At 38.1% G+C, this 142,708-nt stretch overlaps 12 protein-coding genes across 15 annotated transcripts in view; 7 read left to right on the top strand and 5 right to left on the bottom strand.

Moving 5' to 3' along the window:
- The window catches only part of LOC110850953 (cGMP-specific 3',5'-cyclic phosphodiesterase), a 46,625-nt gene extending 26,627 nt beyond the window's left edge, over positions 1–19,998 (top strand). Inside the window, exons 5-23 of the mRNA XM_035852966.1 lie at positions 9–98; positions 4,368–4,511; positions 4,687–4,755; positions 13,007–13,045; positions 13,152–13,283; positions 13,358–13,531; positions 15,045–15,147; positions 15,450–15,576; positions 15,707–15,812; positions 15,909–15,989; positions 16,297–16,359; positions 16,424–16,470; positions 16,534–16,666; positions 16,737–16,890; positions 17,909–17,932; positions 18,064–18,185; positions 18,277–18,360; positions 18,450–18,600; positions 18,698–19,998. Of these exons, the coding sequence (XP_035708859.1) occupies positions 9–98; positions 4,368–4,511; positions 4,687–4,755; positions 13,007–13,045; positions 13,152–13,283; positions 13,358–13,531; positions 15,045–15,147; positions 15,450–15,576; positions 15,707–15,812; positions 15,909–15,989; positions 16,297–16,359; positions 16,424–16,470; positions 16,534–16,666; positions 16,737–16,890; positions 17,909–17,932; positions 18,064–18,185; positions 18,277–18,360; positions 18,450–18,600; positions 18,698–19,137 (2,283 nt within the window). The 3' untranslated portion in view covers positions 19,138–19,998. The remainder of the gene's footprint in view (positions 1–8; positions 99–4,367; positions 4,512–4,686; positions 4,756–13,006; positions 13,046–13,151; positions 13,284–13,357; positions 13,532–15,044; positions 15,148–15,449; positions 15,577–15,706; positions 15,813–15,908; positions 15,990–16,296; positions 16,360–16,423; positions 16,471–16,533; positions 16,667–16,736; positions 16,891–17,908; positions 17,933–18,063; positions 18,186–18,276; positions 18,361–18,449; positions 18,601–18,697) is intronic.
- Positions 19,999–20,581: 583 nt separating this feature from the next.
- LOC118436046 lies at positions 20,582–45,380 on the bottom strand. 2 transcript variants are annotated; one of them, XM_035853005.1, is made up of 6 exons: positions 45,236–45,380; positions 44,636–45,044; positions 44,281–44,527; positions 36,698–38,633; positions 30,913–31,042; positions 20,582–23,496 (listed from the first exon to the last, which is right to left on the bottom strand). In XM_035853005.1, exons 4-6 carry the CDS (start codon positions 37,955–37,957, stop codon positions 23,240–23,242), a joined length of 1,647 nt encoding a protein of 548 aa, XP_035708898.1. In that variant the 5' UTR covers positions 37,958–38,633; positions 44,281–44,527; positions 44,636–45,044; positions 45,236–45,380; the 3' UTR covers positions 20,582–23,239. The 2 variants fall into 2 exon arrangements, with proteins under 2 accessions (XP_035708898.1, XP_035708899.1); XM_035853006.1 differs by lacking the exon at positions 44,636–45,044.
- Positions 45,381–65,675: 20,295 nt separating this feature from the next.
- Positions 65,676–67,338, bottom strand: LOC110851181 (SAP30-binding protein). The gene is made up of 5 exons (XM_022098847.2): positions 67,181–67,338; positions 66,952–67,105; positions 66,352–66,884; positions 66,113–66,266; positions 65,676–66,012 (listed from the first exon to the last, which is right to left on the bottom strand). The coding sequence occupies exons 2-5, from the start codon at positions 67,058–67,060 to the stop codon at positions 65,834–65,836; spliced, it is 975 nt and encodes a 324-aa protein (XP_021954539.1). The 5' UTR covers positions 67,061–67,105; positions 67,181–67,338; the 3' UTR covers positions 65,676–65,833.
- Positions 67,339–67,443: 105 nt separating this feature from the next.
- On the bottom strand, positions 67,444–69,087 carry LOC110851182. The gene is made up of 4 exons (XM_022098848.2): positions 68,682–69,087; positions 68,069–68,571; positions 67,884–67,998; positions 67,444–67,799 (listed from the first exon to the last, which is right to left on the bottom strand). The coding sequence occupies exons 1-4, from the start codon at positions 68,763–68,765 to the stop codon at positions 67,647–67,649; spliced, it is 855 nt and encodes a 284-aa protein (XP_021954540.1). The 5' UTR covers positions 68,766–69,087; the 3' UTR covers positions 67,444–67,646.
- Positions 69,088–70,083: 996 nt separating this feature from the next.
- LOC110851402 lies at positions 70,084–74,103 on the top strand. Of its 2 annotated transcripts, none has more exons than XM_022099170.2 (17): positions 70,084–70,345; positions 70,644–71,062; positions 71,130–71,157; positions 71,249–71,347; positions 71,434–71,624; positions 71,712–71,736; positions 71,813–71,827; positions 71,912–72,009; positions 72,080–72,107; positions 72,167–72,276; positions 72,360–72,387; positions 72,464–72,562; positions 72,652–72,767; positions 72,842–72,869; positions 72,940–73,085; positions 73,156–73,183; positions 73,729–74,103. In XM_022099170.2, the coding sequence occupies exons 1-17, from the start codon at positions 70,217–70,219 to the stop codon at positions 73,966–73,968; spliced, it is 1,827 nt and encodes a 608-aa protein (XP_021954862.1). In that variant the 5' UTR covers positions 70,084–70,216; the 3' UTR covers positions 73,969–74,103. The 2 variants fall into 2 exon arrangements, with proteins under 2 accessions (XP_021954862.1, XP_021954861.1); XM_022099169.2 differs by having other exon boundaries at positions 71,434–71,630.
- LOC110850950 (vascular endothelial growth factor receptor 1) lies at positions 74,031–79,629 on the bottom strand. Of its 2 annotated transcripts, XM_035852856.1 has the most exons (22): positions 79,519–79,629; positions 78,753–79,439; positions 78,480–78,648; positions 78,241–78,398; positions 77,994–78,156; positions 77,644–77,919; positions 77,402–77,565; positions 77,124–77,274; positions 76,852–77,028; positions 76,575–76,760; positions 76,363–76,496; positions 76,155–76,296; positions 75,987–76,093; positions 75,771–75,921; positions 75,470–75,700; positions 75,252–75,375; positions 75,035–75,152; positions 74,844–74,966; positions 74,762–74,775; positions 74,472–74,669; positions 74,294–74,405; positions 74,031–74,226 (listed from the first exon to the last, which is right to left on the bottom strand). In XM_035852856.1, exons 2-22 carry the CDS (start codon positions 79,035–79,037, stop codon positions 74,119–74,121), a joined length of 3,291 nt encoding a protein of 1,096 aa, XP_035708749.1. In that variant the 5' UTR covers positions 79,038–79,439; positions 79,519–79,629; the 3' UTR covers positions 74,031–74,118. The 2 variants fall into 2 exon arrangements, 1 of the variants encoding a protein (XP_035708749.1); XR_004835136.1 differs by lacking the exons at positions 74,031–74,226; positions 74,294–74,405; positions 74,472–74,669; positions 74,762–74,775; positions 79,519–79,629 and having other exon boundaries at positions 75,035–75,166; positions 78,753–79,507.
- Positions 79,624–90,385, bottom strand: LOC110850959. Its single transcript, XM_022098574.2, has 10 exons — positions 90,003–90,385; positions 89,274–89,541; positions 87,881–88,055; positions 87,064–87,215; positions 86,138–86,300; positions 84,236–84,520; positions 83,712–83,875; positions 83,211–83,358; positions 80,830–81,006; positions 79,624–80,111 (listed from the first exon to the last, which is right to left on the bottom strand). The coding sequence occupies exons 2-10, from the start codon at positions 89,529–89,531 to the stop codon at positions 79,939–79,941; spliced, it is 1,695 nt and encodes a 564-aa protein (XP_021954266.1). The 5' UTR covers positions 89,532–89,541; positions 90,003–90,385; the 3' UTR covers positions 79,624–79,938.
- Positions 90,386–94,497: 4,112 nt separating this feature from the next.
- Positions 94,498–109,982, top strand: LOC110850949 (neuropeptide SIFamide receptor). The gene is made up of 4 exons (XM_022098563.2): positions 94,498–95,709; positions 95,791–95,854; positions 104,795–104,894; positions 107,353–109,982. Exons 1-4 carry the CDS (start codon positions 95,434–95,436, stop codon positions 108,038–108,040), a joined length of 1,128 nt encoding a protein of 375 aa, XP_021954255.1. The 5' UTR covers positions 94,498–95,433; the 3' UTR covers positions 108,041–109,982.
- Positions 109,983–118,209: 8,227 nt separating this feature from the next.
- On the top strand, positions 118,210–119,751 carry LOC110851131 (2-aminoethanethiol dioxygenase). Its single transcript, XM_022098775.2, has 2 exons — positions 118,210–118,558; positions 118,639–119,751. Exon 2 carries the CDS (start codon positions 118,642–118,644, stop codon positions 119,353–119,355), a length of 714 nt encoding a protein of 237 aa, XP_021954467.1. The 5' UTR covers positions 118,210–118,558; positions 118,639–118,641; the 3' UTR covers positions 119,356–119,751.
- Positions 119,752–120,144: 393 nt separating this feature from the next.
- LOC110851234 (merlin) lies at positions 120,145–124,322 on the top strand. The gene is made up of 11 exons (XM_022098927.2): positions 120,145–120,646; positions 120,718–120,860; positions 120,930–121,059; positions 121,148–121,353; positions 121,425–121,652; positions 121,784–122,100; positions 122,246–122,375; positions 122,542–122,673; positions 122,741–122,947; positions 123,022–123,354; positions 123,437–124,322. The coding sequence occupies exons 2-11, from the start codon at positions 120,780–120,782 to the stop codon at positions 123,485–123,487; spliced, it is 1,815 nt and encodes a 604-aa protein (XP_021954619.1). The 5' UTR covers positions 120,145–120,646; positions 120,718–120,779; the 3' UTR covers positions 123,488–124,322.
- Positions 124,323–124,680: 358 nt separating this feature from the next.
- On the top strand, positions 124,681–127,379 carry LOC110851350. The gene is made up of 6 exons (XM_022099089.2): positions 124,681–124,858; positions 124,941–125,375; positions 125,475–125,821; positions 125,914–126,274; positions 126,366–126,742; positions 126,854–127,379. Exons 2-6 carry the CDS (start codon positions 125,007–125,009, stop codon positions 126,858–126,860), a joined length of 1,461 nt encoding a protein of 486 aa, XP_021954781.1. The 5' UTR covers positions 124,681–124,858; positions 124,941–125,006; the 3' UTR covers positions 126,861–127,379.
- Positions 127,380–127,589: 210 nt separating this feature from the next.
- LOC110851137 (DNA-directed RNA polymerase I subunit RPA1) lies at positions 127,590–135,593 on the top strand. The gene is made up of 20 exons (XM_022098784.2): positions 127,590–127,808; positions 127,881–128,079; positions 128,170–128,343; positions 128,413–128,616; positions 128,690–128,993; positions 129,098–129,239; positions 129,305–129,442; positions 129,536–129,906; positions 129,996–130,214; positions 130,318–130,457; positions 130,555–130,862; positions 130,946–131,113; positions 131,191–131,519; positions 131,585–131,870; positions 131,958–132,086; positions 132,168–132,332; positions 132,423–132,604; positions 132,688–132,898; positions 132,973–134,308; positions 135,403–135,593. Exons 2-20 carry the CDS (start codon positions 127,902–127,904, stop codon positions 135,513–135,515), a joined length of 5,097 nt encoding a protein of 1,698 aa, XP_021954476.1. The 5' UTR covers positions 127,590–127,808; positions 127,881–127,901; the 3' UTR covers positions 135,516–135,593.
- Positions 135,594–142,708: the final 7,115 nt, after the last annotated feature.

The raw sequence follows: 142,708 nt of genomic DNA, 5'->3' as shown, positions 1-142,708 counted from the left end.
TGATTTAGGTGCTACAACGCTATCTGACCTTTTGCGGAATTGGGATTCAAAATGCTCAACTGTTTGACACCTCTGTAGCGGAATACAGGAGAAATCAGGTATGCGAAAAATCAATTCCCATTACTTTCGCCACGCTATGCGGTAGAAATAGTCTGCGTGGTTGTAAAGGTCAATTTTCTCATTCTTATACTAAAATCCAAATCATGTCTTTGAATTTTTCAAGAATTTGTGCTGGCAACTGATGAGAAATGAAATGGCTTATCCATCTTTGCGTTTCTACACTTGACTTTCTTGACGAATTGAATTTATTCCTGGAAACTTTTCATATATTTTTAGCATTTTCATATGCATTCGGGAAATTTTGATTTGTTTCAATGAATATTTTTCAAAACTATTATTGATACTTGGAAAAATGTACAACTCGACTGGGCTTAACAACGTTGGTTATTTATTTGTGTTGATATAATTAGTTAGGATAGATTGGTCCCGTTTTTTCACGTCTGTGGCTGGTTGGGTGTCGTGCCGAGTAACCTTCATGACTGAGCGAGATCGAATTGGAGGCTGAGAAAAAATATAATATAACTTCATGCGACATACGACACCTTTCTCCTCGGCTTATTTTTTCTTCCTGGAAAAATAATGACGTCATGCTATCATCCTTCCATTGTCAGTGCTACGCTTATCCGTAATTGAGCATCAAGCGCAGTCCTGGGAAACTTTTGAGCCTCATAATCTTATTCGCACGAAGTTCCTGGAACCCAATAATTCACAGAGACACAGATTTTTGAGAGTTTGATGTTGCAATAATGAGATGAGACGTTCTCAATTTAGCACTAAAATATGAGGATCTTCAAAAATCTTCCCAGAACTGACACGTTGAAAAAGTCTAATATTAAAAAATCACTTTGATCATAAGGTTTAGAGGCCAGCTCAGCAACTTTTGCGCTTGTTGATACAAGAAGCATCATTAGTATATGTCCAAAGTCATGGTTTTGCTTTTCTTCAAATTGGGCGATTTTTGATAGCATTTTCTTTAGTCGGAAAAGTCATATGAAATTCTTTTGTTACTGGAAACATGTGCGTAAAATGCAAATGTATGTACATAGTATGGAATTTTGTCCTTGGCGTACGATTACAGATCCGATTTTATCACAGAGTTTCTAGTGTTTATTGTCCCAATCTAAAGAAAGCACGATCAAGACAAGACGATATATCAGGCTGGCTAGACATTATAGTTTCATAAATAGTCCATGGCTGACCTGGTAAAAAAAACGAAACAAGATACATCTACTTCCTGTGGTGGCAGAGTCGCCCGTTTGTTCCCTTGGTCCAAGTTAGTAAGACAGCAAACATGGCATCCTTAAAATAATATATTATTTGGCCCTCTCTACAACAAGCGAGTCTATTTACGTCTGTTTGCCTTCGCTAAAGATTTCGTGAACTGCACGAATTTCAGACTGCAGACTGAAATTAAAATGATTCCGAGCAAGAATCATACCTTCTCAGCCGAGTAGTGGTAGAACTCTGGCCTGGGAATATTTTCATGGTAAGCCGTAAAAATAACACATGGAGAAATGGAAGAAAAATGAGTGTAATATGAAAAAGGAGTGCACTAGCAGAACTAGAAGAAGAGCTTCTGCGGAAGAATCAGGATAAAGACGACGAAAAGAAAGGGAAAAAATCCAGGCTTACGGAATCGCAGCTGCGGACACGCGAACGAACAAATACACGTTGTCCTCTTGTTTGCTCATATATTAATTTATTGGACTAGGATTTTTGGAGGTATTGTTGTCTGTATTTCGGGTTTATTGGGTGGTCTAGTGTTTCGCATGGGAAATGAAGAAATGCGCCACAGCCGCCGAGTGCTTGAGGAAATGTGCAGCTGAAAAGATGCAATATTATAAGAGCACTTTTCCATAAACTTGTGGGTAATCGTAATACTTGGTTCGTTGGGGTGCATCATACCACTGGTCTTTTTGTCCATTAACTCTAATTGTGCCAGCAATTCGTGCAGATAACAAGCGAAGAATTAGACAGAAAAATTGTTAATGTGATAACGAATTAACATAAAATTAAATACATATTTTATTCTGTTTAAACATTCCCAATTGCTTTCTGGAAAGTGAAAGCATTCTCAAAAATTCCTGTCATTTCAACCCTTTAGGAAATTATTCTTCGAAAATGTATTTTTTATGACAAAGCCATTGATGACGGGAACGACAAACGTTGTGAGGGTCCCTTGGCCTGTTCCAACTGCAGGGTGAGGAGAAAGTGGAGAAAGTGGTGGTGGTGGAGGACGGAGACGCAGCAGCCAAGTAGTGAGAGGTTCATTTAAGATTCTCATCATGACTTTTATCCTCTTGCTCGTTTGCGGCTCCAGTTCAAGGAAAAGGCGTGAGAGAACCATGCAACTCCGTTCGTTGAAACATTGTCTTTTCGACTTTCTCTTTTGTTGAATCCCACTCGTCTCCCCACCCAAGTACAGATATACACACACAATATCCCATATTTCCGACTGCCACATTCACCCTACAACCTTGCCTAGCTTACATATTCCACTCCCTGCCTCCTCTGGGTCGCAGGATAGAGCAAAAATGCACCCAGTCACTCCACTTTGTGCGCATTTCGTCCACTGACCACCACAAGAGACTCATTCCATAGTTTCATTTGTCACTTATTTAAACAACCATTGGATATCTGAGGAATATGGTTGCGTAACACACACTCACACGGCGGTTGTGGGTGACGCCAGCAAACTGGGAATCCGAGGAAGAACGAGATTGGAAAAAAATCAGGATATCACGAATGCCAAATACCAAATGAGATTCCTTTCGCTAGAGTATTTTCTTATTGTTGGTTCTTTTCACCGAGCGGAATGACAATGGCTTAAAAATTGTAATTTTAATGTCACTCAGCCTCCTAGGAATTCATATTTCTGTTGACTGATGAATCTTTCCAATGCATGTAGGAGATCATCGTTGAATGGAGGACGTGACATTTGTCGCTGAATATTTGCTATTTGTATTTGGAAATTGTGAACCACATAGTAAACAGGGCATACCTGGTTTTTCATATTTGCGTACAAAACATATGTGTGTAAATACATACGTAGGTTCGTGCAGTTTTCTGCTTTATGTACTTTGTAAAACCAATACCAGCCTCATGATTTTCGTAGTTATTACACAAGTGGATCTTACATCCTTGGGGCATAAGGCGGTCGTGGGGATTATAAATTTATTGAGCATTACGTAAGTGTTAGATAACATTTGCAATTACACTAAACTCTGGTAGAGAAGTAGGGGATGTCACACTTTTCTTCATTATTGGCAGACAATGCTTTACGACTTATCCTTGGATTACTTCATCAATTAAACGCTAAAATCCAAAGAAACTAAATCTTCTTACTGCTAGTGTTCATGAGACTAAATTCGATTCCTATTTTTTACCGTACCTTTCGTATAATTTAATTCTTCATCGTGTCATCTATGTCGCCCAGAAATTTTTACCATTCGCTTTTGCGGTCATCATTCACATTCAGCTTTCTCGTGCGAATTAACCTCGTTCTGGGAAAATAACTCAAATTGACTTAAGTTACCCTGCCACAGAAAGTCACCACTTACACTTTTGGTCTCCACAATTTACCACGCACTTTACTCCAGCACGGATATCCTTCTCGCCAGCACTTGTCTCATTCATTCTGTGTTGTACATGATAAATAATTAGTTGTATGTAATTAAATTTCCTCACATCTTTCACACCAGATGTTGCCGTCTTTTTGCGGTTACTGTCTGTAACTGATGGGAAACCACGGAGAAAGAAATAGGATTTTCATTGTGCTAAGAGCCACTAAAAATGCTTGGATCTTTAAGCAGTCGCCATGTACAAACTTTCATCCACAAAGTTCTATGTCTGTTTAACACCTATACCATTAAAATCTCAAAATGACATTATACTGGTGTAACGCAGATGGATTTAAAGGTTAATGGAACGTATGCAAGACGGTATGTATGTATGTATTTTGGGAGGAGGGCTCCTCTTGTTGGAGGAGCCCAATGCTCAGATCATCCATCAGATCTATTGCATATCCTCTTACTTACACCGTATGACAGTGGCTATCTAGTTGCTCAGGTATAATCCCTATATCTATTGATGAGATATGGGGATCGAGAAACCATTTAAGGATTTCCTAAGTACATACTTATTAACACTCTGATTGAGTGGACTCCAAACCGGCAAATCTTGAATTATCGCTTGATTTTATAGTCTAATCGTACAAATTGACCCACAGATTATTTGAACTAAAGCAGTTATTTAACATAACTTGACCAAGAAATGAATTTTTAATGTGTATTTGTTTACCTTTTCAGCTCCTACTGAACCTGGCTAGAAGCATATTTGAAGAACAAACAAACTTGGAACGTCTTGTTACCAAGATTATGAAAGAAGCTCAAGGACTGCTGAAATGCGAGCGATGCTTGGTCTATCTGCGAGACGTTCCTTTGATGGAAGCCGTACGTTCCTTTCTTCCACCAACTTCAAACTCAATTACAATTACCCTTTAGACTAGTTTTGGAATGAATTGACATTGCTCTCTCTCTCCTTCCTCATTTCCTTGTTCTTGCCTATTAGCCTTCCAACGTAACGAGTATCACCTGGTTGAGCATCGCTCCAAATTGTGTATTGCAGAGTCATATTGAGAGAATTCTAATGATGCCGTCTGCCCCGGGGGAAAGGAAACCTTTGTCCAGGAGAGAGGTGAGTGTGCTACAGAGAGTGAATCAAGATACAAAACTCACTTTTATTTATTTTTCTACAGCTTTATTCCTCGTTTGTGAATTTTGTAAATTGCTTCAATGTGTAGCCCATTAGTTTGTCTAACGAGGTGCAATCGCTTTTTGTACGCTAGTATCATGTTTAACACTTTTTTGGAGTGATTTTGTTCCACTCGTTTTGAAAAGTTTTCCAAAACCCACTTAGCGCCCAAGCCGTCCGCTTTAAAATCTCTGCTTCAAGTAATAAAAACCAAAATAATCTATCTGAATAATGTCATTCGACTCGTCAAGAGTAATTGCAGTTAAAAATTTATTTCGGGAAAATAAGTTTTCAAACAGTTATCGCGAAGTTGCTTCGAAAAACTTGATGTAAGACGGCTTGGGGGCGTACACAAGGTCCTCCTCCGCGCTAATATATTTAGGTCAAATTGAATGATCCTAAAAACTATTGCCTGACTCAGCCCCAACATTTTGCGTACTTTTCTGGGCTCACGGATTTTCCTTATTGCTAGAATTTGCAATATAGTACAACTCATCCTCGATTCTGGCTGATCTTGGACGCCACTTTGGTGGAGGTGGAACCCTAGCCAATGATCCCTGCCTCTTCATGGCAGTGCCATTTAATACACTGGAAACATGGCTTTGACTGGCACTTGAATTCAGTTGTCGCCAGTTTCTTAACAATTTTTTATGGTACAATTTATCTTTGGAAAACTCTAATACGGCTACCTCGCACTCCGTGGGGGGGAGTGGGGGCATGTTGATGCACAGAACTAAAAGTTGTTTTGCGAACTGTTCCTTGACTATCTGGGTACAACACATGCTAATTCCAATAATCCCAGGTCTTTCTAACAAATGTTATATCAAAAATAAAAGTGAGTTTTGTATCTTGATTCACGCTCTGTATTTTCTCAGTTGTAATGGAATATCACGTGGTGACGAGATTGTCACAATTTTGCCGAGAAGGAAGGTGAATTGAGTATAATTACATACAAAGTAGCTGTCAATGCATAGATAAGCAAAGTGTATTAGTGAGTGGACTATACCGTCTTAAACTTATAATTTTGCTTCGTGCAATACTTACTTTTGGCAATTGTAGGCAAATTCTTAATTTAGTTTGAAATGATGATGACTACGAATGGTTCCTTATGACTTTGAGGTGCATTGGCCCGTTTGATATTATCACTTCATCTCTTTGTCCGTCCAGGTGGTCGTGAATTAAATTTGAAAATCACCCACGGGGAATGAGATGAATGTGTATGCAACCTGATAAGACTTTCTTGGGATTTCAATTAACTTTCGTGACATTGGAATTTATAACCCACAAACAGGGTTTAAATGATTCTTAGGTGTGTCGTGCTCAAGAGGGGAAAGCAAGTTTAATTTATTGAGCACAAATTAAGCTTTTTGGTCCTATCCGTATTTGGAATCTGGAAACTGTGCAGATTAAATATAGAGTTGGTCCATTTAGATGCAAAATTTGATACAGATTTACTATTTAAGTTTCCTCTTTACACTGTTTTGATCCAATATTCGTTGGTATAGTGAGTTTTCCTCCCCTAAGAAAAATACAGTTGAGAATAGTAACGATCGCATGCGTTTTATCAAGAATGGTTATTACGAGAATTTGGAATAAAACAGTCACTGCAATAACATGGCTGTCGTGCTGGTCCCATTAAATGCGGCCGACATTATTATTTATCTCCTAAACATGGGCCATTTCTGTATTATTGAAGTTATCATCGTAACGCAGGGAAATAATAATGAACAGTTGTAAAATGGGGTAATAAATACGGCTGAACTGTTGCTATATTTTAATAAACCTCAATAAAATGTCGAATAAATGAAACTGCGACACGGTCTAAATTACGACTATGTAAAAGATCAAATTACCCTTATAGTCCCTCTTCCTGATTGCCTATTAAAAACCTTGCATTATTCTATTTTTTGTGGTCTGTAGCTGTCGGTAAGTTTGTTCTTAAAACTTTGGCAACTTTCTCCTTGTAAATTGTACCTCAGAAAAAAGTACCTCTATCTCAGAAAAGATAATAATTTTATATTTTTTCCACCAGGATTGTAAATAAATTGGTTTCTTTTTCAAATCTCGGCGGAATGAACCCTTTCTTCGAGTTACCATTATAATTCAACTTTATCTTATCGAGACATATTCTTGAGCAGCATAATAATGATATCCAACTAACTCGAAACTTTTTTTCTTCTTGTCTTTGGAAAACAATGGAAGGAGAGAAAGCAAATTCGGAAAGGCCAAATAGTTACATCTACATGTTCTTGAATAGTGAACATGAAACCTTAGTTGGTTTTCTTAGCTGATGTCAACCGGCTTCAAAGTTTGAAGAAATTGGTTTTCTTTCTGATCAGGTTGTTGATGCCTGGCAGACTATTATTTTGCTTTCTCTCTCGACTGGTGACTGAATTCGCTCTATTTGTCATCCATCCGTCTCTTGATTCCATTCTTGTTTCATATTTCTCAGGGGTACTAAATTACATATGAATTTTTAATGATGTGCCTTCGTCTCTCTTCTTCTTCTTCTTCTTCTCTAGTGCTTCCTCCTCCTTCGCCTCCTCCTTACTTTCAGGCAGCCCGTTGTTTTGTGTGCGGTGGGAACTTGTCATATGTTTTCTTGGTCATTTATTATTCATGCTCTGCTTCACCGAATTGAATCCATTTTTGTCTAAAATTTGTATCCTCCGTCATCATTAAATTTAAATATAATACGGGACAGGTAATTGCGCTGGTACTGGAGAGCATAACTAGGCCACATTATCATTTATGGTTTATAAGTGAATATTGCGGGTTAGATAAGAATAACAAATACAAAAATTGATAACATCAAGTGTCACATTACCCAGATAGCATCATTAGCATAAGTAGCATCCCACTGCCCGACTAGTGAAAAACACAGAACTCTCGCTAAAAAAAAGTTGACAATGACGTTTCCGCAATTAGGAACAAACTATGATTTCCTTAATTTGGCAGGTAATTTATGATCTATTTTTATTCCCCGTTGTTTTCTACTCGGCAGAAGCAAATTACGCAAATGTTATCAAGACTCATGTTTCAGAGGGGGTTTAAGTAGATGGGATTTCTGCGTTATATTTGGCAAAGTAACTTATATGGCTCATAATAATATGATATGTGCGTATCAAGAACATCTTACAAGTTAGCGGTATAAGTAGAATGTAAGAAGAATATATTACATGACAAGAATAGCTTTGGAAATGAAAAGTGAGGTTCGAGTTTAAGGGAATCCTATACAGCCTGACGATGACATGATGATGGTGCGGTGTTCTATGTACGAGTGAAAGCAGCACAAAGTCTGAAGTACGTACGTACGTATGTGTACATACATAAACGTAAATAGCAAGAGTGGTGGAGTGCTTACTTGCTTAAGGTGGTTTACTTGTCCCACTTATTTGTGCATTGTTAAACTATCTCCTTTTGAATCCTTTTTGGAAATATCCTTTCGTGACAAGAACGGATAAGGTTTCCATCATTTCACTCGGTGTTGTTTGTCCTCCGCTGCCTACTACTCGGGCTTTTGGATACATTTTCCAACCCCACCACATTCTTAATGCGATTCGTTCCCCACAACCTGGACTGATGGAATTCTTTCACACACTTTTATGATCAGGGCTATTGTAAAAGTGAAAGGGTACACATTTCAGATCAACATCATCGAGAGGTGGGTGGATCCGTATTTCGATTCGATTATTGGGTGGCTTAGCCGCCTGATTTTTTTTACAAAGTCGAAAGAAATGAATCATTTAACTTTACAACTTCCTAAATGTGACGTTCGCCCATTTGATTCATGGACAGTTCTGGTCTTTCGAATGTCTATTTCTACGATATTGAGGATGTTGATGTGAAGAAAGTCTTTTAGGCCGGCAAGCAGCAGCCGTGTTTCATTTAAGCTGCAGCATCAAGCCAAATTATTCGATCGACATTGCATATATCGTTGTCTGCTTTCCATCTTGCTCACCAACCACATGGCCTCCTCCTTTCGTAAGGCAGGCGGATTGCATCCAAGCCATTCAAGTGTTAGAATAAAATAAAATTGGGAGATTGAATGCACGATTCAGGGAGAAAGTATGCCGTATGGGGAAGACATTCATTATCTAAAGGGTCTGATTGTGATATACGCTTATTGAAACTTGTACTCATGCATATTCACGTATGAAGTCAGAAATAAATATGAATATCTCTAGTTTAGCTTATAAAATTAAATCCACGAGAAATCCTTAAATTTCAAGAATATTCGTTCCATCGCGATATTATATAAGTTAATGCGTCTTTTGGCCATTTTTTCTTCTTCGCACAGAACCATGTACTCAAACCTGTACACATATACGGATACTTACATATATGGATAAAGAAGGACATTTTCATATTATTTACCGCGATCGCATCGTCGTCAAGTCTTTTCTCTGATGATTACAGTAAATATGAGGCTTCCTTCAACAATGGGACCGTTACCGGTCTAAAAAATTATGAGATAAAAATTCCACCAACGTAAGAAGCTCCTTAGTTTTGTACCATTGTAGACCACGAATTGTGAGCACTTTATTCCAAGTGGAAGCATGAATACTAGTGGTAGGCTTGAGTTGTACGTAGGTACACATGTGTTGAGGAGGAAAAGGGCTGGCTGCCGAGACTGGCTGGACTGCTTGTTCTTCGTCTTCTTCTTCTTCGTGCCAATGTTCATGCAATATGTCCGATCAGAGAGGAAAGAAAGGAAATCTATAAAACTGTGAGTTGTTCGAGACTTGGAGAACTGGCAGAACGAACATGAACGCGCGTATCAGTGCCCGACTCCCAAAAGATTCATTTTCTCCATTTCTTTCTCCCTGACTTTCTCCCGCAGCCACCGTGTACACTTCTCACTGAGGGAAAAAACTTGTTCCGTTCATGGTGTCGATTCCGGTTGTGGCTTCTTTTAACAAATCAATGGACCAAGTAGCCACTGGAATACTTACGCTAAAAGCACTCGTTGGCAGATGCTCGGTGGTGAGTTCTGTTTCAGTCGTCGTACACAAAATTCTTTTACAGGGTTGGGATTGCCTACTTGCTTTAAATTTTGGCGCCATGAAGAAATTGAAATTTCAAATAATTATTAGTGCATATTTAGTGTGTAGGGTTGTCATTATCGATTACTTTCAATATGATCTAATATCATTTAACGGTTAGAACCTAATGTTTCCCACCGATGAAGGCGTTTATTAGGTTACTTTTGTCCTTTACAGACTGGTTTAGTTCCCTAGTCTTTTTATCTATTGGATCCAAATGGTCTCCACCATATCAATGTAGGATCTTGGGTAGTAACAACCGCATTATTTCAGAACCAGCTACTGATATGCGGCTACCGAGGGTTTCACACCTAAAAAATAGTACAACTGTGTGACTACTTTTTCTTGTAATTTTGCGTTTCCTCCGAAAGTAATTGACGATGAAATGGCAAAATATAGAATTATTTTGATGTAATTAACAGAATTTTACATTCCAAAAATTGCTATTATCTTAGGAAATTAGCCTTTAATATATGTACAACCTTAGTTGCTGGTGTGGCTCGCTATATGCATTAGTAGTCTGATCACCCCACAAAGACCACACTTCACCGTTGTTGTAAAGGGTACAAACGGATTTAACTCACTCATTCATAGTTTCATCCGCCTTGTGTGCATTGTTGCAATTTCGAGTGATTTAGTTTATGTACCAGGAGCAGAGTGAGCTTTATTTGGTTGGAATGCAGGCCTCGTACATTAATAGGCAAGAAGGCAGAGGCGAGGTCGGATTTTCAAGTTAAATTTAAGCCCATTTTTCTTCCTTGGAGTGACGAAGACTTTTCAGAGTTGTTGGTTGTTCCGACGAAAATGGGAGAAAGCTGGAAACCTCTGTTCTGTTCTTGCTGGAACATTACAACATTTATCGATTTCCTGCACTAGCTCTTCTTCCTTTACTTCCCTTGCCCTTTGTGTTTCATTTTATGGCGTACAATCACTGGAAACAAACTTGCACGGCCAAAGTACCCACCCAGCCAAACAACGTGGAAGGATAACTAACTACCAGATACATATTCCCAGCAAGGGATGCTCAGGCACTGATGCTTTCCACACAATTATTTCGGGCGCTACTACTCGCATATCAAAATATTTAGTGAAAAGGCTTCGTAAAGATTAGGAAATGACCATAATTACTGTTTGATTAATACATATTTATGTGTACTGAATGTTTGGGAGAACTGCATAGGAAGGAACTTATGTAAATTGATGATTATTACAATAATAATGGTTTCAGACAATTTTGAGTGACTTTTCTGAATGCAGAGAAGCATTCAGAGTTGCACTCAAACAAGCAGATTCTCCTGCACACGGAGATATTTATTCCCGACAGGATATGGAATATCATTTAAGCCATTTCTTTGTGAATGCCAGCGTCTCGAGAGACTTGTTCTTCTCCTTCGCAGCAGACTGTTGAAGTACTTGAGTCACTTCACGTTCGCCTTTTGGAAGCAATTTAGACATTAAATGAATAACTATTTCTTCATTTTCTACAACAAGTCGGGCTTTACGAGTAAAGCAGTTGGCACTGGTCGTGTGATAAATATCAGTTAGTACAGAAATGGGCCTGCTCGCCAGTATTTTTTCTTGAAGCGTGTTTTACTTATTTTACTCGACTTTATTGCTGACACAACAATTCGTTGGCTTCACCCATGACAAAATACGTTTCTGACTGTTGGCTTTCACTGAAGTGTCACTTTGAGTGAGGTTTTCATAGTTTTTAGGCCTGTTTGAGGGCAATTGGGACATAATAAAAATTTAATGTAAAAAAACGTGATGTTCTTTATTGAAATTTATTTAAAAAATTAATTCGTCATCTCAATTAAATTGAATTACTGAATTTAAAATATTGAAAAAAAACTTTTTAAAATGACAATTTTGGTGCAAAAAAAAAAAAAAAAATTTTACTACTCACAACCGAAAAAAATGCGAGTTCGCTGACAAACCAATGACGACTCTTCTCACTGTGAAGCGCATAAGGATAACTTAGAATAGACATGAATTCATTCTATCTGCCATTAAATGCAAACCAGATCGGAATAAATGTAGCATATAAATATATATTTTCAGCAAAATTGCTCAGGTGAATAATAAAATATTCCCACCACTGCCTGCAGCTATGCAGCTGGCCATCATTTCTTGCGGGACGTGTTAGGTAGTACGGTCAATAGATTAAATGTTGGAATTTTGGCTTTAAATTCAATAACGACGAGCTTTACGGTCCATCTCGCAGTCCAAATTAGAACGCGATGCGATTTGATTTGCATTTTATAGATTTTATGGATGGAAGTTCTACTTGGCCATGACGATGATGGCCTGTACCCAGTCTCACTCCCAACTTCTGCACGCTGTCATGTCACTACTACTTTGCTGCCCAAGTTATTCAAGTCTAAACCCAAGTGCGGAAAGAGATTCCTGCCAATAAACTCGACAACTCGAAGCTAAACATGCCTTCCAAGGTTTCAATTATTCAAATATTCAAATAAAGTCGTACCCAGACTCAAACTTTTGACAAAAAATTCAAGCAAATCAAATGATGTTTCGTCGCTGTTAGACCATCCCCATTTTCTGAGAGAGAAAACTGATATCCATCCAGGCAGCTTTTTAAATCATGCATTGAGGGGAAACAGCTCCAGAATGCAGTATCGAGGAAGGAGGATGAGCATTTTTAAGTCTTCAGGAATGTTTGGAATCGCGTTTAATCTTTGATAAACTCGGTCTTTCCTAGTTCCTTCCTTCCTCGGTTATCAACAAGACAGAGGATTTATCATAAATAGAGGCTCAAGGCAGGCTTCGCGCACAACGCACTTTCTTTTTTTCACGAGTGGAACGGCACAATTGAGTTGATGCGAGATGGTGGTTTCCAGTTACTTGAGTATTCAATTCTACAAAACGCTTCCACCTGAAATTCTTAAATGTCGGCTATATCGAAAACATACAGTATTATGTTCAATAAGTAATGAATACGTGGTGCGTCAGCATGCTTGATCCTTGTTCCAAAATAAAATCATGCAGAATAAAAACCCATTGTTTTGGAGGCCCAACACACATCTTAATCAATCACATACGAACTAACAGCGATTTGTATTCTTCTACTCAAACTGATCACAAATCTTCATTGCGATTACATTCATGTTAAAAATGATCCATTTTTCCAGAGCAAGACTGTAACAATGAGGGACGTTTTGAAGGAAAAGGTGAGAAATGATGATGTAAAAGTTTCAGTAACTTGTACAAATGTATTATTCGCATGGAAATAAATATTTTAAAACCTTAAAACAAAACGAGATTGTTTCACTTCAGGGGCTTCACTTTGAGCTGGTATTCGAGTTGACTGGAGATAATCATGCGGACGAAATACGACGACCGACCGCTGCGGAAATGCAGACCTCTCCTCTTACACAAATAGCTAAATACGTCGCAACAAACAGTGAGGTAATTACATATGCAAATTTCCGATATCAATGTGCAATGCAGTGGTGATGTAATGAAATGCTAATTTAAATCAGATCCTCAACATTGGAGACGCCATAACCTGGTACTCGGATTCTCTGGACCATTCCAAAGAGCTTCTCCCCATGGCTGAGAGCTCGTTCTACAACTCTTTGCCCAAAAGTATATTGTGTATGCCAATTTACAATGGACAACGCCAAGTTATCGGTGTGGCACAGCTTATAAATAAAGTAAGTAAATCCTGCTTTAGTAAACTTGCGTCATAATTTCCATGTAGTTCTAATTTATTAAAACCCATTAGTGAAAGTATTCTAATTTTACTTGTAAATTAAGTTAGTTGAAGAGTTGGCCATTTATTTTCATTTGTGACCACCTGGAATCTAATGCAGTATTAATTTCCAATCCATTTTTGCACGAGATCTACGAAAAAATCAAAGCTAGTCAATAATGTATGAAGAGATCTCAAAACTGACAAGACAAGAAGATCCTATTGAGCAACACATAATGTAAAATGTATCTCTCTACAAGATCTCTTCCGTAATAACATTATCTTCCTACTCATATCTTGAAGCATTCAGCAGACCCTGCTGAACTCTGGTCGTATGTATACATAAAACTGACCATGTGGGCATATGCATATTTGAGTGGTCTTCTTGCTTCCTCCAAATATAGTGCTGGCCTAGATCCAATCCACATAATAGTAAAAAAACGGTATCAAAATGTGGTTAGACAAGCCCCGAGAGATGTGAATCTTTTTCATATCATGCCAAGAAGGATGCAATTTCGTCATATCTCTCAATCATTTTTAGTAACATAGCAAGTTGGACAATCGGAAATGGTTGTAGTAGTTTGTTTACTTTGCCAATTTAGGAAAAACTCTATTTTCTGTTTCTTCTTCCGATCATGAATATCCCGACATTTATTTTGTAGTATTGGTTAGCGATGTTCCACTATTTGTTAGCTACAAAATAAATTTTGATGTTCTTCTGAATATCTTACTTGCGCCACAAGCCATACCAAACTTTATTTATTCAAATGAAAATGTAATCATATCGCAAACTACAGTAGCACATTATGCTCCCCGAAGTGAAAGGAGTGTAATTTACTTTGGTGTTAAATATTTTTGCATAAGAAGAGAATGAGACTTGCACAGAATATTACTTATCTTTATATTATTTCCCTGCAATAAGTTTACATTCCAAATGACAGCACGAACGGGCCTCCGTCAAGGTTGAAATTATTTATCTAGTTGAAGATTCATAGAAAAATGTTGGTTTCGACTGTCGTCTCGGAAAAATTGTGAAATTTAGTTGGATACAATTCTCTTTCGCTCCGGTTCCTGTCTGTCTGTCCTGGTTTTCATAATAATTCTTTTTTAGTACGACTTGACATTTGATGGACAGCTCACCTTTACGACGCGGGGTGGGTGGTGTACGTGGTAGCGTCGTTTTTCCCCTCAATCTAATGTATCTCGATATCTGACATACATTTCTGAATTGTCTTGAATAATTTCTTTTGTTGTCAAGAATATTCCAAATAAGTTGGAAGTATTCATTGTTAATTGAGAGTCTGAATTAGATGGCAAGAAAACCTGGCAACTTCTCATGAGAGCCTGGATTACCCGACGGGGCTGAACTGCAAATCCTAGAATACTATGCATGCCATACCAATAAATACAAACTTTAGCCATACATATGAAACTACACATGTACGTGTAATAATTTCTGTCTTGTTCTTTCATAGGCAAACAACCAGCCTTTCACGGACACTGACGCCAACACTTTCGAGGCCTTTGCTATATTCTGTGGTCTCGGAATTCATAATACACAGTTGTACGAGAGCGCATGTGAGTAGTTTTTTCTCACTTTGCAAGTTCCATCGCGTGTCCAAATTTGCACAATAGTCTCAAATCACAAAACTTGTATAAGCATGTTTTTAATTGTTTGCTTAAAAGAAATACTTTTTACAGTTTATTTTTTATCCAGTAAATTTAAAATCTTACAAGTTTTCTCATTGTTCAGTTCGGAAACCGAATAATAAAGTATAAGTTATTGCCAGCTATTCAACAACTAAAATATAAATGCATGCATACTTGCCAGGGGTGAAGTGATGCATGGAAATATAGCAAATTTTTCCTCCTCTTTACAGGCAAGCTAATGGCTAAGCAAAGCGTTGCTCTGGAGTGCTTATCATATCACGCGACCGCATCTCATGATGACACGGAAAGACTTCGCCGTGACGACATTCCCTCCTCCGAGTACTACAACTTGTACAGGTACAAAGTTAATTTATGTAATTACGTACGGGTCACGGTTGTGAAGATTTCTCTCACACAAAGAGAAAGTTGGTGACCAAACTGTGTTCTGAGGTTAGTATGTGACGACATTGTTGTTCAACTCGTGCAGTTACACCTTTAATGACTTCCCCATGACGGACAGTGATACCTGCAAGGCCACGATTCGGATGTTCCTCGAGTTGAAATTAGTTTCACAGTTCCACATTCCTTACCCGGTAAGGCGAAAGTGTTGTTGTTGGAAGAGCAATTTCTCCGACTTTTATGAACTCGCTGAGTCTTGTTCACGCACTATTTGTTTCCTCCAATTCCAGGTTTTGTGTCGTTGGGTTCTCAGTGTAAAGAAAAATTATCGTCCAGTCAAGTACCACAACTGGCGACATGCTTTCAACGTCGTAAGACTTTCTTCTGTATTTATTCTCTTCGGTTGCTTTATGGGTATTTTCAGACATGCAATGCGTCCAAGTTACAATAATTCTAGCAGATTTTATCTAGTCCAACGGACAAAAAAGTGTATACATTGCGTAAATAAATTAACATGCTTAGATGACAAGGATTACCAAAATATATTTATTTTTATATGCGTAGCAATTTGTTAACTTATGTAACACTTTGAAGCAAAAAAAGTTTCTGTAAAGCAATTCCGCAGTGCATAATGTCAGTATTTTTCAGAGTTGTAATTCAGCGTTCTTCTTTCTGCAGGCGCAGACAATGTTTACTGTACTAACAACCGGAAGGATGGGGCAATTCCTAGATGATCTGGATGTGAGACTTTATATACTTTCCTTAAAACCATTTCACTGCAGGATACTTATTACTTTGTATACAGATTTTGGGACTCGTTGTCGCTTGTTTGTGTCACGATTTGGACCATAGGTAAAGTATAAATATATCTCCTATTTGTACTATTTTATACATTAAAATATTCAAATTTATCAGAGGGACAAACAACGCATTCCAACAGTTGACTGCATCTCCACTCGCAGTGCTTTACTCCACGTCCACGATGGAGCACCATCATTTCGACCAATGTGTTATGATTTTATCCTCCGAAGGCAACAACATATTTCAAGTAATTATTCACATGAAATTTGCATGACAAAAACGATCCACTTTTTTAAAAATGTCTCTCGTAATTTTAGGACTTGTCCGCAGACCATTATAGGAAAGTTATGAAAATCGTGGAAAAGTCCATCCTTTCAACAGATTTAGCAATGTACTTTCGCAAGAAGGACAGATTCATCGAGTTGGTTGAAGATGGAGAAATTTCGTGGCAAGGAGATGACAAGAAAGATTGTAAGTTGTACTCCTATATAAAACTAAAAATAGCCCAAAGCCTGTAACTATATTCGTATATGCATTGTTTGAAATACATACACACGTCAAATTCATGGACGCGTGCATTACACAATGGAATAAATAATAAACACAGTCTGCAGATTATATAACAGTCAGTATCAAATATAAATATGATGACATAACCCATGTCACCCTTAGAATGCATAAACTGCTTTTAAACTTTTTGACCGTCGACAACTTGAAGATCAAAAGTTTCCTTTATGATAGCGAGCAAAATGTCGTCCACTACTCTTTCCCTTGAATAAATCCAAACAGAAACAATCAATGTTCAAAGAGAACGTCGTTTTGCGATTATTATCCAACCTGTCACTCTTTTCCGCTCCAGGGGAATCCCAAAGGTTTTGAATACTGTAAAGTTTGTTCATCGAGTACGAGAAAGGTGTAGCCGTGAGGTACGAATTTTGAGAAATGCCTCACCCACTTTTCCAACAACAAGGAAGAGTTTCCTCATGTGAGATGATAACTTCGTGTCCTCTTATCGTCACACTTGGTTTATTCAGTCAGACGTGTGTGAGTCTAATTGGGATCTTTGTTCTTGAGTCATTTCCACAAAATACATCAAAGCGCAAACATTCTGCTTTGAGGACGCATCGTGGGACAAAAATGTTTTGTGTAAACGTGGCAAAACACTGTATCCTGTTTCTTCATAATTGATACTTTATGCTGCAAGGCCAAAGAAAGAGGAAAAGTCTCTTCTGGGGTTGATAGCGAGAAGGAAAGAAGTTTTTTTTCTGTGTGTACCGTATAATTTTTAACTGACAATTTTCTCTGCTGATCTGCAAGTATAAGCACGATTTCCTTGCATAGAACAATATTTGTCGAGGGTATTATTCCTGTGTTCATGCCGTATTTCGGGTGCATATGCCTTGTAATTATTTTGTACTTAAATTTACAAAGTTTATTTGCTAATTACCATTACTTGAGTTGCTAATTACTTGAACGTTGCCTTTTTCAGTGCTGGGAGGAATGATGATGACAGGTATGTTGTATATACATGTTAATACGTACAAATTAAAAAATAAATAATAATTTATTGTGCTATGTATAAATTGAATATTATAAATAATATAATCAATGCATTGATAATAATAAATGATCTGTAATTGACAGCTTGTGACGTGGCTGCTATATCAAAGCCATGGGAAATCCAGCACAAAATTGCCAAGCTGGTTGCGGACGAGTTTTTCGATCAAGGTGATTTGGAGAAAGAACAACTCAATACTCAACCACAGGTAGCGTTGGACATCAAAATCTACTAGTCCTACAACAAGAAAGTTATTTTTCTAAACAGTTCTGACTTTCTATTTCCCTTTTCAACTCTAGGCCATGATGGATCGAGAGAAAAAAGACGAACTGCCAAAAATGCAGTTGAGTTTTATTGATGTGATATGCACTCCGTTGTATGGTGTAAGTTTCTTTATGCTAAAAATGTAATTCATTTGGTGAATGATACGAAAACTTTTTGGTCATTGGCCTGTTATTTATTTGTCTCTCAGGTGTTATCTGAAACGTTCCCCTGGTTAAGACCACTTTTAGATGGCGTTCAAAGAAATCGGAGAAATTGGCAAGATTTGGCTGAAAAAGTGGACATGGGACTCACTTGGATTGATTATGATGTGATTGAAAATCCAGTTGAAGAGTTTACAAGTACGTAAATACATAGACAAAACTTATCGTATTATTAGTATGTCTATTTGATTTGGTACATAATTCACAATTTTTCCTGAAATATTTTTTTTTGTAGAAGACACCGAACCAGAAGATATTGATTTTGTAGTCCAGAACTTGAATTGTTCAACAGCAGAGACAGAACAAGAGAGTGTAAATCGAAGAAACAAGTCCAAATGGAAACTCACTCGGCTGTTCCGAGAGAGCAGTCAGTTGCGGAAGTCTACATCCCTCCAGTCCAAAGCATCTTCGTCTGAAGTGTCGTCCCCCCAAAATAGGCAAAATGAGATGGGTCCTGGACCTCCTACAGCCGCCCACGCCTCTACTGCCCCCAATCTGCCCCCCGTCCTGGCCTCCACCTCCAACTATAAATCCGCTCAAGTGGCAGGATCAACTAATTCTGTCCCGACCAATCCATCCACCAGCAAAACCACCTTGCCAGCTAGTTCTTCGCCTCAGACAACGATGAACAATTCTCAAACTCCAACCAAAAAAAATAATTGCATGATCTCCTGAATCCGTTAGAGAGATTCTGTGCATGTTACCCTACTCGCGACACATAATTCGATATATGGATGCAAATTTATCGACGAATTAAATAAAGTATCACATGTGCAAGTTAATTTTGTACCTAAAACTGTCTACAATTTACCTAAAATATGAAACAATGCCACCCAATTAGACGATAGTATATAAATTTACATATTGTTATAATATAGTTATGCATGTAGCAATTAAAAATGATACAATGAAGCATACGTGCACATGTATGTACGGTTTGGTCGTCTAGAATGCAGTTATGTACGCACTTATTGACCTTTAATTGCCACCCTGCTTAATAATTTTTGAAAAATGTCAAATTTTATTACCTAATTATTTATGTAACCTTATATAATATTATAAACGTGTATAATGTCCTCTATACACGTGGACGACATTTTACTTGTATGACAACGATCCACACCACCTTTGGCATTCTATTCTTATAAATACATACGCTTGCTTTGATTTTTCGTTGAGGATAAGTAGTGAAATGATTATTTTACAATTTTGCACTAAATGACAAACGTTTTTGGTTAACTATATAAAATACATGACATCCGTCGATCGGATCATCACCTTTATAGGATTACGTGTTATCGGTTGAAGAATAAATATGCCAGCAAGACGAAATTCAAGTGATATGACATGCTGTATAACGTAATTTGTTACGATAATATATGTATTGGAGAGAATAATGCAAATTGAAGGGAAAACCAATGAAAGCGGAGGAAATACAAATAAAACATCAATTATATATTCTTGAAGGTTTGGTCTTTGTCCATAATTAAAATGTTTATTTAGTGTTAAATTATATAATAAAAAGAAAAAATTATATGAAAATTTGTGCTGGATTTCAAAATTTTTTAGCATACGCTTCAAATTTTGGTTAAGTAAAAAGTTGGTCTTGTTTGACTTGCATTACATTTTTGTCCGTCCTTGATGACATGATAGCTCTCGAACACGTAAAATTTTGGAAATTCGAATTCTTGATATCGATATCTAATTTTTAAAGTAAAAAAAATTCTGAAATTTTGTCATGTCATGTTTTGTGGTGCCTTGGACCAGGCACTTTTCTTGGTTCAGAACTCTGATGAGAAAAATACATGTAAATTTCTACACGAAAGACGGGAAACAAGTATTCAACTATCTGTATCTAAAAAGGAAAAATTTTCCCATCAAGTCATGTGGGCCTTTTATGCATACTTGTCCAGTCCAATGCAAAAATTAACTCGAAATGCAACACTGCTACGTACGTGGACATTGTCTTGTTAAAGTTTACAGAGGTCCAAACCCTGAAGGTAATTCAAGATTTTCACCACATCCGTGGAAACTTTGGTACTTATTGTTTATGGCATGTTCTTTTGCAGACATGTGTGCATATTTAGATGAAATATGAAAATGAAACAGCACTCCCAAATAGTGGATCTCTTAACTTTATTAAGGAGCTTTATACTTTGTAATTACGATGTACAAGATATGTGAATTCATTCATGCTTTAGTTACATAATACTTTACCCATGAGTAATTGTGATTCATTCAGACCGGAAACTTATGTGGTGAAACTACGTACAATCAAGATAACTAACAAACACATAAATAACAGTAATTGATAAACCCCAATGCAGGACAATTTTAAAACCAATGGTAATTCCTTTGTACAATTCATGTACATGAATATCACTACGTAAGACTCCATTAAACTTGAATCAATGCTCCCACTTGACGGAGCACCAACAACTTAATTAATTAATTAATTAATTAATTATGTAACAACATTAAAATTCTAATCGGATAGTTCATCACATTTATTCTCGAATATACACAATACTAAAAGCACCATTACTTGTTTTTATTAGGTACGCAAAGGAAATATTATAATTAACCATTAATGTACAACAATATTTTTTTTTGATTTTACATAATATGTAAAGCTTTCAATCAATTTCACACTTGATAAAGGTTCTAATACTGTGAAAATTTAAAATGCAATTCAGAAATTCATCCAGTCCTTGGTAACATTGCAAAATCCGTGAGGTTTACAAAATAAAAAGACGCCCTTCATCTGGCTAAGCTTGCAAAGGTTTGCAATGCAAGCTGATTTTCTCTGGAAATTTTCGTAAATTTTTGTTAGCAATTGTAAGTTTACGGATTTTACCGTGTTTCCCAAGGACTACGTGAATTGCCTCAATAATGTAACGAACTACTTATCATAGTTACTAAATCTCAGTCAAAAGTTATGCTATATAAGAATGTAAATATTAGTCGGAGTTTCCATTCCATGCAACTGGACAACTGGTTGGGAAATTTTCCAGAGGTGGCGATAAATTTTAAAATTTTATGATATTACATAGTTTTGGATCTGCAATACATCTATCATTTACTTAATTATTATTCTTTACACCTCACAGTGAAATAGATATATAGATATTTTTAGTCACCACACATATTTTTACTTGTCTATACCGGACTTCCGGATTATATACTTAGGATTATATAGCTATATGTTTAACCATCTAGATAGTTTATGTACATTATCAAATCACAATCTGGAGTCAACTTTAACAGTCCCAATTGAAGTAATATCACTCCTGCTCAAAAATTTCAAAAATTTTCATCATCACCTTCGTCAACCTCGTCAACTAAGTAAATACACATATGTATTTACACATGTATTAATAACAGTATAACATTTCTACTTTATGACTGCTACATAAAATTCAAAATTACAATAATGCTGTTTACCTTTCCAACTACAACTTATCTTGCATGCATATTGGCTCATGAACAATGGTCAGAAGTATCCGGGAGTTTTCTTCAAACGTCGGAATTTTTTCCAAAGTATTGTCTACAGAAGCAGATACAGCTCGTCGCTTATGGAACGGGCATTTACATAAGTAGATAAAGTATTTAGTATTATAATATGTACACTTTTTATGCATATAATACAACATATTTTACATATAGCACTAGTTAAGTAGTAGTTATATTACGATTGAAAATAGTAATGTGAGGAGTACATTATTTTTCAACTTGTTACAAACACAAGCACAAGACTATCATCATCACATGTTATGTGTTGAATAGTTTTGAGTAAGTTGTGACCAGAACGAACCACGTGACCACGTCCTTTCTCTCCTCTATAGCATGTACATTACTCGAAAATTCTCATTTCCAGAGAAAGTTTTATTGTCTTAGAAAGGCAGACACATACTGTAGTTTAGTAGTAAATACTTTGTTTTGCTTATCAATCGGAATTAGTTTACTATGTTACAAGATAGCACTAAATCTTGCCCGTAATAAGAACCATCAAGTAATTTAGATTATAATAATTTAACGTTTTTTCTTTTCTGTGTACACTCTGATCATTTAACTAATTGTTACCCTATTTCTGCCGATGGCGTTCATCTAAATGTTCCAGATTTTTTTTGCGCAAACAATGGCGTAAAATTTGATTAGGAAATGGAGTATTGTCGAATGTTACTTTCCAGTTCTGTATATTTTTAATAAAAAGATGGAAAAAATTTTGAATCTTAGTCCTAATTTGCAACTAAATATTTGTTCTGGGTTAGCGTCCATTATATCGGTAATGACGTTTAAATAAGGAAGCCATCTTAAAAAGAAAATGAACTGGAGAGTCGTTATTTTTTGCAAATTTCCATGTTATGTATGTACTTCTACAAAGAAACAGTACTAGAATGTAATGTACGTGAACAGTGATGATGATGATAATGATGATGATAAGTTTCGATATCTCAGTTTTTCATACTCAATTAATTAACAAGAGATTAACAACTATTTTTTTTGTTACTTTTAAAATTTTGTGAATGAGATGTACATAAGTCGGGTGACAAATTATTTATTTGCTGATATGGTTTGAGGGCGCCGAGATAACTACTTACAGTGTGACCTGCAGGATCTTCCAATTCCCTATAAAACGGATAGTTTTAACATAATAAGTGGACAAACTCGCCTATTTACAACAATTTGCAACTTGAGCCTGCATTTTTTTATTGTGATGATGATGACAACGTTGACAATCTCATTGTGTAAAAACACCCAATGCGAAGAATGCGGATCAATTTTTCTTGGCTTCATTTTTGTCATCCGAGTTGTTGGCAGAGGGGACAATGCTGCTGCTGCTCCCCGCGACGATGTTATTATTATTCTCGGATGCCTTCTTCATTACCAGATTATCAAATCCTGAATTCATGTCAACATTTGCTTCCGCTTTCTGAGAAGTTCCATCCCATAACCCCAATTTGCTGCTGTGCACGGGACCCGTGTGCCACATTGAGGACGCGTCATCTTCAATCTCTTCCACAGGGTTTTCGGCTAAAATATATATAAAAAAGAGAAACTTGCGTAAGTTAATTTTTATCAAAAACCTTGCTACAATATTTGTTCAGGTAATCCTAATTCAACAGGAATGTGATACTTTTGGAGATTTTTGGCAGAGATTTTTCCCAACGTGGGACATTGACAAAGTGAAAGTCAAAAAGCATACGTGACTACGCACTGATTTCGATTGTTAACTTAGTGGGACGGGTTGTGAGAATAAGCAGTTTTCACGACGATTAGATTTACCTCGTTTTCATTTCATAATTTATATTACGTGTTCATAAATTTCTTTAAAGACGTTCAAAATCCGGGATAAATCCGGGATATTAATGCAGTTTGGGGTCCAAATTACACATTTATTGGCCATTGCTGCGAAGTTGGTTGTGTGTGGCGACGTAGGTAAAATGTTTAATGGATGGTGGGATTAGTGGGTGGTGGGCATGAATGTGTTCCGAAATGCTGTCAATGAAAATCTGTTTGCCTGAATTAAACAAGATTCGATTCGAACAATACGTACCGTTCTATAGATTCAGCTCAACCATTGTGCCCGTGAGGCATTAATAAGATCGAATTTCTCCAATATGTTCGTGCTGTCGCAATTTCAGTCGCTCTGCTTATTGTGCAATAAGAAGAAGAATAAGGAGATCTCTCTAGAAGAATGTGACTGGATTGATAAAGTCTTAGGAAGCAATATAAATCTGGCCTGCAGGATAAACCTGTGTCTACAACTACCGCAGAGCCTGATTGTGAATCTTTCTCCTTGGAGGACAAACCAAGGCCGAGAACGGAATAATTTTGTAATTTGAACTAGATAGCTACACGAACTGAATCAGTAATATACGGCGGACTGGAGATAATAATCATGGAGAATAAAACTCATCTTGATCCGTGGCACAATGGTATAATAATTAAAATGTGATGTTATTAATCCAAATAAGGTCAACCCACGCGCAATAAAATTATTCATCTCAAGTCGAATAAAAATCCGTTATTAACGAGTCATTGGTTCGGTCATGACATTCTCGATTTTTTTTTCACACTTGCATCATCCAACCAAGTACATACAACTGATATCAAGATGACGTAAATAGGTTCGTCAACTGACACATTTAGGTTTTGATTAAGGATGACGCTGGTTGTTCCTCGTGGTGAAAAATTAAATAAGCCAACCACGAGTGAAGTGAACTCAATTCAAGTTAAGCACAGTTTCTGTTTGAGTTTCGATTCTCGCAGCGGCGTTCAATATCATTATCCACAAATCGAGCGAAAGCCGTGCAGGCGAAAAGGGGGAAATCTACCGCAAAGATTACAACTTTCTGTGAAGATTTTTCCAAGCGTTCACCCCTATTGCACACTGTCACCACACACATTGCCCATTACTCCACCCACCCCTACGAGAGGAATCTCTCAAAAACTCATCATCATTCACCCGACTGTCAATTCATGAGTTGAGAAAGCGCTGAAAGTTGAGCCAAAGTAAGCAATGTTGTGGTTCAGTTCAGCAGTTGGAGAAAGTGATATGCCCCAAAAGGTTGAATATTCGTTTAAAATCTCATCTTTCTTAATCTCCCTAACTAATCATTGTGTTCTGGAAATCCAATCCAACTCTACTGATTGTGTAGGAAAAATGAAGTAAAGGTTAGTCGTGGGTGACGTTGGGCACATGATGTCACATGCTAATCGAAGCCAGGACTACATCGGGTGAGCCTATACGCATTTGAGAACTTTGTCGCACCCGCTATGGTGTCAAGATACGTGTCCTCTCTCTAAGGGACTCACTCATTGATTCATTCCTTCATTCAGAACTTGGATTCTGGTTGTGTGAAGAAAGTTTGGGCTACATCAGCATGACGTCATCGGAAACACATTCTAGCTCCAACAACCCCACCACCACCACCAACGATTGGACATAATGCAATGTAATAAGACAACTTTCCCGAGTCTAAATTTAACCCGGTGGTGGAGAGATATCATTTCATATAAAGTCAACATTGGTTCTAAGGAGACTCGTAAAGCCTGAACCACCACAACGCGCCTTCTTCTTCTTCTTCTTTCTATCCACAAACTACGGTAGTGTTGGATGGTTAACGGTTGATCTGCTCCATAAGCTAAAACCTCCCATCATACTCGGATGGCGGCTTATCTGGAGGAGCGGTTTAAGGGCAGAGCCATCCAGGCCAGAGAGCGGAGAAAGGAGAATGTTGGCTCACTAGACCACGTTTACTTTCCCTTGGTTTCATCAGCAGAGGTGTTCTCATTCTGCATCTGGGCACCCAGTTTTTCACTTCATCTTCTTGGAGTAAGTTTGAATCCAACATTATTCTCCTTCCTGGATTCCTTCACTTCCGTCACGTACTTATTTCTACCTCTCGTGTGCTGAAACCCCTTCCCTCCTCCACCCAACCCTTCAATTCCTCTCATGATCACGATGCCTTGCGGACGACAGGGATTTTTGTCAATAATCTCAACCACTTGCAAACATTTTCACACATTCCTTTCCCACACAGCCAGCAAGCAACACGGGTCGTGTATATATGTTCATCTGACAATAGGGAACATGAAAATAGCACAGAATCAAATTGGGTTGCGAGCCTGACAAAGAGTGTCAAGTGCAACTTAGCTTTATCTCGTGGTATAATAACAATGCAATGCCTTGCTCCTGCCATCATGGGAGTGGTGGTGGCAGGAAATCTAATAATAATGCTTCGTCATGTGAGGAATTTCAAGTCAAGTTTCCTACATCACCACCAACACCATCACCTCCCACCAAACATATCTTCTCCCTTTCAAAATCCACCATTGGATATTCTGCACGCATCCAGAGGACTCCTTTCTTTGATGGTGAAAGAGCCTTTATACCGACAACTCTCACTCACTGATGTATGGTTTTGAGGGCGAAGAGACGGAATTTTTAACCGTATTCATGTGCCCACTCATAGTTTTAATGATTTCACATTGTACTCCAATTTCGCAAAGTTCAAAGCAAGGAAACGAACGACATATGTACGTGAATATTTTAAATCAAATGATGATAATGATCACCATCCCCGTTCAAAGTTGGTCTTCTTTTATTCTTGTGTCGTTTTAATGGTGTTAAAAATGCCAAGATTTTGCATATCGAAATCTTTCCTATTTTTAGGCTTTGCCCAATTACATATTGTATTTATCACTTGGCGTAAAAAATTCGCGTGTTATGCTCACTTTCCGCATCGCTGCATTTATCGGAGAGGCGTTGAGTTTAGATAATAGTAATTTGACACAAGGAAGACGTTGGTAGCACAGATTTAATGATGTGCTTAGAAATAGAAGTTTCTAGATTTAGTACGTAATTTTTGCAATGCATAAAAGTCATTCAAATTCAAATGTTAGTATTGCGAAAAAATACAAAGTTTCAACTCTGAATCTTTGTATAAAAAATTGTATCGCAATAATACTGTCAAGTTTCGTAATAAATTTTGCAAATTAAAAAAGATTTCTTTATTCCGGATTGCAACTTTCACTAACGAAATGGGACTAATGAAAGCTCAGCCAGTCGAGATATTCTAACTTGATTTGATTATTTGGAAATTGTATTCTAGGTATCACCCTCGTCGTTATACTTTTTCTGAGGGGGAGTCGAAATCCTAAGCTTTGTTTAATCATTCGTGACACGTTGGAGTTTCTCGTTAGCTGCATAATTAAGGACGACTTGAAAAAAAATCCCGAAAATCGCAAAATAAACAAGGCCCCGCATCCCCTCCTAGTTACACAGTTCCACTGTTTGCATATATCTTATCTTAAGCAATCCGCGATCCAATATTATATGAAGAACTGCACAAACATAACTTTTTAGGATGGAGCATTCAATATGAATATAAAGTCTGGAGAATGGGAAGGAAGAGTATAAAAAAATTGAACTGCCGAATTATGCAATTTATGTATTTCTTCATACGCCTTCTTGCCTTGTATTGTTAGTCTTTAATGAGGAGGATGTGTATAGTTTTTTACTTTATTTTTATTTTTTCATTTCAATAAATCCTAGAAAGCACATCTTCAAACTTGCGCAATTAAAATCTGATAAAATGGCTGAGCTCATGCAGAAAGTAAAAAAATCTTAGCTTGATTATTTATTTTTAAATATTTCGACGCAATAACACATATTTGTCACATGAATTGAACAACAAACGAAATTATTTTGTTGATAAGTTAGACTTTTTTCTTTGAAGTTGGGCAACAAAATCAACTAAAGTAAAGTTCCATTTGAAAAAAATTCCTACATGTGCGCATTGAAACCTGAACTGATACCGAGTAAAATTAGCAAGTAGCAATTCCAGTTGACATGCAAACAAGTGAGCAGATCTCATTGTCATGTCTGGATTTTGTTATTTGCTAAGTGCACATTTTTTCCCCGTTTGGCGGATGAGATTCTGGGGAAGAGCCAGCCAGCGCTTAACTTTTATTCATCATCCACTTCCTGCGTGACTTTTTTGTTTGAGGGTGAAAGGAATGTGCACAGGAAGAGCAAGTGCTTGAAAAATAAATTAGCTTTCACCGAACAAATTATCCCGAGGAGCACCCAGCCCACCACTTTAGTTTACCTTCAACTCGGGCCGAGATGATATTGGGTGGATGTTTGGATGGATCTTTTTTGAGGAAATGCCCACATAAGCAGGAACGCTTCAAGAAAGAGGTCTTTTTGGTATGTCTGTGTGTGTGAGCGGGGGAGTGAAATTTAATTTCAAGCTCTGTTGTTAGCCAGCCCGTACGAAGGAACGTACGATTGTGCTTCTACATACATACGTAACCCTCCATCGTTCTAAATCTAGTCAGAGTTTCAATTAAAGTACAATTTACAATGCGGCGAGGCAACTCATTTCCAAGTGGCCAAGTTTGAAGAAGAGTGCACTCGTACGGCTTGGCTTTAGTTTGTAGAACAGTCTTGGAGGAGGCCTACATAGCAGGAGCAGCAGTCAGGGTCAGGTGAAAGTGGTGATATGGATGAGACTGGCTGCCTGCCTGCCCTTATCCCTTCCTCCTCCTTACATTCAGACCATGTAGATCCTTATGAAGAAATGCAATTAAGAACACCCACGCAAAAACATGCCGAGTCGAAAAATCCCCTCGTTTTCCAACCGAGTTTGTAAAAGTATCCAAAATGCGCCTGCTTATTCATGAACAGTTGCTCTAATCATATTAAAATAATCAGTGTGCTCCATAAATTCTCCAACTTTTACGATAAACCTGAGCCATTCATATCAACGGATGGAGGGAAAGAATTAATCTTTAAACAATGAGGGATTTCTGAGCAAAAATAAATAGGCGGCATCAAGCAAATGCGTGATTCGCTAGGTTTGCCGAGTTTTATTGATGATGATGATGATGACGACGGGGAAGTGGAATTAAAAACGAAATTGGAAGGAAATGTCGTTAGTTTCTATACGAGAATAGTGCTGATGTTGTCAGGCTTAGGAGGGGAGCTTGCGAGGTTGATAATAACAGATCTCGATGCCCTTTGGATATGTGGTAGGGTCCCATGAGTGTACTAAAACCCTGAAGTGGTTTGACTCCATGGCCACATTTGCGCCCGCCACACCCACTCAAAAATGCTCAAAAAACGCTTTCACTCCAGTTTTCACTCACTCAAATCCACGCCAAAAATCCAATTTTACTCGGATTTTGAAATTTCTTTCGCCATTATACTCCCAGATAGTTGCTTTCTTCCATCCAGTATCAAACTCAATTTTTTCGAAATTTTTAGTATTTTTAAAATTTAAAATTCTGAATGAGCATTGTTGTAGTAATCAACAACGCAAATTATGTCTGCGAAATAATCATCAGCAAAATTGAGTTTGACATTGGATTGAAGAAAGCAACTATCTGGGAGTATAATGGTGAAAGAAATTTCAAAATCCGAGTAAAATTGGATTTTTGGCGTGGATTTGAGTGAGTGAAAACTGGAGTGAAAGCGTTTTTTGAGCATTTTTGAGTGGGTGTGGCGGGCGCAAATGTGGCCATGGAGTCAAACCACTTCAGGGTTTTAGTACACTCATGGGACCCTACCACATATCCAAAGGGCATCAAGATCTGTTATTATCAACCTCGCAAGCTCCCCTCCTTAGTTGCCTCTAGTGGAATTATCCTCGTAGCTTTTTATACTTATGGTTAGTTGACAAAAGTTGTATTTACAGTTGTATAGATCTCACTTGAGCGTAAATAAATATAAACAAGGCAAAGATGAAAGCTTCATACTCGGAAATATACTATATATTTATTTCATGCACAACAAACAAGGGCACAAAGTCACCCAAAAAATATTAGAACTCGTATTTGCTTAGAAGAAGAGAGAGCTTGATCTGATTGAAGCCAAATTTGTTCAAATACTTTGTGCGGACTACCACATCTCATTTGGTGCTTGGAATCACTGTGGTGTGTTTGCAAAGGATGAAAGGATTTTAAGACGTCCATATCATCATTTCAGTCTGATCACCAGTCTGCCAACCACCCAAACAACCATCCATCCATCTAACTAGCTCGGAGGGAATAATTATAATGCAGCGTTCCTATGGATGTATGTTTGTATTGTGCAAGTACATAATGAGGTAATTCTCCAAAGTAGCTGCCTACTAATAACAAATATGTACTATTGAATGAATGGGTGGGTGGGTGTTGGCACAATAAAACTTGAGCAGAAAGCGCGCTTTCACTTGGCGCACTCCTTTTTGTTTTTGTCAAAATCCAACAATGGTATCTTTCAATTAATCTTTTGTATTCGAATTTCCAAACGCCTTTTGTTTTCTTGATATCTTGAATGTAGTTTGGAGAAATTAAACGAAACAAGGAAAGAGCAAAGTTTAATTGTGTGTAAACATAACTAAATATACGTCGTATACCAATGTATTTATATTCCTTTTGTACAGCCTAATAAGTCAGGTGTAGACCATCCATCTCGACTGTCTGTAAGTGACAGTTGTCTACCTCGAAACTGTGTCTTTTCCTTGATTTTCAACTATTTAGAGATAATATGTATACAAATAGGAAAGTCCCATTTCGATCAAGAAATATTGCACGGATGCTGTGTCAAGCTGAAATCGGAGCACATACGTACATACATACGCAGTCCAACGGATTTCTTTGATGCCTTTTCCAGATGCAGGATGCGATACGTATTCCGAAACTAAACCACAATCTTGAGACTCGCAAAACTCCTTGAATAAATAAGTAGGTGGATCAAAGGATTTTACGTTTCTTATATTTTGATATCTATTCGGGTAAATATTCCCCGTCTGTGAAACCATGAATGAAAATTTACTTGTTTGTATTGGGCGAGGAGATTCGATATTCTTGAATGTAAGCAAGCAAATGGAGGAGAGAGGATCAAGAGCGATGTTGTGGAAGCATTTAGTCTCTCTTCTTGTTAGAATTTAAATTTACCTGCAGGAGCAAACGATAGCGTTTGACACACGTTGACGTAACATCGATAAAGTCCAAAGCCAACGCAGGAACAGTCCGAGTTTACTTGACACGCTTGACCCTCCACTTCTGGGCAGGTGGGACTTTCCATCTATAAAAAATAGTGTGAGGAATTACAAGTCGCAAAAGTAAATTTCATACATACATATGTCCAGAATTGTGATATGATTTTGTGCATTTTAGAGCAGCATCCACCCACCCGGAGACAGAGTGGGATCGAGTAGATGGATAGATATGGATATAGATTATCACCGAATGGAACATATGCTACATTCAATAACACAAAGGCTTCCCCCACAATCAGAGCTCTTGATAAACAACAGAGTCATAATGACAAATATCCATTGTGCGGTGAAAGCACCAAATTCCATCCTTTCCAGCTAGCAACCGCCGCCGGTTTGACAAAGATTGAACAGAGTTATTGGACATGTCGGTCGTCGCCAAACCAAGTCGCATTTTGTGAATGAATGGTGAAAGCAGGCTCGTTCTATAGGAAATATTTACCAACTGCCAGAGCGAAACCCATTCTGTTTTACGATGTCATCATCCCCGTCTCTTGTCTCATGATGTGAAATTATAGGAGCCGATCTCAAACCCACGCAACCATCAAGTTCAACCATCACACCTGCCATCATGCAACGCAATGAACGTAACAATTGTCAAAAACAGTGTGTATTATCATTATTATTATTATTAGTTGTTGTAGAAATTATTGTGGTAATCTCAGGCTCGCCGGCTTGTGATCTATTTTTACTTGTGGCTTGATGAATCCTGCATGGATGTACAATCCAAATAACGCTCTGGCAATAATGTCAACAGGAGAATTCAAGAATAGACTAAAATCAACCAAAAAAGGCAAAATCAGTCAAGTGTGTGCCATTTACAACTGACGTCTGAAGAATGGGAAAGAGTGGATCTTTTCCAAGTACTGTTGGATTGTGGGATCGACTAGCCAGTGACTTTCACCACATCCGAGCTTTTCCAAAAGTCAACAATCCTTTCACTTCCCGAAATATATAACAAATTGGGAGCGCAACAAATGCCACACACACAAACACACGAGACATGAGATGCTTATAGACCCAGCATCCCTCGAAAACTTTACTTGACCATGACGATGACTAGGCGATGGAGTAAAAATATATAAATGACGACTATACTGTGGTCTGTTCCTTGATTGAGTCGAAATCTATGACCAAGATCACCACGTATGTATACACAGCTATAGTTCGCATTACGTACATTTCACATGGAGAAATACACACTGAATTGAATGGCACTGGTTTAGGCACTTGTTCTTTATAAGCACCCACCGCTTGACAAATCGCTTTCTCTTCCAAGCCATGCGGGGATATTATTCCACAGCATTTTACAAATGTCTCGGGATGGCTTAGAGTTTCGTAATTCATCTCGCTACCTGAATTCTGCTGGTGAAAGTGAAGCTACCCACATATCATTTTTACTATGGATTACACATCTTCGTTTTTGAACGCGATATAAGTAATGTCTAAAACGCCAAGATAAATTCATAGGGCGAATAACATGGCTCCACCTTCATCCACGTGGAGCAGGAATAAAATTAGAATAGATTTATGTAGGAGCGGAAATGATTTGCTACTGACGTCCTGCTTTGCCTAATGCGTGGATGCATAGACCAACGTAATTCGCCAGGCTGGCTGCAATCAGTCGAAACATTCCACTTTTATTTTTTAGGTGATGCAGACAAAAAGCAACCAACTTTTTAGACATCTTTACTACGGTTTCAATAACAACATTAGTCCACTTTCTTCTTGGGAGAAAGTTGACAATGGGTGATTCAGATTTCTTTCAGGTTTTGGCCTACATACGTAACGGCGGCAAGACAGTTAAAAGAGCTGTTTGACTTACTTTATGCACAATATTTCGTAGACATTCATAAAACATGAAGCTATGAAAGTTCGGATATTAACATATCGGGACACGCTGATTTGTGAGACGGGAAACGTGGGTGGATCATATTCAAAAGCAAAATTTCCGAGATGATAATAAAAGAATCTTCCCAATAAGTAAACTGTTCTAATATATGTCAAGGGATTGAAAAGACTTTGCATTGTCCAGACTAGATTTATTTCTTCTCGGAACCGTGGGGAACAGACGAGATGATAAAAGTAAGAAGGTTTCTAGACTTGCTTTCCTTGCCCATCGGTCAATACATCTTTTCACGGAGAGAAAGGATTTTTTCATCCATCAACTCCATATCTAGCTGCAAAGTTGGTTGGCTAAGGATCGAGTCTGGTTAAATATTACGTAAGGATTGACTTTACTTTTATGTACTCAACTTGAACGAAAGACGGAAAGCCGACGTTCATGTTTAGTTTGGGAGTTTGCGGTCACAAAAATTAACCAGTGACAATGGAACGTATTATGGAAAAGGAGGTACATATGTGAAATAAGTTCCAGTCGTAGCGACGCGATGGTTAGAGACCTCATCCCCTCCGCGTGTGTCGTACGGACGGATAAAGGGGGCACAGACGGAATAATGGGAAATTCTCATTATTCTCGGAAAATGGATTGATCTGAGGTGGGTGGATGCACCCTTGCTGACTGAGCTATAGAGTAATGTAGTAATAGATTGGATCAGATAGCTGTAGTGACTGAAAGCGGAAATGGAACCAGGACCGGATTATGCTAGCGACTTGTAGTAGCGAGCGAGCTTCAGGTGTTTTATATGAATTTATTCAGTAGATTAACTCAATTTCCGTCCACCTACGCAGTCATAAATTATTTTGGAGCTACATACAGCGCCATTCAAACAAAAACCAAGTCACTTGGTCAATCTGACAGCAGCAGCGAGTTTTCCCCTCTTTCTTCGTCTTCCTTCCTCTTTTCTCTCTCTCTCTCGGATGCTGCCACTATTTGCCGTTGCCACATTATTCTCTCGAGAGAGAAAGGAGATTAACTCGTTCGCCTCCTCCAATTCACTTTCTCACAAAAACTCCCAAATCGCTATAGTTTACGATTTTTAGGCACAAAAAACATCGTTATTTATTCTATCCGAGCACTATCCTAACTTGCTCCTCGCTTATCTCGGCATATGAAATTTTCCTGATCGTCGTACGAGTCGTAAATACGTAGAATGTGGATTCATAAAAAAACTTTCACGTCGCCACGAGTGAAGAAGGTGTCATGTCGTACATATTTCTCGGTACGGCTTATATGCACACATAGGCGAATTAGATTAACTCCGTAACACCCGTTCATGTACTGACTCGCTGCGTATGAGAGCATAAAATAGAAAAACTAAGACATTTTCGTGCATCTTTTCTTCACACTATTTGGAGATTTGATCATCAAATTCCAAAATAAACATTATCGTTTTGGCAATTTACCCGTTTGCGGAGAGAAAAAGTAAGAGCGAAATGAAATTCCAAACACCAACCCAAAATGGGTATGCAGTAAATGATATGTAATTGATATCAAGTCGTGGAGAGATTTTCTGCCCTCACCAGAAGCCAATCTCCCTTGAACTGTATTATTACTTTGCACACCATGCGATCCCCGACATAAAGTGGAGGGCTTTCCTTTTATCTTAATTTTTATGCCGTACGCCTCCAACTGTGCTACTTATCAGCAACAAGTGAGCTCAGATTAGGGAGCCACCAACCACTCAACTCGTTGACCTAAAACCAAAAAGAGCTAGCAATTTCGATAAAGTGATTTTGTTTGTAGTTATGTATCTCCTGTATCCTTTCTATCGTACGCAAGGTTGACCAATGTCCTAATTTCAGTAAATCTAAATCAATACCACAAAAACAATGAACCCATAATATTTATTTATTTCCATGTGATTGGTTTCAGGGGGAATGTGAAACCCAGTGATTTTAAGTACAATGGTTTTTGTGGGCGGACACAATTTGTCGTGCACAAAAGTAATTATCTGTAAGAAAAAGCGACAACTTTTTTTTGTAAAAGCGGTGCAGTGAAAGTGGGAACAATGAAGAAAGGGACCATGTGTCCAGCCAGTTTCTCACACCAACCCGATTGTATCATCAATAATCCATTACATTGAATTAGGTGGGGTTGACAGTTTCCAGCAGCTACGACGACTGGGACAAGAGTCGACCTTTACTTCCTAAAAGTCCGGCAGAAGGTCCCATCCCATTTCTCCTGCCACTTTGCCAATCAGTCTCCGCACATTTCTTCCCTCAACAAAGAACCACTTTTGAGGTTTTGTCACTGTCACGTAAATGTTAAATTGCTTCTCTTACAATAAGTGGTCCATTCTACTTTTACTCGTCTATTTTTAGTGGGCCGACCACAGCGTTTCCACCACTGTTTCCACTCTCACTTGGTTAACGGTTCATGGTGGCCCGACCAATGTGCAAAGACAAATGTGCAAACGACAAATGTGCAAACGATAAATGTGCAACCTGACAAATGTGCAGCCCGATAAATGTGCAAACGATAAATGTGCAACCGATAAATATGCAGGAATTTTTCCAACAAATGGTGCAATATATCTTGATATAATTTAAACATAAAATCAAATTACATCTCCTCAAAAACTAAAATTTGAAACATTAATTTTGTGGTGGCATCCCGTATGATGTCTGTTGAAGCTGTAGATCTTATATTGAGCAGTATTAATTTATTGTTAACTTAATATTTTACTAAATTATATTTTTATGGTGCATAAATTTCCTGGTACATACATCTTCGTGAATTCGTGAATTTTAGTCTATCGTATAGGCTGGAATTATGTACATATAAAAATTCTAAATTTCAATGAAATAATTCGGGATTTACTTATTTGCTGTTATTTTAAATTCTGTCCCCGCGGGGTGTCCCTAACTAAAGTTTAATTGTCACTAGCTAAATTTAGCATTACAGTGATTCGGCACGGGAATTTTATTATAAAATTGACAGGGGTCAACCCCGTTATAATGATGATTAGTAATATTTAATAAGTATAAAATCTGCATTATAAGATCTCCAGCTTCATAAGCTTCACCACAAAATTAATGTTTCAGAATTCTTAGTTTTTTGATAAGATGTAATTTGATTTGAAGTGTAAATTATATCAAGATATATTGCACTATTTGTTGGAAAAATTCCTGCACATCTATCGGTTGCACATTTATCGTTTGCACAAATGTATTTGCACATTTGTCGTTTGCACATTTGTCTTTGCACATTTGTCACCCCATCGCAACCATCACGGTTCATTGTGTGACCAACATTTGTTCAGAGCAAAGTCAGAGGAGCTGTTCCTCGGAAGAAGAAAACGACGACTACTCTCCATGATAAGTAATGTCCATCTTCGCTAAACCCATTGTATACCAAAGCAAAGTCAAGCTCTTGTGACGAGCTTCCGAAAGCCCAACAAATGCTAAAATGCGATTACATAGTGACGTAAAGGAGGCATAACTTTCCTTACAATCCTCAACCCACAACATTTGTAAACAAGGTTATGAATCACTGGAAATCTTAAAATCTCCCATCCCATGAAAGGTCAAGCGTCTCAAGAGCATATGTATGAGTGAGTGAGATGAAATGGTTTCACAGTGTGCAAGAAGTGGTATGTGCAGACAAACATTGTGGGGAAAGTCATACTATTTTGGCAGATATGGCTGCAATTCTCGCTCAGTGTACACATTTTACTTACGTGTATGTTTATGCATATGTACTCTCAACGGTGATGTAATGCATTTAGTACACCGTTTTATGCTGGAATTTGTTTGAGAAGAATGAAAAAATGAAAACGTACCTGTGGAGGCAATTCGGGAATGGGCCGAGAGTATAGAGTCTTGAGGTTTTGGAATTGTTGCGGATGCTGCTGCATTTCCACAAGCATTCCTCCAGAATAGTCATTCAGCAAGCCCTCATCAGACCTCAGGGGAAATGATCCCCAGCTGCCGCCATCCATTCCAAAGTTCGCATCGGTCACGCTCCCACCGCCGCCGCCGCCGCCTCCTCCTCCTCCCACCTCAAACCTATTCATTTGCTCGAGTCCACCGTCAATCCAAGCGCCAGAGGAGTCTCCTTCGTCCTCCACCATGACTGACCCAAATCTTGCCTGTCGGTTGTACATGGAGGAGTGGTGAAGCGGAAGAGTTCTCCTTTTCGCCATCAAGTTCATGTTGGGCTTTGATCCGTCTTCCAACAAGTCATCTGCATGACCAAATCGAATTTTCTCAAATGGAGTCATGAATTCTCTCGGCTTGTTTGCCACTCGTCCATCCATGCCGCGTGGAGGTCCGAGGATTATGCGTCCAAAAGTCTTGCCATTCTCCATGTTCTGCTGTGGCGGCTGTGGGGCGGCGGATTCCTGAACAGGAGCTGCCTTGTCCCGTATTCTCTCTTCACGGAAAACCTCCTTGATTTGCTGGAAACTGGTGGGGGTCGTGGGGACTGGGGTAATTGGAGGGCTGAGGTGGATTATGGCGTCTGGGATGGGCCCACCACGCTCTTTCCCCTCTGTTCCTTTACCCATCAGCTGAGAAACTTGTTCCATGGGGCTGGGTGGTTGTTGCTGCTTATTTCTTTGACGTTCTCGCTCTTGCTTGTACACCATTCTTCCGTATGCAGGGGACTTTGCGGCATTCTTCAGCTTTAGACGAGCCTTGTTTCGACCTTTGATGGGGACAAAGCTGGAAATGCGGGGTGACTGGGGAGGTGGCAGAATGTCCCAAAACATATTTGACCCAAATCGTGGAATTTCATTGGTGTACTCGGCTCGAGATTGTCGCTTGTAGTAACGCCACATTGCACGGAGTTCATCGCAGGAAGGCTCACCTGGGATGGCGTTGTTGTTGGGACTCATGGGAGGTATTACTTCACGCCCCATCAGAAGTCTTCTTTGGAGGAGAGCATCCTGAGGGCCGTTTGACGGAGAATAGGGCGACAGGACAGAGTTGGATGTGACACGGCCAGCTCCACCCAGGAGTATGACACGGTTCAAAAATAGGGCTACTAGATAAAGGCTCAGTGCTAGAAGCCAGTTTGGACTGGATATTCTCGTTGCCATCTTAATTCACTTTTTTTATGTCACTAAGAGATTCGTTAATCTTAATCAGATTCTGGTTCGGGAATTACTTGAAGCTATTGTTTATAAAGATTATAATTTGTTTGTAGATATATTCGATTTTTTTGTATTGTCCAAATTGATCCTGAATTGTGTTTAATTTTTTTAAGTACGACCTTTCGCAAATTTCATATTGTCCTCAATAATGATAATTTAATTTTTCAACTGTAAAATCGCAAAACTTTTGGCGTTCATATTATTGTCTGGATTCCAATTTTGTGACTCGCGAATAATTTCGAAAATGTGCCCATGAATTAACATTTATTGTCGAAGATGAGTACATTTTTTATATACCTTACGCAGACATGTGATTTCTTTGGTTTGGAAGACGACGGTGGAATTCTACTCTTTTGATGAGAAGGGTTAAGTTGGTTGGTATATGTATGTTAGATTATGTGTACTTGGTTGGGTTGATAATGGTGAATTAGATATGCCTGGTTGTTGGTGTAAGATATGAATTAGTTGCCTCCAACAAAACTCATCAAGGTTCCAACGTCATCCGTCCGTTCAGGATATGGAAGGGGAAAAGCGTCGATTTGGGGAGAAGTGTGATGTGGCTGGAAAAAATTGGTTTTGGTTGCTTCGTTGGCGATTGAAGATTGCTTGGGTTTCCAAATATCTGCAAAGTAAGAAAACCAACATGGTGATACATATTCCACATATATTTGCACTCTGACATTATCATATAAATATTTTCTGTATGCAGTATATGTAATAAGTATGCGGCGTATCTCTCGTTTCCCCTCGTGGGGAGCATGTATATGGTGCAGATCGTTTTACAAGATTCGCAAACTTGATTCGGTTTTCATATGTAATAGAGAAATAAATCATTCCGAGTAAGCAAGCAGTAGCATCAGCCAGACAACTGAAATGAAACAATAAATAAAAAGCGGACACATTTTTGTCTTATTTTCTCTACGTCTCTCTCTTCCACAATGAGTAAGTATTGCAAATTATGCAAAGATGCTCGAGATTGTCATTTCCGAACTAAATCACGGTGAAAATATATTTTCCATTTCATGTGAAATTACGTTTTATGTTTTTCTAGAATTCTCAACTTCCACTAGTAATTTGTATGTTCTCTCTCAATTGAAGGGAATGTTTACGGAGGACGACGTTTTGCATTCTGAGCAACATGTGGGCTCAGGTGTTTGGGAAATTGGGGAAAAATCCTACCTTTGTGTGAGTCAGCGGAATTGGAATGAATAGCAATAATACATAAACTAGTAATAATTCGCGTAGTATTTGCTTTCACTTGATGTCTATAGACATCTCTCTCCTCGTCGAAATCATCATGTGAACTTTCTCTCTCTCTCTTTCTCTCGCTCCGGAGAAAGTACAATGGAAACGCTGTAATAAGTTGGAAGCCTCATAACAAGTATAACTGATTATTAGTGTGGGTGGGTTGGTGCTGGGTAGAATAATATCTGCCCACAAAGCACATAATAACACTGTACGCTTATAAACACTGGTATTACATCTTGCTTACTCCCTCAACTTTTACTTTTACCACATACCAGCAAAACTAGGAGGACAGAAGAGAGACTTTTCATCTCTTTGTGTCAAAAATCTATCAAGTAGTACAAACCCTGGAACCAAAATGGTCCAAACTCTGCACGTGTGTCTGTGTGGGAATCGATACCAAGCTATAGGACACCAAGTCCATTTAAGTTTAATAGTGGTGCAATCCTTAGCACGATCTCCTCGTTTTGCATTACTTCTGCTTCCATGGAGTTAGCCTCTCCTCTGATTGAGGTTTTCGGAGAAAATGCTCGAAATAATACCAACCAAGCTCTATTAGAGCCTGCAACGGGTTCCACATCTTATTGTTTGGCCTACATACGCCCGCCCCCATTTTCTATGCGGATAATTATCCAATTAATTTGGTGGGGGTGTATTTTGCAAAAACAAAACATTGCACCCAGACAATAAAAATATCCATCAGTCGCCGCCGAGTAGTAGTGGGCGAAAGTGAAGAGGGGGTGGCAGGGAACAGGATGAATGATTACTTTGCAACTATTACGACGGACCGCACCACATATTGATAATTGATAAGAGTAAATCATTCACGGATGGAGGTGCAATATATTTAGCACCAAATCACGAGTGATCACAAACAACATTAATGGATCAATATAACGGAGATAAAATTACTCCACTTCTCCAAATTGCCTGCAGACAGACAGGGCAACAGTGCTATTTCTTTCTCCCTACGAACTTTCATCCCACTCTCAGAGCGAGTCCTCGCTCACGGATATTTCCTTATCAATAATAGTGCAGGCTCGCTCCCTGATGACATCATGGTCGCGTTTTATTTATAAATCTCACTGTTCAAATACAACTCAGTCACCACTTGTTAAAATAATACTCACGTATGTACTCACGACTCCTTCCGTTGGTATTAATTGTGCCAGCGTAAGAAGAGTGTAACATGCCAACATTTGCATAATGACGAGCCTTGGGAAATGTAAGGCGAAAATAGATGCGAGGGGGGAAGGTTACACATTTTACAGAGTTGTTTGTTTGCTGATTTTCCAAAATTGCAGGCGAATGAGGCATCCTGAGTAAACAGTGAAATGCGAGCGCAAGCAGGGCCTGCAGTCCAAGCAAACGGCAGCTTTTCGGGAAATTAAATGAATTAACTCGTGAGTGAATTAGTGAGAGCTCATTTACTTCCACTGCCCAAACAACCAAGGTTTCACTCCTCCTACTTTAACATGCACCATGAATGTCCACCCCCTAGCTTGTTAAGTGCGGATTTTAAATGAGCATGTTGACATGACTTGTCCTAATTTTGCTCTCCTCGACTAACAAAGAAGTAATAATAATGTTCCTGATTAAGCAACGAATCCTAACAATTCGCGTAATTATGTAGCTTTGTAGTCTGAGATTTTTTCCCTTGTGTTAAGTTCAGCATTAATGGTGAAAGTTGCTTTGTGTGGGCATAATGGGGGAGATAATGATAAAGGATTACCTCGAGAAAGGATATAGATTATCTGCCCACATTTCTGAGCTTCATGATTGGATAAGTGAAAGTCTGTTACTCGTCGTGGCGATTGATGGATATGCAATGCAGCAGACTATTGGAGTTGGGTCGTAATGTGAGTGAGGCAAGTTGAGACTATCTCAAGTATGGCGAATAATCAAGTAAAACTGGCTTTTTTAATACTTCAAAGTTTCAGAAGGTAAAATTATGTTGATAAATGACTCCATGTAGCAATTTTGAGATTACGTTACACTCAGGTTAAAGAATATCAATGCTTATGTAAGCTCGGCTTAGGATTTACTGTGAATTATCAGACAAATGCTCAATTATAGGTGCAAATGGGGCAATGGAAGAATTCGAAGAAAAACAATTAGAAAATAATGAATAAAACGTATGAATAAGCAGGTTTAATTACATTCCACGTCTAAATTAGTCAAATGGTAATTAGTTTGGATTAAATTAGTCAAATAACACTGATGAAAAGCACAAATTAACCTTACACCCGCTCACACCAAGCATGAAGCTAAGGCTTCAGTAGTCACATTACACAATTCTCGCAATCTGAACTATATCAAAGTGGAACTTAATTTTGCATTCATATCAGAATCAATAGAGAAAGATGTTCACGACGAAAACGTTGGCGTGATTGATGTTCTGTTCGTGTACATTTATTTTGAGACACTGGCGGTGCAAAAGCCGTATAAGATATGATGTGTGCTTGCGACGTTGCATTATATTCACTAAATTTATACACCTACATAATCAGTCCCGAGTGTAAAATTCCAGGAAATGGGAAAATTGTTGATTCGTCGAACCAGTTTCATTTCATTTTACACTTATTAAATTAATGAAAACTCTGAGGCGAACAAATGTGACAATAAATTGCTTCTCAAAATTCCTTCCGCCTTTATTATAACACAGAAATTGTATGTGTACGTATGCAGCTGACAATTTTGACTCTTGGAGAATTGCTCACCCAAAAGTTTTGAAATTAAAGTTTCCACTCTCTCTCCTTGATATAGTTTCGAAATTGCTTCCTTTTTCCCTACGTTACAGTTTCCAGCCATGTACAACTAACTTGTTGAGTAATCGTTTTGCCTCACTCCAGTTTTAAACTTTGTAACAGTTAGGAACATGTATTTCGCGACGTGACAGTGCAATTTTGTTGTACATTTTATCTCGACATATCAATTGTTTTCATACAGCTTTCAAATACCAAGAAGAGAAATTCAATTTGATACACAAAGCATCGAATGACAATATATTCAAATCAAAGCCATCTAATAATCCAAATGTGTAACTCTGGAAAATTCTCTCTCAGTATTGAATAGCTTAAAAAATTCCAGTAGGTATGCGAATTCTATGCTAATTTATTACATTTCGCGTAATCATTTAAAATAAGCTTCGATTGCAACGAAGTTAGTTTAGCAGCCATTTCCGTAGTTGAACTACTTTTCCGTCGGTACTCAATTACGACAGACTGTCCAAAGTTTGTCGCTTAGAACTCCATTTCATTTTAGGTTGATATTATTGTTATTCAATTATTATTGGGAAAGTGAAATGATGGAGATGAAATTTTCCTCTCTAGCTTTCCACGAATCTTTATTATTATACACACAATTTATCATCATTTAATTTTGTTAGTGAGTCGCAAAAGAAATTGGATTCTCTCCCGACTTAGATTGCCCCTGTCGCCCACCTGGGACTGATGATGTGAAACTTAATCAACTTACGAGTGATTCTATGCTGGTGTATGAACCAAGATTGAATTAACTGTCATCAATATTTGTGCTTGCCATCACTCAACCATATTCCACCAGGAAGTATGTTTTCAAACCACCACAGCTATTTAATTCCATGTGGGTTCTACTTGGATTTTGACTTTGTGTCTCTCTTCCCACACGCAGTCCAAGTTTTGTTCCGCCGTGTGTGCACATTTGCGATTGGAATTCTACAATTTAACCAAACCAATACATGTTGCTCTTGAAATTTGGAGGAAGGTTGAATCATGGCTTGTGTGTGGCAAATATTGACTGACTTGTTGTCAAGTTGATGTTAATATGGATTTGTGTGCTATGCTAAACATATGCTTTTAAGCCACCCTTTCGCCACACAGGGCTTTGGGGTCATAAGACGCTTGAGAATTGGATTTGTTACACACGTAACGTTTAAAGCGGATTGTTTCATGAAGTATTGTATTAAAGGGATTTGTTTCTTGTTGGGAATGGTATGACATGACACCAGACCAGACAGTAATTAGGTGTCATATCTCGTTACGTAATAATAAATGACTCACATACCGCGTCCCAGTGCGATGATTCACAGCCCCACGCCTACAACACGTCAAATTACTCAAGTTTGTTTTCACGGAGAAAGAAGAGACTCGAGATGGATGAACGTGGGGTCAGTGAGGAATTTAACAATATGCATGCAATTTTTGGTGCGTAGATACTTTTGGTCTGTTTCATGAGATTTGTGTTACTGGGAACTCATTCAGTGTTAGCATTAGTCGTATTATGTATGCAATAGTCCGGAAATTAAACTTCTTTCGAACTCTGCTCATTTTTCAGTTGATGCCTTGCAGTTAATGACTCCCAGAATTCTGTAGAACGTATCATAACCAACCAGCGAAAGGCATGGCCACATCAATAGAGCGAAAGAATACAAAATATTACAAGCCTGGCTCATTTCCATTTCATTGAAGCGAAAACAAAGACGGTTTGTATAGTGCTCTATCCATGATTAATTTCGCTTTCACTGACTCACATTGTAAAAACGTGGACTGAGATAGATTTCTATTTCAACCAGACTATGTGTCATTCGCCCCACTTTTCATCATTCTTCATGTTCCTTCGGACACATGGGACAAGGAGTGTTAGTTAGCTATGTAATGCCAGGTTCACCTTTTACTGATGAGAGTTATGCAGGCACACATGTATCTAGTCCAACAATCGTTACGGAATAGGGACAAATTCACGTAAAAAGCAAGGCATAAGTGTGGCATAAGCAAGAATAAGTAGGTATCCATTAGATGTACGAGTCTAGAATTACCCACAAACCAGGCATTTCCCTGTAAATTTCTTCTGAATTCAAGTATTGTTTTGTGAATTGGAAAAATTCTTAATTTCAGTGATTCTTATGCAGCTAATTATTAGACAAGCTTGAATTGTAGCGAAATGCGAATGATACAGAAAAGCAAATGAGACGTGAAATTTATGGTCTTGGAATGCAAAACTATCGACACTTGGCAATTTCATGCGATAAAATATGAAACTCTTACCTTAATTGCCTTCGGCTCTTTTTGGCATCAGGTCAAAACTTTCCCCTTGGCAAGAATCCATTCAATGTTCCAACTTGTTGAGAGGTCGGTTTTAATAGAATTAATAGTGCGGGGCAAAATCGGTTAATAATCAGCAGCTTGATATTCAATAGGGGTTTGATGAAACGGGGCTGGGAAATAAAGGATTGTAGATGAAACGTTGTAGATAAATTGGTAGCAGGCTGTCGGATGACCTGGTTGTGCTGACCTGGAAAAAATATTTTTTACTTTGAAGTGATGTTTGGCACAAAAAAAGTGAAAGGTTGCTCTCTCTCTCCTGCTCTGTGATTTACGTGGTATACGAAATATTGCCTACCAAAAATCTCAAGTTGTCCAGATTCCAGTTGTCTCGAACCCAATAATTCTCAGGAAAAACTTTTGCAGCCCATGCCCAGGGCAGGTGTCCGATTGATGAAACTTGTGTGTTTCGAGAGGGTGTGAAATGAGCACTGATCTTGTTTGCAGGGGACTTGACAATTTTCAAAAAAAGTCACAAGTTACTTTGGAGGAGGTGATCAATGGTGTTGTTGTTGAGATACTGAGCCGAGTTGAGGAGCGGGTGTGCCTTATATACTCGCAAGTGTTGGAGGTGTTGTGTTATCGTGTCTCTCCTACCCCAAAGATATGCCGAGATTGTTGGTAGAGTTGAGTGCTAATCCTAAGTGGTGGTTGGTGGCTAATCCCAATCGCCTGCTTCCCTCTTACCACGACGACCCCATAATCTACTGTGACAAGAAGCAAGACAAGATTTGGTGCACAGCTAATGACGATCTCTCTCTCCCTTGTGCTCCACTCTCTCTCTCTGCCTGCCTGCCTGCCTGCCTGCTTTCTCACAATCTTGCTCAAAATGTCTCAACTTTCTCCCACCCGAGAGGAGCAGCGTCTGCCTGGTGCGTGAAGAAATTTAAAATCTCACCTTGCCTTTCCTCGCTTCCTGCCTCTCTCTCTGGGCCCGTTTTTGGCTTGGTTCTCGTGTCAGAATGTTGCTAAAGGTCTCCTATCTCAGTGGCCTGTGCCTTGTGCAGTGGAGTGCAGACGATGTGGTGCAGTGAGTGCGGTGCGAGTCGGGGAGCAAGTGAGAGTGAGAGAGAGAGATGTATCGGAGGTGTTAGAGTTCGGGGTGGTTGCCAACGGAGTCCAATCCCGTCCAGTCCACCCACGCAATACGCTCTCTCTCTCTCACCAGCCTTCCGTCTCACAAGAGTGGACTCTATCGATCGCCCCTCCTCCCCCACCATTATTAGAACCTCTCTGTTTACTCCGTGGTGGGTAGCCTTAGCCTGGACCCTTGGTTCCAATATGAGTCACTTTAGGACGCGTCACTTTAGGCCCACCCTGCGTCTCGGCCTCAGCAGACCCTCCACACCGAGAGAGATGATGCAACAAGCGGAATGAAAAACGTTCTTCCTTTGCATAACCTTCAGAATATATTTTTATCCTCCTCCTCCTCCTACATATTGCACATAGATATGTACAAATGTACGTGCGAGTACGTGCGGGTGTGGTACATACATATGCAGACCTTGAATGAGAATACAATAGAATGGGGTAGATTGCACGTGCAAAAAAGTGCTTGATTTTGACGACAAAATATGAATAGATAGTGGAGGATGAGAATAAGATGAGATGGATTTTGTCATGCAGTGCACAGGAATCCATGGTGTAGAAACAGTGGTCGTATAAAAGGGGAGAAAGTCAGGTTTACCATGGTTAAGGCTTACTTGGAGTGTGGTTGGGCTTTTGTAGAGTCAACAAGGCGCATTGTGTGTTGTAATAATATTTGTTTCCAGGTGGGGAAGAAAGTTTCAGGACCTGTCACCCGAGATAATCCAACAAAATAAACAAAGACAGCACAGCTACTCAGATCTACTAGTCTGTTATCTCTTGAACAAGTTGGCTTCTCAGATTGCGCAAAGTCAAAGAAAATTTTTAGGTTATAAAGTTTCCTCTGGTGTGGTCTGGGGTTAAGTAAAAGCAAATTTAGGAGGTTTAGAAAAGAAGACAAAAACAGAATTGATTGTAAGATGGACTTTTGGCGTGAAAGTGTGAAACCAATAATCTCTCCGAGTACATAAGTGAACTTGTCCACATAAAGGAATTTCCCTTCTGTATTAGAAAGGTGATGACATGCTTGCTTGCTTGCTTCTCTAGTATCACACTGACCCACAACTAACTAGGTACGTACGTAGATGGTGGATGAACGAACAATAATGGGATGAGAAAACAAGATTTCGCAAGACCGTGAAGGTTTCTTGTCGCCATTACTTATTGTCGTCGCTCATTGCTCAATTCTCATTCATCACATAACACGGAGAGCAGTGGGAGCAGCAGCAGGCAATCTTTTTGTCCAATACGACTTGTTATCTATCACTTAATTTGGAATTTGAACCGGAGAATCGAACAACAGAACAGAAAGTGTGTTTGTTGACTTTGAGGTTTCTACAGAGTCGATTTCTGCTCTCTGGTTAATTTATGTCCTCAAATTCCATTGTACGTTTGTGCATAGATACGTATGTACTTTCCACTACGTCGGGTATTTTGTTTCTGCCGTATTCCAGAAAGAAATGATCCTTCTTTCTCCAGACTATGGCCCAATAGCGTCCTCTCCATGTCGCAGTAGTCGCAGCAATGTATATTCCCATTTAAAAGCTGCTTTCTCTTTTCGAACAACGTTGCCCGTCTCGATGTATGTAGGTCGGCGAAAAAGAACCCGAAATTCACAATCCGCTCGCTCACGCGTCACTCCATCGACACGGATCTAAAGTGATTCATAATTGGTTCTGGTTTTATGTTTTATCCGTCGCACATATCGAGTTTAACGGTAACTTGCATTCCATTATATTCTTTTTTCATTGTTTAAACAGTCAGTTTAATTCCAAACCGCTGCTGAAAAGTCTCAAGGTTGAACGTTTACAGCTATGTTTTCTAAACAGGGGATTTTTACATACACCGAAATTCGGGCAAATGTTTTAAGGTTACTTTATCCTGTGCCACTCATCTAAAGTTACTCAAGTTTTTAATTGAATCTCACTTTACCATTGACAAAGTGAAATTAGATGCATGTCGCGCGTTTTAATGCAGTCTATGCCTATTTATAATCACATTTTTCGCACACTTTACTTATGCAGGTTCAACTTTCACTTGATAATTAATTCCGAGCTTGGCTTGTTTTTTGTAATTAGAGGAATTTTTCGCGTGTGCAAATAGCATTCCAAAGTCACTTTATCTGAAGGAAATGGAGGAACTAAGCAACTTTGTAGGTCATTTATCCAGCACAAAAGTGACACCACTCATTTTTCTACTTGCCTTTATCCCCCGTCCTTTAATTATGTATAGGCTGGGAAAGCAAACTTGTCATCGGCATACTGGTGGCGATGCGGGTGAAAATTTTGCGTTGAGACGAGACAAATTTGAGTTGAGACGAGACAAAGTTACAGTCAACAACTTGAGCGACAGAATTTCCACTCGAGTTTCTCTCCCAAAACCAAAAACTTTATCAAGGAGGTAGAGAAAGGGAGAGAGGAATGAGAAATAAATGCAATTTTGCATTCCTAAATATGTATGCATTCCTAAATATGTATGAGAAGAATATGTAAAATAAACGGGTTTGCTTGATAATGTTTCCAAAAATAGATTGAACTTTGTGGAAAAATAATTTGGACCTGATTGGAAACATGGTGTGTGATGTAGGAGTACGAAAATTCGGAATTCATTGTTTGCGTTTCGCTTTGACAGCAAAAGCCGTCCACCTAACTTTCACATTCATCTTCCAATTTGTATGCACGGAAGATATTTTTAAACGATGGAGTTGTCATATCAGAAACAGTGCTATTTTAATCTTTAAAGTAAGCTTATGGGTTTATATAAAGTTAACTATTTGATGCACATATTTTGTACGAATGAAAGGCATAAAACCATATTTCGCAGGAATCTGAATTACTTTATGCTTAACGTTGTTATAAATAATATCGGGTATTGTGTTTAGCTTTAGTTTAAACTTTTCAGTTTTTTTTGTAACCAACGACAAACTTTCTACTTACCAGCTCTCAGGATTAATTTCAAAATTAGATGAGTGCAGCACGAATAAAAATATATATCGACATGTGAATCCTTCAACTGAATTGTTCTCATTTTCATCAGAGGCGAAATGTTCAGTAAAACCGTGCAGACCAAAATTTTTAAGCAACATACCGCTTACGTAATACAATAGTATAGATAAGAAATTCAAAATAAGTAGTTCCACCCATTTCTCGTCAGTCTGCACCAACGCGACCTACGAGAGGTCTATAATGAACAAATGAAGGCGTCATTACAATTTGGGTTTGTCATTACGACTCATAATTTAGCCCAATTTGCATAAACGTTCTGCAATAATTATCATCCCACTAAGAGAATACACACGATAATCGTACAGCATATGGGTGTAATACTGGTAATACTGCAATATTAAGCTAAATCCTGTTAGTTCAACTTGAAACTGAAGGGGAATCATCACCTTTGGACGCAGTTCTTGGAAGAGGAGAGGCAGGCTGTATTGTGGCGAGGGTATTTCCATCCAAGTTTCAATTATTTCTTGGAGAATGACTCACAAAGTTGGTCATTGTGGTACGACTTGACTTCACAATGATAAACCTGCCAACGACAAGCCGCAATGAGCAACGTGATTTATGCACCGAATGAGATGAATTGCGTTCCCCAGTGAAATTGCATTGGTTGACTTTCTCCCAAAATTGAACAGTCACAAACCGTACATTATTTCTGTTTCTACCTTCTCTGCCGGGCTACCCTCTGCTCCTGAGCTAAACTTGGAACATGGGAGCCAGCAGCTTTCACCACCACCACACACGAACAAGTTTTATGACCGTGGCCCTGTACACTCATTCTCCGGTGGTCTTGATGACGGAGGAATTTGCTTGCTTTAATTAAATTTTCCCTCCTCTTCCTCATCCTTCGCAGGCTGTATGCCCATAACCTGAAGAAAATCCGCCTCACTAGCCCAAGTCGGTAGTAAATTCTTTGGAACAACCAAGTTTCTCGAAGAATACGGAAGAGTATAACTTTTGACATAATATTTACACGTCTAGATCCTTGTCTAGATTCACACTGAAATAGAATTCTTACTATTGGGACAAAAATAGCTCATGATAAAATATTCGGCCTAGTAAGGAAAATTAATAATGAGCAAATGAGATGGCAAATTTAAATGGAGTAAAACCAGGGTTATTAAAACAAGGTGGATTGCATGCATCGAATGTATTTGTTCGCACCATCAGCATCATCAGCATCATTGCGCTGTTTGAGATTGAGGATTCCAAAGAGTCCAAATATTTGTCCAATCTCTCCAAAGTTTTGAAGTGAAGAGTCCTTCAGTATGCCCAGGGGACTGGGAAACATACCAATTGGTGGTGTGGCTTGGGTAGTGCGGTCTTTATCTGGAATGAAAGATTGAATTCGCTTTGAACCTGTTGGTTCTCTTCTATTCAAACACGTCGTCATGCTTAAACAGGGTTGACGACGGGATAGGTTGAGCCATGGTTTTAGTTCGAATTTAGAGCACATGGTAATAATTTGATTTCAAACTTGATGATGTGATGTGCAACACGGGCTCAGTTACTTCTTTAAGCAATCTTCTGCACCTAAGAATAGAAAGTAAATGGGTATCGTGTGCACCAAATTAATTGGATTCAGGGTCACCATGATGGGTAAAGTCAATTTCGTTGAGGAAAAAACTTTTTAAACGAGAGTTTAACATATCCCATCAAAACAAAGTGCAAGGGTTGCTACCAACTTTTCTTAAGCGAGGAGAAAATGTAATAAATATTTGATTCTTGTCACTCAGTTGAATATGTTTTCTCGAATTTTTGCATTATCACGACATAAGACCATGCTCGAAGGAACATGTTCTTATGTCGTGACAAGACCAAAAATAAAGCAAAGTTTTCAGAATTCGTTGAAAGTGAAACTACGGCACCGTAAATAATGGCAATTTTATTTCGTAGGATTTGTTAAACTAGTTCTGGAATAAAGTGACAAATGAAATTGAATGTTTTGTTCGTTTGTGATGCATATGTAGCAATAAGACACAACTTGTTGAAATGACATTTTTAAACGTAATTGGGGGTTCTCGTTACTTTATTAATGTAAAGAAATTCTTCACTTCGTTGAATACCAGGAAGGAAATCTTGTCTCAATATCACCCAGAAGAAATTGAGCTACACTACTAAACGACAACTTTCTCTTCCGATCGTGGAATCAGATTTTAGAGCAAGCTCACAAAATTTCCCAGAAGTGATCTCCCATTTATCATCACAATTTGTGAACAAAATGAGACTCATGAAATGCAATAAATAATAAATAACTTACTTCTATACGTACGTACATCTTAATGAACTAATAAGTTAAAAAAGAAAAAAAAATTGAAAGTCTAGGAATTGCAAAAGAAAATTAAGTAGATGGAAATATGGTATGAAAGTTAAGTAAAGAAACAAATACATTATTGTTGATTGACATTCGTTGAATGAATGGAAGGTAAAATTAGACCGGAACACATTTAAAGTTTTTTAAAAGAAAGTTTGAGGAGCGATACACAGCGAGGAGAAGAAAGCACATGATGAAATTTATGCTCATTTCCATTTTCGTGCCTTGTGCTCAACAGCAGCAAGTGGCACATGAGTTATGGCAAATCCACACTTTGAATATGAATATTATGATTGCAACATGATGCAAGTTGAATTGACTTTATTATCTCAAAACTTTGTCGAATAAGAAATGAAACTTCTGCTGAAGTTAAAGCGCTTCCAATGACTTTTTCCAATCAAGAGGTTGCAGGTGGAGAAGAGGAGTTTTCTTTTTATCGTCGGTTAATTCTGGATTTTTATTGATTTCCACTTTTTGGAGTTCATTCTACTGAGCAGAGTAAATTATTCCGAGAACTTAAAAGAGAGAAAGTATCCAGTGAAAGTAACCCCATTCGAAATTATACATTAGGCTGTACTGAAAATGGAATTAAGACGGTGGTGACAAAGTCCTTAGTGCGAGTGTTGTCGTGGTGAGTGCGACGAATGACCATTATCCCGAAATAATAAGATCTCGGAGAGCTCTCTTCTCAGAAACCCGTTCATTCATCCGTCTCGGACCCAGACCATAATCATAGGAAGCCGCAGCCAATTAGGCCACGTTTAAAGCGAACGTCTTTTCCTCCTCATCATGCTTGAGGAACAAAACAAGTCCCAGGCCTAATCCCATCTGCAAAGTGGATAGTAGTGGATATAGCTAGGGACTGGTTGTGAAGGGAGCCAATGGTGTCAGCAGCTGAGGGTGACAGATGATAAAACTGGCGGACGGAAACTGAAGAGTTGGTCTGTTGCCAAAAAACCAGCTGCGTGGGTGGATTTTCATCACTGGTGCTGTAAACGCCATTGCAACGCCACCACCAAACACCACCACCATTCACTTTCTTTCTGAATGGGATATACCCATTATGTAAGGAAGCCAAGGAATAAGGGTAGCGGTGCTAGTGGAGCAGAGAAATTTGCCCACCTACCTCATCGCACTCGCTCTCATACTATACCCACCCAAGTAGCGTGGACCCTGTGAAAGAAACGACGACGACGACGACGAGGACGACGACGACGACAATGCCAAGCCCGGGATCCTTTCGTTCCATTCATCTTCGCAGGCCCATTCTTGATTCTCAGCCGAACGAGGACCGACTGAACTGGTCTCTCCGCCGATGATGCGGGTGGTGGGAACACATATTTCTGATTTCACGACTTTTCCTGCATCAAAAGGGGGACATTTACTTTCTATCCTTCTCAGTATGCCTCGTTCCTGGACGAGAACCTTTTTCCGCCACAGAAACCTCACCAAGGGCTCTTTGATGAAGAATGCCTCTCTCCGTACAAGGGTTTGTCGCAGTATTTTGTAACTTATATTTATTTGCCCCTCCTACCGGTGGAACGCCTCTCTTTCCACAACCCAGCAAACCTCAATGTTGCGATAACATGTCCCATTTACCTTTGGTCTCGAAAATGCGTTGAATATTACAAAGTGTTCTTGGGAAGACGTCATCTTATTCTTTGACTCACTTTTACGTGCTCAAGCAGCAGAAGCAGCAGTAGAGCCGAGCAGCCCCACACATACATCCAAACAGGGCAAACAATGCAAGCAATGAGGGAAGCTGGCTTGAGGCAGAGGAAAAGAGAAAGTCCACTGACTGCCTGCCTGCCGAGTCTGCAATATTGGTGAATGGTTCCGTTTGCTGACTTCCAGTGCGACGCTATGGTTGAGATGCTTTTTGTTCTCGTCTAATGACACGACTGGAATACCACAGTAGCAAATGGACTCAATTTCATTCAATTCGAAGGCAATTCTCTGATCGGTTGTTTAGCTGGTTGGTGTACAATACTGCATTCAGCCTCCGTGTTGAACCAACCTCGTCACTTTTAGCCTTTTGCATCTTATAAAGAATTCAACTGAAGCAGACTTTCTCATTCAATTGGCTCCATTCTTAAAATCAATTTAGCATCCATAAATCTTGCCAAAGCACACAAAGTATAATTACACAAAAGCAAACCGTGTTTTAGAAGTTGAGGTTTCACACGCTGGCAGACATCCTTCAAACTATTTCCAACACCACACAAACCTGTCCCAAACATCAATCAATGAAAGCATACGTCATTACGAACATGTTTTCATTCTCACTCCGCCGACCAGCAGACTCGATATCAAATTTTCACAGTCCATGTGTGTGAACCTCCTCTTTTTAAAAAGCCCACTGCATAAGCAAGGAATAGCCGTGGCGTTGGTGGTGGCGTGGAATTGAATTGGGAACGGCAATTCTTTTCTGAGTGATTTCAAGGTGCTTCAACCAAGTCTGGAATCATTCTATTGGAGAGAGAGACGCTCCCATTTAAGGACAAAAATCAACAATGCGGAGACTACTACCACACATAGTGAGCGAGTGAGAATGAGAATAAAAAATCTCATCCACCCACACTTTCTATCTATCCATCTCCATCCGCCCCTCGATACCCTCCATCCGTATTCCTTCAAGGACTGTATCATTCCTCGTCGTGGTCGTCGTCCGCTTTCGCCAGATTTATCTCCGTCTTCGCCTTATAAATACGGGTGTGATGATGCGATGGAAAGCACGACGGCGTCTTCTTCTTCTTCTTTTGGTCCTGGATGTGTACTTGCCATTGAAAATGAAAGGAGAGGAGTGTGAAAGGATGTATGATGGGATTTTATTTACTTATGATAATTTGTGCTGCATTAGGTTGCCTCTTGTGTGAGGCGCATGAATCAATGTAATTTCAATATATTTAATTGAATGCAACTCGGATTTATCTCGGACAATTTATTCAAGAGCGTTTTCATATTATTTCACTTCACACTTGTGAAGGTTACCTTCAACGGGCGACGATTTATGTAAGAGCTGCATTTTAATAAATAAGCTGGGGAGAGAAAGTGTTATAATGATTCCTTTATTGGGGTGATTGACGTGCACAGTTAATATCGCTTATCAGGATATCGCTTCTTAACTTAATTAATGTATGCATCTGTATTTTGTATGCCATTGAGTAAAACATGACCCGACAGGTCTTAACCTTATTCATTGAGGTAAGATTTTATACCGCTTACTAATTTGGAGAAGGTGTTAAATGCCAGACACCAGTAGGAGTCCCATTCTGTCAAATATATTACTTTCCAGAATGGGACAAAGTCTCAATTTAATATTTTAATTTATTAATAAATTCCAGTTCTCTCTCTCTCTCATTCACTTTTGGCAAGGAGGAAGGCTAACCTAGCTACCGGGCAATCGTGATGATGCTAAAGTATTCACTTCTTCCTTTGCCAAAGGCTCCCTGATTTTCAATAACCCGGAATTTTGATCTCAAATTACCTTTTTGCAGCCTAATTTTAGAACCAAATAAGACATTTTATTACGTTAAAGCCATTCGAATTTCAAGGCTGGATAATTATTTTGAATCGCATTCAGTGAGATTTATTCCTGGATTTGAGCACATAAAAACAAAGATTTATTCCCAATCTGGTCCAATCCCTTGGAAGATTTGGAAGGTACAGAAAATCTCATAGACAACTTTCCAACCCACATTTAATACAATGGCTCCCTGCATTTGAGAAAGTGACAGAACTGGAAACTACAAGAAGAAGTGAATTCGCCGACAACGACACTTCTCTCTTTCGCCGCACACAAAGGGAGGGAAAAGGAACCTGAATGTAGCAGGAATACGTATATTTTTCACTCCAAGCGCTACACTTATCATCACTTGCAGTGCTGGCAGCGTTGGAGAAACACAACTTAAAAATCCGGGAAGAAAATGCAGTAAATTTATCCATTGTCACCTCCTTCCATAATTCCACCCAAAACTTTAAACCGTGGCACCAGATTCAGAGCAGGACCCGCAGATATCCAACCTCCCACGCAATGGACCATTCATAGACGCTGCACTTTTTCCACAATAATGCCCTCATGTCATATCTGCAATATTTCAACAGCCCCTAGAATTGTATTCATATGCAAAATAAATAAATAAAAAGTGATAACGAACATACATCAAACTGATTGCCGAGCTTGTAATAATTTAAATTAGTTGAATTTCCATAAAACGCTATTGTGTGTACTTGTACATATTATCCAAATGATGCAACATCTTGGAGAGCTTGAAAATTTTGAAATCGAGTAAAACTATATGAAGCGAATGAAAAAAACTTTTGCAAATTCCAGCGACGACCCTGGACTGGATTCCTTTGAATGAAATTCGAATATTTGTTCCTGTCATGCAAACAAGTCGGCTGTGAAGTGAATTTGCAATAAGCATCACCCGCTTTCGTTAAAGTTTTATCTACTTATCATCCTGATTGCACCACAATAAAGAATGCTCGTTTTATGTCCACCATCAAGTATTCCAAGTTCAAATAAAAATTTGACTATTATTATCTTCATCATGAACCTCGTTAAAATGAAGTTGTTAGTCATCAAATGAGGAGAAAGGGTGGCATGCATAATTGAGATGCTGCAATATATTAAATATATCCCATAACTTCTACATTTTAGGGTACCTTAAATCTAAAATAATTGAAAGTCACAGAGTGAAAGTTGTACTTCAAACGCGACTTAAAGTTTTAATTGGCTCTCGTTTTCTCATCATGACATGATGGGCAATAATAATAATAATAAAAGTCAAGAAATAGCCAATTAAACTTTCCAGCGAGATTTAAAAGTAGTAAAAGTGATGAATTAGTCTCATCAATAATTATTTTATCACGTTGAAAATTGTATTTGCAAATGGGGAATTTTATTCCATACTGCGTAATAAAAACCGCTTTATGCGTTTGACAAATATTAACCAGTCGAGGTCGCGCGTGGAGGCACACAATTGATGAGATTCGCCATTTAGATTCAGAAGGACAAACGACTTATATATATTCTGAGCAGTAATTGTGCAATAAAGTCACAGGGTGAAAAGTACCTACGTACTAAACGTAGGAGGCTCAAGTTTGGGGCAATGTGAGGCTGTAATGAGAAATAGGTAGATAAATGATTCCATGCACGTCATCATTGTTGAGAGAACCTTGACTCCTCAGCCACAGAGGAGAAATTCAGGTGATAATAATAGCAACAATGACAAGTGAACTTGACACTTGGCATCAAATTATGCTGCTGGTAACACACAACTGACTGATCAAGAAGCAATACTAGATTTGCAAAGGGGTTTAATGAACAACCACTTTAAACACTTTTCCCCATAATGCTTGACTAGCAAAGTGGCCATGACATGACAGCAGCCGTCGAATTGAAGGTACAATGACTATCAAACTATTGTATGTACTGTTACTACATACTTCTTCTCGGTTGCAATCCACTCATCAATATTTGCTTTGAAGTTCAAGGAAGAAATGTGTATCCGACCGACTGTAAGATGGTCTCTGTAAGTGAAAGTGAACTCGAAAATCTTGAACGATTCTCCTCCATCACTCGAATCAAATTCAAATATCTTATACCAACCAGCATTCCGTATGTCAAATCCAACCCGGCTGCTCGGAACTTGACGCAGATCCTAAATCCAATCCATTATAAAGGAAAAAAGCATCTTCACTCAATTCAAATACGGATCAAAGAGGACAACCGTTTGCTCCAAATTTAACAAACATGTCAAGATGGGAACGAGGGCTAGACATTTGACAATTCAAATTCCTTCACTTGACACGATTCAAGCATTTTCAAAGCAAACTTTGCAACTTTTGAAGCCGATTTTCAAGAGTTAACAGGGAAATATTCCCAATTTTAGGAAAGATTGACCTGAAATAGGTACTGGTGAAATAGGTAGCTTATGTCGTGAGAATAGATATGTAGGTTGAAATGCCCCTTATCGAAGACAAGCTGGTGATGACTGACCATCACGCCAAACGGATTGATTGCTGACGACATTTCAGTGAATGTGGCATGCTTTATTTTTTATTACGTTTCATAACTTGGCACATAATCAGTTTGATGGTCCTTTTTCGGCTTTTTGTGCGAAAGAAATGGAAGAAGCAAGCTGTTTGGTTGAGATAAACCAAGAGAAATGAGTGACGCGGTACGTGATGACAAATTTGTGAATGAGATGCAAGCTCATCCTTCTCATACAAATCTTCTGCACCAGTCCGGACGCCAGAGAGGAAGAACGTCTTTCTTCACTTAGACCGCCACCATCACCCTAATTTATGTATTTTCTATATCGACACGAGCATATAGACCAACATTCTCATGGCGTGGCGTGGAATTGAGAAGATAAACACAAACTTTCGCCAACTTTGGGCAACAGTTAAATTGACCAGCTTAAACGAAAGTGTCAACCGAGGAGCGAAAACTTGGAAAAAGTGCACACTTTTATGTAGAGACGCACGATTTGTTGTGGAAAATCACTCCCAAGTATCGTATTATAGTTTACAATTTAGTCATGAAAAAAGTTCTCGAGAGGAAATAACATGCGTGTTTTTTTACAAAGCTGAAAGATTACTTGGACGAGTAAGTATATGGGTAAAAGGACTTGGCATAAATATTCGAGTGAAATTTGAATAATCACCGTTAGCAATGCAAAGTCATAATTGAGGAGGCTGAAGTAATTATCTCATGAATTCATTACATTACCACCACATCGCAAACCCTCGTCAATAATTTAACTCGGCTGCTTTCAATGCGTTTTAGATTCACAATCTAAGATTCAGTGGAAAACACATGTTGACGTTTTGGCTTTAACTTATATTTAACCAACTTGCATCATCATCACTTTCTATTGAAGAAGTTTGCAAATTTGCAAAATGATGCAAAATAGTCTTCGTCCTTCTCCCCGTATGTAAGTAAACATACTCTTTTTTAGGTGAAAGATCAAACCCTATTCTTCAACCAAATTAAGCACAAATATTTCAATCAACCCAATTCAGTCTTTATAGAAAACATATTTGCAGAAAGTAGAAAGCACAACAGAGAGAAAGCATTTTGTCTCCTGGAATGAGTTTAATTGAGTTATTACTCTGCAACTGTTGCAATTGGGCGAGTCATATTAGTCCATTATGTTCATATTATTACGACAGAAAGGAACTTGTCTGCAGCGAAATGGTGCAGAAAGTTTCACCCACTCATGAAATCTCATGGAGAAATGCCAAATGTTTGGTTTGTTTGACTTCTTCCCAGCATCAGCTTCACTTCACAAGTGTTGAGCTAAAGAAGCCGTAGCCTTAATTGACTTTCTCCAACAGTATATTAAGAATCCATGAAAGAAAATTCCAAAAATTACGTCCGGCCAAGTTGCGCCATAGATGGAATCGAGTCCTTTCAATCATATTAGAAGATAAGTAGCGATTTCGTTCACCTGCAGTTGTCATAGGAATCTAGGATGGCGAATTTACCAGATGTGATAACAATAGAATTATTGTACAAGTTTTAGCAATTTTTTTACAGGAGTGAGAGGACAACAGATTTTCGTCATTTTCGACAAGGATTTTATTACCAAGGATTGAGCGAATGGTGGAATATTTCAAATTTTGTCTGGCTTTAAAGACGACCAGAGAAATATCGTCTCACTGCTTTATTTAATAAGTTCTATATAAAAATAAAGTAATTTTCAAGAAGACTGGTTCATTTACGAGGGTCGAAATCATCTTTTTTTGACTCATGTTTTTTTTTTAGTTTGACTAAATGACATCTGCCGTTTAGAAGGAAGGAGATACAATGTATGTAGCACGTACAAGCAGTAGTCTTGATGTTGGGTATAGTTTTTAAGTCGCCCTTCCCACGACATATGCAACAACGCACATTTCAGAAATATTTCTAGTTATCTAAACATATGACACAGCGTTTGTGAATTGTGAAACCTTTTAACTCCAACTTCGACATGTAACTGTCAATCAAACGATAAAAAGTCACAAAAGGAAGCTGGAAAACTGCGTCTTTTTTCTTGATGTCAGCATCTAACAAAACGAGAAGAATCAAACCCACCAAACGCCCACTACTTCCATGGACCGGGAGCCTAAACGAGGACTGGCATCCTGAAGATGACATCCACGGCGAGCAAACCACTGCCATATGGACGAGTTCAATCAATTCAATAGCATTCTTGACATTTTGCATCGTATACATGAACCCTCTTCATGAATGGTTGCTCGAGGTGATCTACTGAATGTATGCCTATTGCCTGTCCCGTTTTCCGTACGGCGTCACACACTTATTATACTTTCTTGGCACTGAAAAGTCCAGTGTTCTCCGTATTACCAGTTTTTTTCTGTTTTGATCGCCACTTTTATTCATCGAAAATAAGACATAGCCATAAATACACCGTTACAAACGAACTGTAGCAACAAGGTAAAACAAGTAATTTCCCAATAAATTAGGTGACCACGCCCCTGACCTCGAGGGGGGGGTGGTCAATTGACCCCAAAAGTTGATAGGATCCTCCCCCTGGGGTCATATGTATGATGCCGCGATCTTGCGTTATCCTGCCGACAGACGAAGTATTCGCTTACTAGCATTTTAGCCCATAATAATATACATGTATATAAATAATAAATGAGTTCACACAATTTGAATAATGCCATAAAATTGGTGCAGCATTTGCATTAGATTATTGTTATGTACCCTGGGAAACCCTAAACTATGATAGATCAACAACCAAACATGAAAACAAGTAAACAATGGGTTATTGAAGTCTGTTCTATGCATTTTTAGCGAACCCTACAGCGGAAAAGGGAAAGTTCTACAGAAAAATGCGAAAATTGAAAAGTATGGAAATAAAGCGAAATCAATTTACTATGTGATCTATGATGTCGGAGTGGTAAAAGTCGATATATTATGTATAAATAGGCACCCTTAACATATAGTAAATTTCAATAATATTCGAGATTAACCATCAAATATAGTCAGGTCTCCACTGGATATATCCTGATGTTTCACAACAACTAACTAATTATAGTATAGAGAACAAAAACATTTCCAGCTATTTTGAATCCGCCATCCGATCACTGGGACAACGAAAGCGTTACATTTAGCACTGCGACGGAATACCAATATCAGAAAGGGTGAATTGATTCCAAGAAAAGAACTAACGAATTTGTTACGTGCCTACTCCCCAGATGCGCCGTGATACACTACCCCAAATTTGTATTTGGACAAAAGAATGGGCAGGACATTTGATAGAACTTCTCAAAAATGGTTCATGAATTTCAGTTAAATTTTACCATTTATTCATCAATAATTCAATCGAGCAAATATTAGAGAAATTGGTTTCATAGAACTTGTGATAGTAAACACTAAGGCCCCACTACATGGGGAGTTTGTGAATTGTCTCAACTTTCCCTTCTTACATATATTCAGATAATTTATAATTTTGGTATAATTTTGATTTTTTCTTCATGAGAAAATATTTAATTTTTACTTATTATTTTTCATCCATTTAAATTTATTTTCTCATTGAAGGAACAAATCAAAATTATATCCTCCTGGCTTTGTAAACTTAAAAATTACCAATTTTAAGGTACATTAAAATCTCATATTGTAAAAACCACACGGCGATGAACAGGTTTCAAAATCGCCATTTAAATATGTGGAAGAAGGGAAAGTTGAGACACAACTATTCAAACTTACAACCCCGCATGCTATGCCACCTTAAACTTCATAAAATGGAAATCGAACGAAAAATGAAAAACCGACGTATTTTTGGGGAATATGAGACTTTTTGAAAAATTGACAAAACCCTCCTTTTCGACCACTCCCACACCCCGTAACTAAAATTCCCACCTTTGGGTCAGTTTTATACAGCAATGATTTATAGGATTATTTTTAGGTATTTTCGACACTTTGTGTGGGACGAGAAATCCTTAACTCTCAATCTGATTCGAGTTTGATGTTCTAGTGGATTCTATATTTATTTCTCATTTCCCTTCCAAAAGAACAATTCATAGATCGGGGAGTTTACCATTGGGTTTTCCGCAAACGTGATTGTTCCGCTATCCAGTCCTCCATCTATTTTTGTACAGATCCTGCACCAAAAAAGTTTATGACCGGACTCTAATAGCCAAAGATCCCTAATGGCCCACGAATTTACCACCACACCGGTAAATGCATCTCGCCCGTATACCGTCATCACTAATAGAAGAACGCTTATTGCCTCGAAAACATCTCCGTCTTGGATTGAAATTTGGCCACCCCAAGTTTTAAATCAAAAGTTCTCTCGCATCCAGTCTCGTCAGATTAATTTGCACAGGCCATTGGGACCAAAATAGAAAAATCATAAAATTACAAAGTCAAATTGGCCTTTCCCTTTCCAAAAAGTGAAATCAGTCATTCCGAGCTTTTAGTTAAACCGTGAGCATTAGTCCAACTTTCCCTGATTTGAGCGTGGCGAGTGTGCACATGTTTATATGCGTTTCTCCTCTAACAATGAAACTCTTCCTAGTGTAAGTCTCAGATTTTGGCTAATTTTATTGCAATGATAAGCAGTCTTAAATTTGTAATATCTCCTTTAAATCGATTTTGAACATTTTTCAGTTAAAACGGTTTAACAACGTTACAACTTATTCAATTTTTCCATATTTCGTGGGGAAATATGTACAAAGATGTCAAATTAAACATTACAAATAGGTAAATTTCAGAAAATAGGCTTAAATTCTCACATTGCATAAGTGTAAAAGTTTGTACAGTTCCCATATTTTTGGATATCAACGAAATAAAACCAATCTCATAAAAATCTGAGATTTATCCAGGAAAGATCCGCATGGTGGTACAATTTCGCGACCCAATTCTCCGTGATCATGAGCAAATACCCACAAATGGAATATTATGCTTTTAGCTTTCCCTTCCGTCATTCGGGGTTGGACATTACGCCCAATCCCGAAGTGATTATTAAACGACTTTACGACGAGTACTTTATTCTCCTCGTTCTCGTATGCTTGCCTCTGAATGCATTTTATTTCCTGCCAAGAAATACGTGTACATAAATACTGCACACACGTACATAATTCAGGAATGAATTGGCCAAGTCAAGGGGAATTGAGAAAGCTCGTATTTCTTTGGGGTTTGTAAATCTCTTAAACATGCTGTTTAATTACTCCCATTAGATTTGATGAGACAGTTTGCTCAGATTACGACTTTTAATTGGGATATGACAAACAGCCCACGCGCTTCATCATAAAGAAGGAACTGGGTTGCATCAATGTTCGAATTGCAAATTGTGCACTGTTGGAGAAAGGAAATCCATTAAATTCGGAGGTTTCTGGTGGCATAAAGAGTATCGTCAAATTTCAAATGTGCCCTTGGCATTTAACGTGATAAGCACAGGAGTTCAAGTATCAAATGGCAAGGGGTCATTTTCAAAAGAGTTGGAAACGTGCTTCAAGGTTGTTTGGCGTTTTCGCAATCAGGATCATATTAAGATTTGTTAATCAGGTTTATAATTCAGGTGAAATTTCACGACATTTTTTTTCTCACCATGAATATCGTGACCTTCACTGCGCTAGGTAATACGGAACGGACTTGACAATGACGACTTTCCGCGTATGTAGTGTAACATGTAACGCTGTGAATTTGACACGTGCAACAGATGGAAATATGTATCTGGTTGCAATGCAGGTTCAGATTACTGCAGTATTAAACGGAATAAATAAATTCTCACTGCCATGGTAAATGTTATTATAATTGAAAATTGAGCAAATAATTTGCAACTAAATGGGGAAAAAGGGTAGGAATAATGTGACTTTCACAAGAATCTTATACAGTTATTCATCCAATTATATAGGAGAAACAATGCGTATCAATACAAGAACGATTCACAGGTCTAAAAAAATCTGGAATTGCAATCATTACACGTATCATTCCATCCAATAACATGTAAATTGACACAGCAGGTCTTCAGTAATTTTCGATGGTTTCATAGAATATTTAGAGAAGAAACTTGGTCACCCAAAAGGCACATATGTACACATTTATATACCCAATACCCAATAAATATAGACTTCGGGATGCAAAACAACATATTTTGAAGCCATTAAATGTTACAATAATATGTTCAATCCAACGGTTGTATTTAGATAAATCTAGTACCTTTAAATGTATTTCTAATTTGTGTAATTTATTCTCCTGATGAAAACAACAAGTGTCGTCGTATTGAGCAAAATAAATATGTCAAAAATGGCTTCCCCACACTCGACTTAAGTTACGATTTTTTGTTATTAAATTTGTTTTGGCTGTGAATATACGTCTAGAGATTGGGAGAGGTGTGCATGCGTGGGCTAATCTATAAGCTCTTAGACAATTTATGTGCCAATGTGACACAAAAATAGCTTACTGTCAAACTATGTGTTTGGAATAATGCGTAATGTTCACACAACATTTGTCTTTCTGAGAAGATCAAATATAAACTGTGACGCTGCAATGTCTTATTCGTAGTGGATCAGGATAAATATGAATCCATTTGTGAGTTACATAATAAGTAAGTTAAGGGACGAAACCTAAAAATAAGCAGCCAAATAAGTTTGGCAGGTGAGTGGAAAACTGGAAATAACATAATTCGCAACATTGTCAGCCATCACTCTGTATTTTTGTGTTTACACTGTAATCATGAATTGAAATTGGATTACTTAACATGTTTACTATAGGTTTTGTATGATTTTGTGTCAAGTTATTGGACTAGGGATCGAAAAAATGTAGCGGAACACCTATTTACCTAGATACCCTTACTTATCGTACACCCACTGCGTGTTAGACTTACACCCAGTAATGTATCTGCAGTAATCTGCACCCACTAGTGTTACATGAATATCAACATATTATAAATTGTAAATGTCGATTTTATTTCTGGTTTGACTATGCGTGCCACTTTACAAGTTCAGAGGGTTTGTTTGCTCATATTATGGCATCTGTTAAAATGAGGACACAACAAGAATAGGTTTAAAATAGGTTGACATCAATTTTGTGACAAGCCTCACATCTCTCCACTTTCTTCAACAATTGTTCACAGAAGTGAGGAAACGAGGTGGGTGGGTGGGTAGGTTGATGTCTCGTCCATGTTCTTGTGTAACAAACATGTCGCAGCCATCAAGTAGATAATTTTCAACACTTCCTCCTTTTGTCGCCATTATTTTATCTTCCGCACTCAAAAGTCTGAAGCAATTTGTTCCGTTTCGGAGTCGTTGAATGAACAGCGTATTTTTTTCCCTTCAAATAAGTACGTCCAACATCATACACCAAAACCCATCCATTACAAACCTTGGGGGAAGAAGAGTTTTACGATGAATAGCTTTTGACTAATCCTAAGAGTCTTGTCATCTTCATTGTGAACAAATTTAGAAAACATCCAAATTGGCAAATGTCAAACTTTTGAACCCGCGTGTGTAGAAGAAAATTACAAAAGTAAATAAATACCATTCTATTAGTACATATTTTACCAATGACTAAATGCTTTTGATATTTCCAGGCTTGAATGTCATTGCTATTTATAATGCGAGTATGCTTTATTCGTACAAAAGGGTTGCGCATGTTTAGTGTAAATACATGTAGCATTCTCTCCTTTATGGTAATGAGCTCTGTCCGGCTGTCGGCGATGAAATTAAAAATATAAAACAGCAATGTCCAGTTTCCGGGTTCGAGTTTGACTCCAAGCACTAAATATTGAATGCAAACATGTCATGTTATTTCCGTTCCAACAATCATCTCGAATGAAATATGAAACACTTTCTCCTTGTTCATGACTTTCCCCGTGTACTATACGACATGACTTTTAACACGAATAAAGTACAGAGTTTCTGCTGCTGCTTGTGCTGCTGCAGGTTTATTCGATCTGCCTGTTCCCGACTTGGTACATCACTCAACTTCGTCTTGAACTCGTTTCCGATTTACTATTTCAAGGAAACATGTACTTGACAACAGCGAGTGATGGCTTGTCGTCGTCTAGGAGTAGTTGCCAGCCTGTACCACCCACCCACCCACCCGTAGTTTTTCCAAAGTGTACAACAGCAGCACAGTCTTGTTCACTTAATGTACATACATCTTTGCATGCATGCAGAGAGATAGCACAGGACCACTAAAAATGACAACTTGAGTTCTTTGAAAGCACAAAGTTACAACTCTTGCTTCGTGTGTGGGTGAAAGTACAAAAGTTGGACTGGCTGTTCAGTCCCATAATGCTCAAGTTCATCATCATATGTCAAGTACTTTTTGGTAACGCCATGTATTTAATTTATGTTTCTCTGTGTATGTCCTTATGTATGATCACCATTAATATGTACAAGAGAATCTCTCCACGACATTGTATGCACACAGAGATTCCTTTGAAGAAGGAGGATCGTGGTGTCGGGTGAGAATGATCACTATTTTGTTGATGCTTTGTTTCTATCTTTGTACGCCCACGCCTATTGTAAACTTGCTTTCTCTCGAGAGCTGAACAGAGAAAGAGGGAGAGAGCAGTAGCAAAAAATGTATAAATTCATTCTCAATAATACTGCTCCCCTCCTGTTCCAACTCTCATCTAGTCAACATGTCGTTCAAGTATTTTATTTTTAATGTTGTACCAAAAATGGAAATGTTTATCCAGAAGTTTTTCTTCTCGATGTTTCTGACACTTAAATGCAGAACTCGCTAAAATGACTGTTGCTTTCACTTCCACCGGAAGTTGTGAACTCCTAGCCACGCCATCAGATGGACAGCGGAGAAAGCTGGTAGGGGAAGAAATATTGGGCAAGAAAACGAAAATGTTTCAAGAAGATGGGGACAAACTGGATTGAAACTGGTTTCTTGTTGTATGCACAGCAAAGAGAAACCCTTGATGTGAGATTGTACTTACATATGTGGTTGTTACGAAGAGTTTTAAAAGGTTGTAGCTCACTTTTATTCTAAAATAAAGAATGGCAGTACATGTATAAAATAAAATAGCGTACATGGACAGAAAGTCAGCATTTTGAAGGTTACGCAAAAAAATCTAACAATGAGCGAACGAAAAATAATATCTAAACTTAATGTTGATCATTTTTGTTTCCGATTGATATTCCCAAAAGCATTGATAACTGTGCTTTTAGTTCCAGAAGCTGTGGTTGTAAATGGGGGGAGGACCACGTTAGGTTGGGAGTATGTTATTGTGGGTAGGAGGAGAGGGGGCATCACTCCTCGCTGGTCCCATTTCGACTTTCTTTTTGGCTCCGCTTCTGCAAAACGTAACGGAACAATATTGAATACAAATCAGTCTCATGAAGATGAATATTACGTTAAAAATGTTGTTTTCCAACTGAAAATATGGATATTTACCATAAGGAGCCGGTTTTTTCACTATACCAGAAACAAATTCAACTTTCGTCCGTTCCTTCCTTTCTCGTTCTCTCTTCTCCATCAATTCTTTCTGGGCTTTCGCCAACTCATCGTAGTAAGAAGACTCGTGCCATTCATGAGGATCGAATACGTTCTAAACAGTTATGATGATTATGCAATTATGTATGAACAAACAAAATAGTTGTTGGATTCATAATCTAATTATATAGTTAACTTACCGATGGATAGTTAGATCCCAATTCATCAATATCACAATATTTAATTAGTTTCTCGTAAATGCTTGGGTTTCTAAAGTTCTTATTCCTTTGAATTGCCAAATTCATGTCCAAACCACCCTTGACTTTTTTCTCCAACATTTTTGCAAACTTTTCTTGTAACTCTGGTGTACATTTGCCTGGCGGCTCTGGGGGTATTAATGATTTCTTGACCGGGGGTTCACCACCTTCTAAATCCACAACTTCTATAGATGATGACGTATCCCCGTTGTTTAATGGTTTGTCAGCTTCTGTTGTTTTATCGATTTCACTTCCAGCAGTTTTCGCGTCGCTGTCGCCTTCTACACCTTCAGAATTAGGCTCGGGTGGATTTATGCAGTCCAAGTCATCGTCAATAAAATCATCTTGATATGAGACCAAACCACCCTTTGTAGATGGCTTCGAAATAATCGGTTTTGTAGTTTCCACAAGTTTTTGAGATTCTCCAGAAAGCGACAGTAGTTCAGTCCGGGGTGAGCTAGCTGGGTTAACTTTTTCTAAAAAATAAACAGTGTGATCTTGATAATTTCATACACGTCAATTTTTCCAATTACTACTACTTACTTATAATTTGTACTGTTGAGGATTGAGATTCTCCTCCCTCAATCTCTTCTTCGTCTTCTGAATCAGTGTATTGTGCTGTTAACGAAGCCAAAGCAGAATGCTGCGACATTTTTTTCAATCGGTATCCCAGTTAGATGACCCTCCCCCAATTTTACTAAATAAACCGCATATAATAAATTAAATTTTCAAGATTTAGCAAAACTTTAAAAATTCTTAACAAAATCTCCACCTCAAGAAGAATTAGATATTCAAATATACGTCATAGCAAGAGGAAGGTCAATTTCTGACGGGCTGTAAGTAAATCTGCAAGTAAATCTGGCTAACAATTTCTTGACAGGATTGACAGAATTAAACAATTAAACAATTGTCGGGTTAGGGCAACTGAGCAAGTGATAACAAAACCAAACCATTCGATCTCCGCCAGGACTTGCTCTATGCTGCTGCCTGTAAAGTGAGCAGTAAAAAGTGCTTGAGAATGTAAATGTAAAATTGTTTCAAGTTTTTCATGAATTTATTTGTTTTCATTAAATCACAATTTTACTAATCAGACCCAATTTAAAATTATCTATTTCCAAACGAACAATATTAAACTGAATAATTTTAATATCTCTCTTATAAATATCTCTAAACATTTAATTCGAGCATGCACTTAGATATGTATATACATAGTTTTGCGAATGGAGATTAACAACAAGCTAATGACGTCCTTTCATATTTTTATGGGAGAAATTATATTTTGGGGGATTTTTCTTGTAGAAATGTTTGCTGGGCGTTTTATGCAGCTTGGACTGATGACGTTTGTGGTCGTATACAGGAGGAGAAATGTAGAGGTGTGTCTTTTTGCCCATCTGCGTGATAATCATAATGCAATTAATAATGCACATCTTTTTGTAAAAAAAACTTTGCTTTATGCAAATTGACTAAAAACTAACGTGGTAGATGTGTTGAAGTGGTCTTGGATAATGGCGAGGTGCAGGTCGAGGGTGGTACCCCTTTTTCGGTTGAAAATGCCTTTGAGGAGGTGTACGAGGCTGGTACTTGCCATACCTTTAGGATTTGCAGAAATTAAAAATTATGACATAAACTGCTAAATGCATTAACTGTAGCTTTCTCTCACCTAAAATAACATGGAGTTTGGCATGTCGACATACAATAGTCACCTAGCTTTTCCTCGTAATCATCGTCCTTAGCGAAATAATCTCCTGAGGAGGAAGTACTCCCAGAAGAAGAGATGCTATCTAACAAGTTATCGTTACCAATAGTCGTGGAACATTCATTCTCTGAAGAAGACGTGGTAACACATTGGCCATCAGCGGAAGAAGACGAGGGGTCATTATTCAGATCGGAGTAGGTCGAACTGATCCCCGAGTTATCGGAGGAAACCGCAGAGTAAGTCGCCCCATCCGTTGAAGGGAAATCTTTCACCGTCTGGCCGTCGCTTTTGATGCTGGCAGAATCTCGACCTTGTCGTCGTTCCCATCCATATTCTTCTTCCGTGGACAAAATAGGGTCAATTATCGGAAGGGAAAACGACACAACAGGGGGTCGAACATGTTGGGTTTGCGTTTCATAAAAATTCGACTGTTTCGACCTGGTTTCATATTGATCCAACGTGGGACTCTGGAATTAATTTTGAAATTTCTTGTGATGACTACAAAGCAGGATCTTTTTTAAAATGTGATAGCCATAATTAAACTGATTAATTAGATAAGTTATATATACATACATACCCCGTTAACAAACCTAGTCACTGTGATTAATATGATGGGAATTGTAAAGATTTGCACACTTCTTAGAAAACTGCACAACCTCATGGCTAAAAGTAAATAAGTCCTTGTGCAAACTAGCAAGGAAATTGGTTTCCGAAAATTAAATTCGTGCAATAATATGTATGATATGTTGCTAATAACCTGCCTGATTTAAATTATCTGTTCACTACAATATGTTAGTGGGCGATATTTAATGTTTTCCCTGCCTCTTAAAACTTGGAACGTATTGGCGTTATAAATATAATGAGTTTTTGACTGGTTAAAACTTTTTTAGTTTAAAGATTAAATTACTCTTAAATTGGTCACATTCAACAACTTTTCCCTCGTATACGTCAAATAAGTCAAACTCCTAGGAACTGAAGGTTCAAATATTTCAGACAATTCAATAAGAAACTCATTTGCCTAATTCCCCAATTCGTTAATACTCAGAAATTCCAAGTGGAGCATGTAAATCATTCTTTATGCACATGATTCTTGAGCCTGATTTTGAGATTACGATAGTCAAAATTTGTCTAATAATTGTAATTCATTTAGTTCTGTCATATTTGTAGTATATTCCAGACCATTGTAACTTGATGTGATTTGTGGATTATGGTTTTCATGGAAAATGTTTGACATCTTACATATGTAGAGTCACACAATTTGTGTAAAATTTTATAACAAAAACTTATATGTGACATTGCGGTGTACCATTTCCAGAAATATTGCCAAGTAATAAACAATGTGTCATGTTACAAAAATGCCAATTACGTGACCTCATTAAGTTCCTTATGCAAGTTGAATGTCTCAAATAGTTCTCTTTAACGGAAGATGAACGACTCCTTTTTATGTGCATGCATCTTTGGATACATGTAAATATGTAGCTTTGCTTTGATGAACTAGTTTAATTGCTGAGATGTCGCATTTTATTTTAACTGATGTCCTACTCCCTGATAAATATCCACATCTCCTGACCAATTGAATTTGATGCGTCAATGAATTTATGAAATTTGAACTAACTTATATAATGGTGATTAAGTAGCTTTCAATCAAAAATATTCTTATTTTCATTCATTTACTGTCATTCGCTGCCCATAATAAAAGTCAACGCCATAACACAGACAAAATGTTTTCTTTGTTTTAGCTAACTTGCTACTACCATTTTTAAACATGACACAAATTCCAAGGGGCTTGAGTAAAATGTTCATAATCAAATATGCCTATTCATATACTTTTTTAATGGATATCAAATACATAGCTTCAATTTTTGTACTGTAAGAGGACTACCGGGTGCGCCTGATGGGAGGATGTTTAGTTTTTAGTTCTTATCAACATTATTGTATAATCAAGGAAGCTTAATAAAAGTGCAGATATCTGCCACCGAGATCTCAGTTTACTTTTGAACTACAAAGTATAATTAAGTTTTGACGCAGCGAGTTCGGCAGAGATTTTTGTCATTCGTTCATTCTTTCGTATTCTTTTTTCATTTTTCTGCGAGTGTAAGGTGGGTGGTGGAGATGAAGTGGTGTTTAATTGTGAGTGTGACCCTTTGGTCGTCGTTGCTGTCCCAAGCTGCCATACTCCGTCGTAGCCCTCAAGTACTTAGAGCCTTCCCGAGTCCGAATCCTGGTCCGAGAAATGCCCGGGTAAGAACAACAATTCAGTTAATATTAGTCTCATAAATTATCTATTCAAATATTTTCACAAAATTTCGAGACCAAGTTGAACTCAAATTTAGACTTAACTTTCCTACAAAAACTTTTTAATTTCCTTTTTCGATTTTTTTTTCATCTTAAAATTTTATGTCGCTCATTAATTTTTTAGTAAATAGAAATATTGATAAAATTGTAGTGAAAAGTAGTTTCATCCTCATAGAATTCACATTTGTGTTGCAAAATTAGACCAACATTTGGCTTTCACACATTAAATTTAAAATTTTTACAGCAAACGGACCTTTATCCATCGTATTCGGAGAGTGGTCAATCCTACGCGTCCCCAGCTTCGGATGCATACACTCAGCAGTATTATGCCCCACAACCTTCCGCGTCGACCTACCCCAACCTGAACGACTATTTCGCTAATTCCTACACTTCGTACGCTCCTCAACAAAAAGCCACGTACGTCCCACAACCTTACACCTCGTACTCGAGCAGCAGTCCCTACATCACCACCACCACCTCTGCTGTTGCCCCCACGTATTCCTCCTCTTACGCCCAGATAAGCTCTTTGCCTTATCTGAGCCCCGTCACCACCTCAACGTATTCTGAAGAGTACGAGGCCCCTGCCGCTTATCCTGCTGCCTCCAACTCCAAGTCTCAATACGTGACCAAGCTCTCTTCTGCAGCCGATGCCTACAGATCTATGTAAGACTTGAAAGAAAACGAATTTCTTGATTTATTTCTTCACCCTACTTTCTCCTTCTTATTTCAGTGCGGACTGTTTGCACAGCAAGCTTCAGGTAAGAAATGACAGAATTATTAAGTTTACATGAGACCCTAACTGACTGACTAAAGAAATGGGTAAATCATATATTTTATTCAATTGTGTAGAGTGCGTACCCATCCGCGGATAAAAGTGAAAGTGAATACCAGGCTCCCGTTTATGGTCGCAACGCCAATGTTGATGTTTCTTATCCTGCCACATCTGGGGTAAGAGTACAGTATTTTTGATAATATCATACAAATTAAAAATATATTTCTATTAAAAATTTAATTAAAATAATTATTGCTTCTAGTACGTCGCCCCAGCTCCATACACACCAACTGCTGATGCATCGTACACACCCACCGCAGCATACACACCCACCGTCGATACATCGTACACACCCACTGTTGATACATCGTACACACCCACTGTCGATGTAAAATACACGCCCACTGCGGATGCGTCGTACACACCCGCAGTTGGCGCATCGTACTCTGGAAGGTCCGGGTAATTAATGGGATCATTCCACATGTATTTTTAAATGACACATTTTTGTTTAATGATCTAACTGATTTGGATTTCTTGCAGCTCCCCTCTAGACGGCTTAACTAAGGTAAGTGTCGCTTTGCTTTAAACTACTTCATTGTGACTATTTACTAATGTTTCTTATGATTTCAACTCACATGTAGGGTTTACCATTGAAGGTACATGTAGTATTGTTTTTATCACATTTTGTGACTATGTCACCAAGGTCTTAATTTCCTCTCATGTTTTCCACTTGTTTGTAGGATTTACTAAAGGTCTTGGGAAGGGCAAAGATCGAAGAAATTGACGTAGTTGCCGAGGGAAATCAAGTTGGTGTCGTCGACGTTATTGTCGACGATTCGTACGTGTGCCACAAAGTAATTGCTACTTTTTAAAAATGTGGTTTAATTATTTTGTATTTGTTTTCTTAGAGGCAACAAAAATAATTTGCAAGGAACGGTGAGTATCTGATTAATATTGGTTGTTCTCCAGAGATGCATGAATCAATGTCCTTGTAGCTTTTAAGCGACGACACGACTGTCGCTCAAGCGAACGCAAGAGCTGAATTGGTGGATGCATTTGTGAAGAAATTTCAAGCCGGAATAGTTAACGTGGCTGGTGAAAACGGGTAGAGTTCAAAACAAATTTAATGTCATATATTTACATACTCGTAATCGAAAAAAAACGTAATTATTGATTGTGAATTTTCAGGGGGAACAACAATAACCTCGATTTAACGGTGCGGAAATAAATCAAGGCATTATTGCTAACTAATTAGTATAAGTGTGGTAATTCTATTTTTTACAATATTTTAGGTGCTTAGCACTGACACCAATACCGTGCAAGCCCAGAACGGGAGAGGGAATAATGACGACGACTTTGCTAACCTGCTCAAACTTGTTTCTAATCATTTTGTAAGCAAATTATACGAAATTTTTATACTGGTGTAGCTTAATGTGTTCTAACATTTTTAGATATGAATTTATTGTAATTATTTTTTCAGGGAGGGAATAAGCATAATGGACAAGAAAGCAAGAAGCGTGACGAATTTGAACAACTACTTGCTCTCCTTGTTGCACACAGCCAGTTCGGTTTGGCCAATTTCAATGGCCAGAACCTGTAATATATAACAAATTTTTTGAATCTTATTCACGACTACTTTTACTTCATAATTTGATTTGATTTTACTTCAGATTTAACAACAACAACCTTGGATTAAATGTAAGAATCTGAAATGCACCTTTACTTTCAGATTATGTGACTTCATCATAACGATTCTTATTTGTTGCAGCTTTTTGGCCATAAAACGAACACATTTCAGAACCAACACCAACAACAGCTAAAAGAGTTCCGAGCGAAACAAATAGAAAAAGAGCTAATCGACTTACTCTTGGTCGGTAATCAAGTAGGAGGAGCCAATGGTGCCTTTGATAACATGTATGTAGATCATAAGCCTTTGCGAACATGCTATTTCAGAATTGTAATTTTATTGTTATTTATCTTGCAGTGCTAACAATAATAATCTGGCCGCCAATGTAAGTTAATTTATGTGCCTAGAAAATAGTTTGAAATAAGCACTGATCAAGGCGATATAGTTATTGTGGTTATGAAGAGAAGTATACCAGATGCTGTGAGGTAGCAATTTGTTTCGATTTTTTTTGGAGTTTGGGAATCTCAATGTTTTTAGTGGTTGCGACGAATGGTTAGGAGACTGGAAATGGTAAAAATATTGATTTCGGATTTGGGTTTAATTTTCGACAAAATGTATTTTTCATTAAGCAAATGCTTAATATCCAAAAATTTATTTTAATTTTATGTGTCGTGTAAATATTATGCAATACGCCATAAAAACCATGAAGAAATATGTTTTGTCGAAAATTAACCTACAAATCCATATTTTAACAGTTTCCAGTGACCTAACAATGCGTCCCATTGATCCACTAACAAATCTGAGATTCCCAAATTCCTAAAAAAATTCGTCACCTTGCACCTAGTGTACTTCTCACCATAACTGTCTTATAACTACCTTGGTCCTGATATTCATGATACATATATATTGCTCATATTTATATACTTTCAGATATTCAGCTCTGGAGCCAACACCAACCAGTTCCAAAGCCAGCATCACTCACTTTTCAAGGGCCGAGCTGAAGGAGGACATGGAGGAGAAGGTCATCACGGTGGGATGCATGGCCGTGCCATCGCTGACAGCGCGAATCAATACGCAACTTCTCAGAATGATGCTGGTTACCAGGCCTCCTCCCCCAGCGGAAACTATGCTGCTTCCAGTCCCTCCTCTGACTACGTGCAAAAGTACTAGTTTCGATTTAGCTCGTATTTCTATGAGTACGCATGCTTACAATTTTTAAAACTATGACATTGTAGATTTATAAAATGAAATTGATGTATTTATTGATTTGATTCATTCAATTAAATTGATTGCTATACAAAATTTCTCAACCGTTTAAATTTACACTGTAGCTTTCTCATTCTCAGCACCCTTTTGCCTTTCAATTCCATAATTCTGATTGGTGATTGCCAAATTAAACTTTTCACGACTAGGAGGGGGTGGTGGTTCCTGGGAAAAATCCATTATGAAAATTGGTATTCGTTTGGGCAGCTTAAGTAATTACATAATTTTTTACCATAATCGGAAGTCCCATTTGATTCAAAATATTTCCGAAGAATACTTTTAGCTCAGTAAAAGTGGGTCGATCTGCAGGAACATACCTCCAGCACTCGATTAACATGTTGTATCTAAAAATCATTGCACTTTCTTAAAAATCTAAGTCGTTTTTTGGTGAATTTCTAATTTTTTTTTACATTGCATCATCAGCTAGATCCGGTTTCGGGGGTCGATTTCCTTGTCTCAACTTCCTCACAAAATCTTCTGTCCAATTAGTCCCAGGATATGGGATTTCGCCCAAACTAAATACCTCAAACAAAGTTATGCCGAAAGCCCAGACATCCGATTTATGAGAGAATTCCATATCACATAAACTTTCAATTGCCATCCAACGCCTTAATTAGTACAAATTGATAATCATAAATTAGACAATTGTTCCTCACAAGGCGATAGTCGCAAGTAAAATTATAAGTAAAAAACCACAAACCAAGGAAGTGGAGCCTGCATCATGCAAAAAATGAAACGTGAAATATTGCATACGAAAACATGACAATAAAATGGTCACATACTTGTTGTTTTTTCACATAATTTGCATATTCATAGAGTTGACGTGATAGTCCGAAATCTCCGATCTTTGCATAAAGCTGATCCGTCAGTAGGACATTTCTAGCAGCAAGATCGCCGTGAATGACCTGTAAAATTTACATGTGTAATGAAATGAACAGCCCATGATAGTATGATTAACCGCAGCGTAATTAACCTTCCTGCTAGCCAAATATTCCATCCCACATGCGATTTCACGTGAAAACTTCAAAAGAGTATCGATGCCAATTTTCATGGGTCTAGCACCGGGTTGATTTTCATAGAACACTGTGCTCCTATATTAACAGGGCTGTTAGACAAAATTTGATTACGCGCATATGTAGCTTATTATTATTATGTACATATTCTGCATATATTGTCTGTGTGGATTTCACCTTTGTGGTTCTGCACTGTATCGTAAATTGGTACCGTGAAAGCTGGCAAAGTCGCTTCTGTGACTCTTGAGAAACTTTTCCAAGCTTCCATTCTCACAAAACTCCACAATGATATACACCTCGCCTGCAGGAGGGAGTAATATTTGGTAAAATTGAGGTTAATACCCACATTTTGTCAGGGACGATACATATGTAACAGAATTGCGAGGAGTAATTACGTTTGCGAATGTCGGTGGTACAAGCTCCCAACAAATTGACAATGTAGGGATTTCTCCCAATAAAGCTCATTATTTTCAGCTCTATTAGCAGGGCCTTGAAGTTTGTGATGTCTGAATTTGGCTGCAAGGTCTTGATGGCGACCACAGTTTCCTCGTCCCCTGCAAACAGACCTCGCGCAATCCCTTTAAGTACCAGACCATAAGCCCCAGACCCAAGTTTTTCTTCCATTTCTAAGGCCATAAAATCGTGATTTTTAGCTCAAAATTAAATATGAAAAGTCCGCATAATAACAGAACTGACTGATCTCGAGGAAATCCTTGGGAAATTCGTAATCTCTATTGTAAGCTAAAAGGTGCCCTTGTTTGTTGGTGTCTTCAGTCCGATCAATGGCATCCGGATTACCATACAAAAATTCTTCAATTTCTGCATCAGTCAAATTCCGCAGCATAGCCTGGCATTGTATGTAAATAGGGTTATTAAAACCAATAATGAGTAGTTAACCCTCTTCAATTTCACCTTTTGTCGTTGAATACGTCTCCAGAACAAAGCCAAAACAATGATGAGAATTAGAATGAAAATTAAACTGGGAATGGTTACACCCCAAATTATGGATGTCTTTGAATCTATCAAATCAAAGGATAATAGCTAAGGCTCAACCATGGAATAATTTTAATTGTCGTTTACCCGCAACTGAAATCGTGAATTGTTTGGTGACACTCCCACCAGGATTGGTCGCTTGGCACAAGTAATTTCCTTGATGAGCATATGCAACTTCCTCAAACAGTAAAGTATCCCCATCATTTTCAACAACAACAGTTCTGGGAAGCTGTGCATGCAAAAAAATCACTGTAATACATCTCATTCTTGTCCAGATAGAGTATGTGAATCTCACATTTTTGCCATCCTTCATCCACTGAATTTTTGGAAGAGGCAACCCCACTGATTCACATGATAACCTGTAGTTTGTTTGTCCAAGGTTCAAATCTATTTCAGACTCTTTTTGAGAAAATGATGGACTTTTTGGGGCTACAAATAAAATGGACGATGTAAGTATCAATTCATCAAAATTGGTCTAGATTATAAATAGAAAAAATATATTCTCACATTTTACAAGTAACTTTAATGGGAATGTCGTCGTGTTAAACGAATCCCAATGCGGTGCGATACATGAAATTTCAATAATTTCCGTCGTGAGAATTTTAATTTTTGAGAAAAGTGAGATAATTCCATTCCTCGGATCAAATACTTCTGAATAATCCATCAAATTTGCAGCCCCAACTGTCGGGATATCTGTAACCATAAATTGCATCGTCATCCGTTCTACATACACAAGTAAGACAAGACTAAGGAATAGTAACACATAGGTTTTTTTTATTAATACCGCTGTCAAGTTGTAACAAATCCCCAGATGCAAGTCGGACCGTCCAGTAAAATCCACGAGAGAACTTGAAACTCGTTCCGCTACAGGACAAATCCACCGTTGTCCCAGCAAACGTCTCGTTCCCAGAGTTCGAGGAAGCGATCAATTTGTCGTTGTCGAGTTCCTCCGTTTTATTATCTGGTAATAAATCATATCATATAATACAAAACACAATATTGAAATAAATTTGAAAATCTATCCCAATTCGAAGTCCATCAATTTAAAAAACCTACGGATTTTTCCAGACACTCCGATGTATAGTGACAGCTCGGCATCTTTTATTCCGTCACCTCTGCACATCAAACGACCTGGGGTGCCCCGATTAGGTAACTTGAGACAACCACCGGAGCATAGTGACGCTTCCAAGGCGTCGCATCGACTCCCCTGCTCGGCATAAAAATTTAAAAGAACTGTATGAATTATCAGGAATTTATTACAATTTAGTACATCAGACATTCTTTACAAGGCGATACTCATAAGGAAAATTATAAATTATGCAAAAATCACGAACCAAGCTGAAACATGCCCCCCTGACTTGACACTCCATATGGTTGGTACACGCCACAAACGATATTGAAGGAACATTAGATGACTTTGCCCAACAAACATGCGTGTGTTCCAAGAGACGACGTGACCAGTAATAGTTCCACCCGCGTCTTTTTTTGTCCTTTTCACCTAATAAATTGATTGAGCCATTACATATGTTCCTCGTTACAGCAAGCAACCCTCGTTTTTATGCAACATCTTACTTACTAATGACTTCATACGTCCACTTGTGTGACACAACAATTTCCCCGCTCTCTCGATTGATTGCGTGACATGTAATGGTTCCCTCGTCATAATAAGTGACATTGGATAAGCTCATTTCGGCATGATTTCCATTTGGAGAGTTTATCACTTTCACGCCTGGATTGGTCAGAAGGGAACCAAACTCCACTTGTAAGCGTGGATCATGGCTACGACAAGATGCAGTCACACCTTCGCCGTTCAGAATTTCCAAGTCGTTAATAGACGGGGAGAATTCCACATCTTATGAATTGTAAAAGCGGTGTAATATAGTCGTCTATTTATAAATATAATTGAATAGAAATCTAGAAGACTACCAAATTTTTCCTTGAGAAATACTGTCACTCGATCAAATGTTTTTTCGAGGGTCGTGTAACAAATATATTTGCCCCAAGGACTCGTAATTCTTGCCAATTGAAGTCGGAAACCCTCTGTCGGATCATATTCAACAAGAGATTTGTCCAGCTCTTGATACGTTTCCTTTGAAGTTGTTGTACATTAATGAACATAAATTGAACAAGTGTGTTCTTAATTAACTCGTATCATTCATGGCGTTATTACTACCTTTCCATTTTGGGAGACTCGTTTTGCCAACTTTGCTTGAATTCGTCTCTTGTAAGAGAGACAAGGAATAATTACTTCTGTTTGATCAGCTTTGACAAAAATATCCTTGTCTCTGCCATATTCTAGGAAGAACGGATCTTCTCCACGGTAGCCGTATTCTGCGTGAGAATCAGTATGAAATGGTACTTCTATTTTGGAATAAATGTATTCTGTGACACAAAAGCATTTAAATAATTCACCCTCTGCAAATATATAAACAACGTTTTGAATCCGATTATCCCTCAATAGTTGGCACGACCATTGTCCCGTGAGTTGTGAACTGACACGATATATGAACAATTGAGCGAGGAAGATTGTTCCATTTTCAGTGTTCTTTCTGTAGTTCGTTAGGTTCACTTGGAGTGGAGACTGAAATTCATGCATCTCAACTTTTACAGAGTTCCGGCCATATAACAGCTACATATATGGACATAAATACGCACATGCTGTTCACATAATCATGTTTCGCTTACCGTGAAACCCGTGTACTTCCATTGAACCGGGTAGTTGGACTCGCAGTTCAAAGACACGTTCCTAATGCGATTAGACAACTGTAAAATGTGTCTGGATCCACTGCCTCGTCGTGCGGGTTCGAGAGCCACGGAAAAATTTGAGGTGTCACTTTCATTTAATAAAACCCACTTTCCAATCGTCACTCTGGGGAATTCAGTTTGTGAATGAGTGCTTCTGGTTATGTAAAGCAATAGTAATATTAGGAAAAATAGGAATTTATTAGCAAATGAGAAATTCATTTTCATTCAATAACACGAAATGTTATATATTTTATTGTACGTTTGTGTCTGAGCTGTCAGACATAAAATGTAGAAATGTTTCAATATAGAATCGAATCGAAATTAGTCACTTTGAGATGTTGTTGAATAATATACAAGAAAAACAAACTACTTTAAAGACTAATTTTGTTGAGTAAGATATTTGTTCTGAGCTAGTTTGCACCGGAATGTTTAATTATATAATTCCAACAAATTTACTCATAAGCCGCAAAAATAACAATAAAACACAACCACATTGCATTGAACTGGACCCAGTGATCGTGCTCCTCGGTTGTTTTTGGAGTCAACTTCCGTCTCGGCTGGAATGCGGCATTGACACAATTACGATAAAATTTCTTTCCAAATTTACATTTTAGTCGACAAGATTCCCTAAAATTGGGGAACAGGGAAAAATAATCCGTATTTATGGCAAAAGTTGTGGCTTCCGAAACTCCTTAACTAAACTTACATAATTTTTGGTTAGTGGCTGTTGTGTAAAGAAGTGGACGATTTTGATGACGTAAAGTATTACTTTCGGCTATCCATAAAATAAATCAAGGATCTCAACAAAAGATAAAATGCAGTGATCAGATTTATTTATAAATTTTAGCATTTATGCAATTGTAATAGTGCAACAACAATAGAGGCAAAATTTTAAATGTAAATACTGATTAACTTTAATCTAATTATTACAAATGATGTAAGAAATGGAAAATACTGGGTTTTCCTAGAGCAAAATTAAAGTAAAAATCACACGACGATTAAAAAACAGAACGTTAGAGGATTAGGTAACCCTGCAGCCAACAACCAGACAGAAGATCAATGTTTTTCGGGGTGATTGACATCGATGTAAGCAGAAAGTATTTATTGACTGAGGATTAGCCTGAGATTAGCCCTGAACGTAGAGAGCGTGAATTCGAGAGTCCCAATCTGTCGTGTTCCAAAATGGGGCGAAACAGTTGAGTTGAACCAACTTTGGCGACTCCAGACGAAGAACCGCTTTCGCCACAACATGACCCGTTGGGAGGAATGTCTCCTCAAAGTCCACCACTTCTTCCGAGCCTGATAAACGCAACAATTTGAGTCATTAAAGCATACATTAGGCCCCATTCTTCGCCAACATCAATGAATGATGCTGATTGAATTCTGCGTATGTAAGTGGTAATGAATTTTAATAAGTTTCATTACGTAATGGCATCATTGTACTTAATAATACGGCGAGTTGTTTCAGACGTGTGAGTTGCACTGCGGTGCACTATAAACTGCATGAGGTCAAAAACACTTGTCCATTGAAAATAGTGTAAATATTTCCATGTCTATGAACTCTGGACATGAAACAGTGTTGGTAAATACGAGAGACAGACATGTAATTAAAGCTCGTATGCACTTCACAATGCTTCCCTGACAAGTGCCATAGCTTTAATGATCATATTCCTTTATGATTTGGCTAAATTGGTTTATTTGTACGTTACAATATATTCCTTGCCGTCATTACTGCCAAAATTCTAGACCAATATTAGCAGTTGGTTTTCTCTTGCATTTTAGAGTGGAGAAGTGCTAATTATTGGAATGACATAGACAATTTGTGCAGCAATTAGTAGGACTACAGCACAACAAATTAGCTAAATTTTCATAACGATATCTGCAAATCTATAACTTCGATTTAACAATGCAAATTTACAAAGTAAAGATTCGGGGAATCCTAAAGTGGTATAATATGACTTTTTACTTTTGAAAAGTGTAGAAAGGGCTTAAGGAAATATATAGTGAGATGACTTACTCGGCTCTAATACTTTGACAGGCCGTCCTTTTGCCTTGATCCCCCAACGGAATCCCCCCGCATAAAGGAAGGTGGATCCGGTGCATGTAAATTCCCCAGCGGAGCCAGACTTGAATACATGCTTCCCACTCAGCGACAGTTTCTCCTCCTTGGGTGCTTCAATCATGCTGTTGTACACTAAAAATGAACCAGCAACTTTCACAAGGTGAACAATCAACTCGGGAAATGGGAAAGTTTGACAAGCGTAAAAAAGTTGCACATTCACACACCACTGTATTCTGTCAAGGCAAGTTCAAGACCATACCATTGAGCTTGAGCGTATAATAACCAAGCAAAATTGCAATATACGTCTGTAGTCACCCGATTTTATAGTTATGAACATGAACCGAACATAAAATTTGAGAGGGGCCTTCCACATTCCACAAAGTCGCTATATGTCATTTCTTTGCCATACGTACATACATGCTCTTTTCTACTATGTACAGAGCTGGGTGATTATTGGTTTTTGAGGGTGGATTAAGGATTATGGATTAACCACAAAATAATGTGGATTGTGATTAAATTATTTTCGTCAGATTAATTCATGTCAGGATTAATCCGGATTAATCCATAAATTCTAGAAATTTCAGGATTATGGATTAATAATCCGGATTAATTTGGTGATTAATGATTTTACACTACCTACAGGTATATCTAGTGTAACAAATTTCAACTATGTGGTTCCACATAAAATATTTAAAACGCCAGTTTCAATTGATATATGTAGCACAAGGCAGCGAGAACATCTTAACTCTTTAAATAGTAGCTGACAGGACAAACTTGTGAGAACTTGAGATTTCAAGCTGCAAAGTGGTATGAAATGGAACTATGGGAATTGGACTGACAAGGGACACTCATGACCTGTCGTTTGAGTCCAGGGTACCCACTATGTTATTTTGAATCTACTAGGACCCCAGATGAAGGATTCATTCATATTTCCGTGTAAAACTCATATTTGGCGCCATGGCGTGGCGCCAAACTTAGAAATTTGCATTTTCGACCAATTTCAAACCCTCATAACTTTTGTAGTTTATGTCGGATTTTCAAAATTTTATGCTTAAAATGACCACAAAAGTCAAAATTTTTGAGAAAAAAATAAAAATAAAAAATTTCTAATTTTTGAGATATTTTTAGCATTTTTTCGACGAACCCCCATTTCTAAGAAAATTACGAAATTTTTCGAAAAGTTAAAAGCGATAATTTTGGAAAAAATTTCATGGAATACGAAAGTTTAACTCCTTGTCATGATTTTTGCCAAAAGTTTTTAAAATCCGTCCAGGATTTCAAAAGTTCTGGCGGTTTCAAAAATAAAAACATTCAAATTTGGCGAATTTGGCGCAACGGCATGACGCCAAATATGAGTTTTACACGGAAATATGAATGAATCCTTCATCTGGGGTCCTAGCAGATTCTAAAAAACATAGGGGCCACCCTGGACTCAAACGACAGGTCATGAGTGTCCCTTGTGAGTAATCCAGACTGAGAATTAATCATGAATACCTCATCATTATTACTAATCATGATTAGAATTAATCTGGATTAATAATCATGATTAGTAATCATGATTGGGATTAACCAGGATTAGTAATCCGTAATCACGATTACGGATTAATGACATCTAATGGGATTATTCCCGGATTAATTCTAATTCCAGAAAAATCAGGATTATGGATTGGGATTAAACTACAAAAAACTCTCATTGCTGAATTAGGGATTATGGATTAATAATCCATAATCCGGGATTAAAATCCATAATCCTTAATCAGGATTATCCCAGCTCTGACTATGTATTAACACAAGAATAAAGAAACATTGAGAAGCGAAGTGCTCGATGCTAAAACTTTCTCCGAAAAAAGAGAAAAAACTATATTCCAACTCTGAAACAGAGTAATAAATGAAGACGATTAAAACCCAAAATATAGCACAAAAGCACAAAAGCTAGTAGTTTTAGTGAAATTATTACATCTCCATCGTCAATTTTAACTGCATCCTTGCAATATCCGCATATGGATACATTGTCAGCTCAAGATCAAGAAATTATTCAAAAAATGGTGTGTGGTTTTGCTGTTCGAAGGAAAAACGAGTGTCTCCTCTACGTGGAGGCAAGTAGTTGGAAACTCCAACTTGGAATGGAGGAGCATGTTTATATTGGAAAATATATTGGACCGAGAATTTGACAGCTTACACATGACACTCGGATTATGCTCAGAATTTTAAAAAGCTTATGAAAATTATTTGACAACATATTGAGAATACAATAATGGCTCAGCGTTGGTCATGATGGCGCATATATAAATAACATGAGGACACATGACAAACGAGACTGACTGCTCAATGCTCACCATAAGTTCCTGAAGTGCCAAGAAATTGTCGGATTTGTTGGAACACGCCGTCCCCCTTACACTGAAGGATTCCCGTTTGATTTTCAATGGTGGAGTGAGCACATCCACCAGAACAGAGTTGAACCAAGGCTGGATCACATTTGTTGCTCTGCAAATAAAGTTAGAAATTTAGAAAACTCGATAATGTGTAGCGGATCATTCCAGGAATACGGGATATCAGCCGTGCTTCCTCATACATGTGGGTACTCAGAGCAAACAATCGTATGTGCATGTAGGTACATGTACATGTGGAGAAACAAATGCTGTATCATGAGATATTTTTGTTCAAGGTTAATCTTTTGTTAGGATGTAATGTTGCTTGAGGGCTTTCGTTCTATGAATTGAACAAAATCAAAATTGCAAATTTCACCTCAGATTAGCACACTGTCTGGCTGAACTTGGCGAAGGACAGGGCCTCAACTCCTTAAAGGGAAGGAATATTTAAAACTAAAATAAAATTACATTTTGAAGACAGTGTCCCCTGATTTGACACTCCATGGGGTTGGTGCACTGGACAAAACTGAGGTCGGGAGATTGGCTCGTTCTCGCCCAGCAAGCAAACCAGTCCAACTTGGTTCGTCGTGAGTGGTACTTATTTATACCTCGACGTTTTTCATCAAACTCTCCTGTAAAGTAGAAACCATAAAATTTCCAATCAAGCTAATTTCTCCCGCAGTCATGTTAAGTATGCCGAAATCAACATTAAAGTCACTCATCTGTTGAAGCATTTCTCACTTAGGTGGAAAAGCCTGCTTGACGTGTCAGTAAATTTCCGAGCGTTGTTTAAAAGCATAAATATACCGACCAGCAGGGTGTTTAATTGATAGTAAACACTTTGCAGGTAGTAACGATTTCACCCAATAATTGTCCGTCTTTCGTTACCACAAGTGTAAGTATAAACCAATTACTTATTTTGACAGGATTTCTGTCTAAGTGATTGAAGGTTACATAGAGTGACCCGATTCCCACTCCCGTTCGTTACTTACCCACAACGCGATATTTCCACGTATGGATAGGTCGCGCAGTTGAGCCAGAACTGCGAACACATTCGATTTCACTTCCGTCGGCAGGATCGAGATGGGAGAAAACGAGAGTGGCCACGTAAGGGAACTCTGCTTCCGGAATGTACTCTTTTTTCGACGTAACTCGAGCATCGTTCACTTCCTCGCCATTTACGAGAATAGAAACCTCCTCAACTCCTTCGCATCGCAAGTTCAATTTGTCACCTTGAATAATCTCCACCATCTTTTCATCCGGAGTGACTTTAAATTCTGGAATAAAAATGTTGATTAAAATACTTGCGAGTGAAAAGGAAAACATAAGAACACGGGTCTCAATTATGATTGTAGACAAGGTTGCACAACAACGCTAAGAAGGAACGACGGAGCTCTGTCGTTCCTTCTCATATGTTAATATCATCATGTAGCTCGACATCGTAATTAATTAAAATTCTGCCATATGAGAGGTTTCTTTAAAATTTGAATAGAAGGTCACCACTTGCATCATACATATCATTTGCCCACTCGAACATTTGTACGTCAACTGTTTACGAAATATTTCAGCTACCATACCATTTCAGCGACGAGATGGTTATTAAATTATTATTTTTTTAAGTGTCAGAAAAGGTCGGATGGAATTTTGATCAACATACATACACGTGTTAAAGCCCCTTGCTGGATGTATTATTTGTTTAGCAAAAAAATTACAAAATGTGCTCAGATCTCACAATATTACTCACACGTGCATGTTTCCCGTGAGGATTTGCTTTACTTTTTATACACAACTCTTGCCCAATGTCAAACTACGTAAATATGTTTTCTTTCTTGAAATTAATTTTCGCAGAAGAAAAGTAAACTTATTTGAATTAATAAGTTAGGTTGAACTTGGGAAATTGGTACATACTTCAAAAGTGCTCTGTTATCAAGTACCTCTTGAGTAGATTTTGCCACTCATGACTAGTGCCAGCCAACGAATGTTTTCTGCCTTACACAATGTTCGGTTGCATACTGACACATTATTTTAAGATAATTGCAAGTTATAACGTTAGTGCAGTTTAGTTTCGATTAAGAATTTCTCTCTCTTTCTGTCATTCAGTTATACGTGTGCATTTTCTCATTTGTACATTTGTATCCAGAGGCGTAAAGTTTGCGAAATTCTTTGTTCTGTTCTTTCAATGCAAACAACCTGCAGCGGTCCCATGCCTGTACGTACATATCGTTTTGCCTAGGATGGGGGTGGATGGAACTATACAATTGCGGCACGTTGCTTGGACGGGTTTGCTGTCCAAGATTCCGAAAAAGTTGGACGGTTAGGGCTGATTGTCATTGCCATCCTGCCATTATATCATCATCTTGTAATCATGTCATCTACATCAGTATGTATCATCACATTCTTATCGATTCCATTTCGTTTTGGACGAGAAATAAGTTTGCAGCAGATTTTACCAAAACTTTCCGCACACAGGGTTGCTTCCCTTGCTCGTCAAAATGTCACCACTGCATTCGTCCCACCCACGATCCAAGCAAATTAATACGATAAAACCAACAATATACTGACTGAGTAGTGCATATGTACGGACGTAGGTTGGTACTTTGCAAGGAGAGAGAAATTTCATTTTAGGATGGTAAGCTATTAATGTGTGTCTCTCTTTGTCTCTCTCTACTCCAAGCGAGTACAATGCCATGGATGAAAGTGGACTAGTTGTTCAAGTCGTAATGTTGAAAGCCAAGTATGGAAACCCTGTTCACACAATCGTGGAAATGCTGAGCCAACAAATTATCAAACTTTGACTTGTTGGACTTGCCTCGAAACTGCAACTGCCAATTGTCGTAAAACGGTAAGAGCGGCGTACTTACGGCATAAAAAAGACAACATAAAATAACCCCAACCTGGTTTCCGGAGATTCACATAAACACGGTCGAAGGTTCTGTCAATGGATGGACTGCACATGTACTGACCCGAAGATTCTTCAAGCTGTGTCAAGTTCAGGTGGAATCCAACTTTCGGATCGTATGTGTACGAATCCTTGGGTTCTAGTGGCTCGAACTTTCGCTGAAAAAAAACACGGCGATAATCACTTTTTGCAAAAATTACTAGTATGACTTCTAAAAAAAGTAGAAAGGAAGCAGCAAATTGAATAACACTCTTACATGTCTAACATGCAATTCACTTATTTAAATGAGTGCACGTCAAAAATGAACGTACTTATTTAAAGATTAAAATGAAATATTATGAAAGAAGTTATCTAACATTTTTTCTATTATTAGTTTCCTATTTTCACTTGCTACAAAAGTTTAACGATGTAAATTATATTTAAATAAATGCTTGTGCTGGAGGGTTATACGACCATTGTAGTATAACGTATGTATTTATGGAAAAAGAGTCAAGTGCAATTACCTATCCTTTAAATATCCTTACGAAACTATTGTAGAGATACTGTTACATAATTCCATCTACTACATTTGTATGGCTGGAAAAGTGACAAGAACAGTTGGATTCGGCTACCAAAGAATTACATGATTAGTGTTACATGAAATACGTGAACCGAGGTTCACCAGACTCAAATTAAATGATAAAACTAAACATGAAACAAAAAAATTCGAAGAAGATCATCTTCTGAAGATGTAATACAAATATTCACTTCTTCACGATTTTAGAGAATTATTCATAAAAATAAAAAGAAATGAATGCATGCATAATTCAATCATACAATTGGATAATATTTGGTCCAAGTTATGCATATGCTATTCGATCACTGTAAATTAAAGTTTGTTAGGTATGCAATTATAAAGAAAGCGAGAGTGGCGTCACTTACCGAACTGGTAGATTTTTTAAATAGAGCAATCTTGGTTTTAGGGTCCCACGTAGAACATGGGATGATCACGTTTGGTTTTTCACTATTCAAGATCAGATCTATGGTTTGTCCGTACTTAATTAGAACTGGATCTTGACCGCGATATCCTTTCTCTGGAAGAGACGGAGTTTTATCAAATGGATGGTTTGCAATCAGGAGACGCTAAAGTATGGGCACACGTGGAGGTTATCCCCTTAGAAATATTAGATTTTCCTAACCTTGAAATGTTATTAAGTCTTCCTATTCCCTATCTCATAAATTTATACGCGTATATAACGACATGACAGTATGCTCTTCATTCGAGTGACTTTGATTCATGGCAAAATCAGCTCCGTATTTACCTAAGGTTCAGCGAATGTTGAAGACTACACATACGTGGGTCATGCTTAACACATCGTGACACATCGGTTGTGAGTAACTCGTAATAACTCTAATCGCATTAAGTGATGATCATCATTAAGAATTTTCGGGTTTCCTCATTGCCCGTGTTTAAGCAACGGGACTTCATCAAGATGATCTATTGATTATGTACATAAATGCCTTTCCCTGGGTATGCTTGATACATAGTGACCACATCTTATTTCAACTAATCCGAAAGTTCATCCATTCAAGATTACCCTCATTTAACCATATTCAAAAGTGGATACAGAGGTTAGGAAAGCCCGATGATACATAATATTGCACAATTCAAAAAGAAGTCTAACATTTTTGAGGGTTACACGTCCTTGCACGTCCTGTTTTGCAAAAAAAACATCAGATATGGATAAGTGATTCTTACCTTGAGCAAAAATATGCACTTTATCAAACTTGTTGGGATTTTGGATACTGCGACAATAGTAGGTTCCCGTGATGGAGGAAGAAACTCGGAAGATAACCAACTCTGCTAAGAACGTGGGATCGCTCAGTTTCGGTCCAGTTTTACGTAAAGCTCGAACATGCAGTTGCATTGGAGACTGGAAAAACAGCCCACAAGGAAAGGTTAGCATAAATAAGCATGAGACGCATCTCTGAAAAACATCAGCTTTCTTTACTTCTTTCATCATTCATATTTGAGCTCATTAAATGCACGAGCTGACATGATGACAAATCAGAGGACACACAGCAAAGGGATACACATACATACATCAATGCACAAATTGAAGGGCACGATTCGCTTTTAGAGAGATTTAAGTTTACATGATACAGAAACTGCCACGTGGCATGCACGTCAACAATTTTAATGATGCGAAATTTAATAATTTGCAAATCATAAATGTAAATATTACAGATTCATATAATGATTGGCCTTTATAAATTACGTGTACAAACATCCATACCAAAGAGGATCACAGTTCACAGGCTAAATTTGATTCACAAGATGTAATGCCAGACTAACGAGAAAACTGAGGCCGAAACTATTCAAAGGCTTTATAATGGGTTCTTTTTATTTATTTTGCACCTCTTTCTCCTCCTGTTCCTTATAACCCCTTGAATACGACTGCAAATTTCACATTTCTATACCTCGATAAGGACACGCTTTCTCTTTTGACTTACATACAGGATATGGTGTACTTACGACTGCACCTGTTTTCTATTTCATAAAACCCTCTACATAATTATGCTATTCAGGGGGGACGTGTGGGTGGACACGCGCCTCATTATTTAAACATTATATAATTACAGGCAATAATCAATTTATAAGCGTAATTATAGGAAGTGAATAACTAACTAAATGTGAGAATGCTTCATATTTAACATTTGTTTTCAACTGGTTAACTCTCACACTTGATTAATTTCATATCGATATTTTTCCTCTGCCATCAAAATAACTATGCATCCATACATCCATCTATAAACACGTCATTATTTATGTCCCAACTCAACCATCGTATTGTTGCCTTATTACTATTGTTTACCACAGTGTACAATTTGTATTGCTCACAAACAACAAAGTCTCAGAATACAGTTTCATTCCAATTAAATTCAGAATGTGTTTCAGACAAATGAGAAATCGTGCACTGGATGACTGCATCGGTTGAGTGAAATTGTTTAAATTGGGCATTTTTCTGTTCATTATCCAGAACAAATTCTGGCTCAAATAATGAACCATTTCACGCATTTCCCCCATTTTCCATAAGTAACAACGAATTAATAATAATCAGCTAGTGTCATATTTAAAAAAAGAAACATACCGTATCTCCTGCAAAATCCCACTGAACTGGGAAATGTGCCTTGCAGTGCATCTCCAGCCGAGTAACATTGGTTAGCAGATACAGCTCTTGATCTTCGATTTGGGTATCTGGCGCAAATTCCTTGGGCTCCACGCTGACCAATTTTATCTCCGGAGAGCTCTTCACCACTCCAATCAGTATGGATGACATTGTCAGGGTCACGACCAAAAAGCAAGGCAGACACCGCGGATCCAATCTCGGACCGTTGACTTTCCACATTTTTTACGACCTGTAAAATCAAACTTCCACCAACTTAGTTGTCGTACGACGACCAGCCGCAGAAATAAAGATGAGATGACGATGCACTAATTTCGAAAGGCATCGAAGAAAAAATATATATCTTTCCCGTCTGCGAAAAAGAAAGTAATTTTCTTTTTCGTACGTGAGGCCCGACCTTTACTCGCTACTCTCTCGTGCTACTCTCTCGTTCTTGTTGGTGAATAAGAGATCATAATTAAGCCAGAAGAGGATAAAGGATAAAAGTTACGACAAAGTCAGAGTGGAAGAAGCAACTAGTTACATGGAGGTAAAATAATCCTACCCCAGTCCCACACACATCGTCGTGATTTCTATCATATTATTAATTCCATAATACTTTAAGCCTTGAGAACCATAATGATTTAGATCTGCCTTACGACGAATGCTGCGACAAAAGGGAAAGAAGATTCCGTTTGGGTGAAAGAAACTTACCGAAAAGACCGACGACGACGATTGGCCTTTTCCTGCTTCACTTAATTACTTGCTCAGCCGTTATAGGAGGAGGAATTCTTTACTGCACTAATGGTGAGACGCAACTAATTCATTTGGTAAGTCCGAACCGCAAGGATATATATACCACAACCAACCATCAAAAATAATTTGTCATACATACATACGAAGCTGGTATTGCACAATAACAAGTATTTTGTTATGGGTAAGTGCGGGGTAAAAAATACTTATTTCGTGCAGTGACGATGTTCAATAACAGTACGTATGTACATACATACGTAATTTATCTGTAGTAAATACACATAACCAGTTTCACTCTGTCCAGAATTAACAAAATTGACATAAAATTGGTCAATGTTGTACTTCTGCGTGTTGTGATGCGGTCTGAGGTGAAATTGTATTGCAAATAAGTATAAAGTCTTAACATGAAACTGCCAATTTTGGACATAAGTATGCACTAGCATACATATGTGCAAAATATTTAGTGAGAAAACCCTACCGTGCAATGTTATTCATTTTGTGCTAGCTTGTCACAGGCTGACAGGTCACATCTTCAGTTGTTTTTGGTATTAGTTCGCCTTGCCAATTACTGATGACAAATTTGCTTTGGTACTGGTTTTCTCAGAATTCTGCGTGTCGTGGAAATTCAAATGAACGACACTTGGTGTCTGGTCAGCGTGACGCGTTGTGCTTACCCAACCAATTCTATAAATGCCATGTCAAAGGAAAACCTCAACAAAGAAAAGCTAAATTGTGCAATCTTCCAGCGCTGTGAGTACACTGGACACGTAACTTTTAGTTAATTGAGAATTATTTTTACTTATTACATATCCTCCACTTACTTAAGTACATCTATTGCATGAATGAGTTCGGGATACAACTATTTTTTTTCTACAGAATTCAATGAGCGTTCCTGGAACCTGACACAACATTTTTTTTATGTCCGTGTAAATTGCTCCTTTTGTGTAGGAGTGCATTAAACTTGCGTGTTGTAAAGTTAAAAACATGTCTGTATTGTGTACACAATATTGGTTTGACATTGAAATAAATGTTTAAGCAGTTTAAATTTCTTTTGTGTGTTAATTCTCAGACTTCCACGAAGATAATGTTGCTATTCTCAGAATCGTGCATGTACTTTTCAGATGTGCTAGTTTTTTTGTCATAAATTAGCAGTCTTCTCACTCTTGTAAGGAAGATCTAAAGAGCACATATTGACTGAAGTACATACTACAACAGGTTGTAATGGAGAGATCTGGGTAAATATGTATGCAAGTGAAACGTGGTAGTTTACATACCTTCTCATATTTCATGCTGTAGAGCAGGTTCATTTTAATGCTACTAAAACTACTTATTCGTTCTATAATTAGCTCAATACCAAGAATTTATATTTGCATATATGCATATGATGATAGTGATTTATCAACGGAACAGGTGGCAAAGATAGAACAATTTACTTGCTTTATTATTTAAACATTTGATATCATCAAGGTAACAATTCAGCCTCAACCTTTCCCCGTATCGATGCACTTTGCTCTTAACTTACATTACATTCTTGGAGCTGTGGGACCAAGGATACGAGTCAATTAAGGTAACTTGTAGCCATTTCTCTGGAAACTACCTAATGGATGTTGGAACATATAAAATGGCAGCTTATGCTTTGTCCTCGCTGCTGAAATTAGCCCTTGCGATTAGCTTTCCTTCCGGGGCCAAAGTCTAGACAAGAGCTAAGTAATTCCACGTAGTCACTGAACAGGATGGAATAAAATCTCAAATTTGTTCTGGAATATTGAGAAAAGCAGTACGTATAATTTTCAATTTGATACAAGGATGTAGTTTTTTATACTTTTAACAATGCAGCGATTTGACCGGGACACGAAAATTGCGTAGTTAATGTACCTGTCAAACAAAATCTTAGATTTGCCAATGCTTTCTAAATTAACTCCTACGACGTTGAGGTGCATATACATATCTTCCCGGAGGGAATTATGGTGGGCGGTATATTAATTCGACTGAAGGTCATAGTCATGAAGTATCACTTGAAGAAGCAGTACAGAAATATGTAATCCATTAAGAAGGGTAAGACGATGTAAGTATTGAACGTAAGAAATTAGTACAAATTGGATACCAACCTGATCGGAAAAGTTTATGAAAATTGGAAGATACAACGTTCATACCAATAATAGTTACATGTAAAAATAGAAAAATATTTAGCTACGAAAAAACAAGTGGGATTCCTTCCCACGATTGCAACATGTTAAGTAAACACAATTTCAAAGAGTAAAAGATAAACTTGTTTCCTGGCTACGTACAAGCCACGCTTAAGTCCTTACGTCCGACATATTTCTAGACCGGCTAAAAATAAATGTTCATCAGTCGAAACAAATCTTTGTGTTTCTTATAATCTCGTTGTTCGTGGTCAGTAAAGCTCCTTGGTAACTAAAAGTACTCACTCACTCACTCCACTTTACTTACCTATTACCTAACCCATAAATAAGATGAACCGTCTATATGTCAAGTATTTTGAAAGTTGGGCAAGGCAATGGGTTCGAACTATGGAGAAAAGTGCACGTTATTCTGAAAATCTCAGAATCTCATCAGCATACATGCATGGAGGGTACTTCCATTCCGGTATCTCAAACGTTCCCCTGGTCATCCCCGAATCCTTAAAAGCGTTTGAGCGTAAATCCAACCCCTCACTAACAGTAACACTAACATTGACATTTAGAGGGGCATCAACCCCATCATTGCATTCGCTCTTCTGTATATTGACTTTTAAGCAAGAGCTACAACAGTCCGTCCGTTCATCGATGTTGAGTCACCAACTTAACAAGAATTCTGGACCGTGTTTTATCTCCTGCTTTTCAGCCTTCTTCTCATTTTATTTGGTAAGTTGCAAGAAGAAACGTGAAATTCTGACACATGAAAGAAAGTACGTATCTTTTCTACATACTTGCATTCACCCGACTTTTACAATGCAACGTACCAGCTTCCTTTCTCTTCCTCTGGTATGATTTTCTTGGTATGATGGTATCTCTCATCCAAGAGTTCCATGACATGAAGTGGAGGAGGAGAGATGAGTGCAAGGGAAAAATGATACCGCGAGGCATCGTACGTATTCATCGTCCTCTAGTAAGTGCAAAACATTAAAGCACATTTGAATTTAAATGGACGAATAACATCAACAATTTCAACTATTCCAATAACATCTGACCCATAACTTGTTTCCGGAGTTTAGTGAACCTAACTCCAGAGATAGCCCTTGTCCTCCCGAGAGAAATCTGCTATAAAAAGACAGGCAGCAACGAACAGAAGCACTTTGACGAGACGAAGCTCGACAGTTTGAAACTATCTTGGCCATCGCGTCTAATGAATATCCTTTTGATCTGTATCCTTCACGTAAAAGCGGGGCTAAAATTGGGTTTGGTTGTGCAAGAAATCAGTCAACCACAGCTGTATTGATCATATCTTGGGAGGAGTTCATGGTTAAGCATTTTATATTGTGATGAAGTGGAAAATAGGAAACTAAGTACTGCCGTGATAAAGGAGAAGAGATCGTTTTATTTTATAGAACGATAATTGTAGTTTCTCAGATAGTAAACTGACTGAACTTCGCCCCAGGTTTGGCAAAAAGGTTGCTTGGTTTAGATTTCGGCAGACTCGGTTGACAAGTTCAGTAGACAATTGCTTCGTATAAAAGCATAATCCTTCTCCTCGTTCATACTTTACATACGTGATCATCATCATACCTCCTTTCCGTCTCCACTTCTATAAACAATCTTCCATTTATTATTACAGAAAGATGAAAAGAAAATTCTGCCATGAGCCTGGTTTATTTCAAAAAGTGACGAGAAATATGTTGTTTTCGATCATTTTGAATGAAGGGCATTTGAGTAATAATACTTAATATTCAAGTGACCTTTAATATAAACGAGGCGATAAAAGGTTAATTTATTTGTTGACTAAATCATACAACGGGCAGGTGAAGAACTTCATATTGGAGAAGTGATTTTATTTTTATAAAATTTAATTCAATATTAAAGTTTCCTAATTAAAGCGTGGCGAGTTATTTCCGTAGTCACGTATTTCCTTCGAACACGTAGCGCAAGGAAACTTATTTAGACAAGTTTTAAGCAAAAGTTTGTCACATGGTTTAGAAAAACAAGAAAATGCTTGTTTACAAAGAAACAATCAGAAAGAACTATCAGAAAACAACAAGTTTTTTCGAAGATGTTAATATAGAAAGTTGCCTTGCCTTAAATCATTACGATTAACTTATGTGTATCGTCGTTGAAGGAGCGTTAAGTGCTACCTTACTTTCTGCTACCTTCATCGCTAGCTTCCATCCGAAATATGTACAACAGTCAAGAAATGGATAAAAGCATAATGCAAATTAAATAAGCTGTATTCATATAAACGAGTTGAGTAACAATTATTTATTTATTTATTGACTTCTTTGTTCCCTTCATAATTGTCTTAACAATATCGTTCTAATTTTAGTATATGCCCTCCTTCGGGAGGGATAAATAATTTTCATAAACCATTCCATTCGTCACAAAACACTCTGTTCGTACATACATCTTGCATGACTTTGTTCTTCACATAAAAGATCTACGTGCGTAATACACCCACATGAATAATGTAAATATGCACGTGTACCTTGCCGAAATGCTTTCTTCTATTCTTGACAGTTGCTTAATTGTTAAATGGAGTTTAAGAGCTTTTATTACGCAGACGAGTTTTCCAGCAGCATCAGTAGCTTGCATATTGGTTGAGATTCAGACGACTAACTGTCAACATTCTTTTCATGGGAGAAAACCGAGTTTTGGCTTTTACTTCCGATGACCAAGAAGTAGATGCGGTGGCGTTTCTCTTGCTTTGCTCAACTTTCGGGATTCGGGTAGCCTGGTTGGTTGCAAATGCTGCTGAGGAGAAGTGATTTTCAGATAAAATTGTCTCAACCTTCCATCAGTTGCTCAGTCCAGTTGAGACTTCGGGGTTTGAAACATTCAGAGCAACAATTGAACACCACATCAGTCACGTACAAATCAGGCATAGCGAATCCATTCGTCACTTCAAAATTCTAGAACAAAAATCACAACAAGTACAAGTAAACATCCGTATCTCGTCAAGTTGAAATGTGAAAGTTGATCAGGTTTAATTACATTTTGCATTCTCAAATTTTGCACTAAACAGATCGTGGTCGTGAATGGTCAGTGAGCAGATTCATGAGACATGCAAGTGCTGATTGACATTGAAAAAATAGTGTTCAGTGAAATAGAACTTTGTACATAATTAAATCTCGTTCGGAGTAGAATAGCAATATTTTAACGTACTGATTTCCAAATTATGTAGAACAGTAGTTTGACAGCAAAGAAGATTTTTACTTGAACAAAGCACAAAATAAACTATCAAGATGAATTGCACTTTCACCTTCAAGGGGACATCTTTCAATGGGGATATTGACTGCGAGGACGGAAACCTTACCAGATCCGATGTAGGGGTGGAACCACTATGGGGCGAAGACGGGGAGGAAATATATCGTCACTCTCGACCTGTGACCTTTGTCCTCATCGGAGCCTACATGCTGATCTGCGCTATTGGGGTGGTAGGAAACAGCCTGGTGGTCGGGGTGGTACTCAAGTCTCCCCGAATGAGAACGGTCACGAATCTATTCATTCTCAACTTGGCTGTAAGTCATATTCGTTCAATTTTTTATGCTTTTGGAATATGGGAACTTTGGGATGGTTTTATATTTCTGAACTAAAAACAGGTGGCTGACCTTCTTGTCATCCTCTTCTGCCTCCCACCTACTCTCCTCTCGAACATCCTTGTCCGTAAGTGCTCAAATTACCAAAGACACTCTATCCGTCAAAACGCATTTATTACTAGCACAAGAAAAGGTTGGTGATGGACCACTAATTCAAGTTGGCAATCTGGGCAAACTTTGCTAATTCAATTTTCAGAACTTCCATTTGATTTACTTGAGATAATCGACTTATGTTTGGGGTGAAGTGATTCAGACAGTTTCTAAATGTAAAATCCTCCCTTTTGAATAGCTCTTATTGCCAATTTAATTTGATACAATAAGTTCAAAATTTTAGCTCTAAAACCATCTGACATACCCAAAGTTTTAAAATAATTGATCAAAATTTTGACACGTATTTGTTCTACGTCATTCAATATGCATCCTGAGCTAGTCTGGCATTGAAAATTGCAACGTAGAATATCTCATGGTGGCGAAAAGAGCAACGTAAAGATGGATGAGGCAAGTTGATACGTTCTGTGAAGTTGCACTGGTACGAGAAAACCCTGCATTTACTCATCTCCTCCCAGCGCTCTTTTGATGCATATTATGTACGTATAATTACTGCGTCATCCTAAATACCTGGGCATTCTACAAGTCGATTCAACTATTTAGTCATTTATGTAGTTCATTTAAGCATATAGCTACTTACGTCATTTCCGTCTTATGCAACATGGTTATTAGACATTTGAAGATGCAAAATTTCTACTCCAGGATTTAATTTGTAGGGCAATATTACTATTTAACACGTACATCATGAAACCACAATCTACGTAATTTTCGAACATCATGTGGTTTACTCAACTCCAATATCCTTTCATCCGCAAATGTCAAAAGTCCTCGAGTACAACTCCATAAGTACGATGTGATTATATAACCAAAATAATATATTGGTCTCCTATCTAAATGAGTTTGCATCCCTTTTATTCTTGAAAAAAGTCTTGATTTCACCAACCAACCAAACCAAAGCTATAAAAAACGCAATTTTATGCATGTACGTGACGCTATGCAAAATGTAGTTGGTTAAGATTTCATCCGTATATAGACTTCCTCAAGTATATCACGATTATTAGGAAGGCATCAAGGAATTGCTCATCTCGTTATCGTGGTTATCATAAAGCGATTTCTAGGTCAACCTCAGCCTTCTGCTCGTACAGTGTTTGAAAAGTGGATTTGAGAGACTTGTCGTAAGTACATAGCTGCTGCTGAGTGTAACTCCTCATCATTCTCCAATCTTGCAGGATTTAGATTTCGTCGCCAACAGACCACTTTTCCTTCTTTCTCATTTTTCGAGACTGTCCTTGCTGGAGGTGGATGGAGGGATATTCGGCTGTGTAGGAGACGAATAGGACACAGCGTTATAATGGGCAATGTCCTGGGGCGTGTTAAGCTAGTCTGGCCAAGTAGAAAGTAAGTGAACCCTGGGGACCGTGTGATAAAGAGTGAATTCGAATCTGACTCTTTCTGTCTCAATACTGCATCAAATTCCTAATAAAAAGAGGAGGAAGAAAGCTTTTCGTCATAATAAGTCTGAGTCGAACGAATGAACTACTTGAAATACTGGGATTGGTATGAGATATGTACATGCGTATATGAAAATCTGGCGAATTGCTGTATGTATGCACTTGCTAAGCTATGTGGCTATGAGTGCAAGCGAATACTAACAAAATTTCTTCAAGTTTGTTTAGTTTCATGTTCCGCATTCCTTGTCATTCGTACTAATGCATCAGGTTTGCCAAAAAGCGGTCAGGAATTATGCAAAATACGCACGATGGGAATTTGAGACTTTTTAGAAGCACACTTTTCTTTTCAAGTTCCTTCCAGAAACTTAAATTCTTAGGTGAAGTAGAAAATGAAAAGGGGGGCATCTACTAGGGGTTACCTCGTCGGAACTAATATTCATGATTAAAACACCACAACAATGATTCGTGCAAATCATAATACAATTATTTTCAATTGTATAAACGGGTTTTAATAAAAGTTGGATTTTCCTATGCAATCCGACAATGCTCGGTTGACGGTTTTCCAAAATACTACGTATACGATTTTAAAAATGTGTTTAATTTTGATATGCATTTGCTTTGACCTTATTTCCTGTTTTCACTGATTTCCTCACGTAACACTAAATTTCTTGACGATCGTAATTTATTATTGACAATCTTTCCAACCCACAGAACCCAGATATCCTGCAACTAGGAAAAACCTACATAGGACAAAGTGCAGACACATTTTCTTAGCAGCACATATCACTCACCAGGATATACATACGTATGCATACTTATCGCATCTTATTGCAAGAAATACTAGGGCAAAAACCAGTCGCTAAAGGACACGAGCTGATCTGAAGAGGCAGAAAATAGAGTGAGAATAAAAATGCTGATTATTGCCCAAATTATTGAACTCACACTCACACCACTTAAAATATGCTTATTCTGCATTGCCATCACTGAATATAAACCGATTACTATTTCTGTCTAGCCAGCAGCAGCGGGAGCAACCCCTTTGTAATTTTTTTTCACAGAGCAGTTAGAAATATCCCAGTGGGTTCCTGTGAGACATGTTACACACGCCTTAAGAAAACATCTCACTGCCAGAAATATTTAGTAGGTTAAGAAGTATGTAGAAATCTCTCTCTGTTTACATTGAAAGTGAAAGGAATACAACAATTCAAGTGTTTCGCTGAAAATTAGGCTCCGAGTGATTAACGGAATTCTTCTCATCACTCACTCCAATTTAGGAGCCATTAACAGTGATTTAGAAAAAATGAAGAGTTAACATTAACAATAAAAGTCAGCGTAACAATAAAATATTTAAAGCAAGTTAGCGCAATTTCAAGTCCTCGCACTACTGGCCGTTACGTAATAAATGTGTTCCATGTACAAAAACAAGATTGATAACCCCTGAAATCTTGAGACCGCCATGTGAGATTTAGCCGAAATTGTGTAACGTCTCCTTAGAGTGAAGAATTTTTATTTCTCAGTTGAGAGCTTCATTAACTGGACTTTTCTCTGGCATTCTGTCAAAAACTCAATGTTACAGACCCAACACGAAGTGCGTTGGCTCACAAATATTTCATTACTACGACCACAAATCCATCCCTCTCTCTGTGCTTGTTGTGTTATGGATAATTCCGCAGTCAAAACAAAACAACGCGAGATTTATTGGAAGCCACGAGCTTTTTTTAGAGAATCAAGGAATCTGTGCCATAAGCTCGAGCTTGTTAAGAAATTTCAGCTTGCGCAGGATATCACTTTACTCTTCATTTCATGTCAGTCATGCAATATACTCGAAGGAAATAGAATTGTTCAAGTATATTTTGGTATTGTCTGAATCGCTCAATTCCCGTAATATGAAAATGTGTGTTTTCGAAGAATTTTAAGTCACAGCAGAAAGTTAAATGTAGAAATCAGAAATTGTAAGCAGAGTGAACTGCATTTTAGCTGTGTAATTTTCGGCACGTGTATGTATAAACATTTTATAAATCTGCATAATGTCTGCAATTTTGACAGAGATCTGGCTTTCCCCTTTCTCAAATTTCTTCTTCATTTTGCAGTTTAAAGTCCAATCTAATTCTAATTACCAGCAAAACAAAAACAACTAACCTTCAGATTTCAAAGTTGAAACTATTCACATCAATCTCAAAAACTTTGCACATTTTCAGAACATCCACACATTTAGTATCTACCAAAGAGTTTGTAGCTTCCCATATTACTTGGATTTATTTCAGGGTGCGGCTTAAGTATATTTGTAAATGATGCGTAATTTACATCAAAGTTAAATATTTTCGCCCACGCGAAACTTTCACTTTGCAACTTAAGATTCAGAATTCTTGATCTTTGTCATCAGTATCATTAACTTCATTGTTGCAGCAAAAAGTACATTAGCCAAAGTTAAGTAGCATTAGTACTGTGCGAAGGGTCTCTCTGTCTGACTGGTTTGTGCATGGGGACATATTTCATAACTTAATTAGCTCTAAATTCGATCTGGAGATGATGACTTGGATATTATTCAAAGAAAAAAAAATATCCCAAGTTTGGGCCTCAATGGATGAAACTGTCGCCACGTACCTAGATACGTAGATACGTAGATACGTAGATACGTAGCTTTCCATGTAAACTTTGGTTTCAACCGCATTTTTTTCAATGGACATTTCAGTTCACAACGAGAGGAAATGGCAGAGTTTTTACGTTGTATAAGTGCGTGTGCTGTAGCAACTATTGTGAAAGTTTACAGCGGAAGATTAGTGGCAGAGAAACGAATGATTAATTGACAGAGTTTTCCTTCCGCCTCACTTTTTATGATTCGATTTCGTCGCTTCGCCAGAGCCGAAATTAAAGTCGCAAAGCTGTAATAGTTGAACAAAGAGCGAGCAGTTACTACTTCACATGGCAGAGCTTCATCCCCACACAAAACCTGACTCAGAGCTACGATGACAGGTAGCAGAGGAAAAGCTAATCAAAATCATACCCGTTCAGGCGTGTATAGTTTCTCGACATTTTAGTCATTAGTTGGTGAAGGGAAGTAGTTTTCATGGATATGCGTATCTGCCAGGCATACATATGTATCTACACACAATAATGAACACATTAGTTCGGGGGGGTTTGAACTCCCATTCTTTTAATCAAACCTGGAAGTCATTTTGTGACAATGAGATTCAAAATGAGTGTTGAACTCACAAAAATGCATGGCCTTTGCTCGGCTGCTACTTCCTAGTTCGGAAAAGGAAATATTTTCCTTCACTCGTAGCAATTACGCAGTCGAAATGAGTCCATCGTCGTTTAGGAAACTTCACTAGAGCCATCGTAATGGGGAAATGATGAAAGAATGACAAAGATCCGAAATAACCTGGCTCCTGAAAATCCTCCGTGTGGGGATACAACAAGTATTTCATATGCGTATGAAGCCACGTCTTAAGCACCACTAGATATCCCTAAATTTCGTCTCTGTCACTTTGCAAAAGTTTATCGTATTCATGCATGGTTGACTATGTACATTCCTGTCGAAGCAATCAGGCAGAAAACTGGCGGCTTGGAAGATACGATCATGATACTAAATGTTATACTCGTAAATACATACGCAGTGCGGTTTGTTGCAAGAAAATTATCTTTAATTTGAGTCACAATTGAATAGAATTATCAGAATTGACATGGGCTCTCATCCCTGGAAAAGCATTTTCCTTGTCCTCCGACATTCGCTTTCACCCAAATTCAGAGTTAATATTCTGCAAACACATTAACTTTGAGACAAAGTAGTACTAAAATCCGATATTAATGTTGGTACTTGACATTTGCATCCTCATTTAATGTTTATTTTGGCGAGGTATGTACACAGAATTGTATACGCTACCGAACAGCCTGATAGTTATGAGGTTTTTAATCTTAAGAGCAACTCAAATACTCTACAAGTCAATCAAAGGAATCTTAACAATTAAAAACCCGACTCAAAACGAGCGTGAATAACGACGTTCACAACATTTTACAAGACGACATTAAAACGAAATTGTCACATAAATTATTCAACCCATGTTTTGGGTCGTTTAAAATATGAAATTGTTTGTGATTTAGAACTAAAGAAGCTACAACTAGGTTAAACATTTTATTTTGCATAGTTTAAACTATGACAATTGTCATTATCCAGGGTCGATGTATGTGCATATGAATCTGGCTGAACATGAAGGGAGGAGGCAAAACTCGTTGTTGAGCTGTCGATCTTTAGCCCCAATAAATGAGGAAATAGGATTTTCTGGAGTTGATACTGACCTCAATCTATTCTGCTCCTTCTCAAAATTCTTTGACGTAACGGAGAGACGCAACATCACTCATTTATCAAGCCACTCTAGCTGTGTCTGGAATTCTGCACGGTCAATTTATCCCATCGCGCTAGCTGCCACGACTAAACTACACGGTTGCTATCTATCAAAACCTCTGCTATTCCCTTTGCTTTGATTCTGTTGATTCTCATGCTGGGCAGGGAATATCGGGGAAATTGATAAATTGATACCTGCTTGCTTACCAAACGCTTTTGTCTCATCAAAGACCCAACAGAGATCTTCCCATCTTTTGTGGCGATCTGTTCATGACACACTTTATGGTCAAGCAAAATTAAGATAGAGCTCAATTCGTATTGCGTAATCCGTTTTAAATTCATGCAAAAAAATCAAATTGAAAGTAGTTTAATATGTGACTGACATATTTAAAATACATATTTCCTGGTACATTTATGTTTTGTGGTCATGTGTATATGTTTGTGAAAAGCATCGTCTCATCCCAATAAGAAAGACGCTTTAATGCACCACGATATTTTACGATCTCGCGTTGCATATTGAGTGAACAGTGAGCTTCTGCTCGTCGTATCAGCAATTGAGGGTACAACAGGGGCACAATATAAATTAAATAGGTCACCGGCCTACGTTGTATCTGCACGGCGGCGGTTATCCAACCCAGCAACATTATCGGTTCATCATCTGCCACGATCATCATATCATCATCCCTTTCTCTCCTCCCTCCGTAGGCTGGCTGGAATGGAGATATAGCGTCAGAGAGCGTTGTATATAGAATTCAAAGCGAGGCTGCTGCAACTGCTGGAATGTTGGATTCCTCCCCTCGCTGGAAATACAAAGTGGGACAAACAAAGTTGATAAACGTCAAAATAATGGCAATTTATCAAAGTTTTTACCAAATACTCGCTCAATACCTCACTCAATACTTGATATCTTCATGCAAAACCATGCATGATGAACATCTATCCATCTACTCATCCATCCACTCGTGAAGAAGGGGAGAAAAGTGGAGTGAGTGAGAAGTGGAATGCATTCAGTTAATCGTATTCAATCCCGTTCTACACATTATTCTTGTGATGATGGGATCTGAGTTCCCGAGTTTCAATTTTTAATACAAGAGATACAGCAAGTGGGCTGCTTCGAGGCTTAAAGGAGAGCATCATTTATGTACGCATCAATTTGTTATAGCCAAATTTCCGTGACAAGGTTTCGAGAGAAAGTATTATTTTATGTGCAGTTTACAATTTTCACAAAACCTCCGAACCCTCCTTGTGGCATGAACATATTCCTACATGGCTGATTGTGCTCCTCAATAGTTGATTGTGCTCTTGCGTACATGTTTTTACTACATGTTACACATCCGAGCCCCGCATTACATGCAAATTTGGCCCGAGTCCAAGAGAACATTCCTGCTCATAAGTGGTTTAAGAATTCCATGATCAGAAAAACATTTTGGATTGTGCAATATACGTTCTCGTGACTTTTATTATTCACTTGCTGGCTTTGTTAATTGTTAGTTATGAAAGTCAGTTGTAATTGAATAAGGAAAAACGGGGAATTTTGAAAAATTTTATAGTAAATTCACGAATGGTCTACTTTTCTTTGGTTGAGCCTTCATCGTTGGGCTGCTTCCTTGGCCTTTACGTTTCCAAGAACTCAGAAAGTGGGGCAAGTAGTCCAACAAGCACACTTTCACCTACGGACATTTCACACGAGACGGGGAAAACTTTTGAACAATTTGAGCTTTTGTAATGTTTGGCATTTTTCTTCCTGAATTTATTGTTATTGTATGCATATTAGTTTGTTAACTTGGTGAAAGTTGGGCTTATCGGTGTCACTTTTTCATCGTTGCATCATTAAGGAGCAATTGTTGCTTTCCCCGGCACAAGAAAAACTCCCAAGGTTTTTGTACCTTTTATAAGAGTGGAAAATCCTGTCAGCACACTGCTCGCCTCGTTTTCTACTACCCTGTGCCAAAAATACAGTTTTCTCGTAGTGCCCTGGTTATCTACTTTCTTTTTTCCTCGTTGCACCCATCGTTTATCATGGGCGTGTAGTGGAAGGATTATGAAAACTGGAGAAAATCGAAGACTTTAATTTTAGAAGATACTTTATTCGATTGCCAAGATTTTGGTTTTAAATGTTATTCCTATGTGATCATCTTGGTAGAAATGATACGTGATACAAAGTCAAATATTTACTAGATAATCGCCAAACTGATAAAAAAATATGCATGAACTTCCAAGAAATGGGAAAACTCTGGTATAAATATAAAATGAGTTATTCCACAGGAATGGTCGGAAAAGCGTCGGCGGATAGTTTGGTATAAGAAATACTCGAGAATTAGCATACGATTCGAGATTCCTTCCAGGGGCCTTGAGAAATGAATTCATAGAGTTGAATACAACATTCCCTTGAGAATTAAAGTGTTATGGAAATCACGACTACAACCTCTTCTGTTGGGACTAAGCTTGCCTTTTCCTGCACCATTAAAGATGATTAGGTATGTAGAAAGGAAAAGAAAGGTACATCTGCAACATTATTTCATACGCTGTTGGGAATGGTTTAACAACTTTGCAATGTAGATATCGATGATAACTCCATTTATCAATTGCTTCAGTAACTTCTAAATCTGATGCCAACTTGCGGCTTACTAAATATGCATACATATGTACTGCGGAAGTAAAAGTTTATTCCATAAGTCGCATAGCCTACGTATGCGTGTTCTGAGTAAAACTCATATTTGGCGACCTGGGCTGACCCAGATTTGCATATTTTTATTTTGCAAATTGTAGTTTGCCGAATTCGTGGGCGACTTTGAAATTGGTGGGTGAAAGTCTTGTGAACTTTGTGAACCTATTTCCTAGAAGTCTTTTCCATTTCTATGTAAAAGTTGTCTGTCGGATATATGAAGTAAAATTTATCCCATTTTGGAAAGCAACTTTATTATTTAACGATGATTATAAGACGACGTTAACGTTTAACGTTAGATAACTAGATAAGAATTGAATTGTGTAATATGACAATCTAATCTCTGTCATGTAACCTCAAAAACTTTTCAACTCGCAGATAAGAAGTTTAATCTTTGAACTTTGGTGAGAAAATTAGAAGTTGTTAATGGATTAAAAACGTGCGTGCGTAATAAGAGTAATACTAATGCCAAGTTATTACCCCTCATTTTCTGCATTACAGCTTGGGTCCTTGGCTGGTGGATGTGCAAAACTGTCCCTTATGTCCAGGGCGTCTCGGTCTGCGCATCAGTCTACTCTCTCGTCGCCGTCTCTTTGGACAGGTAAGTTGTAAAGAGTTATGAAGTTGATGCCTGAAATTCCTTCTCCTGACGCATTACACCACTCATTTGCGTCAAGGCTAATAATAAATACCGCAGGAATTGCGACTTTTAAGAGAAATTATCATTCGCATTCCTCTCTCTTCGTCTTAATCACACCACCCACTTCACTAAATGTCTCTTATTCTCCTTATAATTTATGTGCAATGACTGGGAGAAAGTCGATATTAGTAAATTAAAGGATTTGAACGGGCTTAATGTTATATGTGAGGAATGAGCAAGGGTTGCGTTCACTTTAATCAATTTGACTTGCATGCATGCCTATGTAACAACCCTTCTTTATCCAACGGCATACTTACCAATATATCTCATTTCGTGTCCTAGTAGCTTGTTTAAAGTAAATGCTGCAGACTCATGTTGTACTATTTCATCTACTAATTATACAGATTTAAAGTGAACACTGCATTTATCTAGCTCACAATCATGCTCTAAGCCCCAGTTTATTATTCTTTGACTGTGTAAATTAAGTAACATGGAAGTAAGTAATGAAGACGAGCCTTTTCATAAATCCTTGTGATTTAGATTTTGCTGTAAGTGAACCGAACACACTTGAGCTAGTGGTGGGTGGATGAAAGAGGCATCTTGCTTGTTGTGCTTACATATTTGGAGCATCAGCGTGAGAGGCAAAGCAAAGTAGTCTTTATTTTGGAGAAGGTCATAGCTCATCGTTATTGTTGGCTTAGTCAAGTGATCCTTGGACTAGGTCATTAATGTTTCCGGAGACTGACAGAGAAATATTCCCTTCTTTCGCTGCTGCTTTCACCGGCGGCCTTGTCTTCCTTAACCAAAATAGTGGGGCTCATCCAGTCCTTCCTCATTCCTTGTTTTAACCATTTGTGTGCATATGGACTCGTGTGTTGTATTTACAACTGGCTGCAGTCATTGCAATGTTTTATTTCCAACATAAGGAGGAGGGCTGGGGAAAATGAGATTAATAATAAAACTTGTCAAGTAAGAAACCCAGGAAATGATACTTTTGTCTCCTCCTTCTTATCTTCCCCTCGTCTTATGAGCATAATTCCCTATGATACATATGTATGTACTGGGTCTGGGTGTGGGTGTGGGGTGGGTGGTCGTCTCATTATTGACCGAGGACCAGCCCAAGTGGACGGGCCTACTGCAATCTCTGAGCATGCAGATTATTTCTTTGGTGCATTATAAACATATTCCAATTTACTTTCATTTCTGGCAACACGACGAGAAAAGTATTTTTCAAAAGTGCTGAGTTTTCAATAGGCCCTCGAGTTTTGTTTGTTATTTGCACATACAAAGAGAGAAAGTTGATTTACATGAAAAGTTTTAAGTTGATAGCTGGACTTGTATAATTCCAGCAATACTCTGACTCTGGAGAATGTCCTTGCACTTAATACACAACTTTTATTGGAAAAAAGTGACCATGACTTTCTGAGAATTTAGATAGCAGAAGGCAGCTCGGGAAAAAAATCATTCAGCATTTTTTATGATTTTCGAGTTGAATGATAACATCGCATATTTCGTTCTTATTATCAAACTCAGGGTTGGCTGGCTACTCGTAAATATGTTATTTTAAGAAGTTGGTTTTACTGACTGCAATTCTTCATGGATAAAAAGCTTTTCGACACTTGTCAACTTACACATTCGTCGTTTCATTATGAGAAATGCCAGTAACATCTCTGTTAATTAGAATGGTACGTGAGTCGTATTAAAAAATACTCACTTTCCTGCTGCTGCGATGTCAAAGTTGTTATGTCCTTAATATAAAAAGCAAACTCTTTTATTTTTTATGCCACACAACTTTTCTACGTTTGGGAGATTAATTTTTACTTTTCATCAAGGCCGGCTGACATGAAATCTTATGTATGTAGCTTATTTGCCACTTTGGTTTTTACTTTCAAGCCATACAGCTAGTTTTATTTTGCCAATATTACAACACTGTAGTTTTAACTTTATTTGAAATTCATATTTCTTATAATTATGTATTGGACTCACTTCATTAAGACTGCACATTGCTATAAACTAGGCATGCATGCACTGCACTCAAAAGAAGTGTTTAATCACATTTCGAGATTTATACTTCATATCACGTAGTTTTTAAATAAGGAATAATATTGCTGGAAAGCAAGACGTGCCGTTTGAGTGCTTTACAAATTCATCTTTCTGCCATTATAAATCTTCCCTTGCGTAAGATTTTCTTGAACTCTCAGACTTAAGTCCAAAAGTAATGAGGATGACCTTGCTAGTCCCAAGTTAAAAGTTATTAATCCAAATCCAAGTATTAAAGTTATCAGCTTAAATTAAAATTCATATCAAACTAATTAAAAATATTATCAGGCAATATTTACAGTTAACCGAACTACATTACTTGTCATGCATAATTCGATGTATGTATGTACGTATGACAAACTTGCCTTGTAATTTATAGATGTTCCGCCATTTGGTTTCCGCTGGGAGGTGGTTTTACCCGTCGCAAAGCACGTGTCATCATTTTCCTGATCTGGGTTGTATCTTGTACGCTCGCCCTTCCGTGGGCACTCTATTTTGACCTCGAGACTCCCGACTCGACCCACCCTCAGAATCAGTTTTGCTTGGAAAAGTGGCCAGCCGGGATGGACGGGGACCTTTACTTCCTCATCGGGAACATGCTCCTCTGCTACGTCCTGCCCCTAATTGTGATATCCTTCTGTTACCTTCTTATCTGGTTGAGAGTGATTTATCGCAACGTCCCCACCGACTCTGTCGCCACTCTTCAGAAAATTCATCACAAGGCGAAGATCGGGGTGCTCAAGATGTTGGTCGTCGTGGTTCTCGTCTTTCTCCTGAGCTGGCTACCTCTCTACTCCATCTTTGCACGCATCAAGCTGGGCAGTGCTCTCTCTGCCTGGGAGGACCACTTTTTTTCCACAGCCATTCCAATCGCCCAGTGGTTGGGGTCGTCAAACTCGGCCCTCAACCCGATAATTTATGCAGCGTTGAACGTCAAGTTCAGAAGAGCTTTTCTTTACCTGCTCCCCAAATGCTGTAATCCACATCCACCCTGTCACCCGAACATGACCAAATCATCACTTATGCAGAGGAACCAAACTTCCCTGTACAACGTGACCGGGGTGTAAGAAAGTGAGGTGAGGCTACATCGAGCACATTCACAAAGCTCGATGTCAGGTAATTCCGTGGTTTTCGAGTACAAGAGCAATTTTGCAGATTAATGGAAGGATACAAATTTACGATTACCATTTTGATATTGCAATTTGTTTATTTACATTTGTACAATTATTTTTTGCATTGTTTTCAAGGTTGATACACGATATTTAATATCACATTTTAGCACGCATAGATGTGTATAGTTATGTCTGTGCACAATTGGTTTGTAATTCAATTAATGTAATTACTAAAAATATATAATGAGTAGATGTTTGGAATCCTAACTTTGGATGGAACCAATAGATTACAGATTATACATATTAGTGGTAAATGTAAGGCAAGTAGTGTATGCAATCGTGCATATGTAGGTACTAAAAGATAAGCAATTAAACCCCCACCTGTATTGCAACCAACTTAAACATATAAATATATATATTTAAAATATTTGCATATGTAATATCTGTCATAAGTTAGAGTAGTGATTTATGACTCTCCGACCAAAACTGGTGCTGAATCAATCATGCGTTTATTATGTGGATTAAATTAGACTTGTCGTAAATATCTATATATATTTAGCTATCATGAAATATCGATGTGATCAATGTCTTAGATTTATATCCAAATTAACGTGTAAAATATTTGTGGCAAATCGTCAAACACGATAAAGCGAGTGAATCGTAAAGATTCAGGTCTACATTAGCATTTTATGGTGACTCAACCTGACATTAATTTTTCTTAGGCTTTGATTAAATCAATATTTGCTATGGATTAATTTCTTTAAAGGTGACTTTTTAGTAATAACTAAAGAATTATTATCAGAATTCAAATTTTCAGACAGTTTTTGTTTAAAGTTTCTTCAACATGCTTGATTTTCTTTGATGTGAATCTTTGGATTTGTAAATAAAATCCGACGTAATCACAGACCTGGATCTTTATCACTCACTCCCTGCCTCCGTTTGTGTAGTGTATATTTAATCAGCTATTAAAATCTGTATTGATATTAAGTATTATATGAACTGTAAAAGTACCTAATCCGAAATGAATGACTGAATCGAATTTCTTTGATAAAATGTTTATATTGCAAAAAATATTTTGTGACAATTTAAATTTACAGAGTGGCACAGGAATGAGCTACAAACATAGTTATACATCGCATGCAAAAGTACATATGTAAGTAGATGTCTCTATTTAAGACTATCAGTGTTTGTGAGGTTAAATAGCAAGGAAAAAAAAACTAATCTGTGGTTACAATCTAGTCCTACATTATTATATGTTCCACTCTGATAATTTGTCGCAAAAGTGTAGTAAATAAAACGTCCTTCAGTTTTGCCCCCTGTCGCGATGTCCTCTTAAATTTACGGTAATTACTAATTTCCACATTCACCCAAAAAAAACTTAATCTAAGCGTCCTTCAAACGAATAATCTGAACCTCTACGCAATGTGTTTGTGATTCAAGTACATTTCTGCTCCCTTACATGAGGGAAAGTAAGACAAAGACAAAAGTCAACAATGACAAGTCTTTATCTCGGAGAAAGTGGCTGGTCAAACGACCCAAGCAACCCTCCTGTCCCGTCTACGTTTACATAATTCAGAGATAATGTCCCCAGAGTTGAGTGTCCATACGGAAATTCTATATGAACACTTAGCTCCATTCTATAATAGGCTGGAGTTGGTGAAAGCTCCATTTCCCTCGTTAATTGTGAAGCCTCTCGCTTTCCCTTGTGTTTCAGAGTGTACTCTCATCTTGAACTTCGTTGTCGTCGTCCACGTTGTTTATCTAGCGTTACATAAACTTTTTAGATGCTTAGTCCGTAACTCATATGTATTTGTAAGGTTGTGTGTAAGTAGAAATAATAAAGTCTCCTTTTCTCTGTGTGGCGTATTACGTGAGCAAATAAACTTTTGTTTCTTTATTCTCTTGAAGTCATGAACAAAATCTGCACTTGCAGCATAAAACCAACAACTTTTGCTCAAATGTCATCCAACAAGGGGAATACGGGATGCATACAAATATAACGACTGCATAAGATATTGAGTATCGACGGAAGACGATAGTTTTATAGCTTTGTAGTGCATTAACCCGAGGAGCCTACACAAATTCCCCATTTGTTTTCCTGTCAGATTTTTATCTAAGGATGATGACACATTATGTACATATTCAAATATCATCATCACCACGGTAAGTAAATCATCGGAGGAAACCCCCATTGTGATATTGCTGGACAGATGCTTCTTCTCTGATTTACTTGTTTCACATGCGTCATCTTGACCAAACCCCGCATGTGATACTTTTGAATAACTATTTTCACTTGAGCTTATTTTGGTTTGGATGGGTGTGGTCGTCGTCTAAAATGAAATGATGTGGCTTCTACTTTCCTCTGAAAAATAGTGTAAATCATGTTTGAACAAGAGATCACAATTTCTATCAACGCAGGTCCAATTTATTGTCACCAATTAACTATTTACACTAATGTCCCTTGCTTGGACCAATATCTTAGCAGCAAGTCTATTCTACGAACTCTAAACCCCTACTAAATTAACCCTTCACAAAAAATCAAGGTTAATTGTCCAATGCCTTTCTTTTCCAACTCACAACACCGTAAGTAAAAAGAGGAGCGGGGCGACATAATACAGAAAATATGAGGATGATTTCATGCATGCTGACATTCCGTGAAAGATAGGATGGGAAGATTAATGCCGTATTCCGGTGAAGTGACCATTAATAATCGGAGTTGAAGAAATGAGGATTCAGCCTACACACTTTCTCCTCATTCTCGGTATCATATTCCCCTCAACCACATAAAACATAGCCTCGGCTCGCTCGCCACTGCTGTCTCGCTCTCTCACCTCGCTTTTGTTGCTCACATTTACCTCGCGGCGTAACAGCGCAAAGACTTTCTTTTCAGGTTACAAAAAACCTCCCACGCCTCACGAAAATTACAAGAAAGGAAAAGGCTGCGCTTAGTGCATGCTGTAGTTGGATGATAGCTGGTGAAAGTTGTTATCTACGAATTCACGGCCGCGTTACGTGATGGGATACAAGGTGTGGAGAAGTGACCAAGAAACACGATATGTGCATTTTCCTTGTCAAGCAGAAATGTGACAACCTTTTACGAGATTTTAGCCATAAGTAGAAATGCAAGTGATGCGTAATACCTTACTTTCAGAAAAATAGTGACTGAAATGTGCTGTCATTGTGCTTCTCAATTTAGCGAATATTTAGAGAAATTGAGACAACAAGGAAAATCCGTGACTTTCGGACTGATCGTCTTGATTCCTCAGATTGAAGGGTAACAACAAATACATTTTAAAACATACCTAAGCAAGAAAATTTCCAACCATTTTTTTATGAAAAATGAAATGTTTCATTTTCTTGTGCTCAGTCAAATCGCGTCGCAGCTCAACACTTACTTTCCTCAATTGGCGAGTGTGTAGCGCCCTATAACCTAACATTGGTGGAGAAAATTGGAATAGATAACTTATCGTACATCACATCTCAAACTACAAATTGCATATATTATGCTTCCCATTTTTTACAAGGACAAGGCCATTGCAACTTTCTAGTTGGCGATGTAGGAACTTTTCGTTAAGAATTTGCAGGCAAGTTTTAAACCCCCATCGCTCAGAGAATATGATCTGGCGTTTCCAACGTTCGGATTGCGTGGGCCAACGATTCACTCGCCGCCAGGAAGAACAAGCTTCATTCATCATTTATGATAGGTTTCACTTTCTTCTTTCAAAAACCCAAATCCGACTTTCTGCCTCCACTTTGGTGACATTGGCGGAATGACTGACTTGACTCACGGGTAAAGATTTTGAGTGAGGACGTTGATACAGACGACAAGATGTATCGATGGCTCAACATATCATCAATTACCTTATCACCCTGCTCCTCGTGGATTTCGCCCTCATTGAATGCTGAACTGGAAAAACGCAAATGGTGTCCAAAATACATAAAAGTATATAAATATATAATACTTACATGCATAGGCTGTTAGGTTATGGTGTACACTTGCAGGATGTCATACCATAGTTATTGCCTACGTGCCAGTTTTCTCGTACATTGAGCTTGCATTGACAACAATTTTATTCCAAGAAATAAATTTAGAGGTAGTCGGATTTCAAAACATTTTATATCTGTTACATCCAGAGGCTTGATGTTGGTCAAGACAGTAAAAAATATGATGCATTCGTCATCGTCATTCTCTTATGCAGCAGCGGTTATACAACTAATAGGATTACCATCGCTATCCAATATTAAACTCTTTAACTTATGTATCGATACAAAGTGGTTAATATGAACGTTGACGTAAACCACCAAGTCCTTATCAATCTCTTGATTCATGTCTTAAACTACTTGTGACGTTATCGTATTCTGATTAAAACTGGATTATTCTAGTTTGATGAGTTTGACCTTCTTAGGTTTCAGACGGTCTTCTGTGAACTAATTTATTCATTGAATCTGAGTAGTTATGCAGGAAAATTGGTGCATCGTAAACACACCCTGATCTTGGCAAAAACAAAGTAAACACGTACGTACGTATTTTGACACACAAATTAAAGTACGCAATACATTTGAATAGCACAGTTAACAAATTATGTAATTAATTATGTCCTCATTATCAATACATTCATTAACATTTCTTTGTCCTAACTCCTCGCATGTGCACGGACGATACTACGCCGATTTTTGTAGCCTTTTCCACAAACTGGCATGATCTGCGTAGGAGGAGAAAAATGACAAAGATTATAAAGAAGTGATGGATACGGTAGATGAGTAACTCGTGCATAGGTGAAAGCGAAAGAGAAAGTTGAGTAAAAAAAGGACGACGACAACAGACCTTACTTTTTCATGCAAGGTTCGATGATAAAAAGCACCGGGGTAATCTCGAGAGTATTGCATGGAGAAAATGTAATGTAATTTGGCTGAACCGTTTCAAGGATAGTACTTCCTCACTTTTGAGATTTACACGGATTTCGATTCAGCCAACAGATGCGCTTCTGTTTTAAATATGTAACCGTTGAGCAAACTTGATGAAGTTCTATTGTCATATGTATTTGTTGATCAAGGTTAGATAAGAGACGGATATGCTTTTATATAATTGCGTTGTCGCCTGGCACTTTCAGAGCCATGGGTCCATTATATCACGGATTGATTGTAAGGATTATAATTAAACATTGGATAGTCTTTCTTTGAAAAGTGCGCTGCTTATGATGAGTTTATCTTTTTCTACATGTATTCTACTCTTGCACGTGGAAAACTGACAATGGAGTGGCGTAATGTCTTCATTTCTTCTGCTGCTTAGTTCAATTTGCGTCAAATCGAGTGGGAAGTTTATATAAGTAGACGTAATGACGTTAGAACAAATGGGTGCTGCCTTTATTTGACGAAAACTCGTGTACATATTATTGGTTTATGTATGTACTTGTAGGGCTTACCCAACAATTAGCACTAATTATGGAGTCTGCAGGAACTGTACTCTTTGTATGATAAAGCTACTAATCATCCATCCATCAGTCCTGCTCCTACCAGTATTTTAATCATATAGTTGCAATGGGAGGGAAATGTAGGCATAATTTATACAAATGTACAAATGTGGTATTTTCTCAAAATCCTTCAACTTCCTCACACAGTAGTTTTATCACGTCCAAATTACGTTGTTTTCCTTGTACTGTGTCAATACAGAGGTAAAATTTATTAGCTGTTTGCCTCGTATTTAGCATATAGTAAACTTATTGAATAGTGAATATAAAATCTCACATTGCCTCACCAAGAGAAATCCTAACCAACATGTTACTCAATTTCCCCATATGTACATATGCACATAAATCACACATATCATAGTATTCGTAATCCATTATTGAGCACTCTGCTCAAAGTAGCGTAATAATAACAGCCGTCGAACTTAGGATTAGAAATACCTAAAGACGAATTCCTTTTATGCAAAGATGAAAAAACGACCCGGTTTTTGATCAGTCATTCGCCATTCCTCGCTCAACAACAAACAAACTTGAAAAGCGAGAGATGAACTTGGAAGAAGAAGAAATGCAATAAAATATTGAAAGCAGAAGGATCTTGAAGAAGAGAAAGCGCAAGCTGCCGAGATTCCTGCCCTTCGCCGCACAATGTGTAAAGCGGTGAAAGTTGCCTGCCACGCAGCCTTGGCTTTCAGTTGACCGTGAGTTCGTGGTTAGCAGTTCTCCGCACTTCTCTTAATCATACTCCGTCCGCCATACGCTTTCTTGTGCAATTTAGTGAATCTACGATTACACCAATTCCACGTAACCATTTATGTGCATGTACTAATATTACACACATGTACCAGCAAACTTGGCCACTTATGTAGTTCTGCGCTACTACATCATACACCCGACTAATCAGAAAGGGACAAGGTAAGAAGAGCGAAATTAAGAGGGCGAACAAGGAGCTTCAGGACGTTATATATTGCGATTGAGACTGTGCAATCCAGACAAAGAGCGGCTTCTATACATAGAACAAATCGGACCCCATTCTTGACTTATGAACATGTCAAGTATCCGGTGTCACCCATGACCGCCTAATTAGGGAAAGTAGGTCGAAGTCTCTGGCTTTGTCATCCAGGAGACAACCCGGCACGGGTGCTTGGTTGACAACCAGACCAACCCCCACCCAAGGCAATTTACTTCTGGGAAGAAAAAGTAAGTGCAGTATTGCTTGGTTGTCATCCAAGGCTATGAAATGCATTCATTCCATGGCTCGATTTTGTCCCATTTTTTCGACCGTGACATTTGGAGGAAGAAAAAACCATCCACAGCACCACTTCCGCCGTTGTTTCTAAATGTATTTTAAATATTTATGAGCTTAACAAGAATTCCATGTATGGAAAAGTGCATTAATAATTTAACTTGTTTTCCACAATTTGATATTACGTTTTTAAATTTCTGTCAGAATTATTCAGATACACGTGCATATAGGTAGATAAAAAATGATAAAATAACTCGTGGATATGAACTGTCGCACATTTCTCTGGAGAACGACTGGGAATAATATGCATGGTTTGTTGCTTGATTATTTATCGCATAAGTCACAAGTGCTTAACTTTAGTGGGTTTATAGAAGGAAAGCAACCGCCTCACCAACGCTGGCAGCTACATATAAACACATTCTTATAACAAAGACCTTGGCTTGACATGTGAGAATGACCATTCAATTCCCGATGATCAAGATTGGTCAATAGTGCCCTCCATAAGTGGAATGGAAGAGAAAGTAATCCAATTCTTGCTTAGAATTCCTTGTTGCTCTTTGGCAAAGAAAGGCTAACCTAACGAGAGACTAAAGATGATTGGTAGTCGTTTAAGGCTGAAGCAAAATTCTTAAAATCTCTTTGATACGAATTTATGAGCTTGGGAAACCAAAACTGATAAGGTTGGAAGGGCAGCACTTCCACCATATCATCATCACCATTGTCCACCAATGCAATTTTCAACATCTTCGTAAAACGCGTGGACACCCGAGGAGGAGGAAGAGGAAGCTGGGATGAAAAGTCGTAAAGTGTGAGAGGTGCATCCAATCCCACATCATTTCGATTATTGGAACATTTGTCACTCACTATGCCTTCGCTTGCAATTGCAGCGCAGTGCTGCTGTAAAATTATTTCCTTCAGAAAATCCAACTCCGATAAATTCTCGGATCGGCTTTTGCCGAACTTCCTTTTTATTTTTAAGATTTGTGTCACTTTTGTTCTTTTGTTCCGCCGGAGAAAGCAGGCGGCGTCGTCTTGAAGTTCACTTGAAGCTTTAAACCAAAAGAATTGGGAAAGGTTGGGTTCAAATTGTTTTTAAACCAACGTTTCTAATGCATTCTTCGATAAATAGCAGGTGTTTCATAAAATGGAAGCTCCAGCATTTACACACTAGACTTGTACACTAATGCAAGATTCACTCTACAGTTGAAGTCACAATTCATATCTTAAATGCCAAATATATTAGTTATCTGTGAAGAGGAAATTGAGACTATTCTCGCAAAAAGTGGGTCTGGCTCAGGATAAGCTTTTTCTCTTTAAAAAAAAAGCACTACCTATCTTCACTTGATGGCCGACACCCTAAAATCCACGGTAGAATGCTTTCAACAATTTTAATCACAGTACAGGCTCCCAGATTTCAGCCAGAAGAGTGTACATTTAAAGCATCTGAGCCATTCGTTGGTCAGATGATTCATTCAAAGACCTGACGTGAATGGTTTGCATCCGGTGCAACTAATACCGATTCAGGATTCAACGACATCTAAAATTTTGATGGAAGTGGACGCACGAGTCCGTTATGGACTATGGTGGATTGCACGAGGAACGAACTGAACGTGGGGTGGACGAGCATGGATGAGTCCTCGAGACTACGGCTATGTGCCGAGCATTCACGTTGAAGTAGGTCAAATCTCCCTTTTTTGCCCTTTAAACATTAAACGCGAAGCAAAAAGGAATTTTTGTATCGTAAAAACGAGGAAATATATTTCTCCTGCTCGTCGACCCTGCCGTGTCTTTCGATTGGCAGCTTTCCAATTTATTTGCAATCCATAAACCATTTACCTCCCAAACTGGTCCAACTATTGTGATATGATTCAAAGCTGTCTTCATGATTTAGATACGACTGAAGAAACGTGGCCTTCCCAACACAAACTTTGTTGAGCTTTGTTAAAAGTGTAAGCTAACTGTTGTTCATCCACTGCTGAAGTTCATGTATCATTCAGAAATAGTTGGATCAGATAAAGAGCTGTTTGCATTTGAGAAGTACACAATTCAATAACAGGGGAGAAAGGAAATCCTTTCAAACAAAAAAACATGTACCACTTGAAATTACCATATTCCTCCGTGGCTTTCGGGTTATTGCATCGTCCAAACTTTATAACAAATTAATTCATAAAAACGTGTATAAAAGCAATTGTTCTCGGTGAAGTGAAACATGCTTACAATGCTGATACATCAAACTGTAAAATGATTTAGAGATTTAAATTTCAGATTCAATTATTTTTTGAAATATGTTTTTCAAGAGAAAGTTAAATAAATATATGTACATACGTGAGGAATATATGAATCCGCCGTTTTGCTGCATTATCCTTTGGAGCTCAATATTTATTTGCAATCGTTCAACATTGAATTTCAATTGAAATCTATCCACTTGAAAAAAAAACAATTCCAGTTTTTCCATAACATCCGAATCCGAGTTATGAAGAATAATAGCATTCTTATAATGATGCGACATATTGATGTATAAGAAGCAGCAGCCAATGTTTCATACATAAAATATGATATATTCCGCATAAAAAATTTCTTGATTGTTTTATTTTCTCAACATGGTGCCTTTCACATGTTTTCTTTCTTCGTCAGAGACCAGACTAATGGAATATTACGATCATCATCATCATGCATTGCATTCTCAAGAAAAGTAAAATGCGGTACAACCACTGAATCAATTTTTTGTTCCACTTGCTGTTGTTCTCGAACCGCGGACATTGGTCAGACATGGAGAAATATACAAGTCCACTAATTCTCGAAACACAAAGTACGGAGAAGATACTGTTTCGTTGTGATACGAGACATATGTCTACGAATTCTGTACGTATGTTTTTGAAGGAACAACAACAACAACAACGTGCATATTATTGACACAGGGGAGGGAATCTTGCTTGACTTGGCATTATGACATGGCCCAAATTCAAAACAAGGGCAATGTTTTGTAAAATTGTCCATGAATTGCCTTCCCGGACAAGATTGCTTTCGTCTACTGTTGCAGGAAGGGGGCCGTGATTGAGGGCATTTCATTCCGTCGTGTACAGGATGTCCTCAATTTCAGAATATTTTACACATTCATTCCGCCCTGGGTAAAACCTCAAGTACTTTCAACACAGCCATCGCACCAGCCAGATTTTTTACCACCCTGTTTCTTATCTTACATACACGGAACTTGTGTATACGTGCACGCATGTTATTTATTAAATTGAATAAAAATGAAGAATTTGGTCAACAAAAGTCTGCCAGCAATTAAGTGCTTCGACATTCAACTTAAAATTAGGTAAAATCCTTCCAAGAAGTCCGGAAATACAAAAGTTTTGGGAAGGAGAGAAAGCTTTCTGGAAATGCATGGACTTTAGTGGCATCGCTCGTCTCAACTCTTTCTTGCTCTGAGTTTTGGCTGTAAATTTGCTCAAGCAGACTTCGCACATGAGCAAAATAAAATATAAATGTAATAGTTTTTTTTAGATCAATACCAATTTAAGCAACTTAAACGTAACATATACACGCCATTATAGCATCAACAGTGCAAAAGCAACTTGATTTAAGGTTAAATGTTCCTAGTAACGTTACACGCTTTGAATTTTATTTATATTACGTAAAACAACAAAAAATTTGAAAAAGTAAAGGAGGAAACTAGAATTTTAGAGACTCCGGAGTTATCAGCATCAGCAGTATCAGCACATAACTTACAACTTGTAAGTTACAAGTTGAAACAGAAACAAGGTATCAATTTTATAAAGAAACAAACAATTGTAAATTAATTCGCCTTACAAATTATATTGTTATTTACTTTCTACTTTTAGAACATGAGCAGGATGGGTTCCTCAGCTCTTAAAAGTTTGGTGACACAAGCTTATCAAGTATTTCGAACGCAGAGCAAGAATCTAACCCCACCAAACAATCAATTCCCTCCACAAGACACAAATAGCATATCTCCCGAAATAAAGTCATTAACGGACATGATGCACTCAATTAGTGCCGACACGGTCTGCTTGCATCGCCTCTACACGTCCAAGGTGGCTCAGAGGAAGTTGATAACATTCATCGAAGTAGTGTACAATCCTGTGCTGACCGTCGTGATAATCGTGATTCCATCCGGACTTCGACTCCCAATCCACGACCATCCAAATATGACTGGCCTCATTAAAGTCCTCCATGGTCAGGTTAGAGTGTCCTCCTACACGAAAGTGGGTCCTACCGGCGAAGATGGGAGGCAAGCTGCTCTGAAGACACAGGATGCTGTCCTCTCCAGGTTATCTTACCCTCAAGTCCTCACTCCTGGATTGAACAACGTCCACGCCGTGGAATTCGAGAGTGGGGAGGGAGGCAAGGAGTATGCCGCTTTTCTCGATGTATTAAGCCCCCCATATGATGAGAAGGTGGGATGTCACTATTACCAGTGTGAAGAGGGTCAAGCTAAAGGTCAAGCTGGAGATGCAGGAGAACCCTGCACACTTGTCGAGGTGGATTGTCCTCAGGAATACCAAACACATTCCCTGCCATTTCGTCAATTCCAGTGATGAAAAAACAATCAAAATACTATGGATGCTGGCTAGCTAATCAATCGGAGAAGCACATGTACCTAATCAATCACTCACAACTGGCAACTATTCGTATTAAATTCACATGACTTATTTATACATGTTTGTGTTTATCAATGTAATGTGATACTTAGTGTTACACATAATTAGACCAGTAAGCATAAAAGGAAGAATATAAATCTCATATATTTACAAATAATTGTGATGTGTAGTAGATCAGAAATTGTATCGCATAAAATTATCTCTCGATGTCTGTACTTATATAATTGCTTGTTATTTTAAAAATAGATGAAATATTCATTGTTTTAGATCAAAGTCCCCACAACCGGACTGAATGAAATAAAAAAATACAAACGGAGTAAAATGTAAAATTAAGATATTCATGAGTGATAATTGCATGACCTTGTATTATAAAAAGACCTTGTTTTCTCTCTCTGTTTGTTCTGTCCATGCCATGGCCATTAGGTACCCCTCGATTCTTAGTCAAAACCGTAAACAATTTTTCAAATTGCTTAGATAAATTGCATTTATTTAGCTTCAATTGTTCCATGCATGCCAATGAATCAGACCACCAAGGACTCGTTCTCTCTTCTGTCTCCATTTATTTATATGCGAAAAACTGGATCAATATAAATAATTCTCATGTTTTTTTCAGGACGTACATGAAATAGTCGCAAATTGACATATCCAGCATATTTCTTTTAAAAAAACATTTTGAGACAGTTTTGCATAAAAAATTTGGACATGACTTCACTACTGTGGAATTTCGCTCCACTACTCAACTCGCTCTTCTTCCTCTTTTGTGTTCACAGTTTTAAATGTTGATTTTAAATTTTAATTAGTTTTCCTTTTTAGTGCTAGAAGAATTAAATACTTTTAACCGTTTGTAGTCGTTATCATAATATTATATATTCTTTAGATCTACTCTCAATCTCAGTCATAAATAATATTACCCATTTACGACAACTTGTTGCAGTAAAACCAACAAACTTGATTTTGAATTAACGAATTCATAGTGTGTATTTTGATTTGGCAAAGTTTCTACTATCAAATTGTGACTATATAATTTTTCGCAGTGTCAACATGCCGATGACTTGAACGTTGGCTGACGAGTGACGGTTTTAAATACCCTCTAAATTAGAGGCTCTAATTAACATGATTAACATAGACGCTCATCATCATGAAGAATATCATCGTTAATAAAGTGGATTTGACTTGACCGCAGATTGCATTGTTATTAATACAAGAAATCGTTACTTATAAATTAAAGGTTAGTTGAATTAGTTGAACGTTTATGTAAGTGTGATCAGTTAAACTTAAAATTGAACGTTTTCTATTTAGGTTGATGAGATATCCGATTTACTTATCAGTTAAAGAGGAGGAGAAAATTACTTCAATTTAAAATGTTCAACAAAAAGTATGCTTCCAAGTCTTTCCACGTGAGGGTAATGACCATGGATGCAGAGTTGGAATTTGACCTTCAGGTATATCAAGAAACAAATACTAAATCATTATTCTCAATAGATTTTATGTAAAAGTAATGTTTTATTTAGTGGAAAGCAACGGGACGCGATCTGTTTGATCTTATTTGTCGAACAATTGGGCTAAGAGAAACGTGGTACTTTGGTTTGCAATATGAGGACAATAGAGGAAATATCTCATGGCTAAAAATGGATAAGAAAGGTTTGATGAATTTGTGTACACTTTCTTGTGTATTAAGTCAATACATAATACAATTAGTTGTTTAAATTTACTCATTGTATACGTTTAGTCCGAGATCAACACCTGCCAAAAGATGATCTTATTTTATTCACGTTTCTTGCAAAGTTTTACCCAGAAGATGTTGCGGAAGAATTAGTACAGGACATTACGCAACACTTGTTCTTTTTGCAAGTTAAGCAAGCCATTCTTAATATGGATATTTATTGTCCGCCGGAAGCCTCAGTTTTACTCGCTTCATATGCCGTAGAGGCTAAGGTAATAACAAGTTAAAACTATTCAGTTACATATTATTTAAATGCATGACCTCATTAATTTCTTAATTAAAGTACGGGGACTATGATGAGCAAACGTATGCCCCAGAAATGTTGGCTTCCGAGGATTTACTTCCTCAAAGAGTAATAGATCAATACCAAATGACACCGGAAATGTGGGAAGAACGAATTAAAATATGGTATGCTGACCATCGTGGAATGTCAAGGGACGAGGCTGAAATGGAATACTTAAAGATAACTCAAGATCTGGATATGTACGGTGTTAACTATTTCCCTATCAGTGTGAGTTCTTGTTCTTAGTGCTGTATAAAATGTAAATGTTGCATATATATTCGGTGATTACTTATTTCGACACTACTTATTTCTTGGAATTGTTATCAAATGTTGAATTATTATTATATTATAAATTTCAGAATAAAAAGGATAGCGAGCTTTGGCTAGGTGTTACAGCTTTGGGACTCAATATTTATGAAAAAGACAACAAGTTAACCCCGAAAATCAGTTTCCCTTGGTCTGAGATCCGTAATATTAGTTTTGATGATAAAAAATTTACAATCAAACCCGTGGACAAGTCAGCTCCAAACTTTGTATTCTTCTCTCAAAAGCTCCGAATGAACAAGTTAATCTTGGAACTGTGTATCGGAAATCACGACTTGTTCATGCGACGAAGACGACCTGATCCAATGGATTTACAGCAGATGAAAACGCAAGCCAAGGAAGAAAAACTTAGGTAAGCTTAAGAACTGTTGGTTGCCATATCGTGCCTATTGTTATAGTATCAATCAACAATGAAATAGCAAATGTCACGTTTGTCAATCGACATGACATATAATGTCATGTCAAAACTGTCATGGCTAATGTATTGTTTTGTATAGGCGACAAATTGAAAGGAGTAAATTGGCCAGAGAAAAACAACTACGAGAAGCAGCAGAGAGGGACAAGTCTATTTTAGAGCAAAAACTGTTAGAATTTCAGGAAGAAATCCGGCTTGCTAAGGAAGCTTTGGTAAGATATTTGTTACAGCTGGGTTATGCAATTATTGAGTTGAATGAACCGTAATGGCGTAGTAATGCTGCTGCGTGTGATCCCTAGCAGCGTATTTAGTATATACGTATGCACATATGCATGGATATATAAGTAAAAAGGACTGATAGTTTAATTTGCATTTTAGTTAAGGTCTGAAGAAGCGGCCGACCACTTGGCTGAAAAATCTCGTGTGGCTGAGGAGGAAGCCAATATATTGAACCAGAAGGCATCTGAAGCTGAACTTGAAGCAGAAAGAATCCGACAAACGGCAATAAAGGTAAATTCCCACGCATAGTTATTTTTTAGTCCTTAATGGTTAAAAATTTAAAATGACAATGATTTAGACGGAAGAAGAGAAAGTACTCATGGAACAAAAAATGAGAGACACGGAGCAGTTAGTATCTCGGATGATGCAAGAGTCTGATAAGCGAAGTATGGAAGCTGATCGATTGAAAACCGAGCTACTTAAAGCTAGACTAGCCGAAAAGGAAGCAAAGGAAAAATTGTTACAGTTTTTATCACAACCAGCAGTTGAATATCAACCAATTTCTGTAAGGACTTTAACATATGCAACTATTTTTTAAGTTATTATTGCAGTGCATAATAATGCTTATTCCGTTTTCAGATGATGTCAATTACCAACAATATGCATCAAATTCCCCTGGGAATGATACCAGAGAAAACAGTTATGAGTTTAGATGTGAGCCCGGAAATAAGTTTGAAAGACCTGTTGGGTGACATACCCCTATCAAGTGGTATGGATTTGGACCCTCTTACTTTAGAAATTGAAAAAGAACGAGTAGAATACCTTGAGAAAAGCAAACATCTTCAAGAACAACTTCGCGATCTCAAGAAAGAAATCGAGGGGCTGAAATTAGAAGAAAAGCAAACTCCATACGATATGATTCATCAGGAACAAGTTCTCTCTGGAGAAAATAAGTACTCGACTCTACGAAAAGTAAGAGATTTATCAATTCAATTAACATTCTCTCATTACTGACTTACTTTATTATTAATTACGAAATATTTTGTACTTTTAGATCAAATCTGGATCAACTAAGTCAAGAGTTGCTTTCTTTGAAGAGCTATGAGCAGCTTATCCTATTGCATTATCTATCTGACTTTCTTTTAATTTATCGTACAAAGACAGCAGCGAAGAGAACAAAAATGCAGCCAATACATGCAGCCAGATAGAAGTGTTTGAAACATTGTCGTTGTTAACAGTCTTACGACTACACAAGTCATCGCAAATCTGCTTTGGATTTCGGACCATTGCCGTCTTAAGAAATAGTATTTAATAACTACGTTATATATAACAAATTGATTGACAATACTGGTTAACTTATTACCGAGTGCCTTTTGACATATCTTTAAAAATTCGGGTGCCACTAATACCGTCGTCGTGCAGAAGTTCTTGCTTACATACGTCTTACTCGATATCTAACTACCAAAAACTTCCTTGTGTATCTAATCGATTTTGTCTTCATTGTTTTCGTGAAGTGTGTTTCATTAAGTGTTACCAAAGATAACGAAGAATCATTTTATTAGTTATATATCACTTTTATCTCTTGAGATGTTTGTCATTTTGCTCGAATATACTGTTGTGCATGTAATCAAATGCAGCTAAGTTCCTTGATAATTATAATTTACCCAACTCGTTTTAAGATTTTAACCCTATACATAAAGAACTTCTCTGTTGTACATCTCAGTTTTATTTATTTTATCAATAATTTTATGCCGATTGTGATACGAAAAACTTAATTTTGGTCAATTAATTTTACTATGATGACGATATGGTATTGCTTATGTAGAGAATTACTTTAGTGCCATAAAAATCGTTATGCTTAAACAATTAAAAAAGTAATAAGATTTATATGATATACTCAATAATAAAGTTCAAATTCTCTGTTAGCGAATTAATCATAATTTTTAACTTTTCCAATTATTTTCATGGATTTCATTCATTCCTCACTCACTCATTCACTCATTCAATACGTTTTCTTGTGAGGCGTTCAGGTTTCTAGTAGGAACTTTCTACCAGGGCAATTTTGAGCCGAACGCCATAGAAGAGTCCCTGCAGCCAAGGGCTAATCAGAATTGAACCCGTGCTAATTTGGAATTTCATAAAATTTGATAGAATTTTTATCATTTTGATTTTCTCCACACGTGAAATTATTCAAAATGTATTTTTAATTATACAAAATTTCATTCCAAATTTAACTATGTTTGTGATGAACGGCCCTTGAATCAGTCCAGTCAAATGAAGGCGGTTAAGCCACCACTCTTTCGCCACTACTCGCCGCGTCGTATTCTCTCCTCTCCCACTCTCACTCATTCACACTTCCACAATTCACAATTAGGACACGAGAGGAGGGGAAATTCTCCTAAATTAATTATTAATTAGTTAAATTCGAATGAGCTAATCATTAAAATTTGGTCTTGAACTCTTCACCGCCCTTTTGGTATGTGCGAGTGAACGTTATTCGCACTATTTTGTATTAATTTCTTACTAATTGTGACGAAAAATTGTTTCTTTTTGATTAGTGGTAGAAGAGAGAAGAGGAGTTGTAAATTCTTCAGCGAGGTGCGGAATTTGTTGTTCTGTTTATCATGTCGGGGAGGAAAGTGAGAAAGTCAGCAGTGCAGTCGGTTCCTGGGAGGAAGTCGAATATGAAGACGACCGGGAGTGGAAAGGTCCAACCCGGACCGAAGAAACGGGTGGAATTCAAGGAAAACCTGCCTAGGGTTAGCAGTGTATCTAGTGATGACGATGACGACGAAGGGGGTGTGGAGAAGGAAATGCAAAGAACTGCAAAATTGGAAGATTATACAAACATGGTTCGAGATAAGTGTGTCTTGACGGATCGCTGGATGGTTTATGATCCTCAGCAAGACCCTTCGAAAAATCAGAGAGCGTCACTAGTTATGGAAATGGACAAAACGGTGGAGGGAGAGCTTAGAATTAAGCGATGTGTAAAGGTATTTTCAAAGAGATTAAATTATTAGTTGTATGTTTTGCAGTTAATAAACCAATCAAAGCGTGTTAATCATTTAGATGTTAAATTGTTGTTTTTACAGATCTTTGACGACCGGACGTATCAAGTTTTGATTGACAATGTTGACATGACTTCTCAGTTTGATTATATTAATAACAGCAAAAAGCTTCAAACAACTCATGACTCTGATAAACTTATACACGCCTTAATTACGAAGAAAGTGTGCCAAGGGTTGAGAACCTATGATCCAAAAAATCCAATTTTGATTCAAGGGAATTTGCCAATCAAGCAACGTGGAAAACTGTGGTATGCAAAGGAGTGTACAGTCATTGTCACTAAAGCATTCATGGGCAATTCCTGCAACGCATGTATCAAAGTACGGAACCAGATTCGTCGTTGTTTGCAAAATGATACTAGGAAAAAGACAAGGTAAAGACGATAACATTTGTCTATTGTAATCATACATGATAATTCCGAGATGCATTGAGAATTACTAAATATAATTATTTTATTATTTATAGGCCTGCGATGAAACAAGTAAAGAGCACATTTGGAAAAGCCCTTTATTCGTTACTGAACGACTTTTCTGGCAGGGGTCCAATCCCACCCTCTCAGTATCCCAGAGAGAACATGGTGTTTGATGAGAAGCTTGGAATTCATCTCAACTTTGAACTACATCAGCGACTTTATATCGCATCAACAATGCCTCCACCCCCAATGCCCTTGTCGAAATCTCGGAGCAGGAAAAACCGCCGGGGATCTGGACGGGGACGATACCCTCCACCTTCATCAACCATCACTTCCGACTCTTACCCCATCCAACAGTTTATTACAGAAGATGGACAACTCTGTTATGTTGCTAATGTCGTTGATGGACACAATGTGAGTTTTATAATCAATGAGTCGATTACCAATTTTTTAAAATATGAATATATAATAATAATTACCAATATAATTATTATTTATTATCAAGATGGGATCCGATCTTCAATACGGAATGCCAATGATGGTTGAAAAGTTTGAACCCTCCGAGTTGAATGAGTATGTTCAACTCCCTGATGGCAGCTTCGTCATTCAAAACGTAAATGGGCAAGAATTTACCCTCGCTGAAGGTCAGGAATATGAACTCCTTGGAGAAGCTCCAGTTAACACATCTTCCATCGATCCCAGCGAACTTGTCCCAGTAGACAGCCAGCAGATTCAGATCATTGAAGTGGATGACGCCACGATGGAACAGATTCAAGTTCACAACAGCATGGAGGATATGCAAATTGCATCCATTGACCCTAATGATCCCAATTTGTCCCAGCTATTCCGCGTTTTCCAATCTCACATTCAAGGCCTCGCACTGTAATTGAACCAAAAACCAACATTTTTATTCTTCTCATATATTATTTTGCATGTATATAATCATATATATTGATTTGTCTAACTGAATTTGTCTTCCCCTCCCCTTTTTAGGATTTGATTCATTTTCTACAACTTTACTCAACGATTCCGTTTAATATATAAGAGGTAAACATATTGTAATAATATGATATCCTCGTCTGTGTGGTCAGACTTGAATGTTAGCATACTATATTAATATATTGTTCCATTTGACTTGTGCTGATGACAGTGACATGAAATATGACCAAAGTACATTTGTTATTTAATTAGAATCACCAGCAATAACCGTTTTGTAACATACTTAATTTTTTAAATGACGATAATAGGAAATTAAGATTTCTTTACCAATATTACATTATTTTCCACTCGATACGTAATCCCAGTACAGGGAATTAGGAAAGGTGACAAGATGCTCATGAAAATGTTTACCCATCATTGTATAAACTAACATAGACGGGCACCGTTTTTAAGTCTTGACGTGATGATGTAAATATGAAATCCTTATTTATGATTCACAGCAACCTTGTCATTGAAAAATTATAAGAAAAGAGTTTTCATATAGGACAAGAAAAATAAATACATAATAATTTGAAATTAACTAATGGTTTTGTCTATCACATTTATTTGATTCATTGTGCAGGAGAGATGTATCATGCAAAAAGTCATTTTTTTCATAATTGAAACTTGTTTAGTTTTTGCATACAAAAAGAAAACTTTTTCTCGACTTGATTATTCATAATGCGTGTAAGCAAAGTCATTGAGGAAGCAAGAGTGCGAGTTTTGAGTTCCACGTGAATTGTGGTCGGCTTTTCACATTTTCAAGAAACGTGTGCCGTGCTTTGCTCGATAGATCGATTTCATATTAAAATTTAAGGATGATGTTATTTTGATTTAAATTTGTATTTTGGTCAGTTAGTCTATTAAATTTTATTTGATTGTGATGATAAAAAGTTGACGTGAGTGTTATTCCTGAATTCGTGTTCCTGAATTTAGAGTCTAAATTCATCGTCTAAATTTTAGACGATAGGTATGTTTATATTGCTGTGATTTTACAATTTATTCATTGAATTTACTTGATATATTATTGATTGTTGAACAGTGAATTAGAAAAGGTGACAACATGCTTAAGAAAGTGTTTACCCACCAAGGCCCCCTTCATACTCGTGCGGATGGGTTAACTTTCAGCCTGTACTCGGCAGAGGAGATTCGAAAACTTGCCGTCGTCAATGTCATCACTCCGTTGGGCTTTAATGCCTTGGGCCACCCGCTACCTGGGGGGTTGTACGACCCTGGAATGGGTAAGTGATTCTTTAGAGTCGTACCATTGAAGTATCCTATCAATGTCCTTGTTCTAATTATACGCATTTGAGCATTATTTTATTTTGTAGGGCCGTACGACATCGGAGGAATGTGCACAACCTGTCAGCAAACGATGCTATTTTGTCCAGGACACTTTGGAAAGATCGAGTTGCCACTGCCAGTTATTAATCCGCTCTTTTCCAAAACGCTGCTCAGTATTTTTAGAATGTCCTGCCTGGGTTGTCACAACGTTACTATTCCAGGTGTGATATTTGCGATGTTAATTGTACTATATATAAGATTCTCTGCTAATTTTTATCACATTTTTGTAGGTGTACTGAAGTACATGTGCCTTGCGCAATTGAAACTCTTAAGCTTTGGGTATATGAAAGAAGCTCAGGATGCCGAATCTGTCATAGGGGACATTCTTGTGAATGATGGAGAAACAAAGAAGAAATCCAAGTATACCAGCAAGGCAGAAATTGAAGTGGCAAGACTAAAGTTTGAGGCCTACGTAGAAAGCGTTTTGTTAAAATGTAGTGTAGTCAGATTTTACTAAATTAGCCACATTAACAACAAGTTTTAAATTTGTATATATATCTTTTGTAGATAAAAATCTCTCGAATTTGGATACTGTTGTGGCCTCTTCAAAAAATATTGAAAATGTAAAGCGTGTTGTGACAAAGCGGCTCATGTCTCACGCAAAGATGAACCATAAATGTCCCAATTGTGGATTGACTTGCAAAAAGATGATGCTTTTCAACTCTCAAATCGTCTACACATTGGTTGCCGGAAAGGAGAGTAAGCCAAATCGTGACGATGAACAAGAATTCATTGATAGCTTAATTGGAACAATTGGAGTGGATATTGAGTCTACAGGCACTCAAAAATATTTAACCCCTTCAGAAGCAAAGTTAGTAACAACGACACAATTTATAATAAAATGTGTATTATTTGTCCATAATATGCATATTTATGTGTTTACGTTTCTTTAATATTTTGTTTATCGCTATACAGGGATCACATGAGAATGTTGTGGATGAATGACCCAGATTTCTTGAAGGAACTATTTCCTGTTCTTCAGACAACACCAACCACATTCCCGACTGATTTGTTTTTCGTTGAAGTGGTGGCAGTCCCCCCTCCAAAGAATAGAGCTGTCAGTATATTTGCTAATCTTAATGCGAAAATGAAGTTGTAACTATTCTACTTTCTTCATTGCAGGCCAAAATGCTTAATAATATGATGGTTGAACATCCTCAAAATTTGGCATTGAGACATGTGGTAACGTCCTGTACAATGTTGAGTTACACAAGTATTGCGATGAAAAATGGGCTAGAAGCCTTATCTGCTGATGCATTGGTGAGTAAGCGCATTCTCTGGAATGACTTGAATGATGCATGAATGATGTTGTCAAGATTGATTGCATATAATATTTAAGAAATTCAATTTCAGAAAGCGTTGAAAGGAATAGCTGGAGAGAGTCTAAATGCTAAGCTTGAGACTATTTGGAAAGATCTTCAAACTGACGTTGACCACATTATGGATAGAGAGAAAAGCAAAATATCTGCTGCTTCAGCAGCTCAAATGCTTGGTTTGAAACAAATTATTGAAAAGAAGGAAGGACTTTTCCGAATGCACATGATGGGAAAGCGAGTAAACTTTGCGGCTCGAACAGTGATAACGCCTGATCCCATTCTTCACATTGAAGAGATTGGAATTCCTGATGTGTTTGCCAAAGTATTGACTTTCCCTACGCCTGTCACCACATGGAATGTGCAGCATTTGAGAAAACTCATCATAAATGGTCCCAACGTTCACCCTGGGTAATTTATTTGCACAAGCTTGACGTAAATATATTTCTTGTACGTGGTTGGAAGATGCATGTCGTAATTTTTATTCTATTTTCATTTAGTGCTATTTCAGTAGAAAATGAACTTGGACAAGTCTCTTTGTTAAGTGCAACTAATGAAATTCAAAGACGAGGTATAGCCAACCGTCTCTTGGCCACAGACAAAATATCTGGTGGTGAATTCAAGGGATTTAAAACTGTTAACCGTCACTTGTTGAATGGAGACTATTTACTATTAAATCGTCAACCCTCTCTGCATAGGCCTTCAATCATGGCACACAGGTATGCTGTAATCACCCAAGTGACAAATGATGGTTTGATGCTTAATTAAGTGAAGACGATATGCAACGATTTTAATAATTTGTTTTTAATAATTTAACTTTAGGGCTCGTGTACTTTATGGCGAAAAAGTTTTTCGACTACATTATGCCAATTGCAAACATTACAATGCCGATTTTGACGGAGATGAAATGAACGCTCACTTTCCACAAACTCACGTGGCCAGAAGTGAGGCTGCTAATTTAGGTAACTATAATTGAAAGCATTAATTTGGCGAAAAACTAACTTTTGCTTTAAAAAAATATAATGCAGGATTTTAAAAGTAATACAATTTTTCTTACAGTCAATGTATGCAGCCATTTTCTTGTCCCAAAGGATGGTACACCTCTCAGTGGTTTAATTCAAGATCATGTTGTTGCTGGAGTCAGACTAACAATCAGAGGAAGATTTTTCCATCAAAGGGATTACTTTCAACTAGTAAACTTTGCATTGGGCAGCAATTCAAGATATATTGAGACTGAGCCTCCTACTATTCTGAAACCGGTGACGCTTTGGTCTGGAAAACAAGTGATTTCTACAATAATCAAAAACTTAGTTCCCGAAGGAAAAGCGCTTTTATCATTTAATTCTAGTGCAAAAATTAAAGCAAATGTAAGAAATCCTTCACACAAATTTAATATTTCATGTAATTTCGTCAAACAATGTGAGCTATTTTAATTTATCGATTTGTACAGGAATGGAGAAAGCAGGTAGAAAGGAGGTGGAAATATGGTGGAAACATACAAGGCGACAACCTATCAGAATCTGCTGTGATATTTAGAGAAGGCGAGCTGCTATCTGGAGTTCTTGATAAGGTGCACTTGGGGGCGACTCCATATGGTCTAATTCATGCATTTTATGAGGTAAGATAACCTGTTAGCATCTAAACTAATAAAACATGCATGTTGATATTTATACAAGTTTTGTGTTATCTTTCAAGCTGTACGGAAGCCAAGCAGCAGGAGCATTACTTACAGCGTTCTCAAGACTGATGACTAATTTTCTTCAATGGGAAGGATTCACTCTAGGAGTTAAGGATGTCCTTGTTACACCTCAGGCAGATGAAGTGCGTCGTCATTTTATGGTTGAAGCTAGCAAGGTTGGACCTCAGGCTGCTGCGGCGGGTGTAAATGTACTTTCAGATACTTCTGACGATATTGTTAACGAAAAATTAGAACAAGTGCATCGCTCCAGAGATAACAAGAGCCGAGCTTTTGTCGATTTGTGTTACAAAAAGTCGCTGGATCAGTATACCAACCAGATTAACAAGTGAGTACAAAAAATACATTTTATATCATGCTGTGAGCAAGAATATTAATCTTTTTCATTAATAGAGCGGTCTTGCCATATGGATTGGTCACAATTTTCCCTGAAAATAACTTGCAACTGCTGGTGCAATCCGGAGCAAAGGGATCGACCGTGAACACCATGCAAATGTCCTGTGCCTTAGGTCAAATTGAGTTGGAAGGGAAGCGACCACCGTTGACCATTTCTGGGAAATCTTTACCCAGTTTCAAAACTTATGATGTTTCCCCTCGAGCGGGTGGTTTCATTGCTGGACGATTCTTGACTGGAATCAGACCACAAGAGTTCTTTTTCCATTGTATGGCTGGTAGAGAGGTCAGCATTATTAATGTCCTTACAGTTTCAAAACTTGTCTTACTATTAGTATACGTATGACAAATATTATGTTTCATTGGTTTGTAGGGTCTGATTGATACTGCTGTTAAGACTAGCAGAAGTGGTTATTTGCAACGTTGCTTAGTCAAACTATTAGAAGGAGTAGTTACTCAATATGATGGAACTGTGAGAGACAGCGATGGAAGTGTTATTCAGGTATCTAACAAATTTAATTTTTGTAATCCAAGTATATAATTGCCTAAATGTGCTTCAGAAGAGTTATTGAATTTTTTACAGTTCATTTATGGTGAAGATGGTTTGGATGTCTGCAAGTCTCAATATTTAAAAGAAAAACAGCTATCGTTTCTTGAAGAAACTGTGAAAAGCCTTGAAGATGACAAATTTTTTAAAAGGATTAAGAAACTGGGTGATAGAAAAATGATTTCCGTTAGAAAAGCAGAGGTACATACACATGTTTTCAATATTTTACTCAGGTAGTGTGAATCTTTGTTACTACTGATTTTACTAAATCAACTATGCGCATCATTCTAGATTGCTGCCATGTGTGACAAAGATTTTAAACATCGTACTAGTGGATTTTTAAATTTTGCTGCCAAGAATGCTGGATCCGTCAAGCATTTGTATGGTTTTAACCCAGCGACTGGACGTTCACTTAGAACAGAGAAATTATGTTCAATGTGGAACAACATGAGCCAGCCCAAACGTATTTCCCAGTAAGAAAGACGACATTATATAGAATTCATACAATTATCAAAATGTTTACACAATATTTCAACATATGGTTTATTTTATTCAGTTTAAAAGCTGATGTTCGACCGGATCCTTTATTGAGCTATTTAAAACCAGAATCAAATTTTGGAGTGATTTCTGAAAACTTGGAACAAATGCTGGGGCGTCACTGCAAAAACTCTAGTGTTAATTCAAAAAAGTTTAAAAACGCCGTTTACTACAAGGCCATGAGAGCTTTGAGTGCTCCAGGAGATGCTGTTGGTGTTTTAGCTGCTCAGGTAAATTAATATTAAATAAGCATGATTGTATTATAATTTTATTCATATTACATGTGCTATCTGGTGTTGTTTAGTCAATTGGAGAACCATCAACCCAAATGACACTCAACACATTTCACTTTGCTGGAAGAGGCGAAATGAACGTCACTTTAGGAATTCCTCGGTTACGAGAAATATTAATGGTCGCTTCGGCCAATATCAGAACACCAAGTATGGACATCCCGTTCAAAGAAGGGGTATCTGAAAAGCAAGCCGAAAAACTACGTCTTCTACTAACCAGCGTGAATCTCGCCCAAGTGTTGCAGTATATCGAGGTGTCCGAACAAATTGACACCCACACGCAGTCAAGATTTTACACACTGAAATTTGTGTTCCTTGAAAAATCAGAATTCGCTGGGAAATTTTGTGTAAAACCCAGAAACATATTAAGTTATTTTGAAAGAAAATTCCTTTCCCAACATCTAATTCCTGCCTTGCGTAAAGTTTCAAAGCAAAAGAAGGACACCGGAATAGAAACAGTTAAAGAAGGTCAAGGACACGGTGAAGGCCTGGACGAAGACGAAGAAGAACCCCAAAGAAATATTTACGACGAGCAAGAACGTAAAGGGATGGGCGAAGGACATGAAAGTTCAGATGAAGAAGAGGAACCCGAAGACGCTGATGCGACACAACAAGCCCGCCGGGCTCGACATGCAGAAAAAGAGTATGATGCACCTGAAGATGAAGAAATAATTATTGACGATGAAGACCAAGAAGAAGAAACGCCGAAATCTGCCGATAGTGAAAATGCGGACAAAGATTTAGAGGAAGAAGAACAAGCGGACATTGGGAGTGTTTCGTTCCGAGTGTCCGAGGACAGTTATGAAGCTCGCATTAGTTATGTTACCTCTTCTCACGAAATTATCACAGATTATGACCTTGATAGGATACTGGAAGAGTGGTGTACCGTGTCAATTAGATTGCCCTTAGAACTTGAGAAAATTAATATGAGTTCAATATTGAGATCCGTTGCAGAAAAAGCAATCATTCACCAAGTGCCAAACATTACGAGAGCATTTCTCGTCAAGCCACAAATGATTCTCAAGACGGAGGGTATCAATATCCTTGCGATGGCAGAACATCGCGACGTGCTGGATCTCAGTCGGCTGCATTGCAATAATATCCACACAATGGCACAACATTACGGAATTGAGGCAGCGTCCCGAGTCCTCGTGAAGGAAATGACAGATGTGTTCAGAGCCTACGGGATTGTGATTGATCCCAGACATCTTACGCTGATTGCTGACTACATGACATTCTCTGGGACTTATCGGCCTTTTAATCGGATTGGCATCGAGTCCAGTGCCAGTCCTCTGCAACAAATGAGCTTCGAGACTGTGGTGACCTTTCTTCGTGATGCTGCTTTGACAGGTACGAATCCGTCTAAATCTAAATCTCTTGTTTCCTCACTTCATTACTTCTCTAGTACTGCTGAACTATAGCATCTTTAATCCTGTGTGTGAACATGCGTATTTATATCGCACTCCATTAATTAATGGACTACAGGGGTGGGACAGAAGAAGGAGCCACTTGAATTTTAGGGGTGGCGTGTGATGCACAGTCGCGGCATTTTCAAAATTTGCATATGTCATACCCAGATAGTTAACGAAAATTTAGCACTATTCAGATTTTCCCTACGGTTAAAAATGCCCCTGCAGCACCCCCCAGAGTGCGAGGCACGCATAAAAGTGTTTTCCAAAGACATACTGAGCCAGAGAGCGATTGTTAGAAAATTTGCTGCAAATGGATTTATCGTCGATCGAAAGTACGTTTCTAATGTACTTAAAAACGTTGGAATCAAGCGAAGGGAAAAAGCGGTTAGAGCTCCACCCCCACGGAAAGGATACCCAAGATCCGCTTGAACCAAAAAGTTTATCCGGAAAATCAATTTTTCGCCAAAACGGTAAATCCACCAACTAAAAGTTGCATGGCGAAAATGTTAAACGTTAGTAGGAGAACATTTCTAGAGTCATTCACAATGACCTACAGCAAGTGACTCGTAGGAAATCCCGAGATCATGCTCTCATCCCAACTTATTTCTCACAAAATATCAGCCTACACGAAGGATTTTAAAAAAAGTTTGGGTATAACAATTATTCCTACTATAGAAACTCTCGTTAGTTCCTCTGATATCAATCCGATGTTTTTTTTTGGATTCGAGTACTTAAAACAGAGCCTTCTTGAAAGGAAAACGCGTGCGTTTTGATGCACTTTGGAAAAGTGTTCAGGACGAGTGGTGCAGAATCACTCTGAAAATTGTGTCAAAGGTCATGACTGGTTGGAAAAAGCGACTGAGGCTCGTTAGATAAACTAAAGGGCTTCACACTGAACCAATTACCAAACTTCACAAACGAATAATAAGGCCGGAATAAATTTAGGCAAAGTGGCTCCTTCTTCTGTCCCACCCCTCTGTACATGAAGAATGAGGAATTGTACATTTAAATTGTCTAATCTTTACATTTCAGGGAAATATGACGATCTATCGAGTCCATCCGCAAGACTGGTGGTTGGGAAGCCGGCTGGCGTTGGGACAGGCTTATTCACTTTAAGGCAACAAATAAGCTCATTTGACGAGTAAATACTTTTGTTAACCTTTTAAGTAAATACTAAATTTTGTATGACAAATATTTTAAAATAAAATTGAAAATCAAGTTTATTGGGGCAGATTATTGCCGAGTTGCCGGATTTGTTTCGCAATAGTCAATAGGTTAGTGATATGCATAAATCAATATATGTAGATTCCTTTGCAATACAACTTATTTACAAACAACTACATTGAATGAATTATTTGAAAAGTTAGGCAAAACTACATGGTGGTTATAGTGAAGGGTACATTATAAATATATGCGTTACATGAACTCCGTGTGTATATGCACAAGATACATATACACATATACTTTCGTAATACAAGGGGCAGGAAGTTACGTACACACTGCTGAGAAAACTTTTGTAAAGGGCAGGGGAAAAATATAAATTTCTAGGTTGCTTTTGCACGGACAAATTTGCCACCACGACGATGGGTTCGCCGTACGTACTTATTTTTATTTTTCTTTGCCTCGCTGTTGTGTCCTGTCCTATTATTCGGACATGGAGTTTTCAATCTATTGTACAAAAGAGTGGTCGTAGTGGGGCTGAGAACAACTGAATGATTATTGGACATTGGAAAGATGGAAGCGGAAAATGCTGACTTGACTCGTCTCATACGTTCCAATTTCACTTGCCTTTGAAGGGTGAAAGAAGAACGTGTACAGTGTGTGGAACAAATTGGAAAGACAAGGGAATTTGGAGGAAAGGAATGATTGGTGGATAAAATGATAGTTGTGATGTGAGAGAGGAGAACAATAAGTTCATTGTAATTCATGGACTGTTTTTGTTAGCCTAAGGACGCTGATGCGAGCGCCGAACCCGTCGTGCTCACCATACTAAGCGATTGAGCCCACCAGAGAAAGAAAGTGGCAGCAGGACTTTCACTACTCAGCCTGCCTTCCTGCTCCTCCTGCTGCTGTAATTCTACGTCTCTTCTCGTTCTCCACCTTCCATTCCTCCTTCTCCACGCTATTTATTTGTACTGCAAACTACAAATTGGACTAAACAGGGAATACTAACGGCCAACCTTCCTCGCTCTCCTTCTTCCTTCTTGATCTTCTTGATCGGGATGTCAAACGAGGTTTTAGTTTAGTCGTCGAAAAGACGACCACACTTATTCCTCCTTTCATCTCGAGTGAGAGGAAGGAACATGTTTATAGCTGCCGAGTGGAATAAAGAAAGTGAGAAGACGACAAAATTATGATTCTCAAAAAATATACCAATGCGTGTCCCTATCGGGGATGGTTTAATAGGGGAAGATATAATAGTTGACGATTATGATGTATTTATGTACATAGGATTTCCTACCTCAGACGTATAATGGGCCCTTCTAAGTATTTATTAAAAGATTTATAATGCCCAAAGTTGCCTGAGCTGGATTGTGAATTTGATAAGTGATGATATTCTATTATGCTGCTTTGCCGAGTGAGCAGAGTTATGATAATATGGCACCATTATCCACGGGAGGAAATCAGCAGTTGTTGCCTGAACGGGCGGAAGAATGAAATGTCATGGGTATCTCGAGTATTAGTGGGAGGGAAAGATAATGCGGGGTTATTGATAGAAAATAGACGAGTGGGTGATGAGCCCAATGACAATTAAGGGCACGGACAGCTTTTCATGCACCCATTAGAAAAAAATGCATAAATAGACAGCCTCTTATCCCTAATGGCGGTGGAGTGAGGAAGTGAGGAGGAGAGAAAGTAGGAGTCGTTTGTGAGATTTAGAATTGAAGCTGAAGTTTCTCCAGGGACAAGAATGAGATTGAGCTGGTGTAGATTCTCGATTTTAGATTGTAGAAAGAGAGGAGGATATCCACCAGCCACCGGGATATGGACCAGAAGAAGAAGAAGAAGAATAGAGCATGTAAGATTCATTTGATTTTTTATTCTCATTCATTCCCATGTTGTCGTATAGCCCGAGTGGAAATAGATGCTTCAGCTTGAGCGGCATCAGCACCAGCCTAGTCTTGGTCGTCCTCCTCCTCGTCGTCGTCGTCGTCGTGGAGGAGAGAAAGTTAACGTGGTGGCTCATGGCTGGATCCTCTCTTTCTTCGTGCAGTGGTGGCAGAGAAATCAATCATTCACCAAGTACCAAATATCAGCCGAGCGTTTCTCGTCAAGCCTCAAATGATTCTCAAGACGGAGGGCATCAATATTCTGGTCAGAATTTCGCCTTTCTCTCTCTCCAACTACTTTCAACTCGTTCCCTTTCACAATTTTCAGGACTTTCAAGATTTTGAACGCTCAGCATTCAACATTCATTTCGTCTACTAGCTCGCCTCTAGGTCCTCTCCGGCTTATACAACCATCTGGAGGAAAAATAGAGTCTGTACTCCCCGAACTGATTTACCAAAATCTGCAACAACTAACAATAAGTAGGCTTAGCAGGTTTCTGAATAGTGGGAGAGGAGAAAATGTGCCTAACCTGTGCCAAATCCTGGATACTTTATGACCTGTTTCCATATAAATAGATATGCATGTGTCGTCTCCCTCGTGAGAGAGAGAGAGCAGCTTTTGATTTTATGCTTTTCCCGAGCAATAGTTAGCCAGCCAACAACCTGGAGTTTGTAATGATCAAGTCAAAAGTCGGATATATTGCAGTGCGCTGAATTAAATATTTCTAACGCCGATAAATTCTATTCTTCCTGCATCGTCGGTCGTTGTTCATGTTCATTTCAAACCCTTTTGCTGCTGCCTTTCACTCGCTCATTCTTTGAAGTAAACTCAAATTTCGATGTTGAAGGCGATTGTGAGGTGGAATTTAAATTTCGAGGAATTTTCACTTTTACATTCAGCAATTGCAGCAAACCGTGACTGTCACTGAAATAAATTTCACGTCAACAACAGGAGAAAGCCAACAGCGTTCCGTTTCATGTCTAATAATGAAGAGTGATTGTGGTGATGGGTACAAATTCTTCATTCACTGCATTCATGAGAGTAGGCGTATGGTTGTGTACTCACGAGGGAGGCGTCACAAGGTTTGCAATGCAGGACTTTTACGGCATTTTGGCATTTATTTTGATGCATTACATGCGAATATTAATACCCTCCCTCAGAGACCTATTGAGTCTGCCACACCCCCTCAGAAAATTAAAAACCACGAAAAAGTGACCTTTTGCTTATTTCAACTTTCACCAGAAATTTAATTTTGCTTGAATTTTTGAAATTGCTGCACTTTGAGTTCATAGTTCATTTTGTTTATTTGTCACTTCTCAACATCAATCCAAGGATTTTAATTTGTTCAGAAGACGTAAATTTTCTAAAAACTTTATAAAAATTTCGAAAAAATCGGAATAGTGGGATGATTTCAATATCATGGAAGAACTATCAGAGCTATAATAAATTGCAAGAATTTTCAAAATCCAGGCTAAATTTAAGTTTGGTGAAAGTTATTACTTTCACCAAACTTAAATTTGGCTAACTATTGCTCGGGAAAAGCATAAAGCGTTCGTGTTTTTCAATCCTTTGAGTGGGTGTGGCAGGCACAGGCTAACCATGCACTGGGAAAGCTTACTATTTTCGCAAGATGCATCAAAATTCCAAAACACCACAAAAATCTGGGATTGAAAACCTCGTAACACCTCCTCTTTAGTAATCATAGTGTGTAACGCGGTGTCTGATGGTGTGACTGACGCTATGGCGTGGAATAAAAAAGCTATGCAACGGAAAAGCTCCGAACTACTGAGTACATAAATTGTACAAGGAGTACACATTATCCTTTATGCTGCCATGTTAGGTCATGGTGCTGGGGACGGTCAACGTTCCGTGCTACATATTACATAAATAGTCTCTGAGGCCACTATGCAACAGTACGTGAGTAATTTCAGACTCTATAACAATGAGCAGTGGCCACTATGTGTATTTGGCTCAACTCATTCTCATCGTCATCATGCTGCACCGAGTTACATCTTCTTAAATATTTGTGCTGAGAATCATCAATCTGATAAATAAATACGTGGGCGATTCTAAAATTAATCTGCCATCAGTGCCGTCCTTATCTTTCCCTGCCAGCACGCCTTTTCTAAGCAAAATTAATTACCTTCGCCAATGGCACTACTACTACTTGTCTAGATGGATTTAATGTTCTGAACCAACTCAGTACTATCACCCGAGCGGTGCTCAAGATGCAAATTAAATTGTTATTACTTATCATTGTATAATGGAGGAGGAGGATGGGAGGTTATTTGCATTTGATTTCGATACGGCATCCTCATCTCCTCCGTGGTTTAGCTTGGTCCCCTCTACTTTCTGTGTACTTATATAATAATTCTGATTTCACAGACCAACTATATCGGGTCACAAATGAGGTCACGCCAGTTAATAAAGTAAAAAATGAGAAGATTTATGGTTGATTTATTGTCAAAGATTCGAGGAGGATCATGATAAAATGGACCCCATTATTCCATGTAATCATTTAACTTTGCAGCATCCGTCACATTGTCACACTTATTGAATGATGTGAGGTTGTGAGTGAGTGGTTATTAGGAATGATTTACAGGCTTCTATAGTTCGGAAGCGTTGATTGAAAGGACATCAGAGTCAGTCAGAGTCAATGCTTCCTCAACTTTGGAGTTGAGGGAGAACCTAATCATTTTATACGGTGATGATGATGGCCTGTTTCCTGCGACGAGCTTGACATTTATATGTGTCAACACTCCAACAAAAAGTCGAATAAATAATACACTCTAACCCATTGCTTCAAATTACTGGTGCTCTGTGTAGTGACGTCAGATTTTATTTAGAGTGGCAAAATGTTTCATTTCACGAGTTTAATTTCGTAAAACTACGTGATAAACTAATTTGAAGTGTGCGATCCGGTCCAAGTTGTGTCTGTAATGGTTTGAACCAACAATGAGCAAGGCTTTCGTGTTGAATCAAGTTACATACATAGAAGCTTTTAGATACAAAATAATAGTACTTCACGCAGCATCCGTACATACATTTTAGTGGCCTACATTTCCCATAGTCCTGCCATACTCCTCCCACCCAACATATATTTAGTCGACGTACATAATTCATAATATAAATTTACGAGCCGTTGAAGCTGATCGTTAAAGAATTCAGTTCGACGAATCTCCAACAGCAGTAAAGTAATGCGGCGGACTTAATTTTTCTCCCCTAGCACCGACCGACCGACCGACTTCTTATTCTTCTGACGCCGTACTAGTGGCTTTCAATGTTTGTGCGACACCAAAAAAAGTAGTACTTAACACCATGAATAAGTGGACTCGAGGATGAATTCTATGCAGCTTTTCAAGCGATAAGTTAAGTTACTGCTTCATTCTGAATAAATTCCTTCACGATAACATGTACACACTTCTCTCGCCGACTTTCTGCGGTCTTCCATTTTCGTAGTCTGGAAGGATGTCCGACTTGGTTGGTGTGGGTCTGCATGGCAGGATGGAGGGAAAGGAGGACCTGTACACGAATCCACTCTCAACTTTAGACTCTACATTGCACTTTCACTCTTCGCAGTTCTGGAGTTAACGACTTGAATTTCTGAAAAGGTTAGCACTACGAGAGAGGAAATTGAGGAAAGTTGTATCAGAGGAACAAAAGATTAAGCTAAAGATAGCAACTTTCCTTCAGTTTACCATACAGACTTGCCTCACCCACCAGTCATAGCAGCCAGCCAGCCAGCCAGCCACAAGTGAATGAGCTCCTACGGCTTGTAAGGGAGGGATCACGTTCCACTTTCTCCTTGATTATATTTTGACAACCCTCCACGACAAAACAGAAGTAGTTGGCATTTCATTTCGTCAACAAGGTAGAAAAAAATAAATAAAAAGCCTCTCATCTCACAATAAGTTGGTAAACACAACAAGACACGAAACATATGGTGGCTACAGGTAAAAGTTTTTTTTTGCGAGTATGCAGTTGCTTTTGGAATGAGAAGAGAGAGAGAGAGGAGCTGGCTATCGAAGGATCAGTCGTACGGATGATTGATGTTACAAGGGCCCTTCATTTGTCTGGATAAGGGGATTAGAAAGTCTGAACGTGATCAGCTCCATGATAGGATAGGCCCCTGGGACAAGAAGCCAACTGGCTTTCCTTCCATCAAGCAGTAGAAAACTGGACCGTGTGGACGGACGAGGAGCGAGGAAAGCTCTGCATGTAACAGATATACAAAGCAAGCATCGGCTAAGTCATGCCATGCCATGTTAGACACCACTTTCTCCCACGTACAACTCCACCAGTGTCGAGTTGTAAATGTAGAAAGGTAACTGGCTGTAAAGGTAGAGCGAAAACGTGCAGATGATATCGATGCTGGAAATCAGAAGGCAATTCTATTTTTTAAACCTACGAAACAGTTTCTCTTCGTTGTATGAAAACCAACCAGTCGCTGAGTTTTATTTCTTGAAATGCGATTTTGGGATATTTACGATATTATCTTTTTTCCTCCAGTAAATTGTCGTTGGAGGGAACGGGAGAAGCTAAAGCAGCATAACTACGCCTACGTACGGAGTAATGCTGATATAAGGTATATACGTGTATAGTATTTCTGCTACGGGATACGGGATTTCTGGTACGTACGAAGGTGACAACTTGTATCGGGAACGAGAGCTTTGTCACTATTTTGAAAATGGTTTAATGGAAAGCGTTGAGACCGGGGAGGGAGGAGGAAGGCCAACACATGAGCTTGGTGATTTACGGTGGAATGCAAAAGTCATTTTAGATTAGAATACTGAATGCAGCCTTTTAGTGTGACAAGAGACCCATTGGGTGGTCATCCTTATGAAGACACATGGGCTGAGGTTTGTCCATAAATGGAAACATTATGCGAATATCGGGAGGAAAGAATTCCTTGGAGTGGGGCCGTGAAAATTTAAGTTCGGAAACACCATTCCCATTTGTTTCCACGGGAGAGAGGGTCGCAAGGGCGTGAAATTGCTCTGTGCAATTCGCTTTAAACATTTTAACTCCTTATTTCCTCCTTCATTTCACTTTGGAACGACGGTAGCAGGAGCGATACGTACGACATGGAACTGTTGCCTGTGTTTTGAGATTTATTTCAACTAGTTACCAGTTTAGTATGACATGTAAAGAGTCCGCCATTCAATTTTATTAAAGCAAATGCCCCCGTTCCACGACTTTATTCAAAGTGTCGTAAAAACCAATAGCACATAAAATTACGTGACACTACTTGGACTCGTCAATTCCTGCGTCACTACGCTACTCGGAT

This window comes from Folsomia candida, unplaced genomic scaffold (assembly GCF_002217175.1).
Source record: "Folsomia candida strain VU population unplaced genomic scaffold, ASM221717v1 Fcan01_Sc006, whole genome shotgun sequence".
Classification (NCBI taxonomy): domain Eukaryota; kingdom Metazoa; phylum Arthropoda; class Collembola; order Entomobryomorpha; family Isotomidae; genus Folsomia; species Folsomia candida.
This window is presented reverse-complemented; position numbering and strand designations above follow the sequence as displayed.

Coding starts and splice junctions, on each gene's coding strand:
- LOC118436046 (XM_035853005.1), bottom strand. CDS start 37,957: ATGGCAACGAGAATATCCAGTCCAAACTGGCTTCTAGCACTGAGCCTT. Junction 31,043..36,697: donor TTCCCGAATTGCCTCCACAG/GTACGTTTTCAT, acceptor TATTTTTTATAG/ATGGAAAGTCCCACCTGCCC. Junction 23,497..30,912: donor GCTATCGTTTGCTCCTGCAG/GTAAATTTAAAT, acceptor TATATATTTTAG/CCGAAAACCCTGTGGAAGAG.
- LOC110851181 (XM_022098847.2), bottom strand. CDS start 67,060: ATGTCGCAGCATTCTGCTTTGGCTTCGTTAACAGCACAATACACTGAT. Junction 66,267..66,351: donor TGGGATCTAACTATCCATCG/GTAAGTTAACTA, acceptor ATAACTGTTTAG/AACGTATTCGATCCTCATGA. Junction 66,013..66,112: donor GAAAAAACCGGCTCCTTATG/GTAAATATCCAT, acceptor TACGTTTTGCAG/AAGCGGAGCCAAAAAGAAAG.
- LOC110851182 (XM_022098848.2), bottom strand. CDS start 68,765: ATGAGGTTGTGCAGTTTTCTAAGAAGTGTGCAAATCTTTACAATTCCC. Junction 67,999..68,068: donor CAAACTCCATGTTATTTTAG/GTGAGAGAAAGC, acceptor CAAATCCTAAAG/GTATGGCAAGTACCAGCCTC. Junction 67,800..67,883: donor CACTTCAACACATCTACCAC/GTTAGTTTTTAG, acceptor ATTATCACGCAG/ATGGGCAAAAAGACACACCT.
- LOC110851402 (XM_022099169.2), top strand. CDS start 70,217: ATGAAGTGGTGTTTAATTGTGAGTGTGACCCTTTGGTCGTCGTTGCTG. Junction 71,631..71,711: donor TCGTACTCTGGAAGGTCCGG/GTAATTAATGGG, acceptor GATTTCTTGCAG/CTCCCCTCTAGACGGCTTAA. Junction 72,108..72,166: donor AAAATAATTTGCAAGGAACG/GTGAGTATCTGA, acceptor ATGTCCTTGTAG/CTTTTAAGCGACGACACGAC.
- LOC110850950 (XM_035852856.1), bottom strand. CDS start 79,037: ATGAAAATGAATTTCTCATTTGCTAATAAATTCCTATTTTTCCTAATA. Junction 77,920..77,993: donor ATTTCTCAAGGAAAAATTTG/GTAGTCTTCTAG, acceptor ACAATTCATAAG/ATGTGGAATTCTCCCCGTCT. Junction 77,029..77,123: donor CGGAGTGTCTGGAAAAATCC/GTAGGTTTTTTA, acceptor ATTTATTACCAG/ATAATAAAACGGAGGAACTC.
- LOC110850959 (XM_022098574.2), bottom strand. CDS start 89,531: ATGTGGAAAGTCAACGGTCCGAGATTGGATCCGCGGTGTCTGCCTTGC. Junction 87,216..87,880: donor AGTGCATATTTTTGCTCAAG/GTAAGAATCACT, acceptor CGTCTCTTCCAG/AGAAAGGATATCGCGGTCAA. Junction 86,301..87,063: donor TTAAAAAATCTACCAGTTCG/GTAAGTGACGCC, acceptor GTTTTTTTTCAG/CGAAAGTTCGAGCCACTAGA.
- LOC110850949 (XM_022098563.2), top strand. CDS start 95,434: ATGAATTGCACTTTCACCTTCAAGGGGACATCTTTCAATGGGGATATT. Junction 95,710..95,790: donor TATTCATTCTCAACTTGGCT/GTAAGTCATATT, acceptor AACTAAAAACAG/GTGGCTGACCTTCTTGTCAT. Junction 104,895..107,352: donor GTCGCCGTCTCTTTGGACAG/GTAAGTTGTAAA, acceptor TGTAATTTATAG/ATGTTCCGCCATTTGGTTTC.
- LOC110851131 (XM_022098775.2), top strand. CDS start 118,642: ATGAGCAGGATGGGTTCCTCAGCTCTTAAAAGTTTGGTGACACAAGCT.
- LOC110851234 (XM_022098927.2), top strand. CDS start 120,780: ATGTTCAACAAAAAGTATGCTTCCAAGTCTTTCCACGTGAGGGTAATG. Junction 120,861..120,929: donor AGTTGGAATTTGACCTTCAG/GTATATCAAGAA, acceptor TGTTTTATTTAG/TGGAAAGCAACGGGACGCGA. Junction 122,948..123,021: donor TTGAATATCAACCAATTTCT/GTAAGGACTTTA, acceptor TTCCGTTTTCAG/ATGATGTCAATTACCAACAA.
- LOC110851350 (XM_022099089.2), top strand. CDS start 125,007: ATGTCGGGGAGGAAAGTGAGAAAGTCAGCAGTGCAGTCGGTTCCTGGG. Junction 125,376..125,474: donor GAATTAAGCGATGTGTAAAG/GTATTTTCAAAG, acceptor TTGTTTTTACAG/ATCTTTGACGACCGGACGTA. Junction 126,275..126,365: donor ATGTCGTTGATGGACACAAT/GTGAGTTTTATA, acceptor TTTATTATCAAG/ATGGGATCCGATCTTCAATA.
- LOC110851137 (XM_022098784.2), top strand. CDS start 127,902: ATGCTTAAGAAAGTGTTTACCCACCAAGGCCCCCTTCATACTCGTGCG. Junction 128,617..128,689: donor AGAAAGCGTTTTGTTAAAAT/GTAGTGTAGTCA, acceptor TATCTTTTGTAG/ATAAAAATCTCTCGAATTTG. Junction 129,240..129,304: donor CCCCTCCAAAGAATAGAGCT/GTCAGTATATTT, acceptor TCTTCATTGCAG/GCCAAAATGCTTAATAATAT.